The sequence below is a fragment of the Lates calcarifer genome, linkage group LG1 (genome assembly GCF_001640805.2).
Source record: "Lates calcarifer isolate ASB-BC8 linkage group LG1, TLL_Latcal_v3, whole genome shotgun sequence".
Classification (NCBI taxonomy): Eukaryota; Metazoa; Chordata; class Actinopteri; family Centropomidae; genus Lates; species Lates calcarifer.
The window spans coordinates 10,542,582-10,680,365 of record NC_066833.1 but is presented as its reverse complement, the minus strand read 5'-3'; the positions used below and the strand labels follow the sequence as shown (position 1 = coordinate 10,680,365).

The window sequence follows — 137,784 nt, the reverse complement described above, 5'->3', positions numbered from 1 at the left end:
TTTTTGATGTCTTACTATACTATGACATTTTTTGGCCATTTTTGATGCCTTACTATACTATGACATTTTTTGACATTTTTGTCTTACTATACTATGACATTTTTTGACTTTTGACGCTTACTATACTATGACATTTTTTCACATTTTTTGACGCCTTACTATACTATGACATTTTTTCTCATTTTTTGACGCCTTACTATACTATGACATTTTTTCATATTTTTTGACGCCTTACTATACTATGACATTTTTTCTCATTTTTTGACGCCTTACTATACTATGACATTTTTTACCCATTTTTGAAGTCTCAGTATACGATGACATTTTTTCATGGTTTTTGATTTCTTACTAAACTATGCCATTCTTTGATGGTTTTTGATGTCTTACTATATGCATTATTATTACTTATTATACTATGATATTATGTGTTTGTGATTTGAAATATTTTCTCACCTTCACCTCTGGTGATCATGTTTTTCCCACAAATTCAGCTGAAACACAGAGAACATTTGTTTAATACCAGTACCACTGTGTCTGTTGTATTGATAACATGCCAATAATGAGAAATAACTACTAAAATAAGGCATAATTGGTCATTATCATCCTAATACCTCACAATAACAGTGATTTTATCCTTTAAAATCTTCCTTGACTGTTCATACATGAACTACCTAAACTCAATTAATGGGTTATGTCTATTTTCTGACCACTTCTGATTACAAACTATTCAGACTGAAGATCAAATACTGAATATAAACAATTTGATGTCAGTGCTCTGTGTTTGGCAGTTGATGTAAAGCTTTTTGTGAATTACCTGGAGGCCTCTGCCTGGTCTCAAAGAACTTCTTCACTGTCCGAAGATTCTCTGTGATCATGGACTACGTCTCTGTGATTGTGTACAATGTCTCAGAGATTATGGACAAAGTCTCTGTGATCATCGAAAATGTTTCTCTGATCGCAGGGAACTCTGTCACTACCAACTTTTACACATGACTCTGCGAGTCATGGACAATGTCTGATTGTGGATGATGTTGTGGACACAGTGGTGACACCTGGAGGAAATCAAAGAGAAACATATAAAAGAAAATGAACCACACACTACTACCTATTCCTCATCAACACTTTAACCATGAAAACACATAGAAATATTCAACATTACAGCTGAAAAAGAACATTTAACAAACATTAGAGGCTGTTTCAGAAAATGAACAGTTAACTGTCGTCACCTCCTGAAGAACCAATAACAAATATATGGGAAAAAGTAAAATAATGATTAGTTGTGTGTCTGAAGTAATTATGTATGTTACTGTGAACTGCACAACAACAATAAACACTATCATCTAATTTTTGAAAGCAGAATTTTAACTTGTGTTGTTTATTATATTTATAGTAAAAAGTCTGAGTATTCCTTGCACCACAGACGGTCTCATACAGAATCATTATTTCACATTTCAACCCTCTTCTCATTAACACATATTTAAAATTCATTTAAAAAATTTTTTTCTAATAAAATTTTGTTAAATAAGTGACAACCAGATTTACAAAGGTCTGAGGAGCAGCTCATGTGAAAACTTTTAAGTAAATGAGGTTGTTGTATACTGACAGATATTTTTAAAATCACCCTCTGACCAACAGTTAAAATGAGCACACTTAAGAACAACTCAATCCAGTACTTTAGTTGTAGACTACAACTGTATATAGACTATACAACTGTCGGTCAATAGATAACTATGGACAGATTACTGCCACAAATCTACAAAGACGAACAAAAACACCATGACAATGATATGCATAACTGCCACAGTGAAACAAAAAATGACCTCAAAGAAATATAAAATGATCAGGAATGGACACAGAACTACAGAAATGCAATAAGAACGGCAGTAAACAGCCCAACTACTGACCAATCAGATCAATGGAAAACTAGCATCATCTTTTCTGCAGGATCCCACCAGGGACAAAAGAGTTAACAACAACAAATAAAGATCAATAAATATTTTTTGTAGCTCCATGGAATCGTTTTTTTTCCGTTTTTTCCATTATGTCCACAACAGAGCTTCTAACAAGTGGAGAGAGAGTTTATCACACCAAATGATCACATACTTACTCTTCATTTTGATAGAACAAAGATGCTTTTATCCTCATACTGTTGAATATTTCCCACGATTATACATGAACAATATCAGTCAGATCAACCTCACACATTAACTCCCTCCTCTATGCTTTGACAGCAGAAACAGTCCGACATTACTGTCACTTTTTATCTGCATCACATATTTAGAGTAACTCATAATAAATCATCATCAGACAAAAGAACAAAAAGAAAAAGAAAACATCATTTAGCCTGGCTGATAATTGGGAATTATTTCTGGCATTTCTATTCTATATATGTGATCCTATTTCACATTTCACCTTGTTCAATGTCATTTTTGGACATCGCTAGAACCGACATAACATGCAACTATCAGCCTTACGTCTCATATAATATTAGCTACTTTACTCATGGTTCTGAAACGGCTATGTTGAACTTGCTTCGTAGTACAGGCCTCAAGAGCTCGTTGTGTTTTCATCTGTCCACATTAGGTGCCCACAACTCATGTCAGGGACGCCTCAGTCGCGGAAACACAAACACACTCTTACCCACACGATAAAAACGACTGAAAATGGAAATAAGGTTAAAAGATGTCATTAAATGTCTTTAAAAGAGAAGGCTACTGCAAATGCTAAGGCTAGTCATGCTGCGTGTGTATTCAGTGTTCAGTCTCACTCGTATTTGACAACAAAGCAGCTCCAAAGCTTGTTTTAGTATCAAGGCTTCTTTGTTAATTATGTTTTCTCACAGCACTGACAAACCGAGGTAGCGCTTCGAACGTTGGTTTTAATCTGTCTTATGGCTTTGTTTCTCTGCCTCTCTATGCTCCTCCCAGAAGGTCCTGGCCAATGGTGACCTATGATGCAGCCAATGACGATACCCACAAGCCTAGCAAGCCTGTTGCCTAGCAGCCACCCCTGACTGATAAGGTCTGGATCATGAATGTATTAATGTCACAAAAATCCACAAGCAGGAGCAGAGCAAATCTGAGCTTAATCAGTGACTTTTTGAGAGGAGGGAAAATGAAATAAAGAAATAATACTCTCAAATGTAAAGACCACGCTCGTGAATAAATTTCAACTCTGTTTGTGGTTTTTGCATCATAGTGATTTCTTAGAAGCATGGATGCTAACACCATGCTATGGGAGGTTTGTAGAGTTTGCAATGTGCACTTAAGACTTCAGTCATTTGTTACCCATAATGCCTGTTATTGTCTAATTACTGGATTTAAAAAACTGTAAAATAAATCATGTATTTAACTTTAAAATGTTCTTGATTTGATATTGTGGATCTACTTTAGTTGATGATTTAACCAGACTAGTTCATTTTCAGTTCATAACGACTATAGAGGAAAATCCCAGCGTATGATTGATGTACATGCAACATCACAAAGGCCACACAACCTCCAAACGTTGTGAAAGAGATAATATCAGCTAATAGCTAATACCACTGTGTCTGTTGTATTGATAACAAATGTAGGACAAGGTGAAGCCGTTATGATTGCAGTGTTTTCATGGCAGAATGAGAAGAGAGTGGCCCATAGACAGCTCAATTAAGAAGATAATTAGAGCATGCAAGGTCCTCATGTCCCTTTGTGAAACACTGTGAAGGACATGTTTTGTAAACAGGGCCTCATGACCTGAAAAGCAAGGCTTTCTTTTACTGAGTTGTTTTGCTATCACATTAAATTGAAAATATAAAACCGGGATAGTTAACAAATTTTCATACCACAGCATAAACATGATCTTCATCTTAAACCAGTCTATAGGTGGGTTTTCCATCCACTGCTGCAGACAAAAACATCAGGTCTATGTGGAGCGATAATGAGACTGTTACATTCCTTAAATTAACGAATAACATAACAGCCATATTATTCTGATATGTTTTCGACATTATTTTTCACCATTTGAGGTTGGACTGGTGCTCTTTTAATCATCATCTTGTTACACAGTTTTCTTCTGCACTGGTTTAATGGCACCTGACTGTTTATTTTGACAAACCATCTCCTAATAGTCAAACAACAGCAGTAGATGGAAACATGCATTAATGATATTTTTCTTTTGCTGAATTTTCATTTCATTTTCAGTTCAAATTTATGCTACATTTGGATGGAAACCCACCTAATATTCTTCAAGCGTGGTCAAAAAGGTTGTAGAGTTAATATGGATGGTGTGAAATCCCATTTTCTTCCACTGTGAGCCAACAGACAGGGAAGACGGCATGGTAAGATTCTACTGGGGATAGAAAATAGTACCAAACTGGATTAGTGGTTTTGGTGTGTCTCTGTCCATTTGCTAGTGAAAGATTGGGAGTAACTGCTAAATGTGTTGGCACATTTGAGTATGATAAAGAGAACAAGAAAAAGAAAAGAAAAAGAACAATAAAGTTGCAGAAAAATGATCAGAGTGTTGTTTGAGGATAGGATATCTTCTTTGTTGACAATCTTCATGCAGATCAACCATAAGCCCTGAGTGTGTGCTTTGGTATGAAAAGACTTTGTGATGAGGGGGTTTTGGTGAATTTGGGTAAAACCAGTGACAAAGCCTTTTGATTTGTGCCAAACCACGTTTTTGGTGTGTGCTACAATGAAAGATCACTAGCAGTGGCCACAACTTTTTCTCATGGAAACCGATATGGAACTAATCCGCGGAGCCCTAAAGCATTTGAAAGTGAGTGGGCTCCAGAAAGCATTTTAAAAAATATCCATCAGCTCTCAACCGCACACACACACACTTAGAGAACATTGTCTCCATGGAAAAACGTTTTACACACTACATCCATGAGAGAATTAAGAGTGCTACATTTGCAACAAGCGTTTAAGAGTGCCGATGATACTGAGAACTAATTTTTATAGTCAACGGGGACTTAATTAATTTTCCAGAATGTGGCGTCCATCGCAGCTCTGCTTTGTGAGCCGATTCTGAAATGCAAATAAGCTAACAAGCAAAGTGTGACATTATTCTCTGTGTCACTTCATTTTAAGCTCTGCAGCAACTGAGATTATTCATTATTCACTTGAATGAATGTTGTAATGTGATAAAGGTCTGACTGGTGAGCCTAAAAGAAGAGCTTTAAACTTATATAATTACTTTTTTTTTGCTATAGAATGTATTATGAAAACTTTGATGGACAGGTGTGTTTGATGATGGACCTTTGTTACCACATTGATGCTCATGATAGACAACAAACTGCATGTGTAGAGGGCTGGGGAAGGAATAAAGCTTTCCCCTGTGGTCTGAATGGAGAGTCATCAGTCTTCTGTAGGACACATGCATTTACACCAGCATGTGTTTGTGGGTGTGCCTGCACATTTGTAAGACTTCTCATACGCTCTCATCACAAACACTTGGACATGCTTTTACACACATCGCATCGCTGAGACAAAGTCCAGGGGATGAGACATGAAGAACATAAACAAGGCTGACAGGTACGCTGACAACAACTTGCCCTGTTAAAACTAAATGTCTTTTCGCTTACATGCGAACATTTGATATGTACATGTATACATTTATGTTTGTTTTTTTCTTTTTCTTTTTTTTTTGCTAGCTAATGAAAAAATAGTTTGTGGCTTGTGGAAACGGAAACATTCACAACTGCTGGAATAAACATGACAAACAGATTTTTTAAAAGTCAAAAAGTCCTTTTGTTAGTGTTAATACAGCCTCGGTTTTCATAATTGCTGAATCATTCTTGTGGATGATGATAATGTTTTTCAAATTAAAGTGTCTGTTAAATGGGGGAATTTTGGAGTTAGGGGTAGGAAAATGTCATTACATTTCTATTTCATGGTCCCGGTTCCAAGCAGAAAAGGCACGAATCTCTAACAGATTACATTTCAGAGTAACTGTTACTGCTGTTGTGGAGATACTGAACACTTACACACACAAAAACGAATATTTCATATCCGTGAATTTATACTGTCTATCTCCATACAACGGCATGTTGGATGAGAAAGGACCCAATTACAGAGGCTTATTTTTCATAACCTCTTACATTTTGCTGAAGGTGTGGTGATGTACATTTAATGGATCTTTTCAACAGGGGTTCTTGCTCTGTGTTAAAAGATAAAACAAACAGTCTACATGCTCACAAAGATCTCCCCCTATAATCAAGGTTTTATCCAGACACCTTCACACAGCCGTTTTATACACAAAGACACATAAACAGAACATGTGCGCATATATTTACACACATGCACAACACATGTGAACAGACAGGCGCTCACTCTCTCTCACACACACTCACACACACACACACACACACACAGGAATCTGTGCGTTCACTTACATCTAAACCCAAAAGCGTGAGAAATGGTTTTCACCTGGCACGGATAAAGTTTCATCCTTTCAGCCATGAGACTTTATTAGCTGCTTAAAACATTACCACAGAGGGAGTTTCCCTGCTCTCCAAAGTGCTGCATTCCTCACAGTATGCACACACACACACATACAGGGGAAACCAAACCTTCACTTTCCATCCCTCTGTCTCCATCAAGCCAATCTCGCTCTTTCGCTCTATTACACCAGAGCACACACTTCACCTTCACATCCCTCCCTCCCTCTCTCTTTTTCCTCTCTGCCTCTTTCACTCCTTCACTCACTCCCTCACTCACACTTACAGACACCCACGCACTCCTGTAGGTGTAATGTTACGCTGCAGCCTGTTAACATTCCCGGGCCGGCCACTGAAGCTTTCCAGATTGTTCTGTTTAGACAAACGCTGCCACAGAGGAGCGGTGGAGATGGAGGAGGTGAAGGATGGAGGACTGAGTGCTGCATGGCAAAGTACGAATAAACACACATGCACAAGCTGTGCACAAAATGACAAGCAAAGAAACACATGTGCATCCTTACAAATAAATCGAGTAACAAAACTCTTTGCACCAGGGATAACACATGTTTCCAGGTGCACATTTAGGTGAACGTATATGAAAACACACACTCACCCACAGTTAACGTGCATCCTGCAGAAGGACTCTCAGTGTTCCGTATCTCATTATACTGTTGAAATGTCAGCCTCGTTAAAGTGGCCTATTTGACTTAATTGAGAAGCAGAGTGTAAATAAAGTCTTCAGTCCAGTTTGTTTTCACTGGTCTCTGCAGCACTCTGCTCTCATTCCAAACCAATTGATCAAAGAACCCGTCACTCTCTCAGCTTTCTTTATTTCTTTCCTTGTCTCTTTCTCTCCAACTTTTTCCTTTGGTATTTATTTTCATTTTCACCTTCTCTTTTTCACTCTCAAATCTGAATGTCTTCCCTCTTCCTTGTCCTCTCACAGAGGACAAAATCTGGATATTAGAGCAGCTGCTGGACTGATTCAGAATGCAGAGTGCTCTTTAAGTTTCACAGTAAATCGATGTAAGTGTTGGGAAAGTGGTAGCGCTTAAAACTTCTCAAACTTTACATTTTGACTGCAGTGTTAGATTCCGCCAACACAAACTCTCTATAAAATGTCAAAAGTTACACAAGAACCGTAATAGCTATAAAAGCACCCACTCACAACCCCTCACATAAGGTTTAAGACTTTTCTTTGACAGCTATATGTTCTGATAATTCCAGCACTCTTATTTGCAGCAAGGAAATGTTGTGTAAGTCCATGTTTGTGCCTGTCATATCTAAAGCAGTTTGTACAATCTTTTACACTTAAAAAGAAATCATAGATACTGTATAAGCTACTTGGAAAATGTAGAATTTAGACATTTATAGACAATTGGGGAAAAAAATATTGCAAAAAAGATATTCTGCTTCTCAGTGCTTACAGACCTTACAACCTTTTAACAATATTTTACTATGCTGTGGACATGATACTATATATTCCATGTCTTCAAAACAGCTGTGATAACCTGATCAACTCATGTGTTTAAATGATGATTTCATGAGGGATACAAACTGTTCTAGGCTTAGACTATATTATCACAAAACCCTATTTTAATGCAGAGAAAAGCTCTTGTGGTTATTGTTAGGAAAATGTTACAAGATTTATTTAGGTACCACTTCATTTGTGGTGCTGCAGATAAACATTTAAAAACTAATGAAATGCTCTGAATCAAAATAATGAGACTTTTTAAAATTTCAAGAACAATGTATATTCAGTAAAATCATAAAGATCTTTATTGGACTTTTGCTAAATATCTAAAATATTACTGTAATTAGAAAGCAATTGAGTAGCAAATTTCTCCACTTTGCCTGATCCTATTTTATTTCCTCCCATTTAAACTGATCACCTCCCTTTCAAATCCCATTCCAATTACTTCCAATCCAGTTTCAGTCCTGACTTATTATTTCTCATCTTCAGGGATCTGCACCACTGGCTTATTGTAGGGGTTAAAGCCCCAACCATCAACTGCATCGTCCTCATTCAAGTTTATTGCATGTCATTCCCGGTCTCCTTTTCCCTTTATTTCTGGTCATATCTCTACAGTCAGCTATCTGACTAAGGCATCATTAAGCCCAAAATAATAATAATAAAAAAATTATGTTGAGTATTAATGGTTCTTTTATCCAGGTGGACTCAAAAGTTTCAGGATTCACCCAATTAGATTTTCTGCAAAACTGCCCATTCAACACACTGTCACCTTGTATGTGCTCACCTCCCCTCCTGCTCTCCTTCCCTTCTTTTTTCCCTTTCTCTTCCTGCCCTTTCATCCGCCCTCATCCCTTTTCCTCTCAGTTTATTTCACCTACTAGAGTTACTCACTGCAGCTCTGACATACACCGAACATTCTCTGTCTGACACAAACACTTGCACTGAAGCAAAGAGACAAGACTGAATGCTCAATTGCTCCCTCACACTATACACAGACCAGCTCATTGACCCATGCAACCTCACAGACTGACGGGGAAGTATGGCACACACACACTAAATACAAAGCCATACACTCTCTTAAATGCAAGCGCAAATGTCACACTTCAAATCCTCTCATTTCCTCTTTCCTGTAGCTGGTCAGTCAGGCGTGTGTGACACCCTCAGAGTATCGATAGCAGGGGCAGGTTTTGCTGGCCCTTTGAGACACACATAAACACACACACAGGCTTGCAAATATATGCACACAAGCCCACACACTCACACCCTTGTGGCTGCTGGAGATGTGGTTCAGATCATGCCCAGTCACCCTTAACCGATACCAGTGCCTGGACCAAATGTGTGTGTTTGTTTGTCTGCATGCATGTTTGTGTGTGTGTTGTTCCTGTGTTGTTCGATGGTCAACAGCATATTTCAGAGCCAGGTGATAATGAGGTCCTGGTTGATTGCACCACCATGTCACCACAGAGTTTTATGTGTGTTTATGTATGTGTGTGTGTGTGTGTGTGTGTGTGTGCTTGTCCAGACAGGTCATGGACTGTTGCTCTTTACTGAACCCTGAGCTGCTCCCCAGACAGTCGTCATCACCCGTGGAGGGTCTGTCTCCCTCTATTGTTGTGCTCTCGCTCAGTGTGTCCATGTCTGAATGTGTGTTTGTACGCCTGTGCGGTACTTGTATTTATAGGCTCTAAAGTTATTAAAGCTATGTATCATCAGTCGGAGGCGGCACAGGTGGTGCAGTGGTTAGCACTGTCACCTCACAGCAAGAAAGGTCAAGCCCCAGCCCCCTCCCCTAACCCCACAAACTTTCACAGCAGGTGTTGCGTGATGTGGGACACAGGTGATGCAGACTTCTTCAACATTAAAACAAACATTTTGTAAGTTATATCATTGGAAGTGTTATAAGTTACAATTTGGTATTTTAAGCTTTAATGTAAATCATTATCATTATGTCTAACTGATTTGCAGCATCCACTTGGTTCAGTTAAGGGTGTGAAGTGATTGTCGTGACAGACTTTACAGCACATCTATAGACAGCAGGACAAACAACAGTTTGATTAGTAAACCAATAATCGTTGTGTCACTGACCCAAAGCGACATTCATTTCTGTATGTTTACATATACTGTAGCATGGCACTGACCTACTTCAGGCTTACTGCCTCTAATTATCCCACTCTGTACCCACATACTGAGTATGCAGATGTATTTTAACCCTGCCTCCTATAAATGATGTTTCTGTACGACTAAACTGCAACATAAATATATAATATATAACATAAAATCTAATTATGACTGCAGCATGTTTTCTATAAACATTATGTTGTTAATTAATGTTCATCCCCATATTTGGCAAGTTGTAAAAACACTGATACTGAACATATTGGTAAAATGTTTAATGTGTAGTAGTTACTGTATTATTAAACTGTGGCTTAATACAGAAACGGTTCAGTGACGTCAGACACATTCAACAAAAACCACAATCATTCCATGACTTTAACCAAAGTGGTTTTGTTAAAGCTAAACATGGGACACTGGATGGAAACCCCAATCTCCGTGACGACGGTCATATGACGCCTCCTGACGACGCTCCGCTACAAAAGTATTTCTAGGAGACAGCATTGTGCACTTACACTTACATGACGGCACTTGTGGGCACACAAACACATATGTACGCACAGTATTGATTGCTCTATGTTGTACTGACAAACATATTGACCAGAATAACCTCGCTATCTTTACCACACACGCACATATAGATAAATGTTACTTCCGAACATACACATTTGTGTGTGTTTACCCGCAGCAAAAGCACACATATACATGTATGTACTGAAGGGACACACTTACATATACCTAAGTCTTTATTTTGTTTAAAAGGGTCCTCACTCAATGCAACACTGAGTAACTATTTCACCTTAAAACAACAGCTTAAGAATCATTTTGATGGTACTTGTAAAAATTCCCACTCCACACCCCCAACACCTGTTCTTACACTGCCTAACTGTGGTGAGCGGGTACAATCTCCTGCAGAAAATGCATAAGTGAGAAGTGGTCAGCCATGTAAACTGCCAGAATCAGGCCCAGCAAGTTCTAGAGGTTCTAATACTGAAAAAAATGGAAGTCATTAAAAACCAGTGTTTCAAAAACATCCATGCAGTTATATCACTTTCTTTCAGGGCAGAGGCGGTTCAGGAGGTAGAGCGGGTCGCCCACTAATCAGAGGGTCGGTGATTCGATCCCCAGCTACTCCTGTCTACATGCTGAAGTATCCTTGGGCAAGACAGTGAACTCCAAACTACACACATTGTGGATGTGTGTGTGTGTTGGAGAGCTCTATATACATAGAACAGGTGCTGTATGAATGTGTGTGTGAATGGGTGAATGTGACCTGTAGTGTAAAGCAGTTTGAGTGGTGGTATGACTAGAGAAGCACTGTGCACTAAGAAAATTAATAAGGCATCATCGCTTGATTAAAGTCAGTTCACATGTATGATGAGAAATATCTGTAAATGTTGCACACATTGGACACCAGCTGTTTATCAGTGTTTGTGCGTGCTGATTGCTCAGTTTTAGTAAAGGATGGTGATGTGTGTATTAAATGAATGATAACATCCTGCATTGTTTTGTAGTTGGCATTACTTTACATTGTGTAGCAGTGTTTTAGATGCCTCCATGAGCTGTGTGTAGGTGGAGAGGAAGCCACTTACTAAGCCTGCCACTATAAACTGAATGTTAACATGAGTGAGGGTGCGAGGGGTTGTGTGTTTGTGTTTGCGTGGCTCGGGTAGATTACTGATTTGTCTGATTCGTGTGTGTTTGTGTGCTTTGAGTCTTGCTTGCATGCATTTCGGTGTGTGTTTAATAAATGAGGAAGGGCAAAAAAGGTTGAGCGCTGCGCTTGCTCCCCAGCTGGCTTGGTTGTATCATAGCAACTCCACATGAATAATAATCATAAACACACACACAAACACACAAACGCAGTAATGAGCCATTCTTCTCCAGCTACTCTGGTTAATCTCTGTCAGCTGTTTCTACTCTACACTGAGATCTAGTTTACAGTAAGCATTCATTTGCTTTGGCTGAATCTTAACGATGATTTAGATTTTAAATTATTTTGACATTTCATCCTTAACAAGCTGAGTAACAAAAAGATGCCTGTACCTCTGTACACACACACACACACACACACACACACACACACAGAATGCTAAACAAAAACTATTTTGTGATTTAGTTTTTCCCTCCCCATGCAGTTTGTTATTTTCTTTTAATGATTTATATGACAGTTCGTCGTGTCCTCTCTGCCTGTGCTCAAACTCAGAAATCAGTTTGCTAATAATTATTGATTGTGGCAATGAATTTACAAGCAAACGTGTTTGTATTGTCAAGGTTTCAACCAGACACTTAACAAGGAGCTCCATTCAGCCTTTGACTTGAATGAATCTTGGATGAACAAAGTGGAGTAAGGAGGCAAAAGATGGAAGATGTGATATGAACTATACAACTGCAGAGCAAGTATTATGAAACAGCCTTCAAATCTGTCACTGTGGCACTCTGCCAGTGTGTTGAAATGTTGAAATTTACTCTCTTGTTGTTCTCAATTTCCCTTAACTTGCAGTTTCAACTCATGTTCCAGCATGTGATTTCCTGCATTTCCCACAATGTCATAAGACAAATGCCTGTGAGCATCTTTCTCTAACAAGAACCAACAGCAAAATGAGCACAGAGATGTACGTTTTCTTTTCTTCAGTAATGATAAAATGGAAGTCAATAAGAATCATCTGGACAGTACGAGCCAGTGCAGCAGCAGTTTCAGTCGGTGGTCGCTGGTGAAAATAGGAATTTAACAGTGCTCTTAAGTGTGTGTGTGTGCGGGATGGAAAATAGTAGCTGAATGAAAAATGTTCTTTTACTGACCCCACTGTCTATCTGTTTGGTTTTCTGCCAAAGCCTGTAAACACACTTTGAAAGAAGCCAAAACATAAAAAATCTGCTATTTCAGAAGTTAAACCAGCAGCTGCAGCTGTAAAGTTCAGCCACCGTCTGTTTCTGCCAGAACAAACAGTACCTAGTATTAAAACTGGATCTGTGGACAACTGTTATTGTTTAATGTTTTAACTTGTAATTTTCTGTAAAAAAAAAAAAAAAAAATATGTCAAACACTGTAAATGTATATTGGCTGGATTTTCTGTACATTTTCTGTCTGTCTTTTTCTGCCCCACCTCCTCAGTAACTCTTCTTTTTCAATTAATTTATTCTGAAACGTGAAGCTCAACGATAACTAATTGTTTTATCTTGGTTGTGTGTTTGTGCTATTAAGCTACTTCCTCCCTGAGCATTGTTCAACTGGTTGTGCTAGTGTGTGTTGTGTGTGTGTCTGTGTTTCTTTCCAAGTCAAATAAAAGAGGTTGGGTCACAGGGCTGGACGAGCAGGGACTGTCCCACCAGTCAACATGACAGAGGAAAAACAACAAACAGTTTCTCAGAGAAGTTGGGAAATAAAGAGAGAGATCAGGGATTGTTTGTCACACACACTTCCTTCTTCTTTCAAATACTTGACCTCTGCTCATCCTTCTTTTCATCTGCTCGACTCTCTGTCTCTCTCCTCTTCCTCCCTTCTGTCATTCTGACACCCAAGTGACTTCCACACCTCCGCTCTCCATCACTTCTCCTCGCTCTCTCCCTCTCCTCCCACTCTGCTTCAGGATGTCATACGCACAAAGTCCAACACCACACACACACACACACACACACACACACACAAACTGACCTTGTTTAATAAACAAGCAACAGAGGGTGTGAGAGTAAGGAAGCTTTTAGTGGCGCCTCTTATCTTGCTTCCTCTCAACACACACACACACACACACACACAAAAGAACACTGGACTGTCTGAAAGTCTGAATGTCGTCTTTGAGTCTTTCACCCTTCTCACACACACATACAGCCTTATTCTTTCCTTCTCAGTTACACACGCCATCCACCAACATGGACCGGCTGTTCTGTGAAGTGGCTTAATGAAAGAACACTCACAGTGGTATTGGCTCCTCCAACACACACATATGTGCACACATGCACACAAACTGTCTGTATATCAAGGTGAACTGTGGAAAGAAAAGTACATTACACAAGTTGAAAAAGACTGATAATTAGATTGATAATTAGGTATGAGCTACACGCAGTCAAGAGTCCACTTGGTTACTAGGAACTGGGACCAGACCTGTGAAAGCTGCAGTCTTCATTCTTAGGACACTGTACATTACTACTCTTTGGCTGCTAATGCTTTTTAATTGGTGGGAAATTTTGCTGCTGCCGTTAGTGTTGGTGCTCTCTCTGTGAGCATGTTGAATTTAAAAATGCATCTTTCTTTCTTTCCATTTCAGCCTTCCATCCTCACCACAGTCAGCATTGTTCTCTCACCTAAAAACTGAGCTTTTCTAAAATGTTCTCCTGAGTGGATACATCTAAAAATGTCAGCTGGGTGTTTGAACTGTTTGTCTTTTCTAATGTTCTCTGTGATCATCACTGCTATCAAATAATGACTTTATCAGCTCAGGAATTACTGCTAAGTGACATGTCATATTAATAAGCTGCTATTTAATCGCTATTTCACACTGCTTCTGCTTTCGGACAACAGAAACACAGAAGATTGTGTCAGCGAGAACGACTAAATTATGTATTTGGCTGCATGACATCACAGTACAGGTGATCACAGAGAGCGGGAGAGAACAGAATAGACTGACACTCAGCAGAGGAAGCAGGCTGTGTCTCTCACACTCCCTGGCAGATGTTGCTGAACGAGACCTGGTTTTGTTGTTTAAACAGCATTTTAAAAATGAATTAAGCTTTGTGTAGATTAAACTTCATGCAGATATAACCTGTGATGTAGACAGGAACAGGTGGGGGTGAATCTCTCTCTCTGTCTTTTTCAATATGTGTGAACAGATCTAGCTAAATATAGACAGTTGTTGGTACGTTCACTTTTGTTTTACACGTTGATGTGTTGTCATGGAAATTGCCTCTGCCTCCTGTGGCCGTGTGTGTGTGTGTGTGTTTATTCATTAAGCTGATTATATTTAATTTTCTATGCAAACGTACACTGTGAGAGGAGGCTGAACACAGACATGTATGAGAATCACTGAAGGCAAAGGAGAAAAGAATTGAGGGGAGAGAAAACTGTGTCTCTTGATTTAGCACTGCCACTCTCATCACTCTCATTATTCACATTGTTTTTCTCTTCTTTCTTATTTTGGTGTGTCGAAAAGGCACAGACAGGATCAGCCTACTGCCTGAAGCTTACAGCTAGAACATTTTACTATCCAACATGTTGCATGGATAGCGGCACAGTGAGCTTTACACTTGATTTAATTAACTCAGACTGCTCCTCCATGACCAGTATGAACATGAGGAATGAGTAGTGATCAGTAACTCCTCCAGTGTACACTGGGCATGTGAGTTTGGCACTAAGATAGGCCTGAAAAAAGTTAGCATTTGTCCAATAATCAGTTGTTTTCTCTCTCTAGCTACTTCTTTTTCTGTTTAGTTTTGCTGCTTTGCGTGTGTGTGTGTGTGTGTGTGTGTTTGGTAATATTCTGTTCTGTTTACTTTCTTTTTCTATTATGAATTCTCTCTCCCTCTCTGCTCTCTCTCTCTCCTTGTCATTTCTCCCTCGCTCTTAGGAGAAAAACTAGATAGAACACAGTCCATGACCAAAGATCCCCGCTGCTTATTTGTTTGTTTATATTCATTTATTGAGATATAAACTATTGGTGCAGTCCAATCATCCCTCTCCTGTTGCCATGTGGACGTATGTGAACACAGAGTCTGTGAGGGAGAGGGAAATGATCTTTGAAACTGAGTTCAAACTTTTTTCTTTTCTGTTTTCTGCTCTTTTGAACTGGCTCTGATTACTCCTGCTTTCTTTTCTGCTTCTTCCACATACACTGCACAATTATTTTTGAATGAATACACACATACAAAAACAAACCTGGCAACTTAAACCTTTTCCAAAAGCCTTAAGCCTTTAGTGGCTGCATCATTAGTGGCATCCTGTTTGTTCAGCAGTCTGACATGTCTGCCTTGTTTCAGTAACATCTCCAGTTCCTGTCACGTGTCATCTTTTCCTCAGTCTGATGTTTGGAAATATATCTATTAAAAAATTGAGGTTTTAATCACTGGATGTGGTCATAATGATAAATCCATCCTTTATGGAAGAGAATGAGACTCAGCTGTCAGTTTGATTAGCTAAAACTAATGCAGTCTAATACAACAAACCTGCAATAAATCAGCACAATAAATGTAGTTGGAGGACACTGCAATATATTGACAGGTGTTCCTACTTATTCTGTCCACTGCATTCAAATCAGTGAGGGTCGGCTGAACAACAGACACACCTCTTTATATAGTTCAGTGGCAGTTGCCTGGCAATGTACTGAACTGCAGTCTAGAAATACACACAGAGAAAAAGTGTGCATTTCCTCTAATGTCTCTCCATATACTCAGAGGAAGCAGAACATGACATAAAATTGGAAATTAGTCACAGGAACATTTGAATTTACTCACCTGTTGATTTATTGGTGAATGCTGAATTTTAGCTTATTTTCTTACAGTGAGTTTGTAAGAAAAGCATATGTGACGCCCAACCCCTAATCCCGAACTCCACAAAAAGTATTACAGGCATTTTTCTCATATATTTCCTGTATGAATTTCAAAGAGAGAGTGAAAAAACTATAAATCCATTCATCTACATAAAGTGTGTGAGTGGGATGAATGCTTTGGTTACTTGTGACTGATTTAATTGACGCGTCTATACATCTGTCTTTGTTCTTTCTGTTTGTACGTCTGAGCCAAACACATAAAATCTTACCCATCTAGAAATGTGTGTGTGTGTGTGTGTAAGTGGGTGTTAATTGATGCATTCTCTCCTTTTGTCTGTTTAATGGAAAAGCTCTTCTCATTAAACTGTCACTCATAAATGTGTGTTCATGTGTGTGTGGAACAAGAGAAAGAAAGAAAGATTGAAGCAGGTCATTATAATACAGTGTGAGAGGAGAAGAGAGAGGTTGTAAAGGGGGAGTGGAGAGAGAGAGAGAGAGAGAGAGAGAGAGAGAGAGAGAGAGAGAGAGCAGGAGAGGTGCAGCAGTACAGACCATTACAACAATTAGCGTGCCATTTGAAAAGCTTTCCTTCACAGCCGTTTGATATTGAAATGAAACAATGCGCCTCTGCAGGAGGCTGTTGGGGAAATTAGCCTAACAGTACATTAACTGACACACACACACACTTGCTCTTCATCACCTGTGAAGAGCTAGTTCCCCCCTCGCTCCCAGTTCTGTCATTTCATTCAAATTAATTTAAAGTCAATTCCATTCAAATCAGTTCAGTTCAATTGTATTGAAAGAGGCAGAGCCCGCTTTTGGGAGAGGCACTAGGCTATACACCCAGCCAGGTATACTATTATTGTGCAGTCATTTCTGAGGGGTTTGTGCTGGAAAAAGATGAGAAAAAATGTGGGAAGGGACCTGGTTAAGAAGCGGGGAGCAAAGGGGGTGTTTGGCTGCTTCTCAGCGTGAGGAAGAGGCCTTTCTTTGCCGCAGGTGGGAGCTCCATAGTGACAGTGGTCCCCCACCACAGACGCCTGCACGATCCAACCAAAGCTCAACACTCAGACCAGCTGATAACCACCACCACTGCTTTAAAACTTGTGTTCATTTTCAGGGGATGATGGGATAATATTAACATCAAATATGACAGCACAGTGAAGCAGAGAGACTTCTACAAGGTGTGAAATATACAAGTCTCTGTTGCTGACACACATTTCATCATGACTTGTCATTGGTGAGTCCCTGAGAGTCTCTGACTCAGTGTCTGTAACAATTGCAGCCTTTCTATTCATGTGAATGGTGAATAGAGGAATTCAAGTATCAACAGGTTTTATTCACAAGTGAAGGTAAAAGGGTTAATTTGCCCGTTAGATGCCACAGTGTGATTGCTCTATGGGACTGTGTTGGTGAAGAGAAAGCTTTGCCACAAATCCTCTCCTTCACTGTTTGAGTAAAATGCTCCCATGTGCACATTAATACCAATTTTATACACAGTTCTTGTGGTTGTGTTGGTTTTCTCTTCCTCCATCTGCCTCACTACTTTGAGAATAATCATCCCCTTTCCCCACAGGGATAAATACAATTTTATCTTACTTTACAATCATGAGCTATATCAAATGTGCATCAGAATGGGATTGTAGACAGAAAGGTGATATTGCCCACGAGAAGAAGAGGAGTTCAAGAAATTGCATTTTAGAGATTTAGCAGAATAATCAACAGAGAGGCTATAAAACTTGGACTCGTGGAGGGACATCATTTCCCAGTGAGCCAACTGGGGTCCATAGAACAGAAGCAGGTAGCGAGGAAGACGTCAGGATCTCCTGCTTCCCATACTGCCTTTGCAAACTTGACTTGGAGAAATGGCAAGATGGAAGAATGGATGGATAAATGAATGTCTTTTCTCTTTATTTAAGTTCTTTGCTGTTACTGAGCCAGTGCTCACACAAATGTAAGGGTAATAGGGGTCACAGAGATTGTTGGGACAGATAGATAGGCCCAGTGTTTTAGTGTTTTCTCACTGTAATAGCATGCCTGTGTGTGAATGTGTACTTAAGAGTCACAACTCATTAGTCTTGATGGAGTGGAGCAGCAGTAGGGGGTCACGCTGAGAGTCGGGCTATGTTTATTAGGAGTTAGGTATATCCATTGTTTTACCAGGAGAAAAATATCTGTGTATGATTGTGTGTCCTTATTGTGTTAGTAAAAGTTACAAAAAAGATCAGTTTTTTTCTTTGGGAAGTTTCTGAAAGTGTCATTTAGCTTTATTGGAAATTTCCTTTCTTTCCACCTTCACTGGCCTGAATTACAGTATTGACTGCCTGGCCACCTGGTTCAGACACTAACTATATGGTCAGCTGATTGACTGGCTAACTGACCAGCTGAATGACTAAGTGACTGCTAAACGCTCCTTGCAGAAGCAGTTCTTCACTGACCATTTGTCTTTTGTCTGTTTTATTACAGCACCATAAAACTCTGGAGTGAGAGAAGAACCCTAAAAAGATGGAGCTGTAAATAGAGAAGCTGTGGTGTGTGTGTGAGAGAGAGAGGAGAGAGAGAGGAGAGAGAGTGTGTGTGTGAGAGAGAGATGCTTCATTAATTCCTTTGTATTTCACCCTGTGCCTTGTTCCAGAGCTATAAAGAAGAGAGAGGCAGATGGAAAAAGAAGAAAACATAAAAAGACTGAGTTACAGTGGCCTTTTCCATTCTCATAGACTTCCTCCATCTTCGCCCTCCCATCTGAACTCCTTTCTCTTGTCAATAAATCTGCAAAATCTGTCCTTATCTCAGGAAAAAATGCATTGCTTGTTGGATGTAGAAAAAGCTGAGGGTAAACAAAAAGGACTGTGAGTGGGAAAGAGAGCCTCAGAGAATTAAAAATGAGGGCTAAGTAATTGGTTTGGCAGCGTATATCTGGTTAACTTCTCCACCTCAAATAACGAGAGGCACCGTTGCATTTGTGCAATGAATGAGACACAGAGTGAATGAGACAGCACCAAACAGGACAGCAGGAATCATAATGCAATATATGAAATACATTTATAAAGTCTTCAGCATGCCAAGTGACCAACATGGTCACATGCAGACCAGAATCAGTGGTTGAACACAAAGACATCAAAGAGCAGACTTTCCCAATCAACAGCTCCCACCTTCTCTATTTAACACACACACACACACACACTGGCTACACAGGTTTCTAGTATTATTCTTTTAAAGCCTTTATGTCCTCTCTGTCTTGGCTTAGCTCTTCATACAAGACAAATTAGAGAGCGAGGAAGGATGAAAGATGTTTAATGCTCCGAGACTCTGTGTCTTCTTATCAGAGAGAGGGGCAGAGGGTGAAGAGGATGAGTGAAATAAGAGGGAGGAGGTAAAGCAGGGAAATAAATGGTGAAGAGGCAGTAAGAGAGGGAAACCTAATGGAAAAAAATGTATTGTGGCAGTAGCTGAAGAGGGCTGAGAATTGTTGAAAAAAAAAAAAAAATATATATATATATATATATATATATATATATATATATATATATTTGGTAATTGTTGTTCCATTGATATCTGTTGTTTTAGGAGATGCAGCCATTGTGAGATCCTGCTTTTCTAGTTAAGTAGTATTGTTAGCAATACTGATTTATTGATTAATAGAGTTGGAAATTTGCTGATCCTCGGCCTCCTAGATGTTTTGAAAGTTGTGATTATGGTTGTGGTTAGTTTCATACTTGTTTTTGTGTGTTTAACTATTTCACTGTGGGTTGGATTGATATCATTGTGAAAAGTAATTATTCCTGGTAATACCATCGTCTTTATTGTTGCAATGCTTCTCATAATGCTTCTTTAAAACTTCTGATATTGTAGCAAAGTGAAGTTCAGGGTTTTTTCAGTGGGTTTTTGCAGGCTTTGGCCTGTACTCATAAAACTTACAAATCAACACAATTTCAGGACAACAGTAGTGTTGTGTTTGTGTACGTTTTCATTGTTCAGTCACAGTGTCTGTGGCCTCTCAGCAACACTTCATGATCTTTGAGTGTTTGACCCAGATTTCAGCTTGATGGATTAATGATCAGACATGACCACTCATGTCCCCTGTTAGCAATATAAAGGTGACCTGACACCAGCGCATGTTACACTCCCATGGTCGGTGTGTGAGAGTGTGTGTGTGTGTGTGTGCATATTTTTCCAATGCAGCCAGACAGCGCACGTGTTTCCTTTAATTTGCTCAGTCAAGCCTGTATGATAGCATTATAAGACCATAAGAGTGTGTGTGTGTGTGTGTGTGTCAGCCTATATCTGTCTCTTCTTTCCGTGTCATCAAACCATTCAGTGCCACATGACAATATTATGCTCTGAAGCATTTGTGTGTGTGCATCACTGTGTGTATGTGTGTGTTTGGTGTCTGTTAACACACTTTAGTAGGTCTGGGAAATGAAACAGCTGTTAACCCCCCCATCTCTTCCACCCATCTCAGACGCTGTGTCTATCAGTCAACGCTCCTCAATCAATTAGCGTCTACTAATCTGTGTGTGTGTGTGTGTGTGTGTGTGTGTGTGTGTGCTGGGGGGAGGGGGGGGTGCGGTCAACCATCTCATTGAAGCGGCGGCTCCAAATCAAATTTGCGGACCAGAGTAGCAACCCCTCATTTCCCGTTCTCATCTTTCCCCTGCTCAGCGCACACGTGGACACAAAACCACAGCAGACATACTGGATGAAGACGTACAACTAGACATGTGCACACACACTCGTGCACACGCGCGCACACACACACACAGAGTCCAGAATGTGGTTATTTCCTCATGGTAGATTATTATGGTAATCTGAAGACTCCAGGTGCTAAGTCTACCAGCTGCAGGAAATAGGATTTTACTGGAAGCAATTCCATACCTCCATCCATCTACTCATCCATCCATCTGTCCATCCATCCACCCAAAAGTCCACTCTTCCACCCATCCTGTATCTGGCCACTGATTTCATGTCTTTGCACATCAGTTTACTCTTTCAACACTTCAGTTTACGCACTTTATCTGCATTCATCAACCAACATCACAGTTTTATCCATCCATCCATCCATCCATCCATCCATCCATCCATCCATCTATCTATCTTCTGAACCAGACAGAAAATAGGATTTTCTCCAGAAAGCAGCTGTGTATTCCTCCCTTTCCCTCCATCCTCCATCCATTCACATGTTCCTCTATCTCTGCCAGACTGTGAAAATAGGATTTTCACTGGAAGTAACTCCAATTATTATATCACTCCTCCTGCTTCTGGTCTCTGCTCCCGCTTGCTCCCCCTTTCCTATAAATAGATATGTAACTACAACCATGCATTTGTTCCCCCGGTAACTCCCTCCTTAATTCACATCATCAAAGTGGTAATCCTTGAGTTTGTCATTTTTAAATTTTGGTTTGTGTAGGTGGAGTTATTTTCAGTGTCTGCAATTATAGCTTGCTTTTGCTTCCCACTTCTGCTTATGTTTATTCCAACCAAACTCATAAATTTCTGTAAGCCAGAGGGTGAATCACCATTGTAGTACACCACAATGAAGCATGAAGCAATATGGACTTTCATTCATGTAAATACTGCCTGTTGAAGGCAAACATCCAACAATCCACGCCTCCCTCGTTCACCTCGACTGTCTCCTTTCCTCTTTTTTCTTCTCCGCTCTTTTTAGGTCGGATTCAGACCAACACGTAACAGCACTGTATTAAAGTATTCGAGTCCACAACACTGGCCTAATGTACAAAGACATATTCCTGGTGTATCACTTAAACTCAGCTTCCTGGTTTGTAATTCATCTACTTGTAGCCACATGCCCCTTGTGGGGTTTTTTTTCAATGCAGTGTTATTTTCTATCTTAACACAGCATACTCAGTATCCCCTCTCAGTCTCCTTCACCCTTGCACTGCCTGCTTTGCCCTTCTTAAATGTCTGCGTTGAGTTACGATGGCCAGGCTATTTCTTCATCCCTCAGTTCTGCCACCCTTCCATCCCGTCTCCCTCCTTCCACCGTTAATCCACCCCTCCAATCCCACAGTAAGCATGGATACAAAAAGGTCAAAATATTTTCCATTTCAGTCCCCTATAGGAGATGGAAATGTCACCCATGCTGTATGTGAGCTTTAGAAAAGCTTGGAAATTAGCTGTTTGAACAGTGCAGGCACAATAAGAGTCCTTGGCGTGTGTGTGTGTGTGTGTGTGTGTGTGTGTGTGTGTGTGTGTGTGTGTGTATGCGTGTGTTTCCCTTCTCGCTCTCTGTCATGCCCATGGGTTGAGCTCAGGCGTGATGTTTGTAACTGATAGTCCCCAGGTAACTAAAACAAGACATGTTAAATTCCTTTACTGATACCCTTGCATGTGTGTGTGTGTGTGTGTATGTAATTGAGTATTGTTTCCCTTAATTACAAGTTAAGAAACAACTAGATTACTTCAAGGTGTTTACAGTCACTATTAGCATACAGAGGGCATTGAGGGCAGCTCTTCCAGGTAAACATAAAGGAAGGATAGGAGGAAGGAAGGAGCTGGTGAGGAGAGGTGAGAGAAGTGTTCCTCCTGTGAGGAAGTAGGGTGAGTTAGAGAGGAAGATGTAGAGGGCAAGTGAAGACGAGTGGAGTGAGGAAACAATTAGAAAGAGAGAGAGGCCACAGTTGCTGTTGTAACATGACACACACACACACACACACACTGATACAGTTCATGTAATCAGCTCTCTGAGGGGTTAGAGGCCACTTTATCAGTGTTAGGTTCCCTGACTTGTCTTCTTATCATGATCAGGGACCGCTCCGTCTCTGCATGTGTGTGTGTGTGTGTGTGTGTAAGTGTTGGTGTTGTGTGTGTTCATCATTAAGCCATTACTGATAATCCTATCAGTTTGTGTCATCTAAGACAACAAGGGATCCCCCCACCCACTGCAAAGAAAACCACTGTTACTATGCTTTCCACTGCCCAAGGGATCCACACATCTCCCATCTCCCTGAGGCTGTTGTTACTGTTAATGTCATTAGACAGAGGAGGATGTGAAGATTTTCTGTGTCCTGTCATTGAAAGTATGTTTGTGTGTTTGTGTTTGTGTGTGTGTGTGTGTGTGTGTTGCATACTGGTGACCAGTGATCCATTCCTCTCTGTATTCCCAGTGTTACAGCTGAGTGACTTGCCCAAAAACAGGTCTGTCTTTTGTTTTTCTTTAACAATAGCGCCATACATATGACTGTACTGTCTGTGACTGGGAGGTAGTGGATTGTGAAAAGTGTGTGTGTGTGTGTGTGTGTGTGTGTGTGTGTGTTACATTAAAGTACAGTTAGCTCCAATTACTGAAATTCCACTGGTGGTTCCTTAAATGGAGAAGAATGGGGTGACCAATGAAGTGATCTGAAGTTGGGATAATAAAGAGAAAACAATAGAGGGGGATGAATGAAGGGGGGTAGGTGTGAAGGGAAGGGTGAAAAAAAAAAGGAGGGGGGGGGTGGGTTCTCTCCTCTGTCTTGTCCTGTCAGACAGTGACTGATGGTGCTAAACACAGTACCTCGGCTTTCACACCAAAGCCATGTAACTGTAAAATGTCAACCTTAGAGGAACAAGGAGAGTACATCCCTGTAATCAGGCCGCTGCCCTGGTTCACACGCCTGTGTATTTCCAGAGTGCACAAGGTTTTTTTTCCCCTAGTAAGATCATAAAACCTTTAAATAATTAAAGCTGTACCCAGTTCATGGAAGCTTTGTGCTTGTTTGTTGCACCCTCCATTCAGTTAAGATGGTCATACACTGCAGACAAACTGCATCTCCCAGTGTGTAGTCAGTTCAGTTCAAAAACTTTGAGTGGTGAAGTGGAGAGAACCCATCTATCTGTGCTTACAGCTTTTGTACAGAAGGACAGGACTCCCATCTCTCCACTAAAAGCATCTCTGCTTGCCGGCAACACAGAGGCGATGGGTGTGGCTCAGTAGTTGCTTGAAAGTCTGAAAAGATTATCTCTTTTTTAAAGGTATAGATACTTAAACTTCACCAAAAAGGCCTGATGTAGTGGTCACACATTCTGAAAATGAACTCTATATAAAAACAGCACAAGCAAGGTAAATTCCACTAATTTACACCACCTTATAACAGAGTTTAATGGCCTTTCATTTTACTTAAATTCACTGTTCAGCTAAGTCAACAACAGCTCTGAGAGATTTTTACATTCAACATCTAATAAAATTAACTCTGACATTATGAACCCAATATTCTTGCAGTCCATACTTTTGCAAGTCTACTTGAAAAAAGAAAAAAAAAATGGGATGAATGTCAATTTGATACCCACTCCACATGTACGCTAACGTTTCAATTACGACACTGATGAGTGGTTACAAAGTCATTTGACATCTTCGCAGCTCATGTCATTTCACCACCGCGGAACACAAAGCTACTAACTGCTGCTGCTGCTGCTGCCGTGCTACCAGCTGAGTCAAACATCCAGAGGACATCCTTAATTACAACCACACGGAAAGAGAAAGACAGGGAAGAAATGGAGGAAAGGAAAGGGAAAGAATATAGTAAGAGAGAGCAGAAAATGACAGTAAGACATAAAGGAGGTGAGAAAAAGAGGATGAAAGAGACATGCTGAGAGAAAAAAATGTGGGACAGAAAGAGTGAAAGATAAAGAGGAAACTAAGTATAAATGTAGTTAGATCAATGAAAGAGAGAACAATTAAGTTACAAGAGAACAATTCTTCACAGACTCTGCTCAGCTCTGACAGCCCGCTGTGATCCCTGGACACTGCTCACATGTATGAGTCTATGTATCAGTGAACGTCTGTGCTTGTTTGTGCCTGTGTGTGTGGTTGTGTATATATTTGTCTCTCTCTATCACCTCTGTGTCCTTGCTAATAGCTGAGTGGACTCCCTGCAGTCGCCACAGGCTGTACTGTGATTATCACCACTTAGTCGTGCACCCACACAGAAACACACACACATACACACACACACACACACACACGGACAAAGCACTATAGACACAAATGACGCACACAGGAGGACAATGCACACGCAGTTTCCTGCAGAGATGTGTACATGTAATATCCAGGTAAATGTAGAAAGTACAGATATTTCCTGAACGTGAACACGTGTGACATGCACTTGTCAATGCCATGTGTGTATGTGCGCCTCTCTTTACACGTTCATCTACGTGGGTGTGTGTCTGTGCAAGTGTGCATCTCTGCATGTGTGTAAATCTTCACAGATCTGAGTCTCTATATCTGTACTACCGTACATGTGTGTGTGTGTGTGTGTGTGTGTGTGTCAGCTCTACTGTGCAGCCCATGTTAAGTGTTGACACACTAATTTACTGTGGCTTCCCGTAAGACCTGCTCAGTAATATGGCTTATTGATGAGACCATAGGGAGCGTGAGTGTGTGTGTATGTGCATCATGTGTTGTTGTGTGCGTTTGCATTACTGAGTGTTTTCAGTGCTGGTGTACCCGCACCGGAGATTAAATATCTGTCGCGCAACAGATAAATATGGTCAGTCCATTGGTGATGTATGTACACATAAATATTTACTCTCTGTGAGCGACTGTGTCTGTTTGTGAGACACTTTGATAGCTTGTGGGTCAGGAAAAATACAAGAGGTTTTTTTATTTTGTGTATGTACAGGAGGTGTTGGCTTATGTAGAATGTGTTTTTACCAATGAATTTATGACTATTGCTCTCAGAGGAGAGGAGAAAGAAGATCCTGAACAGGAGGTTTCATTTTGGTCAGTGGTGAACAACTGGATAAAATACAGCCACTGCAGTGTCCCTGGAGTCAGAAGGTGCCAACAGGTTGATGCCACACACTCTCACACACAGATTAAAAAAAAAAAAAACCACACACTGAAGACAGATTCCAACTATGCACTCAGACAAACATCTTTTAACTCTCTGAAATGCTAGACACACACACAAACATTCATTCGGAGGCACACACTCACATATGCACAGAAGTGAGGAGAGGTTGATGGACACAGAGCCGCTGGTCCCTCTGAGATCACCACATTCTCCATGTGCCATTAACCTCAAAGATGGATGGACTGAGGGAAGCGGTGGCAGAGTGGTAATCAGGAAGATCGAGAGAAATCTCAGTGGGCCGGTAACATTTTGGGCTGATTACTTTGGATGTGCTAACATTACAGAGACTCATGGCAGCCTGAACCAATAAAGCTTTGTGTGCACATGGATACACACACACACACACACACACACACATGCACTCTGTTAACATCAACATAAAGTGTAAAGCAGGGAGGTAAACAGGGAAAGAAAACCATAAACATTTACAGGTGGCAGGAAAAAGAGAGATGCCCCACTGAAAAACAGACATCCTAAATCTATGAGGCAGCGACATGAAACAGATTAATTCATAAAATTAAATCAGGCAAACGAGAAAGAGTGGTAGAGGATGCAGTGTGTTGGTGAGGTGTGGACAGGGCCAGTAGAGCTTGTCGACAGGCCAGCAGACAAGTTCTTCCCCTGACGCAGAGTGAGGATCACCTTACCCTCTACTGGTTTCACAGCTCTGTTGCAACACACACACACAAGCAATGTTTTCATATAATTGCATTGGTATTTTTTACTTCTCTTCATTCAGTGACTGAACCCAGGGGTATCAGGTTAATAAAATCAACTCTGGAATCAACTTTGGCACACAGAGGGGTCATGCAACGATGTCAAAAATCTGGCAGTTGGTAGTTAGCAACAGTAGAGCTAAAGGTTCCCCTAGTACAACAGCACACAGTACAACATCAGTGACTGCTCAGAGTCCAGATGTAAACAGAAAAGATATAGAAGCCTGAATATTTTCATTTAAACAAATATGATGGTTTATTGTTTGATATCTGGGCTTTACCTAGTGTATGTGAAAGATGTGCTTGTAGTGATCTCAGCCAGCAAGACTCTCAATCAAGACATCAGTATGTGATGTGTGTCATGACACATGTAAATGTTGCCTTCCGTGTTACCAAGGTAAATACAGTGCTGCAGAGAGCGTATCAACAGCAAAGAGAGAGTGGGTCTGTTAAAGCAATGTAACAACCCAATATGGAAACTTTATGCTACAACTCAAGGATATTAAACTCTTTGTGATAAGACATTTCCTGTTAATGAGTCACATGTGCTCTGTCAGGGTTTGGTGATCAAATGAAGTTGTATCTATAGGTAGAAATGCTGTGAATGTGGAGCAGCATTTCCATCCATTGCCCGCAAATGGACTCTTGGTGATGTCAGCGGTGACTTCTGGGAAACCCAGTCCACTGCTTGGCAAGCAGGAAAGGTGTCATGGATTAGCATATCCTAGTTTCACAACATACTGTTGTAAGTTATACAGAAGAATGCGTGAAGGGAAAGTCCAGAAGGCTCGGGTCCATGTGGTGCGTTGGTGTGAATTCAGAATGATTCGCAGAGGTTACTGCTGACTTTTCTGTCCAAATTCCTCCTGCCAGCTTGTAGATACTAAAGATACTTTCAGCAGTCAGCATGCTCTGCACCGAGTGAAACAGTTTATAAAAAAGGCTTCTGTTCATTCATATTCTAATTCAAAAGTTAACAATTTTGGGATTAAATGACATTAATAGCAGCGGCACCAATTTGCTGGTCCAGATCTCAGCTAGCTTCCTCACAGTGCAGCATGTCTACCTGTCCTCTATTACTCTAAATGAGAAGTTTTCTCAAAAGTGTGGCTCTGACAGCTCAGAGGAATGTTAGGCTGATATTAGCATGTGATTGCTCTATGCTCTCATCACTTGACTGATTCCAGTGGGCAAGGGTGGGTTCGGTTTCAGTGGAAAGACACAGGATGAGGGGAGCAAGAGGGGAGAGAGCAACAGGTTACAGAGGTCGTACGACTGGAGGGACCCAGGGAATGACTAGGGTGACAGTTTCTCTCCCTCTCTCTCTCTCTCACACACACACACACTCACACACACACACAGCCTGTCATGGAAAAAGAACTTAATACCTTCAGACCTCCAGAGATGTTAGGAAACATCTGAGTGACAGTTTGATGGCGTGTGTGTGTGCCTGCGTGTGTGTGTGCCTGTCTCGTTGCTGTCCTGAACTGAGATCAGCAATTCACCTGTCTGCTGGTGGTTATAGGGCTGTTACAGTAAAGGTAGAACTGATCGAGAAATTACAAAGTGACCAATTTATCTTATTACGAGCCATGATCAGAATATGTCATCAGAGTATATCACTGTGTAAGCTTGCTTGAAATTCTCATGTCAGAGAAGTCCAAGGGGCGCTATATATATATATATATATATATATCCCAAGAAAAAAAATAAGCCCTTGTGTGATTTTCTTCTCTGTCATAAAAGAAACAGAGGTTTGAAAGGGGTTTTCTTCCCACGAGATAACTCAGCTGTGTCATTATGGCCTGTATGTATGTGCATCTGTGTGTGAATGCGTGCAGGGTGGGTCCTGGGAAGGCAGTGCGAGAGCCAAAATCTGGTTGTTTTTTTTCAGACCACAAAGCTTTGGTGTCGCTACAGGCCCTAAAACACACCTCCCACTGACAGCCTCCCTATGTTATACTACTTGGAGAGAGCAAGCACGCAAGAAAGAGAGCGAGAGAGAGTGTGTGTGTGTGTGTGTGTGCAGCACGAAGGAAAGGGAGTGCACAGAAATCCAGTCACCATCTCTATATATATATATATATATATATATATATATATATTTGAAATGATTCCCTGATTATTTACCATTCATTCCCATTCCTGTATGTGCATGTGTAAATGTGTGTATGTGCATCCAGAAGTCCAGTCATCATTACCACGATGACTGCTTTGCATGACATGGAAATCTGTCCCTATCACAGAACAAACTATTAATCTTCATGGCAACTCATTGATTATTAGTATCCCAGCATTGTATCATTGTTAATTTATTACTAATTATCAGGTTCCTCTCTGTTTTGATAATTCTAAACATGCACACGGTCAGTGTTTCAGCTGTTATACTGTAAACCAGCTCCAAGGTCCTTTTAAAGCTCCTAGCACTGCTACAAAGCTCATAAAGCTGTGCTGTGGGCCTATTCTCTCCCTCTTTTTTCTACCTCTCTGCTTTCTGCCTCCCTCTATTCTCTAAAAAGTAAGGAAGAAGAGAGAGAGAGAAAGAGATTGGAAGGAAATAAATGTGAAAGGGAGAGAGCATCTAGACAGAGAGAGGGGAGAGACTGGAGGGAAATGAAAGAAAAGCAGGGATAAATTTGGTTTAAAGAAAGAAAGAGGGAAAGAGTGGGAGAGATGTGTGGATAGGTAAGAGAGGGTGAGGCAGAAAGAGAGAGAGAGAGGGAGGGAGATGAAACTGCTCTTTAATCAGTGAGGGGGGCTATATGGAGGCGGGCCGAGGTGCCTACTGTAATCCGATACACGCGCGCGCGCACGGCGTGCACGCACACCAAGTCAGGGGACTGAGTGAGCAGTCCTGCACGCTGCCACAAACCCGGCGGAGATCGGAGGGGAAGGAGCGCACTGCCGGAGCTGCTGGGAGAGAGAGGGAGAGAGAGACAGAAACTGAACGTTGAGGACAGAGAGAGGGAGAGGGAGAGAGTGGACACGGAAAAGCGTGTTTCAGCGAAGAAACGCTCAGTTTGCAGGAGGAGAGCGGAGAGGCTGCACGTTCGTTCTCTCCCGATCAGTTTTACGCACGCACGCACGCCGGAGCTGCCTCTTCCTGGAGATCTTGTGTCATCTTTTGCGCAAGAACGGGCCGTTACCGGGACAGTATAATAAGAAAGGAAAGTCGATGGGAAAATATTTTTGATCTTTAATCGCAGGTGTTCTTTCCCAGTGAATGCGTCACTTTCAGAGAGAGAGACAGAGACAGAGAGAGAGACAGAGAGAGAGACAGGGCAGAAGACTTTGGAATATTTCACCAAGCCGAAGGAGAAAGACGCGTGTTACTTTTTTCCAGGTTTTGTCAAACTTGACGCTCGTCGGCAGATGTTTCTGATGCTCCTTCCTGGTTTCTACCAGTGATTTCTACTCTTGTTTGAAATTTGTGATTCTGTCTGCCAACTGCGTTGACCGGGTCTATATTCCCACGCGCGTTTTGACTGACGGCGCTGCAGACTGTGCGCACCGACATGGATTTCGCGGCTTTAAAGGTGTATTTGTTGGACAAACTGCGCTGATTTCAGATCAGTTTGTGCTAATTGTGCAAACCGTTTTCCACGATAGAAGACGGAGTGTCCCGCACTGACACAGCCCGTGCGAACATTGTAGTTTAAACAGCGTGGTATTCCTGGAGAGCCCCGGCATTTGTAGAGGAGTTTGGGCACCAGAGCTGCGCTTTTTGAGAGAGATAGAAAAACCGGAGGAGAGGGGACTTTGAACTGCAGCTTCGTCTCAGATAAACAGAATAAAACCACAGAGGAGGAGGAGGTGATTTTTCTCCACACCCGAGGGGAAAAGATGGATTTACTCACATGGCTCTGTGGATGTTTACTGGCTTTTCTTTTGCCTCCAGCAGTCAAAGCAGAAGAAGGAGGTAGGTTTGACACTTTTTCTTTGGCACTTTCCCCGCCCGCTTAGATTCAAGTGAAGGGTAGGTGCTAAATGGAAATGAAACCGCTTTTTTTCAGAGGGAGAAAATTCCCACATCCACATCACAAACACAGTCTCTGATAAACCTCAGAAGTGATTGTTTCGTTTGAGAAAATCGGTGTTTTCCAGTCAAACCAAAATGCGCAATGAACATTAAAAATATTTTAGGGGGACAGCCATAACGAGTTTTGCTTTTACGGGGACTTCCCGAACCTTCTTTCCCTTCCAAGTAATGCGCTGATAAATGCAGCCGTGCGCCGGATTATTTCAGTTTTAGGACACTCAGGAGGGAGATCCCTGCTGCTGACCGACCGGCGTTAACACCAGAGGTGCAAAACAACAGTCAAATTATAATGACCGAACAAAATCAGTGATTTTTTCCTGCAAAAAGCCTTCACTCATTTTCCTGACAGACATTTGTGTTCGGGTTGATGCCTGGTGTTTCTATCCGCGGACTTTCTAACAAGTCAATTTTACAGATAAAGTAGCAGCAGCAGCAGAAACGTCTGTCGTCCCTCCCGCTGCTGCTTTCACTCTGTCCTGTAATAACAGGGATGTTGGTTCAGTACCTCTATTGATTTTTGTCGTCTTGAAAAACATCCGTACCACATGCTGTGGATTTTAATCTGCAGGTTAATCAATGACTTTTCTCAGGAGAGCGATGCGGTGATGAAAAATCACTATAATGTCCCTGTGATATTCCTATCGGAACTGTCTGTGTCAGTGATCTGTAAGGTAGTAACTCGGTAGAGTTTACAGACCTTATCGCGCCTGTTTTATCTCATGATGTGTCACTAAGGTGTAGTCTCAAACATTCACTGACTGGCAGCTACATGCGTTTACCCTGCCGTGTCTGAACGCACCGCCGGGGCCGGGTCAGCGTCTCTGACCGGGTTACTGTCTCCGCAGCACCGGCGCTGCAGACGCACCGAGGTCCGACTCTGCTCCGTCTCCAGCGACTCAGGCTGCGGAGGTCTGTCGCTCCCCGAGTCCGCGAGAGCGACCCCGGTATCAGATGCACTAACACCTATCAGCAGTATACATATACATATACACGCACCAGCTCTGATAAGAGAAACGGTGCAGGGTGAAACGGTCCGCTCACTGCACTGATCTAACGCCTTTAACGCAGGACTTTGTGCGTTTTTGTGCGCACAGGGAGGAAAGTGGAAACTCCGCTTTTATTCCTTGTCCTTCTCTGCTGCACAGAGGATTAAACAAACATTTCCGTGGTGACTGTTATGTTACAGGTGTGTACTTATGGAGAACTTGAAGCGTTTCAGCCAACGCGAGCTGAGAACCGAGTTCATTTCCAACTCTCCTCCCTGTCATGGATTTTCAGAGACTGATGCCTTAGTTTCTCACCACTGTTTCTAATGTCTATCAAGGAGAGACTGAGAGCCTGATAAAGTCATTTCTCACCTCTCCTCCTCTGCTTTCAGATACAGTTGTGTGTAAAAGAGGGGATTGAGAGAGGCTAGCTGTGGAGAAGTTGGTTGCATTCTAGGTTTTATTGATTTAGGGCTTATTCAGAAGGCCAGCCTGGGCTTTTGCAGATCTCATGACTTGGATTGAGTGGCCCCTCTGCCAAATGTTGTTTTGGAGGAACACAGAGAGCACACTGGAGCCATTCTTTACATTGCATTTCACCTTGAATGTGAGGCCATATATGTACCATGGGACAGATGGCTGAACGTGTGGGTATTTCCAAGTCAACTGAAATCTGAAAGTCAGTTCAGGCCACTGTGAGCAAACAGAAATGAACGTTTTGATTTTCACAAAAGACTGATAACTGCTGACACTTGATATAAAATCTGTAGTATTTCTGAGACTGTCCTGTCCAGACAAACGACAGCTGGTCATTTGATGAACAGTGTAAAGTGATCTATGTTTACAGTCAACACCACAGCAGGAAGTACTGAAGGAGGTTCTTACTGCACAGACAAAATTCACATAGAAACTGTGGCATTGAGGGCGGATGGACATGTGAGGATGTGGTTTCTATTCTGTCTTCATTAATCATCATTGTTTTGTTTTTTTTAACCATGACTGCAGTCTTTATTTAACCTTAACAAATACGTAGTTCCTTCAACAATGAGATCATCAGTTTCATAAAGAATAACTCAGTGGATTAATCTCTTCATTTTACTGGGGACTGAAGCTTCTCCCGTCTGTTACACTGAGAGCCACTGAAACCCCCACACACGCATGCTCAGCAGTAGGCTACACAGGACTGAAGCTTCCTCAGCAGTAAACTTTTTACAGATGCCTCTGCTCTGTTGTCTCTGGAGAGATGAGCAAGGAAAGCATAGTGAGACTAAGAAGTGTATATAGTGAGAGAGAGGAGGGAGGGATGGGAGTACAGTGGGAGGAAGTAACAGAGACAGAAACAGGCAGAGGGAAGCTGCAAGAAGAAGTGAACGAAACGGAAGAATGATTTTTAGCCTCGCTGTTTGATCCTGTTTCTTCATTCCGTTTGATCACAGCTGTGCCTGGAAGGGAGATAAACGGACATAATTGGCCACTCAAGACCAGCTGTCTGCCTCTATAGAGTCCCTACTGAAATATGCTGGTTGATGAAACAGGCTCACTGTGATGCACACTGTGAGAAGTAAGCAAGCAGCAGGATGAATTGCCCACAGGTACGCGCTAAGGACTGGTTTATGGGACTGTTTTTGAACAGCTCGAACCAATCCAATGTGAATTCAAAAGTCTGAAACAGAGGGGAGGAGGTTTCTTTCGCAGATTTTGGGGTGAAAAAGTCACTACTTACAGTATAGGTTCATTAATTCAGCAAATGATTGCATTTCATTTGTGTGTGCGTCAGTGTGACCAGTTAGGTCACTGTACTGCAGAATTTAAAGACGTCTACCACTGGGCCTTCGAGCCTTTACCCCACATCTAACATAACCAGGTGCTACCCCTGTGGGCTCGGCTTGTAGTAATTAAATGTTACATTGGACTGGGTCCTGATGCCATCAATAAAACAAACCATCCATGTCATTTGTTGACAAAAAGGGGATATATCCTGTTTTAGCTCACTTCATAATGAACTGACTCACTGCCACCAGCACAGTCTTTCTGTGTAATTACTTTACGTTAGAAAAAAAATCACTTATTAGCCTGAAATATTACAGACATTATATTCTACAAACTGTATTTGTTCATTTCACTGTAATTTTGTGTTTCCGTGGATAATTACTTGGTGCATATGGAGATTGGTTAGCATACTTAACAAAGGCTAAAAATACATCAGCGTATTATAGCAAGTCAAATAACAGTTACAAAGAGCAAGTTAATGAATGTTCAACATTAGCAGCAAAATATATTACAGCTGACTATAACAAGAAGGGGCAACTGGTGACTCTGAAATCAGCTCATCCATACATGTTTGTCTGTGCATTTCCAGTCATTTCTTATAATTTTCCATGATTGCTTTTATTCCCATTTTAGTAATTCTTTATTACTACAGCATTGTCAGATGTGTTGAATGTTTTACTGCTACTCACGGAAGGAAATTATGATGTAAAGTCTGTTTACGATGCTTTAACAACATAATCCGTGTAAAGCGCCCGGAAACAATGAAGCAATAAAAAGAGAAAGGAGGGTAAGAGAGAGAGATGGAGAGAGGGTTTGGGAGTGTAAAAGAAAGAGAGGGAAGAGCGTAAGAGGGCAACAGTGAAATAAGAGGAAACAGTGTGAGGCAGTGGCTGAGTGGAGCCACCTGCAGTAAACCAACCCTGATTTATTCCTCTCCTTTATCGAGCATGGGAAGCGTTCTGGAGATGTAAGCTGTAAGTATATTATTAATATATACTGTCATTATAATATAGACAAAAAAACAGTTTTATATTTCATGATGGCATGTTTTTTGAAACCATAAAACAAATCAGTTTTTCACAAAGAAAAAACTGTAGCCAACTCGAACTAAAGAAAAAGGTCACGCTCTCTTGTTACTGTGATGGTTTGATTCAAACTGAGTGTGCTAATCTCTGTCAGGTGACACTTTGCTGGAGACTTTCTTCAAAACTGATTTCATTTTAATTAGCTGCAGGTAGCAGGTGTTCTCCACCAGGCTTCAGGATTAAGGGTTATTCTTTTTCATCTAGTGACTCAGATGGCTGTTGTGTTTTTCTTCTCCTTTTCCTTTTTACTTGCACAGCTAAGTAATAAATAATAAACACGTACAAATCAGTCTTGCCGTTTTTCCAAAGAGAAAATTGTGAATCAAATGAGAGGATAAATCATTAGAGTAATGACAGCCTAACAACAGAGGGGCTGGTCCACTGACATCAACCTACCTAGTTTGCAGTGAGCGAATAAACATGTAGCCAATTAAACTTCTACACAGTCACAGTCTCTCTCTCTTTCTCTCTCTCTTCTGTAAAAGGGAAAGGACAATTAGTGGGTCCAGCAGGATGTTCTAATTACAGTTATCATGTCATTAGTAAACTGTTAGTATTCTAGTGTCTTCATTGGCCATTGGTAATGACTGGAGTAATTAGAGAGCATGTGTGTGTGTGTTTTTGTATTTGTATCTTTGTGAAGAAAAAAATGTCCTCAGAGAAAAAGGGGAGATCATGAAAATCCTTCAAATGAGGCGATTTTCCTGTCCTCGCTTCTTTAAAAGCCTGTGTGTGTGTTAGCTTGTGTAGCTTTCTGTGCACTCGGTAGTCCCTCCAGAGTTGTGCCGTGCGAGGCCACAGGTTGTTTTCCTTTCTCTCCCTCTCTCTCCCTTCACGCTGAATCATCCTGTTGTTTTCCTCTTTTCATGGCACTTCACCTCTCCTTTAATAACGGGCTCCGTCTCTTTCTCCACACCCCGCTGTGTCGGTGTTTTCCCTCGCTCCGATTAAGAAACCTCACCTTCTTCTTGCCCCCACTTCGCAACTGTGGGAAATCTCTTTTACTGTTTCACTCATTCATTGTTTTGTTTTACTTTCTGCCCATTCCCTCTGCCTCTGTCAGTCTATGTGTTTTTTCTCTGCCTGAAAGAAACAAAGCTCAATAGTGGAAATCCATTCACATGGCTCGTCACAGTGAATCCATTCATACACATCCTAAAAGGCTGATGTATGGCATTAAATACTGTGGGCTGCTTTTACTATTTTTTACCTAAACGACTATATCAGATTTAGGGTTCACTGATTAAGACAAACTCCAGATGATGAGTTTTTCCGGGTGCTGTACCTCTTTATTTACAAAGAGGAGATTGACTGAAGATACACGCTCTTCTCCTGTTCACTGAGAAATAACAGGAACAAGCAAAGTTGTAAACTACATACAAAAAACCTTCAGGTGGTGTCATCTGATTTATCCTTGGGTTTATTACAGCACTTGACCCGATGTTTGGTGGTACGGTTAAAGGTAAACGCGAATAGGAATGCATAAACACAACGTCAGCTGAAGTTAATGGGATCAGACAGTAACATGGGGCCCGTCTGCTCTGCAGGGCATCAAAAACAGATAGTAAAGCAGCGGCCTTTCAAGGCTCCTGGGATTATAGTTGATAGCGTGAGACTGTCGACAGAATCAGCCGTTCCAGCGTGTGCCACAAAAACGACACATTCACGTTCATGTGAGACGCAGCAGAAGAAGAAGTCAGGTAGAGCTGTTATCAAGCAATAAAGTCTGTGTAGAGAGGAGGTTGTCATTCTAGCGGGCACGGACAAACCAGGTATGTTGTGTAATTTAGAGGACTAAAACACCCACGACTGCAATGATTTGTCCTAAAACTCAGTCATTTCTTACTATTTCTACTTCTTTCATTTACACTCACGTACTGCTCTGCCTCAGTTGACTTTTCAGTTTCTTCATTGCTACTCTCTCTGTCAGTGAAAATCTTCCTCTCTATCTTCCTGTCCACTGTCCTTATTATCTCTCTCTTCTCTCCAAATCTCTATAGATCAGGTAGAGTCTTTGCTCTCGAGTTGAGAGGCTTGTTCTCATGTCAGTTCTCTTTCTGTATCACACACTCATCCTTCTCTTTTATGAGTCCTTGTCTCTCCTCTCTCAATTTTCCCATCATTCCTTTTGTTTCTCAGCTCCTTTGTAGTCCTCCACCATCCCACCATCCCTTTCTTTACTTTACACACAAACACACACACACACACACACTGTTCTCTCTGTAGTTTTCCACTGTGTCTTAATGCAGGGCACCTGGAGAGAAGCACAACCCCACCTGTTTGTGTGTGTGTGTGTGTGTGTGTGTGTGTTCGAGTTGTATTTTCTGTCCGGTGAGCTTTTCAGAGCTGCTGACTTTCTCTTTTCAGATGATGAGAGACAGATGTTTTGGCATTACTCCCTCTTCTTTCGTCCTGCTCTGCCTCCTTCTCCCTTTCTTTCTTTCTCTCCCCTCTCTCTGTCCATTTCTGAGGTTTCCCAGGTTTCGATGACTAAAAGCTCCTTGGTTTTGATCCAAAGAAGACATTTCAGCCTGTTATTTTCAGTGTTTCTCATATTCCCAGAGTCACACAAAAGCTTTTTACTCCAAATGTATCTGTATATCTACAGTTTAAGGTAACAGTTCCTGAGGTATTCTGTGAGTGCTTTGTGACACTGGAGCTGAGCCATCCTACTGAAAACATATTGTAAACACCAAAAATGCATAGAAATCAATGGTAAAATTAGCATTTTTCCCCTCAGGCTTTGATGCAGATTTTCATTGTCTATTGATTGTTGAATTCAGGGACCTGTTTCCAACAAGGTCAAAATAATGAAAGTGTGAGACTCACTGCATTGTTTTGAGTATTGGGGCCAGTTCTGGTGGATAATAAGTTGCTCTGCCAAATAATGGCCTCCCTCCTAACAAGCTCTCCGGTTAGCTGGGTGAGACGCACTTTCTTACTTTCATACACAGACACTAAACCACTAATGCTTTCATTATGGGCTCTCGCCAATTGAAATTATGGTCCAACACATTAGCAAAGTTGTCGTGGAGCAGCAAATCGATTGAGATTGAGAAAAGTGTCTCTTTAGGGTCAAATCAGACTGCCTACCCAGAAGGAAAATGAATCTGTAAGAGGACTTAGAAACAAGGTCAGAGAATTTGCATTTGGGGCTAACAAACAAGGATCTAGTTCAGTTTTGCAAAGCAGCTCCATGTGGAAGTGTGTGTGTTTTTCTGCATGTTTGTGAATTGTTTGTGTGTTCCTCTGTGTGCATGCTGCTGTGCACTGCATTTCTGTACAAGTTTTTATTACATTGCTGCACTGATGCATTTGTGTGTGTTTGTGTTGAGGTATGTGTGTGCGTGTGGGGAAAAGTTGCTGAATAGGTGTTATAAGGATGCAATACTAAACGTGGCAGAGAGCCATAAATAATGTAGTGACCTGTCTCATATCCCTGCTTGACTGCTTAGCACCATTTACTGCTGCTTATCCTGTGTGTATATGTGTGTGTGTGTGGTCTAAATTCATTGATGTCTAAGCCGGAGGGGGATAAGCGACGTTCAGTGGTTTGTGTTTGTGTATTTGTTGTGAATTTGTGGTCTAAATACAACCTCTCCCTGAAGATCACACATGTGGATGTGGTTGAGAGAAAAGCTGTCTTGTGTGCAGTCTGGGGTCAAGAGGAGGGAAGTGTTTGCGTCTTCTGTGAGTGACAGACAAACACAGACAGAGAAAACGGTGATGTTTTGATGTGGTACTTTCGTTTCAACTTGTGCTGAGGTCGTCTTATAAAAGTACCACCACCACCTCACCACAGAGGATTTAAGCAGAATCAGTGGTGGACTGTAACCAAGGACATTTGCTGTAGCCTGCTGAAGTATTGTACTTTTTCTCTATCTTCATCTGTCAAGCTCTTTCAGATTTAGATTTTACCCACAAAACATGTGATGAGTTCATAAAATACATGCTCCAAAGTAGGTAATATTAGCTTCACAAACATGAAATTACTATGTAAACGTTAATGCATCTGTTAAAAAAATCCAATGATATCTAATAATAGAACATTGAGACCCCTCTCATGCTGTTGTGTAATGACCTTTTTATTTTTACATTATAGTATTTCTGCTTTTACTTATGTGGACTGTTACCTTCCTGCAGCTGCTTAACAGGACTGGCTATCATGCTACAAAACTAAAAAAAAATGATTCCAGTTAACCACAACTTTCTTTTGTAGCTTCAGCCATCATTTTTATGGGTTGTTACAACATTTGTGCTCACAGAGGATTTGCTGAGACCTGGGTTCAGTGCAACATTGCTAAAAAGAAGTCCAGTGGAGTAAATTATCCTTAAATAAAGGCTGAATGCAACTGAAATGCTTTTTTTCTCTCCTCCTTCTTCCTCTTCTCTCATCCCTGCAATCATCTTTTTATGCCTTTTATGCCCTCCTTCTCACTTTTACCTGTTTGATAATTCTTGACATGGATTCAGGCTTTTTCCCAACTCAGCATCTCCTCTGTTCTGACCCCCCCCCCCCCCCCAAATACACACATACACAGACACTGCACTTTGTTCCCAGCATGCAGGTCAGGATGCTGGAGTGTGGAATACAAATCAGCATTGGTATAGATTCACTCCTGAGGGTTGCATTTATACAGTTTCTTGGTTTTAGACGTTAGCTGTCTCTCCCTAAAGAAAAATGTGTCCCTCCTCCTGTGTATCACTTTATCACTGTTACACTGACGGATGAGCTTCAGGTCTGCATTATTTTTTTATCTATATGTGCATATGCATGCATCAAATTCTAGAGGTCTGATCTTCTAGCATGAGGTGACCTCAAGTTGTGTCACCTTCTGTCCTGACTGGTGGTGTGGTAATCTGTGTGTGTGTGCATGTCCACAGATTAATAGATCCTCAAAGTGGAGCAGACACAATACTTCATGCACACACACAGCATCTGCCTCTCTATCACACCAGCCTTATTCATCAGACACTCGGAGGTGCTGCCTTTATCGGCTGCAAGCCAGAGGTGAGAGAAGAGGAGGAGGTGGAGGAGAAGACGGCAGTCTGAAAACATAAGAAAAATGGAAGAAAAGAGAGCGCTACCTACAGAGACTAATACTTCATCAACAGAAAATCTGAGAATGGAGTAGATAAATGTACAAAGATCTCTCACTAAATCTCAACAAAAGTAAACATTAGCTCTGCGAGTCTCATGCAGGGACTGAATGAAAACATGTTTTCACTCTTGCATTTTAAAACCTACCCCAACTATGCATTATGAGTGCCAAGCAATAAGTTATTAATCAGTTGGATTTATCGAACAAACTTGGATTTTTTCCCCCTCTTGCTCTGCCCCCCTCTGCATATCCCAGATTTTTCGTTAGATACAGTTAGCTAAGTGCTGTGCTAAAAGTGGTGTTTGGCTGATGCTGCTGTGAGATTCCAGAGTGGTTAAACACTAATCCAGGTGGTGCTGAGATGAAATGCGTCTGGCCGGGTTACACGGGCCTTGTAACTCTATTCCTGTATTACTGTATGTCACCAAGGAGATTGGAAACTGATAGGAGGAGATAGACAGGACTAGTTTGGCTCCCAGCATGAGGGAGAGACAGACAGAGATAGAGAGATAGGGAGAGATACAGGGGGATGATCGCTAATTGTTTGCAGACAGTGTGAGGTAGACACCAGGTTTAGCTGCCAAAGTGTCAATCACATTGTGTGCTGAGTGCTGAGATCTGACCTCCACTTTCATCTCCTCTTGCTGGTTCTTGAGTGTATGAGTGTGTATCCATCAGTGCATGCGTGTGCGTACTTGCAGCCATGACCAAAAAGAGGTGAGATTTTCAACATGCATGTTTGTTTGACCTTCTCTTTGAATGTGTTTTGAAGATGGTGCCTGATAAAGTGTTTATGCTGCGCGTGTGTGTGTGTGTTAATGTTTGTGTAACTCCTCTCAGAGTAGGTTTACACGAGCCAGTCTATTAATAGCATTAAAACATGTTGTATTCTGCTGAGTAGTTTGACTTGGCTATGTCACCCCACTCAGCACAGCGGCAATAAATAATAAATACAGTTTTTCTGTCAGGTAGGTTTCGTTGAGCCTCAACTGAATCGGGAATACAGACTGCGAGGGGTTGATTGTGAGTTCGTTTTCTTGTTCTCTAAACAGGAAATTGTTTTAGGGGGTTGCTCACCAGCCAAATATTTCCCAGCAAGCAGCAGACAATCACAGATGCGGTTTTCATTAGACTAACCTAGTCCACCATTGGCATCATTTTGCCTAAAATATTTGTTTCTGCTTTGTGCAAAAATACTGAAGTAGTAGGATGAAGTAGTTCTTCCAGAAATAATAGTCTACCTAACAAACTCTTAAGATATGGACTTTTCTAAATCAAAACTTACTGTATTAATCTATATTAGATTGGTGGAGAGGTATTTTGGGGATGTTAAATAAGCAAACTAAAAGCAGGTCTTGAGTCTCCTCTGGCAGATTGAGGTTCAGATTGTGCCTTTATATTGAAAGTGCTTGGCCTTAACAAAGATTGCTCTCATCACAAAATCCACTACGATGGTTTAAGTTAAGTTTTTCGGCTCTTAAACAATGAAGGAGTTCAGCTCATGAGATGAGTCTGCGTAGTCAATCAAACAGGCCAGTCAGAGTGGTGCACAATAGATGCCATAGATGTAATACAGTAGAGTTGTGTGTGTTATGCCGCTGGGTGTCACAGATATATATGGGTTACCCATCTATGTCAGGCTGCATTTGCAGCAGTGAATGAGCAGCATTGTTTAGGACATGACACAGACGTATGACTGCTGACAAGTGGATCCGCTTGGTGACAGTAACTGTGGCATCTGGACGGCTGTGTGTGTGTGTGTGTGTTAGAATGGAGTCTTTGTACATCATGATTCTACATTGACCTTTGACTCCACATGCACAGAGGCAGACACACACACACACACACACACACACACACACACACACACTTCTTTGTTTCTCGTATCCTGTCTCTGCAAACACAACTTGTAGCTGCACTTTATCTGTTTTGCCCTCTTCCCCAGAGTCAAATCATACATAATGAACAAATATGTATCAAATAAATTTGAATGCTCATACAGTGAACTCATCCTACTGGTCAGTCTTGATAAGCAAACAACATTGACCCTGGTGGTCCCCTAGACTTACATCTCCTGCTGAGGGAAGTTATTATAGTTCTGTATTGTTATTGGAAGCTTATCTCCACATATCTAATTTTATTCTGCAGCAAAGTTTTTTCTTTGAACGGTCATTTCTTTCCCTTTCCCCCTATAGTTCCTTTAACCTCTGCCCTCTGATTTCCCCATCTTCTCCTGTCTAAGCTGTTTTTTTTTTTTTTTTTTTTTTTTTTATCACAGCTAGAAACACTTATCAAGATTTCCATACATTAAACACAGAGATGTGGTGGACCAAAGCCAAGGAAAACAAACTACATGTGTCTACATCCACTTGACTTTTATAAACTTGATGTATATATATAAGACGATTTCACCTCCTAACACTGCCTTCCCACATCTCTCTCTCCTCATTCAGCGACTGAGTCATGCGGTGGCTACTTAGATGCCAGTGATGCCGGATACATCACCACACCTGGCTACCCGCTTGAGTACCCGCCTCACCAGAACTGCCGCTGGGTCATCACAGCCCCTGAGCCTTCGCAACGCATCGTCCTCAACTTCAACCCGCACTTTGAGATCGAGAAACTGGACTGCAGGTGAGGACAGGACATGTGGATGTATGAATGGATAGATGAAGGCGTGTGAAGATTTAAAGTTGCTTGAGAGGTTATATTGCAACTACAGAAAGAGGAGACTTCTCTTTCTCTCTCGAGTATCTGTTTCCACTAACATGTCTCTGTGTGAGAGTTGTTGGGTGTATTCGGTGAACTTCAGCCCACTCTCCTCCTGTTTCTCTGGCTTTAGCTATCCCATAATAATCACACTGGGACCTCCCTTGGTCCCTTGTCTCTAATTATCAAAGTCTAATTACAACACATTCACTGTTCCAGGATGGTTTTCACACTTCGAAAGAATTAACACAGATTAGAGGATTTGGTGTCCAGCATTGTTTTTGTCTGTTTGGCTTTTGTTGCATGGTGGGACGGGAAGAAAGGCAGGCAGTCGGACAGCATGAAGTAAAAAATACAGCAAGCAGAGATGAAGGCAGATAGAAAAACAAAGAGGCATGCTGGGAAATGATGGAAAACGCTGGCAGAGGCTGGTGAAGATGCAAACAGATTAAAGGTTACACTGGGAATGATAGCGAGGCAGACAGAAAGTTTAAAATAACATAAATCTTAATATTAGTAAAATAAATTTTTACAGCACTATTGAAAACAAGATTACATGATGCTTTAAACCAGAATATGAAGGAATATCAAAATATAACAAGATGGATAGGGAAAACAGAATTAGAGGAAGCACTGAGCAAGAAAAAAATCAAAACACATAATCAAATCATATTCAGGTAATTTAAGTTAAGCAGTTTATCTCTCAGGATTTTATGGCCCAGCATGTGCAGTGGTTTCTGGCCCGGCGTAAATACCATAAAAAGACAAGGAAAAAAAAACTCCCCTATAAACACAGGCCCAGAGGCTTTGGGTGCATATTCTACAAGCACTGCAGAGGAAAACATTTCATTTTAAAAGCATATAGAACGATGCTGAGATGGGGGAGCTACGAGGTATAAGCAAAAGTAACAGACACAAAATGCATAAACCTAGTTTTTCTAAAACAATAACTCATGAAGTCTTCTGCCATGTACCTGTAAATGAAACTACTGCCCTTCCCTTACTCTGTTGTGTGAATCCATCCTTCGCATAAGAGCTTCCTCTCAGAAATCTAATGGGCACTGTGAGTGTATGGGGCTACAGATACAAACACACTGGCACAGGCAAAGGGGCAGACAAACAGAGATACACACACACACACACACACAAGCACACACTTACACTTTTCCCCCTCTCTCCCCGTATGTCTGTTCCGGTGCTTTCCCATCCAGTTATTAACATTTCAGCCATATCAATTATAGATAGGTGAATTTCCCCACTCAGATGTACCAAAATCATTCAGACATTTCTTTGTTGGAATTGAAGCATCAATATTTCACCGGCTGGCTGTTTGTTGAAAGGTTGAAAAGGACCTCTGTGCTTTGCTCTGTTTTCCTTTACTTTTGCACGGTGTTGTGGAAATGAAAAACATATTTCTCTGTCTGTCTGCCTGTCCTCGTCATTTGTTCTTATCCTCGGATCATTTTGATGCATGAGACGCTCTCTCTCTTCCTGCCTGCACTTCTTTCCTATTTGTCTTTGAATATTTTACATCCATTTCAAGTCCAGTAGCTTCCCACGGGGCAGAGAATCAAGCTGAACCTCTAGAAACAACAGCCTGTTATTTATTAATTACACACATACAGTATGTGTGTATTTGTGGTTGTTCCATACTGTAAGATTTATGGTCCGTGTCTGAACATTTTTCTTCCAGTAATGACAAGTTACTTTTTTCCAACAGTGATTTTCCAAGCCATGCCTGTGTGAGTGAGAGATTTGCAGTGTTGGTGGTAACATCTCCAGCTTAATAGGCTGTTATTTACAAGTGTCCTACAGCGCAGAGCTATTTAGGTCTACAGGCGCCCAACACCCGGAGTGTGTGAGTGTGTGTGTGTGTGCAGGAGTAGGCTGAAATTGAGCTGTTAGGTTCAGAGGGCAAAGAGGCCAAGGAGACGAAGCTGAGGGTGTGTGTGTGTGTGTGTGTGTGTGTGTGTCTGTGGGGGGCAGACATACGTGGTCACCCAGTGATTGTCAGCAACAACCCTGACGCACACACACACATACCACCGTCTCCGTCTCCATCTCTGGGCATCAAATAGTGATCTTTCTGATACACACTAAAAGCTGCTTGTTAATCTCCAGTTTGTGCAGAGTGAGAATACACACAGACACACACACACACAGAAGAAGTAATATGGTTCCTCTCTTTCTGTTTTTATCGCACAAAAAACTCATGATACAGTCGCATCTGTCTCTCACAAAAACACACATCAGCACATATACACTCGCACAAACAGTACGGCTATGAATCGCCAATGCCCTGGTCAGACAAGGCATGTTTTATTAGGTCACTATGTTGGAGCAGTCCAATCTATTATGGCCCTGATTGCAATTTAAGATGGTAATCTGTAATCTATAATGCATCACATTTTGTCAAGCACTCCTCTGGCTCTGCAGGCAAAATCGATGGCGAGGTGGTCAAAGAGAGAGAGATGTTTTCATTAAGATTCATATACAGTAGCTGTTTAAGTGCAGGGAGATGGCAGCAGGGAGCGAGAGAGACGAACATCGAGATCGATAAACCAAAAAAAAGCTTGTGCCCCTGCTAAAATGAATATTGCCATGGCCAATCATTACTCACCATGACTTCCTCATTTCCGATCACATGGCAGGCAACACAGTTCCACATCAGTCCATCACTGGTGATAGGTTTCAGTCACCACCCAGCAGCAGCTCTGGTTTTTGAGAGTATTTAGCCGGATGTTTGGTGTCACATTTAGTCAACGCCTAAGCCTCCAACTACAATTTAGATTCCAATTTCTACAGTAACGTTGGAAGATGTGAGCTCAGTTTAGCTTAGTGGGACTGCTGAAACTTCATATGAGCCAAAGTTTGCAGAGTGTTTTTCCACAGAACGAGGGCTGTAAATTTGTTCCCCGTTGTCCCAGGCCTCAAGGCTGGTGTGCAGAGACGAACTTATCTTGTCTTGTATCTTTTAAGACTGATTTGAAAAATCCCAAACCCATCCTTTAAAAGAACTGTTGCTCTTTCACTTAGAGTTAGATGAGGCGACTGGCGCTGCTGACAGGAGACAGTTTGCAGTACTGGGAGCAGGCCACCTCACAGCCAAGACACAGCCTGATACATAACTTGCAATACAACTCTTTTTGTAGTGTTGATTCAGTTTTGCAGTGTTTCCACTTATTAGCCAGTGTTTATGCGATGCTAAGCTAACAATTAAGTGAGTATGAGGTTGTACACAGACTTTTCTAAAAATGCCAAACTATTGCTTACTTATTTGTATAGTATATTATACAAATATTATGACATTTGTAGTGTATTTGTATTCACAGAGTAGATGTGAAGTGACTGATGCACATTCTGACAGGAGGTGATATTAAATTCTCCGTGTGGCAGCGTCTAGTTAAGGTCAAAGATCTGCTACAACATAGTTTTTTAAAGCAGATGTTGCCTTTTGAGGCAGTGGTTAGTTGTCTTCTTCACATTTTCCTCTTAGCTCACTGCCCTGCTCTGTCTCTGAAAGCAAAATCTCTATTTGGAGTGTCTGGAAAGAGCGTGTGTTTGTGTGTGCGCGCACATGAACACGCAAACACACACACACACAAACACACACACACGGCTGCTTAGGGAAAAGTGCAGCGTCAGGGTCCATTGAGGGCAGGCTCAAATCATCCTGACAGCTACCTCCTCTCTCTATCCTCTCCTCTTTCCTCCTGGCTCTCTCCCTCTCCTCACCCTCTCTCCCCTTCATTCATCTCACCCTTCCTCACCCCTCCCGCCCCCTCACTGCTGCCCAATGGGTCCCATCTATCCTCTTTCATCTGCTCTTGTGCCTTCCTCCGTCCCGCCCTCTGCTCCCTCCTCCTCTCCCCATTCGCCTCTTTCTTCATCACCTCTCCTCCTCCTCTGACCTCCTCTTATTCAATCTCCTGTCTCATTTCTCTTCTTCTTTCCTTCCCTTGCCTCCTTCTCCCTCTCTCACCCTTCTCCTTCTGCAGTGTGCCAGTCTTTTGTGGGCCAAATCATTATTCAGCATTGCATATGAGAAATCAGAGGCAGCTAGCCAAATGCCACGCTCTCCTCCTTTTTCCTCTCTCCCTCTTATTTTCTCACCTCCCTCTCCTTCCCCCTCTCTCCCTCTTTCAAAATGCATCTATTCCTCTCTCTTTACCATTTATAGACTTTTTCTCAGCCTCTATCCATCTTCATCCTCCTTTATCCCCCAGTCTGTGTCTATCCATCACTTAAATCCCTTTTCTATATGTCTATCACCTTTTCTCATCCTCTCTTCACTCTCCACCCACCTCCACTCCCTCCTTCACCTCAGCACACACCCGAGTCAGACGCTGTCTGCAATGGCGTAATATGAGAAACTCACACATGCAGACAAGCACACACTCACGTCCAGCATGAGGGGCGAACATAAGCTTACAGTAGAAGTGCACACACAGAGGTGCCAGTACTTTAAAATAAAATAAACTCATGCACAGTGTAAGCACAATAAGTAGCAGGCACATAGGCAGCAGTGGTTTACACAATAAGTGTGGAGTAAAGCAGTGAGTTAAGAAGTGATTTATATGACAGAGAGGCTGCAGTCAACGATAATGGTTTCACTAATGATTTAGACCTTGTCTTTGTACTCTGCCTCAATCAATCATTTAACTTTGTGCTGGGTCTGTTTTCTCTTCTCTGCTCTTCTCTTCCCTCCTCTTCTCTTCTCAGTGTTGATGAATATGAATATTTGTTAACACACGCACACACACTGTTCCTGGAAACTAGATTACAGTGGAAGATAAGGTGTATTTGATCACATGAACACACCTGACTAGCAGGTAAAAGTCCTAGGGACATGACCGAAGAGAAGACCAGTAGGGAGAGTGATGTGATGTGACACTGGCCTCAGGGCAGAGGAAGATGGAGGTAGAGATGGAGAGACTATATGACAGAGAGAGGAACAGCGTGTGGAGTGACAGCGGATGTTCACTTACCAGCTGTGGGCATTTAGCAGCTGCCTGCATGTTTGAATTAACATCACAGTGACTCTACCAGCAGGAACATCATGCGTCCAGACAAGCATCCCCCAGTGCTATTAGAAAGCCACAGAGAGAGAGAGAGAGAGAGAGAGAGAGAGAGAGAGAGGTTTATTTACCTGCTTCTGATGAATCAAAATTTCTCACCAGGGAAACTTCACAGTGATTGCTCCAGATGCAAACCATGCCTTTACCCCCCCTACAGCTGGGATGACGAGCGCATTAACACTTTTATTTTACTGTTACAAGGAAAGACATGATCAGCTGTTAGTCACTTGTGTGTCAGCAACCCACACAGACGGCACAGTAGTTAGATTCAAGGAATCAACAAACAAGTATTCAAAACGTACTTAAGCTATGTTGACTTTAATTTGTAGTTTAAAGTGGTATTTTCTGTCTCTGGGTTGCATAAATAGCTCCCACTGGATTCAAAAAAGAAAAGAAAAAGCTGAAACAATTCTTACTTTGTTCAGCTTGGGGTGTAGATTGTTCTGCTAGAGTTAGAAAAGGCCTGGAGTGTATTAACAGACACTTCAAACCCATTGGAGTGTTAGATAAAGTTACCCACAGCTGATTAACAGACCTGAGGTTACAGAACAAGGTCTGACATGTTTTTAGATTTGTTAAGTCTGAAAATGGTGATTTCACCCTCACACACACAGACACACAGACACATAGAGGTAATACAGGTAATGATAATAATATCAGTGCTCTGATTTACAGACACTCCCTGAGGCCCTGAAGGTCTACATGATCAATGTCTGTCACTTCAGCAACCGTGTGTGTGTGTGTGTGTGTGTGTGTGTGTGTGTGTGTAGATGGTTGGGTCAGTTGGTTGTGTGTGTGACTGTGAAGGACTGAACCTGATCAATGTGTGTTTAAGCCATAATGAGGAATCGATTGGTTGTCCTGGAGACTACTGCTCACACACACACACACACACACAGACACACACACACACTGTCCATCTATCAGCAGTAATAGGCCTATTACTTGATAACGGTGAAGTCAGTCATCTTCCTCACTCTATTAACTACTTCAGTGACAGACAGACTATGGCTGCGCAGTGTGAATGACAGTATTTTGTAATGAGAATAAGAACATTTTTTGATTTTTTTTTTTAACTATTTCTAAACTGAGGCAACAGATACGATGCATATAGCAGCTCCTGCCTCGGGGGACAAATCATACGAAGGGGCCATGAAATTGCTTTCAGTTGTATCAGAGTCTAATGGCCTCCTGTATTAATTTAGGAAATAACATAGAAGAGGAGGCTTCCTTAGCTTTAATTAGGCGTTCTAGCACTGCATGTACATACAAGTAGGAGTGAGTGAAAAAGACCAGTAGCAGCTCCTGAACTACAGCCTGTCATGCATTATGGGAATTATCAGTGCTGCTTAGAAGCGTGTTTGTAGTCAAAGGGCTTGGCTGAATCCTCCACCTCTATAATTATTCTTGTCCTGACATAGAACATAACAGAATCATTTCCCTGCATTGAAGTTGGGCTGGTGGCTTGTGATGACACTTAATGTTGGTTGTGCTCTGTATTGTCACCTGTCGGTATCTCTCATAATGAACTGTATCATCCACATGACTGGAACAGAAAAATGAGTTTCCATACTAAGGAATGTACTCACAGCTGACTGTTTCAGTTCCTCTAAAAATGTTTGTGTGGGGCCACCCATGATTTTCACTTCTCTTCATTTTTTAATGAAACATGGCGTAGTGGGAAGAAAAAAATACTCTTGGATTTTGTACAAACATAAATCCCAAATTAAAATGCCTTGACATGATTTTAAATGGAGGTGATTCTTTATGATCTTAAGTTTGAAATCAGCTCAGTTCAGAAATTTAAATTCAGACCACTTAACAATTAATGACATAGTAATGTGTGTGTGTGTGTGTGTGTGTCCATGTGTGTGTCTGCAGTGCAGACGCTCTGTCTATGGCTGAGGGCACCCCTGATGTTTGAAAGAAATGTGCAGGTGTAAGAGGACAACGCCTGACCTAAAGAGACAGAAAGAGAGAATGTGGGAAAGGCAATTAAGAAGAGGAAGAGAGGGGAAGGGAAGAGGGGAGGGAGGGAAGAGGGGAGGGAGGGGTGGAGGGGCGGAAGTTCGCCTGTATCTAAACCTTTTCCTTGGTTCACATCAGAAAGGCTTTGGAGAGCTTTCTCGCTCTTGAAGCACACTAACCCCCAAAACACACAAACATAAATCTCACACGTCAGCTCTTCCAGTCAGTTAACTTCCACATGTCTGCTTGTCTCCACAACTCAACACAAATCTGTGCCGGCAGTCCATCACAAAGTCTTGTCCTTCTTTATATCCGTAACCTCCTGTGTTACATTCTACATTACAACTATTTATTTTATCATCATTGCCTTCGTGAAAGCAGGGAAAGAAATCCTGCACGCAGCTTGTTGACAAGCAAATTTCAGGGAAAAGTGTGGGAGAAACAAATTCAGGATGTTTGTAATTCCCCATGGCAAGCCTCAGCAAATCGCTGATTGGCTGTAGTCAAATATATTGGGGGAGAGGAGAGAGAGAGAGACAGATGATGGGATTAAAGAAGCTGTGTACCTCCTACACAGAGACAGATTGGAAACCTCAAACCCTTCTATACATCCATCCATGGCCACAGGCTGTGTGTGTTTATGTGCGAGGCAGACGGTGTGTGTTTGTGCAGGTGTCTTGTGTGTGTGCTGACTTGGAGGTAGCTGCGTATGTCCCCTCTGCTTTCTACTAAAGGCACAGAGCTGTGAGGAGGGAGGGACGGAGGGACACCTGTCTCCGTCTGTCTGAGGGGAGGTGTTGGCAGAATGATTGCAGTGTCATGTTCTCTCTCTCGGACAGCGTTCACACTGTGCCGGCTAAATTTGAAATCTGCTTCTTTTTGGCCTCGTACAGGCGCTGAATCTTACACCTGAGGAGAGAGCTTTTTCATAAATGGCCTCCAAATTAGATAAAGCTTAACAATGCCAATTATTATGTGAGGCTGCTCAGACACGGTCATGCTTTATGTAACTGTGCAGTTACCAAATGTCTGTCTGTTGGCCTAAGTCACTCCACAGTCCGACACTTTTAATGTCAACACAGATGCTGCTGTTACCTCGTCTTTATATTTATTCTGTCAGATTATATTGTGATCATGAAACAATGATTTAATCAATGTTTTAGGAGCAGCAACACAGGAATTACTGCTCACCTGTTTAACACATAGCATACTGATTCACAAAAAAATGTAAATGAGAACAATTAAATTGTGAGTTTGGCTCCATTCAAATACAGTAAACATGATGATGGAGAGCAGCAAGTGCTGTACAGTGTATCTGGTTAGTACAGACATCATTGTCTCTCTTCCTCCCTGTCCTCATTCATCTAGCTTTCTCACTCTCTCTCTTTTCCTTTTCAGCACTGTTAATAAAGCAGAGTTTTAAATTCAAATATTCACAAATTCTAATATTCTCTCTCCCCCCATCCCTGCCTCCTCGGTCTCCTCCCACACACTGGCTCTCAGCCACTGGTTATGTGCCTCACAGCGCATTAGAGAGCTACAGATGGAAAGGGGACAGAGATGAGAGAAGGAGGAAGACAAAGAATGATAGAAAAGAAAGAGAACACTTCGAAAAGTGAAACGCTGAGAAATAATTAGGGGGAGGAAAAAGAAAAAGAAGATCTTGTCCGGATACGAAAAGCCACTAAATAAAGTTGTCATTTCAGAGAAGAGGAGGAGGAATCTGTCGCTGGGATGAGGCGTTCTCTTGTGGAAAAAATATGACAGGAGTTGTGACACACACCATGCATGTACGTAGACACATGGACAGACACGCACATGCTTACAGCGCTAAGACAGCTTAGGTCACAACTGTGGTGATAGTTCCACACAAAGCAGACAGAAAACATGATGGGAGAGTTGGTGGTGTATAACCCTCATTATGTCGGGTGCTTTCTCACCTGTCAGAACACACACACACACACACACACACACACACAGAAATGAAGACACACCAACTCAGAGATGACTGAGCAAAAACACACACGTTACACTGCACAATAGAGTTCTCATCTGTATTCTTGGCAGCTACTGTATTCTGAATTCACTCCTGTTGTCTGTGGTTTCACGTCTGACAAAGTTAGAGATAGAAGACTCACACACACACACACAAACACAGGTTTGATAACATCCAGCTCTTATTCAATCTTGTGTAAACCACTTTGTTTTTCATTTGAGAGAACAAACGCCTGGTCCCCACATGTCAAACCACCAACAAACACCAAAAAGTTAAGAGTTAGGGTTGAGTAAGTCTTCATGGAATGAATATAAGCCAATGCAGTTTCCTCATGAGTGACAAAACCAGTGTATATGTGTGTGTGTTTTGGCTTCTGGGTTCAGCATAACTGTGAATACATGCGATCAAATAGTGAAAAGATTAACACCCCTTTTTATGTGCAAGTATCTTTAATGTGTCTGTACGGTAGCAACAAAATACCATGTGCTTTACTTTTATCACCTTGTGGTACATGATACCTTCGTCTGTTAAGGCACTGGAGGGTCTTCTGTCACCAGCTTATGTTATTTTTAAAAAGTAAATTAATGTCAGACTTAAAGCATGCCTCTGTATGGAGAAGGGAAAATACTTTGGGCTCTTTCCAGGCTGAGGTGTGTTCATTTGATTGCTTTAGAAAGCTCGATATTGGAGCAATTAAGCGCTCTGTGGTCAGAAGTGGTCGATATGAGGGACGAAGATGAGCAAATAGTCCATCCATAGTTTTTTGCTTTACTTTAAGAAAGTCCCTAATTGAAATGAACTCATTTAACTTTACGTCTTCCCTCATGACAAGTTGCTCGAGGAATTTCTTTCAAGGAAGCTATTTTAGAGCCAGGCAGGTGTGGCTTGGTATCCAGACGCAGAGGCTACACTCCTGCTGTGTGTCTGCACATAGGTCCTAACATTTGGGGTCAGAAAACATGAAAGAAACTGGCAATAAAAATAGATTTGGAGCCAGTTTCTTTTAACAGTCCCTGGCATCCATTGTTCACCCCAGTGTTCTCCATGAATGAATATATATGTGTTGATATATGATGTTGTGACAGGAAACTTGTCACTTTAAAGTCAGTTGTGGATAATCCTGTTAACTGTTTAGTCTAGACTCTTCTCGTTTAAAAAAAAACAACCCCAGAGTCTGTCTGCTTATTACAACCCATAATTAGGTTTTGTCTTTAGGTGACCTTTAGTGGCTGCAGTAATTATGACGAGTGCAGAAGAGGAAGTCAGGTGACGTAGTGTGTCAAGTCCACACTGAAGATATCAGGGCAGATGCATAAGCTGATAAAACACGAGACTTTCACATGGGAGACCGCTGTTTGTTTCCCGTTTCACACTGACAGTGAGTGTTGTTACTTTCATCCGTGACCGTTCCACAACCTTAACCGTGTGTTTACTTTTGTAACCATGACAACTGAGGTCTGGCACGTCCACTGCTAGGTCAAATGCGAGAGTGGGGAGTCCCTGGTCGTTTAAATTGGATGACTTGTTGGGGTCTGTTCCTTCAGTTAATACCAACATGATCAGTTATGGATTAACTCACCAGTCTGCATCAAGCGTGATAAGTTACTGAGGAAGAAAGAAACCAGGGAAATGCTGAACCGTACGAAATCCATTTGAAAATGTGGAAAATGTGAATTTCTCTGTATTGAAGGCCCCCACGGCAGAGTTACAAACATTATTGAATTAGACCTGAGCAAAGATGTAAACTAGAGTCATTTGTTCCGCATTAATCCATTTCTAGCACCACAGGCTGTCGGGTTCATCCCTAGTTCAAACAGCTCGACCGCTCCGTACACTCTTGACTTTGACCCTCGTGTAACGTAAAGCAGGAGACATGTGAGGTAGATTTTCCTGTTCCTACATCTACTTCCTTTCACAAGAAAGAGCATTAGATTGCTTTAAAAATATCATCAAATTGGTAATTTGCTGTGAGGATAACAAACAGATAATGAGGTATATTTAAACTGCTGTACATGTGACATTACTGCTTCCTTAGAGGAAGCGCATCATCTCACATTCTCGCTCACCTTTTGTTTGTATTATAATGTAGTTATAATCCATAAAATGGTGCTCTGTAGACCGTGAAGCCTGTAGCAGTTAGAGTATATAATCACTCAATTACAGTGCAGTAACAGAATCTTAAAAAGGGTTCTCTCTTTCTATTTTGCCTCATGCAGGTGGTTCTTTTCCCCCTCTGCCATCTGTAAACTGCCAATGTCTCCTGCTGCATTCATTTGAATTGTAATGACACCCATGCTTCTGCCGATAGGAACTCTGCTTTCGGAAGTCCCCCCCAGACACTGATAGATGCAAACAATTTGCTCATTGCTTCCTTTTTGTAGCCAAATCCAATGTGATGCCTGCCAGATGAAAGAACTAATAAAGAAAAAAAAAAAGATTAACAACATCAGAGTCAAAGCAGCGTGTGAGGATTTAACAATTTCCTCTGACTCAAATTAAAATCTCCTGTCTTTTCTTTCACAAAGCTCCTAATTAGATCATTCATTAAATGTCTGTGACTGATGATGAATGTATAGGAAAATGAATTATCGCTTTCAGTTTCCTCAAACTGCAAATCTATGTAGCTGAGAAAGAAGGTATTTATACGTATTTGTTTGTCCTCTGCAGGTATGACTATGTGGAGATCCATGATGGAAACTCAGAGTCAGCTGACTTACTGGGGAAGCACTGCAGCAACATCGCCCCTGCACCAATCATATCCTCAGGCCCCTCGCTCCACATCAAGTTCGTGTCAGACTACGCCCACCAAGGGGCGGGTTTCTCGCTGCGCTACGAAATCTTCAAAACCGGTAAATGGATGCTTCTGCATGTTTTCACTTGCACTTATATTATCAGAGACCCATTTTTTGTCAGTGGTGCAGCCATTTAGAGTTTGAATATTACACCTGATACACAATAAGAGAGAGCACCGGAACAAGAGGATACAGATCTACAGTATGCAGCCATCGTTTTTGACTCTATACTCAAAGTCTATATTTTCCAGCACTCTCAAGAGGGATATTATATCTGTGAATGACCCTCACGTATGGACAGGATTAGAAAGTAAGCAGGATTTTAGAGAGATTGCACCTTTACAAATGGGCTATTAGTAACTGTATTACAAGCTACTCATAGACGACTCAGCATGCTTCATTAGGTGACCAAGCCCCATTTATCTCCCTGGTGTCATGTGAGGCAGAGAGAGACAGTGATGAGAGACACAGCAGAGGACCCTTGAGAGCCCCTTTGACTGTCCAGGCGAGACATCTCTCCCCTTCATGGCACTTTGAGTGTGTGTGTGTGTGTGTGTGTGTGTCTGACATGGCTCCCCTTCACGCTGCCATGGGTCAGCCAAAGCGAGACCAATTGAGATCAAGGGCGAGTGAGACAGAGGGGCACGTAGTGTTGGCCCCACAGCCATCTTGTCCCGTTCCCCCTGAAAGCATTCCACACATGCCAGCTTAATTGAGTCCTGAGCCCTGTTCCCCTGAGACACGCACACGTACACGCACACACACAGAGGGCTGAGGTTACTAACACAACACGTGCGGTTGTCGGTGTTTCTCACTTGCTGGCACTAGCCTGTTGGGAGTTCTTCTTTGTGTGTGTGTGAGTTTTGTGCTTGACAGAGTCCACCCGGTGGACTTTTAAACAACAAGGGTGTCAGTGTTCACACCCAAGTACCCTGGGGAGACGGAGACACACGCACACACACACACATTCATTTTGTCTTAATATGGAAAAATATTAAATATGTTTTATATATTATTATTAATGTATATTTTTACACAAACTACTTAGAGAAGTCGGTTCAGGTTAAATGTAAATAGAGAAGATGACTGTTAACTACAAACTACACAATAGCCTCAACAGAACTCATTCTAGTTTGTCTCTGTGTAAATGTATGTGTGTATGTATTTGTGTCCAGTCTTCCCTGGCACTAATGATGGAGCCATTTGGGACATTCAAGCTGTTGCCATACTGTTAACAAGATCTTGTCATCCTGCAAAGGGCAACTGAACGTCTGGTTGCGTGGGTGACTAGATTTTGTGTGTGTGTGTGTGTGTGTTACACATCTAAATACGCATCTATCCATGTTTCCCCTGCACATTCTGCCCTGTTCACTGTAAAAAGAAGAGGAAAAAGAAAAAATAACAGTCACTCATCTCCTCCTCCTGGCCTCCACTACTAGACACAGAAAATGTGTGAAAAAAAAAACAAGGACACAGGCACTTGTAGTGAAGAGGTAATCAGGCACAGCTGTTCTTTTTATGATATCATCTTTTACTTTTTACAACTTAATTACACCTTTACATTTATTCTTTTTCGTATTTCAGAAAATTTGAATTTTTCAGCTTTTTTTTTTTAATATTAAAAATGTGCATAAAATATAACTCAGCGTCCAAAGAGCCAGTAGTTTAACCATTTATCCATGTGTGTATCTGCAGTTCAGTTATTCTTCTTCTATTTTCTCCCCTTGACTGAACATTGTGGGGGCAGCCTCTGCCCCCAATCCCGCCTGTTACTGGGGTCTGTGTTTTATAGTAATGAGAAGGTTTGCGTGTGTGTGTGTGTGTGTGTGTGCATGTTGGAGGTGATTTCCCCCCACTCTCTGGGTGTCCTAATTACTGGACCCCTCAAAGATTAACAGTTTAATCAGTCTCGAAGCGAGCACACACACAGACACAGAAACACATATTTACCTTGGAAAAGATGAGACTAAAACACAACAGCATACATGTATTTCCTGTGCATTTTACACTCACGTCTGCAGATCAGGTATAAAATATTCAGCTTGTGTCCATGGTGATATAGAGTACACAGATACCTACACATGAACAAAGAACAGCCATCAAAATGTGTGGTCTTGGATAAACAAGCAAACAAACAAAAAAACTACTTCAACACAATAATATACATCCTTCACTTGTTTTTGTTTACAGCTCTGTCACCATGGATACTGTAGTAAAATTCCAGCCAATACAGACACAGCACCAGAGTGTGGCAGCCAATCAGATTGCACTGTCTAGGCAGGGTGCCCCCAGCTGTTATTGTGACCCAGAACTCACCAGACATGCACACATACACACAGATATGAATGCACTGATGCAGGGTGAATGGTTACTCACAAATGCAGGGGAGGCTGCATGTCTGCACGGAAACATGAACTCACACACACACAGCACTTATTTTTGTCACTGCACTGACTTATTCTTACCTCAACCAGAAGCCTAACCCCATCCATTAACCTAAACCCAGACCTGAACTTAAACCCAAACTTAAAAATCAAAACCCTAAACTTAACTTTTTACCTTGAGTCCCATAGTGAAACTGTGAGAACAGATCTTTGTGAGTTATACACACACACACACACTCCTCAGGCAGTGTAATGTGGAAGCGATTGTGACAATCCTTCTAATAACTGCTGTTGTTTACGTTCTACCCACTGCCTTTAGGCACTTCCTCTCTGCCTCTGTTCAACTACACATCAAGTCAGTTTATTACACAGTCTAACCAATCACAGCACTCGCTCCTCCCTCCTCTGGCTTTCATTGAGGGAAGTGGATCCAGATCTGCCCCAGTGATGAGTGAAAGGAGCTCTGTGGCAGAGCTGAGGTTTCCCCCAAAATGCACAACAAAACTAAACCTGAGACAGAAATTTACTCGATCCCTCGGTCTGCAGTGCACTCAAACACTGGCTTTGCTTACATCGCAGTTTATAGGACTGAAAGTTATTTCTCACTCTGCCACCTACTGATGGATATTTTGTGAAAGGCGTAATGTCACAAATGACTGTAAATTCTGCAGATGTTTTTCTGGTGAAAAAGATTTGCTCGCATTGATTTATTCATAAACATCTGAATAAAGAAGACAGTGTTTTGACTTATGGCAAACAGAGAATGTTCCAATTTCTTCTACACGTCAAACTGAAAAGAGAAATTTGAAAACATTTCCTTGAACTACACATCAAAGCAATGTGGGGTTGGAGAGTTTAGCAAATTGCATTTGGGTTGCTAAAGGGGTGATTGTCTTGTGACAGCTTAATTTCATATGTCAGCAGTAATTTGGTTGAATGGGGAGTTTATTATCAAGGGAAATCCCTGCTGTGATTCAGACTGAGAAAGTTTCAGTGCTATGAGCCTCTAACTTAAATGAGACTGAAGTGGAAAACAACCAGCATATGGGAAAACCAACCCGTGGGTTTGCAGGAGTTGTTGAGCTGTGTGTTTGTCGTTACTAAAGTGTGTGCGTGTGTGTGTATGTGTGTCTCCTCTGCATGTGTACTAAAGTGTGTGCGTGTTAGAGATTGGTGGAGGGAGGGAGGGGGAATAATTGTGAGTTTGATCCAACAAATAGCCAAATGGCATGAGAGATGGGTTGAATGAAAGTAGATGCCTGCATGCCAGCTTAGCAGACACACACAAACACACACATATTCATATAGGAAATACTCACACTTTAGATGAATGAAAGTTTTTGCATACAAACACACACACACACACACTTTCCCTAACCTTACCCCACAGTGAAACATGTTTCTTTCACACTTACCCAATTGAAACAGATGGGAAGTGAGCAGAAAAGAATAGGAAATACTGTGGGAGGGCAGGGGATGATGGAGCTGTGGAAGATGAAAAGATGCATGGAGGATGGCAAAGAAAGAACAGCAGGAGAGAGGAGAGCAAGAAAGACCAGAACATAAAAGAAGAGAAGTGGGGGATGCACAGTTTTTAAAAAACGGAAGGATAATGAATGGAGAAGGACGGTGAGAGGTACAAAAGAGACATCAGTAGATGTAGAAAACAGATGTATACAGATTTTGTGGAACAGCTGTGAGTATTTGAAACAAATTTCAAAAGCAGCCCCTTTTTGGATTTTAGTGTATCTGAAAAATATTAGAGGGACAAGGTAGAGACAGGCATGACATCCAGAGAGAATGAGAAGGGACAGAGGAGGAGAAAGGAGGGCAGGAAAGTGTTTTTGCGATGTTCATGAACATGAAGTAATGAGAAGGGAATAAAATCGCTGTCGGCAACAGAACTGGTCAGGCATTCACTCCACCGCGCACACACACATGCTCACAGTCACGCAGACCCACGCCATCCAGCAACAGACTCTGCAGGGGGGGCCAGACGCCAGGGAAACCCCCACGAGTGTGTGCGTCTGCGTTTGAGCGTGCGTCCGAGGTCATTGCACGAGGGAGAAGGTCACGATAACAAGTAAATCAGGCTGGAAAGTGGGACAGAAAAACAGACAAACAGGAAGATACCAAGAAAGACAGACAATCTCTGCCACACTAAAAATAGATGGTGTAGTGGGGGAAAAAAATGGATGATCACATCACACAGACACACAGGAGGCATTCATGTAGATTTGCAAACAAATCAGATTGTGGGAAGAGTGCGTAAATGTTGTAACGTAGTTGACATAAATCAGTCAGACGAGCAGACACATTTAGACAAGCATTCCCCACAACCACCGCTATGTGGGATCAGTGAAATTCCAAGTGAGAGAAAAGCAAGGGGTGGAGACAAGAAAAACATTAATATTTCCAGTTCCACCTACAGAAGTTCATGTGATTATGAATATCAGAGACTTGGCAGAAATGGCAGCCACATACATATGCTCGCCTCTAACAGCGTCTGTCAGTTGGCAAACTGACTGACTCCGTACTCTTTCAGTTTAACAGGCTAGTTTCCATGGAGATCTTCTATGAAAGTAACCATTTTAAATGGTTTTTTAAAAAGTTTGGAGCTTGCTACTTGTCTATAGACTGCACCTGCTGTGTAGGGAAAGCAGTACACAAACCGTGCACTCAGAAGCACACAATACATAATCAATATACCTGTGTGCTTAGGTCAAAAGTAAGTACCTAAAAACACACTTTGGGTCACAGTTACAAGCTTTAAGTGTAAGCTGGTAAGCTGCCGGTGCAGACGACGCCTGTCCTGATTAAAATGAACGTGTGTCTGTTCTGTCAGATGCACATGAGACAGACGACTGGAAAATTCAGCGGAAACATGTCCAGTGTGGACAGGTTGTCACCAACACACATAACTGTACATGGACACACCCACACTTGATCTTCATTTACTCATGCAAGCACAATAGCAGACACCCAAACAGACTGGAGGGAAATGGGTTACCATAAGAGGCTTAGACACTGTGTGCGTGCGGGTGTGTGTGTGTGTGTGTGTGTGTCTGGGCGTTTGGTCATACATGGCTTGATGGACTGAAATAATAGTCCAGTTGGTGCGACCACATTCACTCCATTCTGTGTGTGTGTGTGTGTGTGTATTAATAGAGACGATATTACAGTACTTAAGAAATGAAGATCCCCAGATTACCCCCAGATCTGTGTGTGCATATCTGTGTTTGCACAAGTGCATGTGTGTGTGCACGTATGATGATATCTAAAGATCATCACAACAGCTAAACCACAACAGATTTTGTGTCTTTCTCCCTCCTGTTTTTCTCTCTGTCTCTCAAACTGGCTCAGTGAAGTTTATGTAGACTTCTTGATATTTCCCTCAAGTCACACTAACTGCATTTAAGGTACACAATGTGGAGTCACAGTTAATCTCACTTAGCAATCATATCTAGCAAAGAAAACTTAGATAACAACAGCACCCTCCTCTGAAACAGCCCCTCTGAGTGTCTGCTCAGAATAATATCAGTATAATAACAGTCTAGGGTGTCTACACCCTTTTCTACATTGCTACACTTTTCCTCTGCTATCGATATACATTTTCTATTTGGCACATGTCAGACGTCAAAACGTGTAATGTTACTGTGTTTGCATCCCAGGCTCAGACTGTTCCCGTAACTTCACCAGTCCCTCGGGTCTCATCGAATCTCCGGGCTTCCCTGACAAATACCCCCACAACCTGGAGTGCTCCTTCATCATCATCGTCCCCCCCAGCATGGATGTCACCCTCAGCTTCCTCACCTTTGACCTGGAGAATGATCCCCTGCCGGGCGGAGAGGGGGACTGCAAGTACGACTGGCTGGAAGTGTGGGACGGGCTCCCGGGAGGTGAGACGCTGATCAAATCTGTTTCGATTTTTGGATCATGATGAAATGACGATTTTGTTGGTGATAATTTTGATAAAAGTGTTGATGACGATCTTGATGGAGATGTTAAACAATATTTCAGCCATTTCATCAGTCAATACACACAGCAAAGTGAAAATGGTGTGTATTTTGCCTTGCCTACATCATTATTGACTGAGGTGGAGTTGCAACTATTTTAGTAGCTATGCGTTGGTAGATGAAAGCTAAGCTTACAGGCAGGCACGCTGGCACCTACTCTGGAGAAACAACATAACTTTTCAAGGGGAAAATAAAATAGGAGTTGCTGAGAGGAGGGAGAAAAGAGGGGAGGTGAGAGGAGGAATGGAAGAGGGCTAGGATATTTCTGGACTAGTTGCTAGAAGAAATGGAAGAGTTTAGAAGGACATATCTAAGGCACAAAGACCTTGGATCTAGTTTCAAGAAATGGAGGAGGTAGAGAGAAAGAGAAAAGTGGTGGAAGGGCAGTGAAAAGGTCTACACTACTGGGAAGACTGGAACAAGGAAATGCAATGTTGAGATGAATGAATGAAGGCCAGAAGACCTCTGGTCCACTTTCAAGGAGAGGACTCGGAAAAAAGAGGAAAACAACAGGAGTTTAGCAAGTGGTGCTGGAAAAGAGGGAAAAAAATTGGCTTGGAAAATCAATATTATACAATTGTATTTTAGTTTTTGATCATTTCATCTGTAGTTTGTTGTGTGATACTGTTTCACTTTTACAAATTGAATAATTTTGAAACATTATTTGAATTCTCAAATCTGCTAAGGTCCTTCGAAATGACCCGGCAAAGACAGAACACCATTAACAGCAAAGAAGAGCAAACAATGGTGCTTTTCTCTCTATGAATAACTTTACTGTAAATATGAATTTAGCCTGAGGGGGGGAAGAGAAGAAGAAGAAGATGGTAAAAGGAAAAGAGGGTGGTTAAAAGGAGAATAGACCAAAGCTGCAACATCTTTACTCCTTCTTCTTCAGAGGATTTAATAGAAGACAAGAGAGGTTAAGCAAAGTTGAAAGCAGAAAACGAAAACAACCAGAAAGGCTAAAAAAAAAAGAGTGGTGGAAGAGAAAGAGAGGATGAAAGGCTTTCTGCTCTGAGTGATGGAGAGAGAGTATATGAAGGTTGAAAGGAAAGGAAGGAAAGTGAAATGAAGTGGGAGGAAGTTGAAAGGGAGGAAAATATACAGGGTGAGACTCAGAGGTGAAGGACTTTGCTTCACTCTTTGCACGGGTAAAGAGGAGAAGACCAGAGAACAGGCAGGAGAGAGAATGACCATGTGTATTTCTTATAAGGTTAAAGGTGTGGCAAGAAGGAAAGAGATGCTGAGAGGAGAGCTGGCCTCACTACATGTCTGTGTTTTTACCTCACGCTTGTTTTGATTATTGTTACATCCCAACCTATTTTTACCTCCTCTGAAAACATAACTCTGCAACTTAGCCACATGTTAAATTATGAAATTATTAAAGAGCAGTGGCATTGGTATAATTGTGGTGTTTCTGTGTGTGCATGTGTGTTACAACATATGTGTTTGCAGAGGTCAGACAAGGGACAAAAATGCCTTCTGTCAGCTTCACACACTGCTGAAATTAAATCCATCAGCCCAGAGGGAGACAGAAAAATTAGGCAATTTTGGTCCATGAGTTAGAAATATTAAATATTAAATCCTAAAAATAAATATGATTGAAAATTTGTTCGACCAGAATTTCATGCAAACTTATAATATATTTACTTATAAAAATTAAATCTATAGAATTCTCTTCCGTTCTCTTCTCTTTCCTGTTTCTTCGCCACCATCAGTAAAAGAGTTATTACCGTTATTTGCTCAAGAGCCCTATTTCAAATATCCACCCATTCCAAAAGGGAAGGAAAAAAATCAATACCGCTGATCGATTGCCAGCTATTTTCTCGTCTTCTGCCTCCTCCTCCTTCACAAGCCTCCTCATGTGTGTGTGTTTGTGTGAAAGAGGAGTGAGGGAGTAGCAGGATGAATCTACTATCTTCGCCCCCAGCCCTTCTCACACACACACACACACACACACACCCTAGGGCTCCAAATCACACTCATCTGTTTGTGTTGACAAATACAAGTTGTGGTATTAGAGAAGAAGACAGTGGAGGAATCACTTAGACCCTTGGATTTACACACACACACGATGTAAAAACCATGTCCAGTCCAGAGATAGAGTTGATAGATGAAGGTGAGGGGGGTGCTGACATTACAGGGTGGTGTGGTGAGCAAGTGTCAGCGGATAGAGAGAGTGATAGAGGTCATGGACAGGAGAGAAAACAGTAGTAGTAAAGGATATAAACAAATGTGATAAAGAAAGATGAATGAACGTTACAGCATTCTGCCATAAGTCAAACAAATAACAGACTGGTGACTTATCAAATCATTTTTGTTTGATCGACAGTGGGCCCCCTGATCGGTCGTTACTGTGGGACCCGGGTGCCTCCTGAGATCCAGTCGTCTACTGGGATTCTCTCTCTGTCCTTCCACACCGACATGGCTGTGGCTAAAGATGGCTTCTCAGCTCGATACAACATGACACACAAGGAAGTCAGTGAGAGTAAGTATAAGTTAAATCTCACTGGTTGTGTTTTAAATGGTAGAAGAATAATCGTAATCTCTCCTCTCCCTTTAGCTTTCCACTGTAGTAATGCATTTGGTATGGAGTCAGGAAAGATCACAGATGACCAGATCACAGCCTCATCTACTTTTTACGATAACCACTGGCTGCCACGACAGGCCCGACTCAATTACAACGACAATGGATGGACGCCCAACGAAGACAGCAACAGGGAGTACATACAGGTATGATTGTCATCAACTGCTGCACAGTAGACTGCAGTTATACCTCCACTTTTATCCAATTCAATTTCAAAAATGACTGACAGCAACATGACAGCCTTGTCTTCTTAATTGCTGACCACTGCAGTAAACCCATCTGAGTGTTGAAAGCCAGTTTTGAAAGCTAGCAGCTCTAAACCTCTTTAATCTGTGACGCCTTAAACCAAAGCAGTGCCAGGTAGCTAGCCTTTGACATGGGCAGCATGATGGGGCTTCTCAGATATTTTTATTTTATTTGTAAAATTCTTTTCAAGTGATAAAATGAACAGTAAATAATTAAAAGACCTCTTAAATTTAGCTTGCAGGGTCCCACACCTCAGGTTGAAAAAAGGAAGGTGGCGGCAAAATGGCTTTTGTGGCTGACTGCAGAGATGAAGCCTGACTTTCTTGTAGGAGGCAGCTTCTCTTATTTTAATTTGTGTTTGGACAGCTCCTCCTCTGTTAAAGCGGAGGAACGATGTCACAATCAGATCGTCACAGACAGACAGAAGCAGTGGTTCTGATTTTCAGAGCTCCACTGTAGCCAGACCCTGCGCCAGAAAAATACAGGAAGGTGCTGTAGCCAAGAAGCAGCCCAAGGCCAAGGTCCCATCAGTCTCACACATCCTTCCTGTCTTACCTCAGTGCAGCTGAGGGCTGTCTCTCCCCAACCCACTCTCAAATTTAGCTGACATTAAAGAACTTGTTTAACATGAATCAGCTGCTGAAAGGTTTTTTTATGACTCTTTTTGATTGTTTGTGACACATCAAGTCTTTGCGTAAAATTGGTTCGACAGTCGTCTGGAGAAGCAGCTTCTATCTGTCTTATGCTGTCGCTCTGCGTCTCTGTGGTCACCGGTGTTGTGGTCAGGTCGCTGCATGCCACAGAGGCTCTCAGCTGTTCCCCTGCGTTAACACCTAGCAGAGACCAAAGCCCTTGCATATGTGTGTATGTATGTGTGTGTGTGTGTGTGCAACAGCTCCTGTCTTGACAAGCAGCTGTCCTAAATGCCAATGTGCCTCTCCTTCTTGCATCGTGCATCCCGTGATCTCTTATAACTGTGTACGTGTGTGTGTGTGTGTGTGTGTGTGTGTTGATATGTGTGCCATCGCAGCTCAGGCATGTGCGCACTGCCATGTTGGCTCAAGAGCCACGTGTGTGGTTTAAATCTCTTTCTCTATGGCACTTTCTCTGAGGTAGCTAACGTAGTTCTGTTCTGTTCTGTTCTGTTCTGTTCTGTTCTGTTCTGTTCTAGCCTGGTCCAGTGAGGTGTGGTGCAGATTAATGATGTGAGCACTGGTGGCTCCATTATTCTAACAGCTCTGTGATTGATGAGGAACCTTTCCTGGGAAGCCTCACTTCGCATCTCTCTCTCTCATTTGTTCTTCACCTCCTTCTCTCTCTTTCTCTTTCTCGCTCTCCCTCACCTCTCCTTCTCCACTCATCTGTTCCTCTCCTTGGTTCCGGACTATCGATTAGTTGTCTTGGTGGATCTCTGTCTGGCCCTAAGCACACAGCCCTGTGTGTGTGTGTGTGTGTGTGTGTGTGTGTGTTGGAAGTAATCTAAAACACCTGTCTCTCTGACAGATAACAAACGCAGCATTTTACCTCCCGCGGTGTTTTGTACTATACCCCGGTGGGACACACAGCACACACACTTCCTCACATGCACACACACAACAAGTTCTGATTAATCTACAGGTTTCAACAGCTCCAATGGAGGAGAATAAATGTTACAACCTACAGTAGAACCTCTCTCATCTTATGCTCTTTACTTGTCTGCTGCATGGCTCTGTCTGCAAGCCTGATTTTTTATTCTTTTAAAAAACTGCTTTGCTGAGTGCAGGCTAGGATCTCCTTACACAGCCCCAACATGCAGAGAACATAATTCGTTTGAAGGGATAGTTAAAAAAAAAACATGAAATACAAGTAACAAACAGTTTCAGATGTGCTGTGTTAAAATATATTCCTAAACACAGCCTCCTTGACAAAATGAAGAGAATCTATAGAAATCTTTGTTGTCTTTTACTTCCTGTATGATACTGAGAGCTACATTGCTCCACTTGATCCACTCATCTCCACTCATCCACATGAATAATGTACCTACTTGAGGGACCTTGAAATACAGTTTAAAGTCCACATCCAGCACACACTGCCGTCCACGTATAATGCAACACAGCTAGCAGCATGCCAGACACGTAGCATAGCATCCACAATCAGGATGGGGAGGTGATTATGGCTATTGTATGGGAGGAAATTAAAATGAGCCCCAGGTCATTACTATCGATCTGCCAGCAGAGAGACACAGAGAGGAGAGAAACACAGAGAAGGAGATGAGGAGGGGAGGAAAGGAGAGGAGTGAGGGTGAGAAATGGTTGCCGATAAGTTTGGGTTTTTATTTGTGAGTCTATTTGGTCATGAGGACGTTATGTAAGGTGTATGAAGGGTGTAACAACAGAAATAGGTGATAGAGTGGTAAAGGAATTTGGTTTCACTTAAACAATAGTGCTGGAATAGTGTTTTGTTTATGATGTTTTCATCTTTGTTAAAAAGTCTTTGCTCTTCCTGGCCAACAGGTGGACCTCCATACTTTGAAAGTGCTGACGGGCATCGCCACACAGGGCGCCATTTCAAAGGAAACTCAAAATGCGTACCATGTCACCACCTTCAAGCTTGAGGTCAGCACCAACGGAGAGGACTGGATGGTCTACAGACACGGCAAGAATCACAAGGTAGGGCTCGGGCTCATGCACAAACACACATTGCCTTAGGAGGGCTTGCAAAGTAGTCAGGCCAATTAAAGAAAGACTGGATGCTCTTAGGTGACACACATGCCTCCACATGCACCCACATGGAAGTGGTAGAGAGAAATGTGAGATGGAATATATGCAGCAAGGGTTGACCGCACGCCCAAAATTCAACCGGTGTCTGCAATTACAGCCGTTCCACTGCTATTCAGTTGGCTTCGTTTAAAGGTTTATGACCAAGCTAGAATCAGCGCACATCTCCGAGCTCCAAATGATCCTTACATCACTGCATGCAACTACATTTACACTGCAGTCTGCTCTTCACATCCCATCTGGTTTCTGTTACTTACTGGTCAGAGTTCTGCCTAATGTTTGACCAGGTTGGACATGTTTCTAAGTTGTTTCTCTCAGAGGTGTGAAGGCACGGTGTGTCATCAGTGAGTGTGCTGCAGTCGGGATGCTGGGTGGAAATGAAGCAGCCAGCTCTGAGGGTCTTTAAAATGGTTGCAAGTACAATTAAAGTGAAGGAGCATTCCAGTGGTTTTGGCTTTTTTTTCCATCACGGCCGTTTTCCCCCTGCTTGCGGTCACATATGTTTGTCCTGTGGTCTAATGCCACGTCTAGTTTTGTGCTATAAATCCTTATTCCTTCATGAACAGTAACTCATGCAAACACTCACAGATGCATACTGTACATTCAGATAATTCTTTTGCTGCAAGAGGGAAACAGGAGATCCAGATTGACCATCTGGGGTTCCTCTGTGGACGGCAGATCCCATAAGGATTATTGCTGAAGCTAACTCCCTGACAAATGATTGATGGATAAAACACCAGGAACTGTGGAGAAAGTTAGTCAGAATAATTAAGATGAGGAAGAAAGAAAAAGGATGAAGAAGGTGTAAAGCAAGTTTTTTTATTGGGTTTATAGCTATTTGGCTTAGTTGAGGTTAAATCAAATGGAAAATAATGATTTTCGTCTTTTTTAGTGTAGTATGGAATAAACTTAAATTATTGTACAATAAATGGAAAAAAAGAAGGTGAAATCAGCTGATCAATCAGTTATTTTACCATCCGATCAGCAATATTTTGGTGACACCAGGCTAAAAAAAATCCAAGATGAAAAACGGATAAATGATAATGTTTTGAGGCTTGTTGTCGGTGTCATCACCCATAATCCCCCTTGATTCCCCCCCATAACCCTGAAAAGCTGCCTCAGAGCCGAACGCTCAGGGAGGAGTATAGCGGTGTGTGTGTGTGCGTGCATTTGCATATAAATATGTGTCTTTTAGGAGGAGGGGTTTAGAATAAATCAGTCGCAGCTTCTGGTAGAATATCCGTCGCACGCACAAACCTCAAGCCAACTGGCGAGGGTCTTTTGAGCCATTTGGCCTCCTGGTGAGCCCGTCTGTGCAGTAATCTGACAGTTCAGCTCAGGGTCGTCAGTCATTTCATTTGATCCACCACTGTATGTCACTGTCTTGTCAATGCATTATATATATTTACTCTATACAGTCTTACAGATTGGGCTCTATGTTATGCAGCTTCCTCTGTTCTGAGAGGGAGAGATTAGAGAGAAGGCAGAGTGAATTTAGAGAGGAGAGCTGAAAAAGAAAAAAAAGACAAACAGAGTGATGGTCATTTATCCGATGATGAAACGATGGTGTCAGCATCTCAGCGCCTGATGTCCCTTCTCAGCTGACACACCTCAGACGGCCAGTCAGCATCTGCCTTGCCACCCCGACTGTCTCTATCTTCTTTCAGGCGGTGTGAGTGAGAGTGTGTGTTTTACGTTAGAAAGACACATAAATCACTCAGCAGCTTTGGCCAAAAAGGTCTTTTGGCAGAGTGTTTTATAGTTTGGGTGTGTAAAACGCTGCGTCTGCATTCACAGGATAATTCAAGGAAATAGTTTTTATAATTGAGAGCAGATCCTGGATCACTTCATGCAGGGATCAGTTGTAAGCATGTGATATTTTTCTTTGTCTCAATTTAAATCTGCACGAAAGCCTTATGTCAAAATCGCTAAGTTACTACTGTTGAGGGAGCATAGCGTCTCAATGATTCCAGGTATACACTGGAGTGCCCCAGCTCCTTTCTGTTTCATGTGTTGATCTAGCTCTGAACTGTCCATCTATCCATCCATCTCCTCCTTTGCATTTTCATTCACTCACCCTTTCGCTTCCAGTTCTCTACATCCATCAGTCCCTCCTTTTTTTGTCCACTCATTCACTCTCTTCATATCTTCATTCACCTTATCCTTCCTGTCTTGCACTCTTGCACATCTCTCCTCTATTCCCCTCCCTCAACACTCCATCATTCATTCTCCCTCCCTCCCCCCATACGTCGCTGAGAAAGTCATCATGGGATAGACAGGCAAGTTTATGCTGCCTGAACAAATGACTGTGTGTGCTTGGCTACAGTGACGGCTCGGTGTGTGTGGGTTTCTGTTGTGTGTTTCTGTGTGTGTGTTAATCTGGAAGAATTATTGAATTAGTGTTTTATGAGCAAGAGGCATTAAAGGAGGACAAAAATTAAACGGAGCCACATGGGCAGAAAGGAAAGAAAAGCATGAGCGCAGTGTACGGCCGGAGCTCGAGCACGACACAGTCATTCATGTACATAAAAGCAAAGACACACACAAATGCACACACGCTTGTGGACAAATATATGCTTACAGCCTCATTTTTGTTATGTGTTAACATTTGTCTTAGATGAGTAACTCTTAATAAAGCAGCCACTGTGCACACACACACACAGACACACAAACGCACACACACTGGCTTTTAACATCTGGGAGCCAGCCCATAGGGGCGGCGCCACTGTCACACAACATCATGATGATTTGTGTGATCTGTAATGTATTTGATAATGTCATTAAAGCCCTGTTGTGAACCAGATGGGACATATGGAATAAATGTTAACTTGCAGAAACGTTTTGGAAAGAGGGGGAAAGTAATATCCACAGAGCATTTGCTCCTACATTGTACTGACAGGCACACAAATGACAGATATTGACTCAAGAAACATGCACCAGAGTAAGTGGTTGATTCTTAGCCAACTTTACTTGCTTTGTCTTTCTTTTTATCCAAACTGTGTATTTCTTTATCAGCATCTCCTCTTTTTACTGAGCGGCAAAGCTTTTTCATATCCTCTCTTGATGATCAGGTCATGTCAGGTCATTTCATGCGAATCTGTATTATGCAGGAATGAAAAAAAAATAATAATAATGACACTATCTCTATAACTCAAGCTGTGCTATGATTCAGTGAGCAAAATTGGCTGTGAGCCTGGTTATGGGAGGTTGCCCACATGACAAGAGAAAGGCAGTAATTTTCAGTGACCTGAGGTCTCAGGGTGAGAAATGATGTTGTCTCAGTTTGAGTCTTTGTCTGGAGGAGTTTGAGACCTTCTGTTAGTTGAGGTACATTTAAGCTTGATGTGGTACAAATGTCATTACGTAGCCCTCCTGAATTGCCGCAGGCAGAGCTGTCTATGGCCATTACAACACTGGACCTCGGCCAAGACCAAAACCTCCTATTCCCACCTTAATCTGTGGGAGGGAGAATGGATGGAGAGAGAAGGATGGAGGAGGGAGACGTGGGCGGAATGAGAGGGAGGGATCACGATGAGAGGAAAGTGTATGAAAGTTGAAAAAAAATTAGTAAAGAAAGAGAGACAGAAAAACACAAGCAAAAGGTCAGCCAGTCGAGTGTTGGGCTGATGGAGAGAGGAGGAATTGAGCGGTGCAGAGGGAGGAAGAGAGGTGGAAACCAGAGGGAGAAAAGCAAGGTTCATAGGGGAACAAGTGAGTGAAAGAGAGAGGCAGAAGGAGGGAAAAAGAAGTGTCCACAGGGGAACCACGGAGCAAAAGAAAGAGGGATGGATGGATGAACAGAGCTGAGGAGGAGAGGGGGAATTAATGAGAAAAGCAGACAAGGGTGTTGACCAGAAGTCCCTCTGGATAGATCAGAGGTCTCAGCAACACAGCCTGAAAAGGATGTCAGGAGAGGGGAAGGAAAATAAAACGACAGAGTAGAGGGAGGGAGGCTGTGAGGTGAAGGGAAGGCAGGAGCGAGGGAGAGGTCAGAGGAGAGCAAGAGTTTGTGACAAATGAAGAAAGAAAAACTGAGAGTAAAAGAGTGGAGAGGGACAAAGGGGGATATTATCAGGGTGCCATGTGTCATTTGGTTTGTGAGATTTGTGCACTGTACTGTCACAAACACACTCCAACACACACTCTGATTCAGCTGTCAAAGACAGGTTTCCTCCCTGAGCTCTGTGTGTGTGTGTGTGTATTTGTCCATGTGTGATGAAATGAGAGGAGATGGGGTTTGTTTTACTATTTTATAACTCTATCCACACACATACACACAAAATACACAGCACGGACATTTGAATAATTCAGCACGTCTGTGCTGGTCCTCACTGGCTGACTGACTGAGGCCCTGCAGGCTCACGACACGACCACACGACCACACACACACACACACACACACACACACACACACACACACACACACACACCTGTTCTTTTCTTTCCCTTGAGGTGAACATATTCCTCATCATACTCCTTTTCTATCCTGCACATGCAAGACCCAGTTAGTTGCCTTTTGACTACTGCACACATGTTATTCAGTAGAATAGGTGTGTGCAGGTGAAGAAGTGAACAGTATTCTGTAACCTTTCAGCTTTGAACAGAGAGGTAAAAGTACTGTTTGAAGAGGAAAGGCTTGAGGTGTAGAGTCAAGCATCTGTTCACCCTGGTGTCAGCTTCCCATGTCTCTTAACACAGGTGGAAACCTGCACACATGCACAAAACACACACACAAGCACTCATAATAACTTGAGCTGGGTTGCAGGTGTAGTCCATTAGCTGATTGTTACTGAAGGCTTTTAGACAGAGACTGTTAAGAGTGAATTTAGGAGTTTAACACCTCAGGGTTGCTTCATATCCCCTTACACCTCCTCACACTGCAGAGCTGGGGGGAAGGAAGGGGGGCTGTTTAATCTGCTGTAACAGAAACAATAAGTGTGCACAAACTCTTTCTCTCAAACCAATTCATCATTATCTATTTAAACTCACAGGTTGACATTCTTGTGACAGAGGGCAAATCTCTACCTGTCACTTCATGGCTGTTTATGATACAAAGTTACACAAATGACTCTTACTGTGAGTGATCACTCCAACTTGGGTTGATAAGCGCAAACAGGAAGATTAAAACTCCAGCTGAAGTTGCACAGCAGTGTAAAATACACCCCATGCACTAGGCAGAAAATGCATATTTAAATTCTGACACTGGGGTCAAGCTTAGCATTGATTCACAACACTTTAGAGAAGATTTCTTGACAGTCTTTATAGAGTATTTGTGCATGGCAGCGATAGACAACTAAAGACATCTCACTGAAGAGTTTATAAAGCTGCAGTTAAAACAGCGATAGTGTCGCAGCAGCTCAGATAGAGTTTCAAGTCTGTTTGGTGACCCTGAACAAAGCTGATTATAGTGAAAAAATGAGCACTAGATTCATGTCCGTGGACAATATGTATATAGTTGTCAGATGTCGCACACACAAAGACATATATGCACAAACAGAAACACTGCAGTGCCAATTTAAAAGCTGCTGAAGGACAGCAACAAGGTTAGACTTTCACACAAACACACGTGCGCACAAAAAATCTAAAGACTCACACAGTTTGTGCGCTCTTATGTACATATACAGTACATTAAAGCAGATACATCAAAGTGTGTGTGTGTGTGTGTGTGTGTGTGCGTGTACATGTGCTGAGGAAATGTTTCAGTGCGCACCAAGGGAAATCAGAAAGCACCCGCCAGCCCCCAAATCCTAAGAGTGAGACTTCATAATTACACTTTTACACGCTGACACCAACACACACACACACCGACAAGCTGCAGCACACAAACAGACACACACACATACACACTTGTAATTACAGTCTGCTACCACAATCCCATTAAGTCTTTTGGGGCCTTTAGGCATTTTTCCATCATTTAACTGGTCACAGTTTCTGGTATTAAGGCCATAGCGAGGGCATGAGTTCACTGTGTCTGACTTTGTGTTGAACACCCAGAGGGTCACGGGTTCAATTCCCTGCTGGCCCAGTAGCCTGCCCCTGTTCCTGCAAGTCAGGAACAGGAGCAGGCCTTCATCCATATTTTGTCACCCCTGACGGGTCCTGCAGTTTAATGGATTGAAAACAGGGGGAAAATAGTGAATTCACACACACACTCACACCCACACACACCTAAAACAAAGCTAACATCTATAAATGAGTACCCAAGCAAGTAATTGCAAGGCCTTTGGCCCTGTTGAATGAGGTTTTCTGCTCTCTGTAATAAACACACGAGGCTGTGTTTTCAGCACTGATGTAACAGAAGAGAAAGAGAGTGAGAGACACAGAGGGAAAACAGCCTTTGAGGTTCTGTAATGAAACAACCGGATGGATTTTTTTCCTTAAATTTATAGCAGTATATCAACAGAACAGCAAGAGAGGGAGAGGGAGAGAGAGAGAGAGAGAGGGGGACAGAAGGAGATGTAGCAGAGACAGACAGAAAAGAGGGAAGAAAGTGAAATGATAGGGGAAAGAGCAGAAGCCCAGCTGTGTTTTCCTGTTGTGAGCCTGACGGAGATGACGGTCGCAGACAGAGAGAGATGACATGGTGACTGATAGACAGAGATATAAAGTCTTGGTGTCAAGAGACAAAAAGAGTGCTTCTGGCCATATGCGCCTGCACTCAATTTCCTTTTATCTGTATTGGGGTGTGTTTTCAGAGGAAATCATCTTTGTGCATGTGTGTTGCAAGCGCACATGGTGAGGAGTGGCACTGTGGAAAGACAGAGTGCTTCTGTGTGTGTGTGTGTGTGTGTGTGTGTGTGTGTGTGAGACAGTCGTCTCTGGAAGCAGTGTGAACACCGTGTTGTGTGTGTCCGTACATTGAGGAATGACTGTGTGTGTTTTTCTTTGCTGTCTGTGCGTGAAGAAGTAAAAATTATGTTTTGTGTGTGGTTAGTGGAGGGGACATGAGAAGGCGATGCACTGAGAAGAGGATGCTCTCCCACATGCTTACACCCTTGATTTATTACACACTGTGTGCCCTCTGACTGTGTGTGTGTGTGTGTGTGTGTGAGTGTGTATGAAAACACACTCACTCCTTCCCTTGTGAACAGACACAGTATGTTCAGTGTGTGTGTTTATATATGTACACACAGAGGAAAATGATTAGTCTGGGAGTCATTTTAACTCGTGTTAAATTGAGCCCTGAGTCCGTTTAACCACTGAACCATAAATATTTGCTGCTGTGGACACCAGTTGTTTTATAGTCTGTTTCCTAGACTGTTACTCCTCCTAAAAATTGTCGTTTTTACATTTCTGTATACACACAGGTTAAACAAACAGATATACTGTGTAAGTATGTCTTGCTAGTTAGCTGTTAGCCCTATGTCATGAATTTATGCTAAGCTAGGCTAAACACATTCTGACTCCAGCTCCATATTTAACCCACAGACATGAGATTGATATACTAACAAAACAAAATGATAGCGATATCAGCTTTATGCTTTGTCCAGTCTCCTGTGTTGTCATGAAGTGCCTTTAAGAGGACCCTGAAACTGAGCTCTTATGTTGCGGCTCACTCTCCCTCTGCCCTTCCTGTGCAGGATAACAGTGTTGTATTGTTAAACATCCTCTGCTCTTCTGTCTCCCTTTAGGTTTTCCATGCCAATACTGACGCCACAGAGGTGGTTCTCAACCGGATCCCACAGCCGGTCCTGGCCCGCTTCGTACGAATCAGGCCTCAGACGTGGAAGAACGGCATCGCGCTGCGGTTCGAGCTTTACGGCTGTCAGATTACAGGTAAGAAAGATGTAGTTTCTAAGACTTTTTTTTTTTTTGACAGTTTCCTTGTTGGACTCACAGCAGTCATCATGCCAAGTTTTATACCAGTGATATACTGGCTTTTACAGCGGGGTCAGAAGGTGGGTCGGAGCAAAAATAACTCCCTTAGAAAACATTTCCTGGAGAAGAACAGGCACGTGTGAAAGGGTCTTTTTTTTTCATCATTTAAATAATCTAATGATAAATAATTCAGGAAATTTGTCCATCCATCAATCCATCCAAAGCTTCTATTCATTCTTTTATTTCCTTTCTCTCATCTGTTTCTCTCCCTTTCACATGCACACATCACACCCACGCTCATGTGCTCACACTCTTGCCCTCGCTCTTTCATATACATATCCTCCCTCTCTGTCTCCCACTCGCGTCGCACACTAAAACACATACACACACACACACAAAAAGAAACACTCTCAGTCCTAATAGAATAATACTAGAGTGTGATGTGTGGGTGATAACATCAGAGAGTAACAGGCTCTCAGCTTTCATCTGCAGCCCTGGCAAACAAACACGATTTCAACCAGCATAATCAGCTCAATACTATAAATAGATAAAACTTAATTAGACTGTGTGTGTGTGTGTGTGTGTGTGTGTGCTCTAGAAATGGTAAAAGAGAGAGTTTCAATCCATTTCGGTGTGTGTGCGTGTGTGCGTGTGTGTGTGTGTGTCAGCTCCACTGTATCATTATTAGGTTAGGGCCTCTCTCTGCTGCCAACGTAGTGGCCATTGAGAGGGACAGATATGCTCTTATCTAGGAGGGCTATTTCAGCACCCACACAAATCACAATCACACCAGAACAATATGATACCGTGTGTGTGTGTGTGTGTGTGTGTGTGTATTTGAGAGACAAAGAGAGCAGGAAAAAGAGACACAGACGTGGCATATATCAGGTATCTTTTCCTGTGTTCTTTTCTACAAATTGCCTATTTTTTTTACCTTATTTTAACACCTGAAATTGCATCCTACATCACCCTACCTTTCTCACTACTCTCCGCATCGAGGACCCATTCAACACATCTCTTGGCCATTTCTGTTTCCCTGGATATTGCCCATTTCTGCCACCCTGTAATGTCAGCAATTCATCAAGAGCCTGAGGAAAACATGGACTTTTTATGCAAAATCTTGACAGCTTCAGACTAGTTTGTCTTTTGTTGGAAAGGATGACAGAGTTTGATACTTTAGAGTAAAACAAACTGCTGCAGTTTCAGTAAAACACGTCTATAACTTTCAGAGAAAACTTTAGAACCAAACATGTGCCTGCTAATAGCCTTGCAGTATCTTTTCCTCTTTCCCTCCGTGCACATAGACATATTGACAAGCACACACATGAACACACTGCCAGGGGGAATGTGATAATGCCCTACACAGGCCTATAAAGGCACACATAAAGCAGCCCGTCAGTGACATGTCATTAACTTAAATCACACTTTTATGTCTCTCGCTCTACTTTTTTCTCACTTTCTACCTATCCCTCTTCAGTGTCGTTCTGTTTTTTCTTTCCTCTCATTCCGCTTTTTCCTCTGTCCTTCCATTGCCTTTGCTGACAGCTTCCATCCCCACTCTTCTCTCTCAGCCCTCTCTTCTCCTCCCCTTATCCTTTCCCTTAAATCTCCCCTGTCCCCGCCTCAACTCTTCCTCCCTCCATCCCTCCCTCTTCTCCTACCTTAATCTCATTTTACTTCAGCCCTGCAGCACGTATCAATCATTTATTTTCTGCACCTTTATCATCACCAGGCCTGTGTGATATGTTCATTTGTAAAACTATACATGTGCATGTGTTTCAGCCAGGTAGTCCCAGCGGTGTACTTCACAGCTTTTGTAAGTCCCTGTTATCAGAAGAAGCACAACAAGAGTGTGTGTGTGCCATGTGTATATGTGTGTGAGAGCTTTAAGGGCTCTACTGCTGGTGTATGATATCTGGCTATTCCTCCAGAGTTAATATTCTCATCGACTCCCACTGCACTCCTGTATTAAAACAGCCTGGCAGTAGCTGCTCAAACAGACAGATTCAAAAACTGGAAACACAGAATAAACTAGTATAATAATAGAATTTTCTTCTGGCTAATTGTCTGAGCTTGAAGGAGCTCATTTAGCATGGCTGTGGCTGTTGTTGTTTATTGTTGATTTATTATTTACCACGGTGTGGCGCGGTTGCAAACGTCACCGCATTAAACTTTCATCTCCACAAAGACCCGAAGAATGTCACCATCAATCATCGTCACCCATCACCGTCAATCTGCTCTCCCTCTCTCTTTTTCACTTGCATCTCTTTATCTTTCACACGCTCTCTATCCACATGCTCTCTTTTCAGTCCATCTCTCTGTTTGACCTTTTGTCTGTCTCTTTATCTCTCCCGTTGTCCTTTAACTCTTCATCCTCACCTTTTATCTTGCTTTTTCCTTTTCACTTTATTTCTCCCTTTGTTTTCCTCCCTTACATCCCCTGTTTTCATTTCTTCTTCAATCCCATAATGTTCTCGCCCTGTCCATTTCCAAATAGTAATGGTCACTTTGTTTGGTCCCCCTTTGTTTTTTTGTCATTATTCATGGCAATACCATATTTTGATGCTTGTTAGACTAAAGCACATTTGTCAGTGTAATAAACAGGATCCCTTTGATCTGCAACATGCTTTCATTTAGTTCTTCTGTTTGGGAGTTCTCTGGCTCAATTCCCCAGGAAGAATCCCCTTTGGTAGCTTGGTTAAAGTTATGCATCAACTTTGCAGCAATAGGAAGGGAAAATAATGAAATGGGTTGATGGAAAGCAGCTCAGAAGGGCTGCGGAGTGTAACACACTAGTTTGTGTTTTAACAACTCCTGTTGCAATCACACAGGAGTCGTGCTCCAAGATGAGATCAAACGGTGACACCATATTATTCCTGACCTGAAAGCCACATTCATTTGTGGAGCTTATTTAGCAATGCAGCAGCCTCATCTAAGCAGACTGTATGGAGCAAAATCCAATAGCCTTTTAAGAATAATGATAATAGTAGGTATTGGCCTGTTACCTTCAAATTACTTTAAATTTTCATCACTCCGTTTCCAAAGCAGTTTTTCAATTGAATATCTACCTTCCTGGCAGCCTCTAATTTCATTTCACATTTTCATTTCACAGACTTGAGATATAAAATCCATCACAGTAAACATTTGGATAACTTTTCTGTCTATTTTAGATTATTACTGTGTGTAACTGCAACTGCATGCAGACTCTATTAAAAAGTCTTTGTTGTTGCTTCATTCAGCAAAGATCTAACATAATGCAGGGATCAACCAAATTCATATGAGGCCTTTCACAGCAATCAGACATTCATATTGTTTTTCCACTGTGTTCATCTTTTTTGGACAAAATGCTTAATCAGTTCATATTTTTTGGCAGCTGACTGTCAAATCTTTGATGCAGTAGAGAGCTTTGAAACATGAAAAGAGATAAGAGCAATGTTTTCCAAGCGTTTTCAGTGCTTGAAACTGGACTCATTTCTACTTTGGCAAAATAAACAAATATCACCTTCACACCTGGAACTGAAGAAAACAATCAGAAAGTGTATGTAATGATTTAGGAAAGGCCTGGTGGCGATATAAAATATTCTCATTGTTTTTTCTGTGTTTCCTGTTTAGATGCTCCCTGCTCAGAACTGCAAGGTATGTTGTCTGGGCTGCTCCCCGACTCCCAGATCTCTGCATCCTCCATGAGGGACATCCACGGCTCCATGGGGGCAGCCAGGCTAGTGGCCAGTCGTTCAGGCTGGTTTCCCAACCCAACACAACCCATAGCTGGAGAAGAGTGGCTACAGGTATGTCAACATACAGTATAAGTAATAAGTGATCTTGTGTATGTTGTCATTTTACTGAATCAGAAACTACATGTCAGAAACTACCATGTCACTGGTTCTGCTTTTGCTTTAATTAGTCTCCACGCTTTGGAGAGAGGTTCCCAGAACTAAATTCTGTCCAAAAATGTGTCATCCCATCAAACACAAAACAAGACTGACAAACCAGAGACACAAAAACTGTCATTTACTACAGCAACTGCACTGGCAGCAGCAGTTGAAGAAAGAATATCAGTGGAAAATATGTGCTGGACAAAGAATGACATCCAAGTTCACTCTGGGAGAAATGGGTGTCTTGGACAGTTGTGAGAAACAAAAGGTGTGCCAGAGGATACTGCAGCGTTTAGGAGAATTGGGAATCAAGTATGCAATAACAGCCGAGAAGACTACATTTAGAAAATGAATCAATATTATGCAAAAACCAAAGACCACAGAAAAATCACCCAAAAATGAGATGAGACATGTGCTCAAACCCGGTTCATGAAATTCTAAAGACATGCAAAGAAGAACCTAGTTCCAAAGCCTCCCTAATGGAAAACTAGCATTTTGAGTGATCATATGTTAGTGAAGGTCACATAAGGCTGGGAATGTAGAGACTGACGGGCTTCTGTGGTGCAGAGAGTGATAATTCTGTTTTTGTGTTGTAGGTGGACCTCGGTGTGCCCAAGACGGTGCGCGGCATTATTACCCAGGGTGCAAGAGGGCTGGAGGGCAGCACGAGTGCTGAGAACAGAGCATTTGTCAGGAAGTACAAACTGGCGCACAGCTTGACCGGCAAAGACTGGACCTACATCACTGACAGCAAGACTGGGTTCGCTAAGGTACAGGAGACAAACAAACACAGATATTCTCACTCTGTCTGACACATACATATGTACTCTCCTCTTTCTGATTGTCACTGTCAGTTCTCCCTCATTTGTAGTTTATTTATAGCTGTCTTTCAACTAAATCCCTCTTCACTCTCCTTCCCTTTCCCTCCTTCTTTGCGTCTGTCTCTCTCAGCCTCGTCATTTTCAGCAAAAAAAAAAGCCATTTTATTACAGCCTCAGCTCTGATAATAATTCAATTTAATCACCTCACTCCTCATTCTCCCTGCCTCTGTCTTTGCCTCCCTCTAAGTCCTCTGTACTCTTCGTCTCTGCTTTTCTGTCTCTCCATCCTCTCGTTCACTCATCCTCCATTTGTCTCTCATGGGTGTTAATTAAAAATGTCTTTCCTGCATCACCACCCAACACTGCTGGCAGTCTAATGCAGTGTGAGACAGGGCACTTTAAACTCTGTTCTCCTGTCTGAGACACAGCCTTAAAACCTTCTAATAGTACTACTGAGTGCCTGGCTTTTCTCCTGATGCTAAAATCCTGTTCTCTCTCATCTGCCTGTCTTTTTAAATGAGCATCCTGGGAAACTCATCATACGTTTTTAAAATTCCAAGAACGGGGAAGACAGAAGATACAATTCAATTAATGAAACCAATATTACAACTTTCACAGCCCACATTTTTGAAAGGATTGGAGCAGTCTAGTCCGTTTTCAGTTTGTAATAAATCTTTTTGCCAGAGGCTGCTGCGAGCCGCCTCAAAAAATCATTTGAAAATCAAAGGAAACACAGTCTCTGTTGTTATTTTTATGGCACATGTCATACTGTGCTGGGAAAAAATGCTGATTAGGAGTGTTATATGACTTTTGGAAAGACAAGCTTACCATTTTCCAATTGTTTCCCCTATTATTTTACATTACTTAAATACTGGAGCAATGAAATGACAGAAATGTATCACCTCTGCTGTTTATATGTTTCCCCATCACTTCAGAAAACTCACCACTAGTGGGGTCCTACAGTATCAAAGCTTGTCACTCACTGTTTTGTACTTTTACCCTTAAAACCCTCACATAAAAAACAGCTGTCATCCAGTGTAGCAGGCAATAGAGAGATTCTCCTGTCGACTGAACTGGACTCAAGAATGTCAAAATTGGCAGGAAAACATCTTTTCTACTAAAGCGGAAAATGTTTTTTCTTACTTTGTTCCTTCTTGTAAAATGAGAGTAAGAAAACACTCTCTAATAACTCTCTAAACACTACTAACATCCCTATCAATGTGCCTTTTCTTCCTTCCTCTTAGATTTTTGAAGGGAACAGCCACTACGACACTCCTGAGGTGCGGAGGTTCGATGAGATAGTGGCCCAGTACATCAGAGTCTTTCCGGAGAGGTGGTCGCCTGCTGGGATCGGCATGAGGATGGAGGTCCTCGGCTGTGACCTGCCCGGTAAGAACGCTCTCTTGCGTATGTTAGATAAGAAAAAGGTTGCACACAGACAAACTTACGGCTCTGTGCTTGCGGGAATGTTCGCTTCACATACACAGAAATGCACACAGATACACAGACTAATTCACAGTCTCCTCCTTTGTATACGACCAGCGCATAAAATACTCGGTACATTTACGACCAATTATCCACAAATTGTAACCAAGAACAATCTTGTCCAAATCACACATATCCATCAACATAGTAACAAACAAAACATTAGTCACTTAAATGTACTGTGTAAATCACATTATTAATCTCTTTGTCATCTGTAACGTTTGAGTGCATGTTTGGCTGTGTGTTTGTAAGCATCTGAAATGTGTGTGTGTGTGTTGTGTATGGCTTTGTGTCTCTGTCTCTGTATGTGTGTTGAATGTGTATGTGCATGGACTTATTACTATATACTGGGTGAAGTTAATCATCTTGCTCTATACGAGGTTTTCCTACATGTCTGGACAGGGATTAACATGTCTAGGTCATGGGACTTTTACTAATAGTGGCCAGCTGTGTAGTTGCTCTATAGTGTGTTCACAGCCTATTATCTTAATAACATGTAGCTAGAGTGTGTGTGTAGTGAAAGCTTATGTGCAGTACATGCTTCATTTTGGCGTCCACAATCAATCCATCAGCTTTGCTTTTTCAGCTGTTATATTTTTCTACTTAACGATTAGTATAAACGATTGTTTATAAAGAGTGATAATTCAGTGTAGCTGGTGATGAATGCAAACCGTTGGTCTATATGTGTCTTTATTTAGCTGTGTAAGTACCATTTAGGACAATATGCTACTGATGTATGCAGCTTGTTAGCTGCAGCAAGCAAATTATTCTCAGATGCACAGTAACTTCAATAATAAAGGCCTGAATGTATTACTTAAGTAATGATGATGTGCAACATAAATTCACCACTGAAGTGAAGTATAGACAATGGAAACCTTGTTTCTAAGGTTGCAATGCATTAATAATTCATGTCCTATGCTATGAAATGATCAGAGCCAAATACATTCTCAATAACAGTTATTATAATTACATCTAAAACAATAGCTAGACTCTACTTAGATTATGTTTTCTTAACCAGAATAGCCTGTTAAAATGCTACTTTAATGGCCAGCCTCCTCTCCTCTCATCAGATTTTACAGCTTTAGTCAGGTTGTGATATGCGACAGGTGAAGACAAGAATAGAAGATGACATGTACCTGTTCCCAGTGGAAATGAAGTGGGCTGTTGGCTGCAGCTGATGGCCTGTCACAAAATGTCTGAACGTGTGTGTGTGTGTGTGAGAGAGAGAGAGAGAGAGAGAAAGAAAGTGAGAGAGCAAGCCCAAAGGGAACGATACATCCTAGATGTGTCAGGACTAGCCAGGAGACTGGTGACGATGAGGAGAGAAGGGACATCCTCTACTGTTAACACAGGTTTCATCAGGTTACCATGGATATATCAGAAAAAAAACTGGCATAACACAGATTTACAGTTTACCTCAGGGAACGATTTTACTTTGAAGAACAAGTGATTACTGGTGAGATAATGTGGAGAATTATCTGTTATAATACATCTGGTGAAGAGGTTCAGCAGTCAGTGGAAAACTGAAGCTGAAATTTTTAATGGCACCTTTCATCCATTATCATTCAGCTTTCTCCCAGTTAACAGTATCCTTAATGAGAGGACGTGAAAGGTAGAAAGAAACTTTTTTTGAGTTTCAGGGGACAGCAGAATCTAACCCTCAGACACAGTAAACTAACAGTGAAACGTTGACCCCAACAACAGATTATTTCCCTCTGATGGAGATACATTTTTCATAATATGCCCAATCATGCTGACTGCAACCTGTGTGATTACACTGGCAGTCTTTCATTCTGTCCATGCGCATTGCCTGTTATTGCACCTAATAACATCATGTGCATCGTATCTGCAGCCATCATCATCTCCATGATCGCAGTACGGATCAACCTCTTGGCTACTGGAGTCTACTGATTGTCTGCTGGTCTATGTCTGCGTGCCAGATGTTTGCCCTCTGGTTGTAATCCGTGCATTAGACGTGATAGCAGTTCATTCCCACTTCACATGATCACCGCAGCAACTGCTCCTGCTACCATCCTAAATACCACACGCAGCCACACACAGATAATTCTGCATCTTTAGTGGCTTAGAGCAAGTTGTTTTTGTTAAATTTCACTTTGTCTGGTTTTTAATTGTCTCCACACTCGGTGACGTTAGGATAATAACACTGAAAAACGCATGATCTCACCAACTATGCAGCCACAATCATTCTGCTAGCGCTATAAATGAAAACAATAAAACAGAAAAGCACATCCAAACAAAGACAAAATACACTTTGTTTCTCCTCTTGCTTGTGTGTGTAGTTGTGTGTGTGTGTGTGTGTGTGCTAGCAAGTGTTGAGTTGTAACGGAAGATAAAATATTCAACAGAGTGCATCAGCTTCAGTCCACTGAATACAGCTGTTTACACATAAGTCATAGGCACACAAAAACACACACAGACACACACTCATTTAACTCTAGTTGGCCTCTCCTATAAATTCAGACACACAAACAGACGATAAAGACACACAGACAGGAAGAGAGATACAAAGTCGTACAGGAAAAGACCTTCCCATCTCCATTCAAATTAAATCCTATGAGGTTGTTTTCCTTCCTCTATCCAATACCTTCCATTCCTCTAAACAGGCAGCATTAAAAACAGTTTGTGCACGAATCCATCCATGAGGTTACCCCACATTAAAAGGGGCACACTTGACCTCTCATAAAATCGGAACTGTGGCAATTCTAGTTTTCCTGGCACTTCGAGACACAACACAATTTACTGCTGAGACAGACAGTGAATTATTAAAACTGACGACTGAATAAGAAGAGACATCAGCAGTATAAGGCAACATGTTCACTGACACACCCACAGATGTCAGCCTGCAGAATGGCCCCTCTATTATTCAGTGGTTGGTTTTCTCTCTTTTTTTTTTCCTGTGGGCCTTGGGAAGAATATGGACCACTGCTGGTGACAGTCACGGTCACGACTATCACGACTATTACAACTGCATTATGAAGAAATCAGCCTTTATCCAAGTCTAATTCCTGACAGCTGTTGTCATAAATAACAGACCTGGAATAGTCTAAAATGTTTCACATCATGACAAGATTGATATAATATAATTTACATCAGTATTTAGCCTTCCAAATTACTGATCAACAAGTACAATTTATCTACTGAGGATAAAAACAGAAACATCCTCGTACGTTATGTTGCTTAAGACTAATTTATTCATCATTCAAAAGTAGAGACAAAGACAATATAATACAATGTCAGTCACAAACCTCACATCCTCATCAGCCTTAACAAACCCAATTGTGAACACATTGCTTTTCCATTACTTCCCCTGTATTGTTTTCATATTTTACAGTGAAGCATACTGACCTGGCCTCAGGGCTGTAAAACAATTTCCTCACATGGGAGAGACAATCTCTGCACCCAATTACAATGAAGAAATCCGAAATTACGGATACAGGGTTCTTAGGGGGCACACAATAATGTAGTTTAGCATCTCATTATTACACCAAACCCTGGGTGCGAACACAGAAACAAAAGCCAGAATATTATTGCAGGACTCATTCTAATCATTCACGCTAGCTATGGAGGCAACATGTAATTTAGGTCCTGTAACCCCCAACTATTGGATGTGAACAGAGAGCTGCCAAGCTGCCAGATTTGTTCATGTTTTAAATGACTGAGCCATCAGAACATCTGCTACGCTCTCATCTCTTTCACTCCACACCTAGCTGTTGGCAGGCAGGCACATATGCACACACACACGCACACATACACACACCACCTGTCTGGCATCAAGACGGGGTTTGTTCTTAGTTGTGTAAATACACGTTTAGTTTCTGATCTCCATTGAAAACTATAGTGTTATGGGTGGGGTACTTGAGGAAAATAACAGAGAGATGCTGACAAGCACAGCCAGAGAGAGAAAGCAGCTTTGTGTCCGGAGTGGCTAACAGCAGCTTTGTTTTCATTCATCCGCTGCCGCTATTTAAATCATGGATCTTCGCTTGTCATGAAATCTTAGACACTGCCAAACAGATTCTGACAGAAATTATATTCCTTACCGCTGTGTTCCAACAAAGCCACAATGATTAACCCAGTAGGGGCACTACAGTTGGTAGACTACACCATTCACGGCTGACGGTTTGTTTCTGCTGCCTTTCATTCAAAGATTTGGCACGAGAAGGTGGCGCAGCTATGGCCAAGAGGTTGGCCCCCGGACTGGGTCAGACAACCTGGGGAAATACCTCAACAGCTAGTATCAATGAATCTCTGAGCAAAAAAAGACAGTGGCTAGTCCAAGAAAAGACACAGCTGTATGCCGGTGAATGTAAACTTTTATGAACGTGAAGAATCCTGGGTCAAATCTTCACGTAGGAATCCAAACTAAAGGTTAAAAATAACAGTAAGTTTATGACTCACAATGTATCGAATGATAGCCAAGTACCTTCACTGGGTCTGTCATTCACATGTTGATGATGTTGGACATGGAAAACACACAAACACACACAAACACAGCCATAGTTACAGTGGCACCCTGGAGGGAATGTTGTTTAGAGTTCTTGTTCTAGAACATTCTAGAGGTGTTCGGTTGTTCCAGGTTTCCAGCCAGTCATTCAGGTTTAGCCAAGTGTGTGTGTGTGTGTGTTTGTGTGTGTGTGTCCAACTTCGCTGATCGCTTTCACATGTGAGCCGTGGCTCCAGTCCAGACACTTTCATATGATTGGTGGGATGTGTCCTTAGTTACACCCTCTCATCTCCCTCCTCTGCTCCTCCTGTCTTTTCTCCCTCCTCCCCTGAGATCAATGTGATTATATAAACGCTACATTTACCAACAATGACAACCAACAGGATTGCCAGTTATTTCTAAGAAGTTATGAATACATTTACTACATGCACATAAGTATTCTGCAAATGGGAAGCATTTTACTTACTCGTATATTTAAGCATCCTGACAAATAGTTTTATTCTTGGTAGGTTTAATAGTATTTAAAGAGCAAGCAGTGGCTAGACATACAGTATTATTAAATTATTATGAATAATTAGAGTTTAACTTCACTTTTGATTAATGTTGTAGCCAAAGCCATTTAAAACTAACCAAAAGAACAGAGTGGCTTGCTTTAATAAAATAAGACTTAAGCATACATCAAGCTGCCTGCAGCCAATTCCATTATTTCATCTCATTAAGTTACAGACCTGACCCTGCTCTTTTATACCAACAGGTACAAACACATTAGAAGGAATGGAAAATAATGTTAGACAGGGAGGTAGAGTGTGCAGATGTTTGTGGCTTTAGCAGTACCCACTCCATCTCCACCCCTTTGACTCCCTTCCCATTAGAAGAATGTAATCGCTCCCGTCTCTAGACAAGGCTACTGTAACAACCCTGCTTCTGAAGGGATACCTGCTCAGACTTTTTACAGGCAACTAGTACATTCCCAAAACACTGGGGCGCTTTAGCAAAAAAAAAACAAAAAAAAAAAAACACTTGCCCACCACTGCTCCTGGCTCCACTGTACATGGACACAACACAACAGGCCTGAAAATCAAGCACACGCCCCAAGGAAGTTCTGAAGTTATTTTAAACCATATACAATTACGTTCATTTCACTTCAGAGAGGACAGTTAAGTTTATCTTTTCCTTCTCCTCCTTCTTGAGATATCACACATTGAAACACTTAGGACTGGGCACAGGTTCATTGTGGGTGCCTGTGTGTTTACACGTGTCTGTGTGCAGAAAAGCTTGTGTTTTTCCAATATAAATATTTAGGTTTGGCTCAACATGTCTCTGCAGTGTTTTCCAGATATGCCTGCCTCTTGTTTTTTCTCTCTTTCCTCATCTATCTATTTCTCCAACCATCCATCCATCCATTTTTTCTAATACTTGTTAATATCTGTGATAAGACCAGCCTGTATTTTAAGTGATGTTCAAGAAAAAAGTACATTTCCCATCCATGACCAAAAATTTATGCACAGTCTGTCAGTGTAACTGTAATTTATCATTGCCAAAAAAAGTACTGATTGGACCTTGGAAATTGTTAAACCCAAATCCTTGTTAACATATTAGTGCTTGGTGACTTAGAAAGCTCCCTCTCTGTTCTCCAGAGAATTTAAATGGCATTCTTTCTTAATGGTTTTTGCCACATTTAAACTCATTTCCTTTGTAGCGGACTATGGTTCACTGATGTAGTTAGCCATTCATTGCCAGCAGGTTCTTTTTATCATCTCAGTTGTTGTTGTACTTAGCTTGACACTTAAGGCTATAATTACAATCACATACCTTGTGGTGCTTTGTTGCACAGTGGGCTAATGAGCAATTCACTGTCAGTAGTTTCCTGACATAAAGAGCGTCTTCACTTCTGGTGTCTCAGCTGTTCAGCTCTATAATACGTTGCTTTTTAACCGCAGTCATGTGCTCAGTCTTATACCACCAATACATTTTACTGGGCTACTGAGACTCTCCTTCCCCATACACTAGACACTCCAACTTGTGGTCCAGTGCAGTACTTATCATAAAACCAGATATCATTGGTACCTTGCTGTACAACGGGCTAATGAGGCATTTAGTCTGGAACAAGTTTCCTGCCGTAAAGAACTCATTTTCCCACCCACTCATCTTCAGAAGAGGGAGTCATAATTAGTCTAGCACTTAAAGCTACATACAAATCAAACCTGCACTTTTGGTTTTTAAGTACAGTTGTCTGATTTGCCATTCAGATCACTGGCATGATTTTCATCCAGAAACACTCATGTTTTCCACCATTACTTCTCATTTGATGTCATACTTTTAACATTTAACTGCCCTGTTCTTGGTAGTGCAATGATTAAAATCAGTTTTACTTACTAGTTTCCAAGTTTCCTTTCACAAAGAGCTTTCTTTCTTTCCAGCTTCTGATGCAAAAACATGCAGTTTCAGCAATGTACAAAGATGTACTCTTTGTTATTTCATGAATTTAGAAACAGTTTATAACAAGTGTATCTTGCTATTCACAAGTTTAAGTTAAAAAATATGTTGGAAAAATGTCTTTTTAACAGGTAATTCAACTTACAGTACCTAGATACCTGCAGGAGACTAGCAAATTAAATATCACTTGAGGTCTCTGTTATACACAGTAAAGAGGACATTTTCTTTGCTATACACACTTGCATAGTCTGCCATTCAACCTGTCAGTCAATCACACAGTCATTAAGTAAAAGAAATCCCCCCACACACACACACACACATGCACCATGTCACCAATAATTTGAGTAGTGTCGACATGCTCTCCCTCCCAGACACACACACACGTGCACACGTACACACACTCACATACTGTGTCAGTAGTCATTATTTAGGCTGACAGAGGTAGATTTATACCCAGAGCTCTTTCCATAATTGAACAGTTTTCGTCTCTCTGTTTCCGCCTCACCCTGCTCAGTCAGCAGATTTACAATGAGCACTTGGGCCTGTGACAGTGTGTGTGTGTGTGTGTGTGTGTGTGTGTGTGTGTGTGTGTGTGTGTGTGTGTGTGTGCGTGCAGTTAACTGAACTGAACACCTTCTGTTTCTCAGTTGAAGGTGTGTGTGAAAGTGAGAGAAAGTGCTGGAGAGTCATGGTAAGTTGCTGTATCTCAGTGGTGTTCAAGACGGCCCATCATTCCAGTTTGAATCCTTATGTTTAAAACATGGCTGACTGTGTTATCTTCCTCAATACTGACTAAACACACTGCTGGCCTGCACATGTCCCTCAATCTAACACAAGTAAAGGAACCATTGCCAGAAAAAACAAACTGAAATTACAGATTTTTTTCACATTAATATGTAAAATAAACAATAATTATACAGTAATTTATTTTAATTATTTTACTGACCTTTATAGTTGCTACAGAGAGTATGAAAAGAGGATGAAAAGAGGAGGGGAGAGAGGAATGGAGAGGGCAGGACAGACAGAAAGCAAAAGTGGATTAGACGAGTGAAGAGGAGATGCAGACAGACATGGGAGGCTGACAGGAGCTGTGTGTGGTCACTAATTAGGAAAATGGTGGTGAGAGGTGGAGGGGGTTGTGTTCTCTGCTTCATCTCTCTCTCTCCTCCATATGGGGGGCTAATTACAGTGGTAAAGGGCACCAAATTATAACAGCTTAATGTCAGCAGCTGGGAGCTACTTATCCAATGTTAATATCTAATTCTGTCTGTGAACGTGTGTGTGTGTGTGTGTGTGTGTGTGTGTGAGTGTGTGAGTGTGTGTTGGGACGGCAGTATGAGGCCACTCTGTTTGGGCTTACATAATAATCCTGCATACTTTCACTGAGAGCAGACTGTGTAAACAACTCAATAAAGTTATGCACACACACACAATGCACATTAGAGGACTGGATAAACCCAGACGCTGCAGTGAAGTCAAAGCTATTAGCAAAAGCTAGCAGAGGTTAAGAGTTCACGCTAAACATGACACACACGTATATAAGGAGGGCAGGAATGATCACCAAGCGAGTCATGGAAACATCTAGAACGACCAAACAAGCAGTAAATCAACGGTGGTCTCAGATTTACTGAGCCGGTGGTTAGAAGCGACATAAAATAACACCAGACGGAGTTACAGCACAGAGAGAAGCTGGAGAGCAAGAGACGCAATCTTAACAAAGAGAGAGAAGGGGCTGTGGGCAGACAAGAGCAAAGGAGTGGAAATCAAAATACGCCTGAGGGAGAGATGACAGAAAGAGAAGGAGAGAAAGAGTTATGGAGAAGAAAATTGCGGTTGTGGTAAAACAGAAACAACACGAGATAGGGTTTCACTTCTTTGCCGGGGAGGCAGAGAAAAAGAGAGATCAACTTTGTGTATGTGTATGTGTGTGTGTGTGTGTGTGTGTGTGTGTGTGTGTGTTGTGTGTGTGTGTGTGTGTGTGTAGAGAGAGAGAGAGCTTTTTGTGGTGTTGATGGCGGTTTTGCAAAGCAGAACTGAGACTGGTCAGATTTATTGTGACAAATGCTGAGAGAAGATAGAAAGATGGAGGGGCTTTGCAGTGCAGAGGGATGAGATGAGGGAGGGAAAAGGAAAAAAAAAAAAAAAAAGGCCGACCATGAAATGAATGGCAGAAAATAAGAGGGGAAAAAAGTAGCTTCTGAGAATAATTTGGTGAGAGGTTTGTGGTGTCAGCCTTGTGCCACGCAAGCCAGTCTTCTGTTCCCTTACGTCAATATATAGACACACACCACGTACTTACACCACTGCCTGTTTGTGTGTGTGTGTGTGTGAGAGAGAGAGAGAGAGAGAGAGAGAGAGAGAGAGAGAGCTGCTAAAGCATTCAGGGACATTTAAGGAGTCTTAACCAAACAGTAGAAAACTGCTTATTAAGACCAGAAGGTCTTGGGGTTATACTGACATACCCCACTGCTGACGTGTGTGTGTGTGTGTGCCTCTGTTTGATCTATCATACACTGGTTGCATGCTGCTGTGCACCAAGGTCAGTCTGAGTGCAGCATCTATCATCATAGCGTTGTGTGTGCGTACGTGGTGTGCCAACCTGCAGTGGATAAAATGAGCGGTGAGGCACAGCCTTCAGCTGAGTGCCAGCTCACTGCCTCGGCTCACTCTGTCACTGCCTGGATCATGACAAACTTCAGCCCTAATACCCAGTCCTGGAAAACAACAGCAAAGTGTGTACAAACACCATTAGTTACTGCACAATGTCTAAATCACGCTTTGTTCAGACGTCACAGCCACGCTGTAAAATAATGCTTTTTTTCTGGTGTGCAATGAAGCACGCGTAGAACAAATTGTGAAAAATGTAAAAAGGAGAGCTTGGATTTGGTTGGTGTGAGCCAAGCATTGTCTCTACTTTGTTGGAAATTAACCATAATTAAATGGAATTAACTCGTGCTTAATGCTTGTGCTAAATCTACAAGTGATGTAACGTGTTCCTCTGTTCTGCCATGTCATCTCTATTCTATTCTAACCTTTAGTGTTTTGTTTTTTTCTGTGTTGACAGAAACCACCACTGTACCCGACACAGTGACCCCAACTGTGCCCAGAGTGGAACAGACAACCACTGCGATGAGACCTGGTAAACACACACACATATACACACACAGGCTTCGTTCAAGCACTCTCAGGCACAGATTTTCCTCCACGCCCTGTCTCTCGTCCACACACACTCAGCGCTCTTAAGGTCAAACTCATGATGTCATCGTACACCGCAGGGGCCTCTGGGCTTTGAAGTCTGTTAGATTCAAGAGTCCCACAGGAAGCTCTGTTTGAGTGAAAATAAGCTCTCACAGCCAGAGGATCTTGCCCCCCCCCCATACGCACATGCACACACATATTGGGAATATCACTTCACAGCCATAGGTCAGCGACTGTCAGGGAAGTAGCCTCACTGGAGTTTATGTATAGTGAAGTACAGTAGTCTGAGGAGGTCCTTGTTGATCCATGTTGTTGCCACATAACTGAGCCCAGGGTCTTAAACTGAATATAGTATCAGGAACGCCAGATGTATTTTTATTTTTATTTTTTATTTCCCATGCTTTCTTGTTTATGCTCTATTTCTTCTACCATGTCCCTCCTTTTGTTTTGTAGCTACACTCCTTTACTGCACTGCTTTCTTTCTGACCACTCTCTGTGTTTGCTTTCATCATCGTCTCCACTGATTCTTCGGTCTGACCCCTTCTCTCTCTCTCTCCCTCCACATGATCGCTCTTCAACCATAATACTTGTATTCAGCATGATTTATTGAGATGTCATATTTCATGAGCACTATTTGCCAAAACATCTTAACACAATGGGGATCTCTCTTAAAGCACTATCAAAATAAAGAGAAGCCAGCCATTACGGCATCAAGTCTCATAAAAGGATCATAAGAAACAGAGAAATAAAAAGGTTTAAATTTGACATGGTGCTAAAAGCTCTGTGTAAGTGCCCAAAACAACACAGGCACACTTCATTATCTGTTTTATTTACTGTAAGTTTAAACACATGCACCATCAAATGTCTTTATTCAGAACCTGTGTCTGTCTTTCTCATCCCACAGCCACCACTCCATCCCTGTCAGCCGTGTGCGACTTTGAGCAGAGCTTGTGCGGCTGGTCGGCTGATCCCCAGTCAGGCGTGAGCTGGTCCCTGCACACGGCCAGCAGTTCGACTGGACACGGCACGCACGAAACGAGGCAGGATCTGGCACTGGGCTCGGACAGTGAGTACTGATTTGTATAGCATACAATAAGAATCACATGCTCTTGTAGCACGCAGTCACATACAACAACATTTCATACCCATATCATGGCCCTTTTCAAAATACTACAAAACATCCTGAGAAATCTTTGATTCATTCTTTCTCTACTAAATGGCAGAGACACATGTATGTAAAGTATATACTCCACATAAGCTCATTCATACAGTACAAAGACAGTGTGTGAGCCCACACAGGGTTTTTCTGGGTAGGACCTCTTCTCTGCTTTAACATTCAAGTTGTCTGAATACTTTGCGAGCCAAATTCAGCTCTCATTATTCTGGGTATTTCCTCATTTCTAATTTTTTAAACACAGAAAAGAAAGCACAGTCATGTTGAGATGTTTGACCTTCCTCAGCACAAAGCCTTCTCGAGCTAATTAAGAGCAAAGCAGTTGTCCTGTGGTGGAATATTACGCATCCCAGTGCTGGGAGGAACCACTGACAGCAACTATGATGCAAGGATTTCACTCTGATCTGCTAAAAGGGTGTACGACAACTTAATTAACAGTTGCACTTTTCCTAACCTAGTTTGTTACTTTGTTTATTCTCTTTTCTTGAAGTTTTACTTCTCCACTTTTCTTCAGTTTATCTCTATATTTTGGGTCCTTTCATTCCATCCTTCGTACACTGTTATCTAACGCACACTACAGTATATGATTTCCATGTCCCTTTCCATCTCCACTCTCTCACTCCATCGCTGTGATCACCTCCTCCTCTCCTCACTGACCTCTCTCCCGTTTCCCTCGGTGGTACTTGCCTTTTTCCACATCTGTCCATCTTTAATAAGACAGCAGGAGGATAACCGAGACTGTTTTATGCATTACATACACACACATATATTCACTGCCTCACCTACCTCTCCACACACACACACACACACACACACTTCCTGTACTGCACTTACACACCCATAAGGTGCACACACATAGCCCAGAGCGGTCAGATATGTCCGATGATGGCTTTGACAGAAGTGCTGCCTTAGCTCTCTAGCTCTCCCTGAGGCTCCACACACACACACACACACACACACACAGACACCATCAAGGTGGGACTGTCCGCGTATTAAACACTCGAGGTGTGTGGGTTTGTTTCCCACATGCGCACACACTGTGCACACACACCTGACCTTGCCATTCACCAAGGTTTTCTCTGTATCTGTTGAAGCGATCCAGTTTACGGTTGACTGAGCAGCTCCTTCATAAACAGACAGGGCTGTGACATAAGGCAAGGCTCTACATCACACTGCCGCCTGAGCGTGTGATGTGTGCGCCTACAAAACACGTTCATGTGCACGAGTGTGTGCCTGCGCGTGTTTGAGTGTGTGTAATTGACTTAGCGGCATCCCTGTCTCGGTGTTAGACAGCAACATGACATTAAGTCTTGTTCTACAGCAACATTAGTGCAGCACCCTGTCTGAAAGCTGTCTCCAAATGCAAATCAAATCCCCAGCCCTTGTTATTGAAAGACCTTTTAGGGTTTTAACAGAGAAAATCCAACCCCAACACAGCTCATAAGTTATTCTTTTGATCTCAGCATAGGGCAAGACTGAAATTCTTTACCCTGTGGAAGTTTTCATCGAAGGAAACTCTTCTAACAACTAGTTGTTGTTGGAAATGGTTTAGTTATTAATAAGGAAAGGAAGGGGGAATGATGAGGGTTTAAAAAAAAAACTTTTTTTTTAACATCTGATGCTTCTGCTTTTAGCTGTCAGCTTCCATAAGGGACCAATCAGATTTCACTGTGATCATATTTAACAACCGTTTTGCTCCGTTTCACATCTGAACCAAAGCTTTGAAAGATTAATGTTGTGGAATGAAATAGAACATTTCAAACAGTTAACATTTAATCAAGTAAACTGTGTAGAAGCTGGTTCAAATGCATCCTGGTACCTTTTGCCCTCAACTACTGTAACGTTTTTTCAGTCCCGGTAGCTGATTGCGGCAACTGTCGCGGTAATCTCTCAAAGCAATCTACATATCTTTCATGGTCATATGGTAACCATAGTAACGTGTATGTTTGTGAGTAAGTATTTTAGCTACGTCATTCTTTAATCTTACATGGTTAAGATTAAAGAATGTTAGGAACCAGCCCAAGCTCACCTTTTCCACTCAACCCAGTGTGAAAATTAAAAATGCGTAGACTCCACAGACGTGCAGATTACCTCTATGCTCAAACTTGGAAAGGATGTACACACACACATAAAAAAACTGCACAAATCTACATAAATGCAAAATGATGAACTCATACATACACACAAGGCACTTACAAGTACACACACACACGCAGAATGACTGACAGATCTCACATGCACGCGCACGCAGATATAAACATAAACAAAGATGCCTACAAATGAACTAACACTCATGCAAACAGACACTAACACACACACACAGTTACATACACACATTTCCCTCCCTCCCTCAGAGCCAATTCTACATCCCTGCCTCTCCCTCCCATGGAGAGTTGTTAATTAATTCCCTCCCTTTGTACGTTCGCCAAGATCAAACGCAGAGAGACAGAAAAACACTGCAACTTTCTCTAACTGTACTTAATGAGCAACGGTAATTTAGGTCCCCGTTTTCATTGCCTCCAAGTAAAGAAGCAGAGTTACCTCAACCCAAATCCATTATTCATTAAGTCTGATGTGCTGCAAAATCTGTCAAAGGTTTTTTTTCCTGTCTTAGCTATAAGAGGAAGAAGAGAGGTGAAGAGATAGATAGATAGATAGATAGATAGATAGATAGATAGATAGATAGATAGATAGATAGATAGATAGATAGATATTCAGTTTTTTCTTGATTCCTAACCTACACTCCGTAACTATGCTTTATTTTCTTCTCCTCTCCCCTTTCTTCTTCTTCTTCTTCTTCTTCTTCTCCTCCTCCTCTCTCTCTCTCTCCTTATGGGGTGTCAGATACAGTGTCTCTCTGTCGATAAAAAGACTATTTGCAGCTCCAGCGAAGCTTTTACTCTCTGGCCATAATAGACAAACTACAAACAGCCAAACACAGCAGCAAGCTAATGATGATGGTCCTGTTTTTGGGTGGGGAAAACTCTGTAGTGCTGCACTTCTCTCTCTCTCTCTTTCTCCTATGTGTCATGTTCGCTCACCCTTTCACTCACTCACCTCCTTTCTCTTTACATGCTTCACTCTCTGCCCATCTTTCTATCCATTTTTTGGGCTGAGAGGAGAGACAGGAAGTAAATACAATTTTAAAAAACTGCGCACGCACACACACACATACTCACACACAGATACACTACTCAAGCTGAAGCATTGTGACTGTATTGGTACGATGGCTGTGCTGACTAAGTAGCAAAAACGTGGAGAGCAACAGAACGAGGCGTCAGCATTCAGAATGATTAGGGCTGTTTAGCAGAGTTGCGTGTGCATGTGCGTTTGTGTGTGTGTGTGTGTGTTCATTTGTATCCATGGCCATTAGCAGCCATGATGAAATGGCAGTCTCATTTGCGGTTAAGCCTCGCACCACAGAGTGATGGTGGTAATGCCTTAAACTCTAAACAACCACATCCCACTGCATTACTACATCATACTGTTCGCTGGGCCTGTTTCACTGGGAATCTGCTTCCTACAGCAGCACACTCACAAATCATAAAATTCATTAAAATGGAATCCATTTAATGAATAAAATGCAAATAGCACACAGAAAACTATACATGCTGCATGGTATTTATCTCCCTATCCCAAAAAGACTGGTGATGTATCAGTTTAAAGGCCAGCAATTTCTCGTCGGTTTAAAATATACCACTGATCTCACAATAACAACCACTTCTCTGTTGCTTCCTTTCTGCCAGATTTCTCAGGGAACTACCTCCACCTGGACGCAGGCGCCCACACCCAGCGCAAGCGAGCCCGGCTGCTGAGCCCTGAGGTGGGGCCGGAGCGAGGCCCGCTCTGCCTCCTCTTCTACTACCAGCTCCAGGGGGAGGCACAGGGCAGCCTGAGGGTCCTGCTGAGGGACAGTGACCAGGAGGAGACGCTGCTGTGGGCGCTTAAAGGAGACCAGGGGCCCCACTGGAGGGAGGGCCGCACCATCCTGCCCCAAAGCCCCAGAGAGTATCAGGTAAGTGTTGTTTTTGAAGGGACTGCGGAGAAGCAGTTTACCAGTGTTTCACTACACCTACACTGTGACAGAGAAGTCAATACAACACGTCTATTTGTCCCTCCTACTCTTGTCCAGGTGGTGTTTGAAGGGTTTTTTGATCACCCAACCAGAGGCCACATCAGAATAGATAACATCCACATGAGCAACAGCATGGAGCTGGAGCAGTGTACACGTAAGTCCCACAGCCTGTGCGTTTACCCGTCTGACCATTTATTAACATCACATCAGCCAGTCTGTCTCTCCATCTGATTCTCGTCACTCCCTTCACACCAGACTGTTTATGCCGTGTTTTCACCAGAGATGGGATGAGAGCGAGAGAAGGGAGAGAAAAAAACTGTTTCTCGTTTACACACACACACAAAAAGAAAAAAATATATAAAAAAAGAAAGTAGGCCACAAACGGCCTTTGGGCATGGATTCTAATCTATCTTTCATTATATCTCCGTCTCTCTATCCTTCAGTCTTTTCCTATACCAACCGCCCTACCTTACTGTTACTTAATTTTCTCCTCTCTGTCTCTCTCTCTGTTACTTCTTCCATCATTAGCATCACAAGCTGACCAGCAGGGCTACTATTTGCAGCTACTGGCTTCTCACTTGAAACCACTATGGTTGTTTTGTTACTTACATAAAAACGCAGAGCATTGCACTTGAAACACACAGACTACACACAGGGATTAAGTTTTAAATCCTTCATATTTCCTTGTGGGATCACGTGTTTCCACCTTTCTCTTTTAATAGTTATTATTCCATCATGCCTCAATCTTTATCTTTCCCTTTTTTTTTCTTTCCTCCATCTTCTCTCGTTTCAACTGTGCAACTGTGTTACTTCTCTCTTTATTTCTCTGTGTTGTTTTGTCTCTCCCTTTCACTTCCATAATAGATGTCACATCCTCCGGCAAATAATAAACAGCAGTAAATTTCAGTTCCTGTTCCCATGACCCTTTAACTTACCTTCACCCTTCCTTTCCATTCCTCTATTTTCCTTCTCTTCGCCTGTGTCCCTCAGTCTTTTCACCTCCATCTTCCATTCGTCCTCCTCTTGCTTTTTCCCTCTGTCCTTTCTCCCCAGCCTGTCTGCTGCTATTAAGACCTTGTGCCTAACCTTAGGTGAAGAGAGAAAAAGTATAAGGACAGAGAGGACAATGAGATAGAGAGCAGTGACATAATGACAAAGCAAAAAGAGGAAAGTAAGAGAAAGTGAGGAATAACAGGCACAGACAGAGAGAGACATTCAGAAACGATGCACATCCTCTCGTCAAAACCTGTCAGCCCACTATTTTGTCTTCCCCTCTTTATTTTCTCTCCATTTTGTGAAAATAACTGTCATCCAGGAAGATTTATGCGCCTTTAGACTTGTACACCATCTCGGAACTCAACAAATCTTAATCGATTTCCTCAAAAAGGATTAACAAGTGCCTTTGCAAAAAGTGCATTGAGCAGCAATTTTGCAATTCATCTGTATTACAATGTATGTCTGTTAACAGTCATTAGAAATATAGTTGTATCATGTTAGTTTGATCATCAGATTATGCCACAGTAGGCAGAGATTGAGTGAAGATGATATAGTTGGTACTGTGTTTTAATTAGAAATGGCTACTCTGGAATTGAATAAATAGATTTAGTGATAAAAAATAAAGGCATCATGCTCACATCTGATTCTTTTATCACCAAATATTATATATGCATAATATCAATATATTTATATTGTAGTGATTCTAGCTATAAAAGCAGCCCTTTACCTCTTTAAATTCACTCTACAAGAATAAACAACCTTTTCACTTCCTACTGATTAATCATCAATAACATTTCTTTTTTCTCTCTCTTTCCAGAGCCTTTCCCTGCCTTAACTCCTGGCATAACCAGTAAGTTTCACTTCCTGTTCAATTCCTACTTCCTGTGCCAAACGTCTGTGCTTCCTGCTTGTTGCTAAGCTCAGCTCGCAGCACTGCACTGGCCCTGAGTAACCTTGTTAGTGTGCAACATGTTACCACACAATCCTAAGCAATAGGACAGGATGAAAATTCTTCTCTTGTGATATTACATCTCCACACAAATCTAAACATGACTTCTTACACGTATACATGACTATAAGTAATTTCTGAATTTGAAAACAGTATGTAGGCTTTTGTTAGGATGACATATATTTTACTGATAGATTTTGAAATGTGGACAATATTGCAACGTGATGGAATGGATCCTTTGCATTGTTCCAGCATGACTCCCTGCATGCTGGGCTGATACTCTTGTGATGTAGTTTGATCTCGTATGTTCTCGTGAGAATTATATTTTTCACTACATAAACAAACAGTAACATGAGCTTATTAAAGATCACAATTGCAACAGAGGGCCATCAGGGGGATATTAGCACATTCACCAAGCTGTGGATGATCCTCCCCTGGTTTACAGTGTATGAGTGTGCCTATAGTATGAAGAGACCCACTGAAAGTTACTGAAACATTGTTGTTTGTGTGGTAAATGACTTATAGGGTGACACAGGAATGAAGGTTAAAACCATGAGGTCAGTGTTGGTGCTCAGTTCTTGTTTGAAGTAAAAGAAGTAAGCAGGACTTGCTCCCCCCCAGTCCAAACCCTCACTACTTTCTAAGTGCAGAGAGCTAGACATTCGCTCCTCATCCATCACTCCATCCTGATTTGCTAAGCTTTTGCTCTCTGTATTCAACACCATATAAGGAGTCTCTCTTCTTCTGTCGCTTTACTTTTTCACGCTCCTTTCTTCTGCTTTTTTCTGTAATTTTCACCTCGCTCTTCTCTGCTTCTCTACCTCAGTCTCAACAACCTTGTTTTCAGTTTCATTTTTTCTGTCTTCTCCTCGTCCTCCATTCCTTGCTCTATTAGTCTGCCCACTAAGTTGTTTATTCCACCTGAATGAAATGCAGAGCTGATCACCATCCAACTTCCCTTTTCTCTTATTCTTTTTTTTCTTTACTCCTTCTTCCTCAAATAAGCCAGTCTGAAAGCAGATAAAAAAAGGCTAAGGCAGATTATCCTACTGGATCTCTTGTTGTCAGAGTCTGGGTTGAGACCTAAAACTCTGGCTCCAAAACATGCCTCTGTTTAGACCCAAAAAATACAAATACTGGTATTTTTAAGGACACTATGCTTCACTGTGACATTACATTTCTTTAAAGTTGGGGCTCATTTCAAAATGTATATACAATATATACAATATTTCACAACTCTGAGTGGTAGAAATAGTAGATTTGCAGTTTGTTTTTGTTTTGTTTTGAGGTGTTTGAGTTTGGTGATTTTTGCCAACATCAGTATCAATCACATTTAATGGAGTTTGGAGGTTGAAACTGAAGCACACATCTTTTTTTGTAAGCTTTTCATTACTTTAGGAAATCATGTTTCTTAAGCTGGGGGGTTTAAGCACAGTAATACCTGCTACATAATTACAGTTACTGCACTTTTATTAAGTTTGCATCCACAGCAACCAAACCAACTAAGTGTGGTGGTAGGTTGTGAGACAGTATACAATTTGTCTGTGTAGGTCTGTGTACGTGTGTGTGTGTGTGTGTGTGTGTGTGTGTGTGTGTGTGTATGTGCGTGTGCAAATGGGTAAAACACATTCTTTTAATATTGTCAGATACGAGAGCTCAGCGCTTGGTTTTGTTCAGTTCAATAAAAGTGTAAATACCATTCCCAAAAATAGTAAAAGCCAAGAGCTCGACTCAAAAAACAAAGGTCTCCTGACTCATACTGTAATTTATTTCAAGTATTTGACCCAGTGCTTGTTGGTTTCACAGACTGTTGGATCCTGGACAGGTATCATATGACTCCCAGCATGATAACAGTGTCAGTTCTAACATACAGCGTGTTTTCATTAGACTCAGCCCTGGGACGAAGAATTAAATTGCTCCTTTGCAACGCCTGTTGAAAAGTGAGCTAAGAAGCTAAGCTAGGAAGCATTTCTACTCAAGACTTACTGCATCAGACATTAGTTGCTATTTATCTGTGTGTGTGTGTCTTGATTTAGATAATTAAATAGTGAGTGTGCGTGGGAGGGTGAAGAGTTGACTTTGGTTGTGAACAGCAGGTTTTCTTCTTGAAATTTTCTAATCTGTATTATGGTCATAGGTCAGTTAACTGTGATGTCTGTACACACTGGTAAAATTAGTTTTAAGCTGGGTTGGTAAATTAATTAGAAGAGACATGAACTTTAAAATTAAGGAAGTGTGAGGAGGAATACTGGCTGACTTGGACCTGACAGAGTGAAAATGCCTTTACTAAGTAATTAGGGGAGAGCTTGTAAGAAAACTAAGTGACCCCAAAACTCTCAGTTTGGAGAATTGGAGCTAAAGTTTCAAATGTTTCTTCTTAATTAAAGCCTGATAACGTGATGACCTCATGCAGGTCATCACGTTCAGGCCTCATACACCTCCAGGTTTTTGTATCCACGGCAACCTGCGATGCAATTAACTTCTGGCAAAAGAGGGTTGGCTGTAGACTGACCGATCACGCTACACACACATGCACATTTTTTATCATTCAGATATTTTAAGGCAGGATTGTGGATCAGCGAAGTGAGAGACCTGGAATGGAAAAGATAGTAAATCAGTGATTCACAAACTCAAGTAACCAGACTTCCTTGAAGGTGGAGTTCTTAAAGAACATTCCTCCTTTTTTCACTTTCCCTCCCAAGAAAAGCCAAGTAATGGGCAATATTTGCAGCCCCAGAAATCATCTGTGTTTTAATCCACTGGAAGGCTCTCTGTACTTAGAGAGCAGCTTTACAATCAAAGCTCATTTGAAACCCTAAAAGAGTTCGTCTGAACTTGAAAAAGAGAGACAAAATTAAGCTCTCAGGTTTCCTTGAGGTTCGGTATCTCTCCCTGCAAACCTCCTCCCTCTGTCCTTCCATTATTCCTCTCCTCTCTCGTCTCCATCTAGCTCTTTGCGTGCCCTGGCTCTATTTCCTCTTTCTTCCTTTCTTTCGTGCTCACATTCCTTCTTTCTTTTACTCTCTCCTTTTCCTTTTCTCAGTCTCTCCTTCTTCCACAACCCCTCTCTCAGCGGGTTTCTTTCACAGTGAGTTGACAGAGTATTGAAGTTTCAGACAAACCCTTTAATGCAGGATTAAAGATATCATGGCAGGATTAGCTCTCTCCCCTCACTTCCCCTCCCTCTCCCCTCTCACTTTCTACCACCCCTTCTCTATTTCACTCCATTCTTTCTCCCGATAATGCCCTCTCTCTTATCCTTTCTCTCCCCCTGTAATTTCTCTCTCTTTCTCTCCACATCTCTTTTCCTCGCCACTCAACTTCCTTCAGTGTGAACCTGCCCTGATTAACGTGACTGCGTTTTACCAAATACAACCACTTAACACTCTCCACCCTTTGTCGAAATCAGCCAGTCACTGCATAATCAAGGCTTTGCATTCTCCGATCGAATGTGAACGCATGGCATGAGCCTTTGCGTGTCAGTGTGCAGCTAATGCTTGTAACGTTTGCATCAACCAGAAATACCATGAGTAGAAAAGTTTAAGTGACTCAGACTTTGCATTTTTGAGACAGTGAGGTAAATCTGGAGGCTGCTTTTTTTGCCTGCTGTTGATCATGTATGTTATGTTTAGTAGAACAGGCAGGCCTACAAGCAAGACAATGATTTCAACTCACTGCTCCGGTAATTGAATGCCCCTTAGTTACTGTTGCTAGGCCTGTCAAGCTTTCTATTCTCGCACAGCATTTTTGAAGTTTACAGTGAAGTCAGAACTCTCAGTAATTTTAGAAACAATAGCTCCGTGATTTCAGACCGATGGGTTTTTTTTTTTTTTGTTTTTGTTTGTTTTTTTTAAATCAAGTTGTTTGTTTGCTCCTGCAAACATTTTGATGTTTCCAACTGGTTTTCTTTAAAATGTGGACCCAGTAAAAGGTTTTTTAAAAACAACTTATTATATTTTATGTGATGATAAAAGATATAATACATTATGTTGAAACCCACTTAAAACATTAGGATAAATCTGTATGTTGGCAAAAAGTCAGCATTAAATTTATACTGCAGTGTAAGGACAGTTAATCTTGGTATTTTAAGTATAATATGGGGAAAAATCCAGGAGTTACCTCATTGCAAAACAAACCTCTTTTTGGTTTTTCAAACATACTAAGAAAATACAGAGTTTAGTTGTTTTGTGCACCGTAGCCTTGGAAGTAAATGCTTACAACTGCAGGTAATTAGCTAGTTAGCCAGACATGCTAACAGTTGCGGTTTATCTTCAGATAAAAGTAGAATGTATTTCTTACATGTTTTTGTGTTTTTGGTTTTGGAAAAGCTAAAAAAAATAAACTGCATCCTCCACACACTGTAAAAGCTTCGTATCAGTCTTATACACACATTTTAGCCGGTGGAGAAATTCAAAGCTTGACAGACCTGCTATGCCTAACCACGGTTATGATTTGAGAACTGCTGTCGCAGGGGAATGGTTTAGTGAACGATCAATTAGACAATCAACAGCTCCAACGCGGTCTGCATGCCTGCCTCGCTCGTCCGCTGAGCCAACAAGTAATATGTCCTCCTGCCCTCCAGGGGGTGCCATGTCTGGGATGGAGCCCACAGTAGACACAGTGGTGGCGCAGCCTGTCCCTGCCTACTGGTACTATGTGTTGGCGGGAGTCGGCGCAATCTTGCTGCTGGTCACTGTAACTGTGGTGGTGATACTGTGCTGTCATCGGTACCACTGGGCACCCAAGAAGACCAGCGGTAGCCATCATCATTCAGTGATGTACCACAACAGCCAACATCCAAATCAGCAAGTTCACCTAAACTGCTACCAGAACCAAAACCTCAGCTATAATCTGATCCACAGCCCCAACCAAAACCACCTGTACCCAGGTACCGGGCCGAGTCTTGAGCCCATGCTCACCATCAGACTGGAGAAAGATGACAGCTATGATTCCCAGTGTTGAAACATTTGGACAATTTGAATGATACAATTTTATCAGAATGCACTGTTCAAATAAAGCGGTCATGGGGTGTAAAAACTCCCTGAACTGATCAACAGCAGTAATCAGCATAATCACCATTCTACACTGAAGAGAGTCTACACTGAGGGGATACTACGGCACCAGTTCCTGTTGCATATGACTGATCTAACCGACCGACCAGGATGCACTATTGCTAAACTTCTTTGTTTGCTTGAACTGGTAGAATGATGAGAGAAGTACAACTCCTGACTTTGAACTTTATGAATATCCCTCACTTGGGAGAGCAGATGAAAGCACCGTGATTCTGATGGCTGATGATGGCCTGATAGCAGTGTCACAGTGCAACCCTTTTTTTTGATGTTCTTAAGAGCATATAGGTTTTTTCAGCTGCACCGCAACCTGAAAATGAGATGGAATAGAAGCAGAATAACAACAAAATCCCAGGTAGACTGACAAATGTGGATAAGATGCATGTACATGCAGTGTACAGTGTCAGCGATGTAACAGCTTATTTTCCTCTTCTATAAGGTCAGAGCAAGGTATGTCTGTCTGCCCTGTTCTGGTCTGCAGCTCAGACACTTGCCTGCCTCCAAATACCCTGTCTGACAGTGAAAGGATTTACACACAGGTACAGGGAGAGGGAAGACACAATGTATGCTGCATGAAAAGAGAGGGCTATTTCTTTGGGACTGAATGAAGCTGCAGTTTATTTGTCCACTAGCCTTTGAGAGACTGGGAGTGACAGAGACAGATTAAGAGCAGAAAGAGGAGAGGTAAAGGAAGAATTAGTGCTGCCCGTCCAGCCGTGACTGACAGACAGCTACACATCCACCGTGTGCTACTCCTTTGGTCCGTGAACGAGGAATCAGTGTTGTGCTGTTCTCTGCCTGGTTTACACGAGGGAAAGATAGGACAGGACGACTGACATCGCATCCTGCACAGCTAGAAACAAACAGTCCCACATGCTACCCTGAGTGCATTTTTCATTACATCCTGATATGCCTTTAAAAAAAAGTGCTTTAAAACTTTTACCTCTTCACCTCCAGAACTAGGTTGTGCCTCAGAGTCAAATAAGAGAATGAATGGACTCTATAGAGTTTGTTGCCTGGATCTCATGGATAATCCAATGCCTGTGTCTGTTAACGTTCAAACTAAACCTGCATACATTAGACTGGGTGAATGAAACAAAACCACAATCATATGTATTGATCTGAAGGTGCAGGTATGTTTTCCTTCTCGTCTGTGCAAGTAAAAAAAAAAAATCTTAAAATCATTGTGAGCATAGCTCATTACATTTTGTGTGTTATCCTGGATCACAAATCCAGAATCTTTGGCATACTGGCCTGCTAACCTGAGAAAACCAATCATGCAGTTGGCTACCAAAATCACCAGTTTTGCTTCTATTCAACAGGTGAGACCAAACATGCTGTGACACAGAGTATCTTACTTTTTAGAAAATTATTGATCTGAGCTCACTGCTCAGTACGTCTGATCATTTCGTCTTTCACCATGGTCTGTGAGACTGATTGCAGTGCAGCACTACTGTCAGACTACTCACAAAGTGTTTTTTTTTTTTTAATTAAATCACCTGTTCAAATGTACATATGTTGGCATCTATCGCTGCGTATTCCTCCATGTTGACAGAGTACAGGATGTTTGAGTGTAACATGATGCACTTCTAATAAGTTGTGTTACACATTGTTTTGCAATGTTGAGATTAACATTAGCACTTTTCTTCTTAATATTCATTTACTGAAGGTTGATAATTTCTTACATTTACTGTGAATCTTAAAAGAAATTTGTTGAGTAATGTACTGGTGGTGAATTAAATACCAGTTTTTTCTTTGTAATCACATGTTACAGTAGGCCTACATGTGCTTCTGATGTATAATAGTTATACAGTGTTTATTTTTATACTTATTGACTGTTGTTATAAGGCAACAATTATGTTGATTGTGTTCACTGAGATGATCTTAAGTTTTTTTGACTTTCATTTGCTATCAGATCCTCCAGTTGAAGACATTTTGCAACAGCAAATGTGTGTCTCTCATAAAAAGCACCCAGTTTAAATCAGATAGGGATACAAAACTGAAGCAATGCAAAGATGTAAAAACAAAGAATATTCATTTGCTTGGTTTTGTCCAGTATCAGCTTCTATTCTGTGAAACTGGGTGTACCTCTGTGGTTTTCTGTACTTCCCAGCAGCTCACCAACTTTCATCGTGTGTTACCCCCCCAACATCATTTTGCTCATGCCCAAATCCTTCAGCCTTTTCTTTTCCTTTTTTCTTTTTCTTTTTTTTTTTTTTATCAAAACCCACTTGTTCCTATTCTACTCCTTCCCTTCATCGCAAATCCTCCCAGTAAAAAACACAGGAGAGAAAATGAGAGGCAGAAATGGAGGAGAGCAAAATCTCTCTGAGGAGAAGGGCCCATTAAGCGAGCCCCCTTTCCCTCCAAAGAATGCGCCCAGAGATGGAGTGAGATGAAAGAAGTTTTTTTTTTTTTGTTTTTTTTTAAACTGCTCTCTACACTTTCTAAAGATAGATTTTTTTTCTTTACTCCAAGAGGAAGGCTAACGGGGAGGCAGGTTGGGGTTTGGATTGAAGGAGGAGGGCAGCTTGTTTCAAACACAAAAGCAGATGAAAGAAGTCTTTTGGCAGAATAGACTGTGTGATGGAGATACACATTATATCCACTGCACACATACACTCACATACACCATCCAACAGACATAACCTGTGTTAACGTCCACCATGCATTCAAGTTCAATCATTTTTTTCACTCATTTTCCACACTGCAGATATTCTCCATATTGACTTATTCCATTATATTGTGTCTCATAAAATTCTTTTTTGTGCTTTAGTCAACAAGCATTTCAGTTTTTTTGTGCTTGCATATCCATTTACTGGCTCCCAAGCCCCACTCGCTTCCATTTCAATCGACTTATGTATGATTTACACATTATATGACTCATTCTAGCAGCCCTGTGCTGTAACCCAATCAATGCGGGTCCAAAATTCAAATAGAGGAATGATATATGACTGTATTTATGTTGTGCTGCCCGTGCACTTTTCTCTTTCATTCTCTCTCTCTCTCTCTATCAAACTTTTTGCAAGATTTGGGAAATGTGCTGGCATCTTCTCATGCAGCGCTTTTAAATCAACCGTCCCTCACTTCCCTCTCCCTTCTCCATCATAGACTACTTTGAAGCCCTTTAATATTTCTAATTAGTTAATGGAGCTTATTGCAGTCATAAAACCCTGCGGTAAGCATTTCTAGCCTGCAGGCCGTCTCTATTTTTCCTCTTTCCTCCTCCTCCTCTTCCTCTGTTTCCTTGAGAAATATTACGAGTGAAAGCACTCTAACAGGTCCTTGGGCCCCCACAGGAACAGCGTATGGTGCCAAAGAGCCATCCATGTCTTTGCCTGAATAAAAGAGCCCCCTTTTTTATTCTTCTCTTTACTAATTGGAGAGTGGAGATAAAATGGGGCTACAGGGAGTTTTAATCTCCTTTCAGATCTGCGTGATGATTCTTCTCAGGTTCCTTGCCTGAGGGCTTTAAAGCCAGGATCATTAGAAAGCGCTCAACAGTCGCCCAAAGAGAGTCCGAGCATCCCTCTCTCTCTCTGTTTTTTATCCTGCCTCTTTTGCTATCTCTCCGTCAGTGATTTAATGTTGTTGCTGCAGTGATTTTGTTTGACTGTGAGAAAGGAGATTATGAGCCTAGAGGGTCTGTTGTGAGACTGTACATTTACACAGTCAGAGGACAGAAGACCAATTAGAAGCCTTCATGTACACGCCATAAGTGTAGTCTTACATGAAGAGCACCTCCATAAAGTATTCTAAATTACAGTGCGACTACTGGGATCAACCACATTTAGCTTGCTGCCCATTCTGTACAGTAACTTCAGAATGTCTGCATTTTTTCACATTGAGCAACATGACAGCATTATTTATTCAGTAAAATTGTTAAAACTACTGCCAACATTGTTTAAAAACTTTGTCGTAATCTGCAGGCCACTCTGGAGTTCTCCAAGCTTGCATGCTTTGAGATGTCTGTCTGTCTGTCTTTTCGATGGTCTGTACTTCACTCCTTTGCCCTCAGCTTTGCTGATGTGAAATCCCAGATCAGATTTTAGGGGTAGTAGAGTTTTTGGAGAAATCTACCTTTATGACATTTTTATCAGATGAATCAATTGCTATTGTTCTTTGATTTCGTGCTTCTTTTTTTTTTTTAAATCAGAAAGATTTTTCTTGATGTAAATCTGTTTAAAGCAGGAAAGACTGATCATTCTGAAATGTGGCCTCAGTAAGGGATGAATGAAAATGTAACTGAATTAACAGATTTTGAATTAGTTTTCATTCAAACTGTGACTAGTTCAGACTCACTCAAACTGAATAACACCAGCCTTTAAGTGGGAAACTGCTTCATGCATTCATCCCTGGCTTCAGCCACATCACTGTTATATTTAATCTTGTGCACTTTTTCTGCCTTTGTAAAGACCTGGACTTAATGATTGTCTGTTTGACTTGCGTTGGATGTCACTACTTTGCACATCAAGCAAATTAAATATTGAACAACAGAGAAACATGCAAACCTAATAGAGGTATCAAAATTATTAGATTTCAATTTAAATATATTTTCATCAACCAAACACTTGGGATTAAATCCACTCATATTAGCAGAGGATTTGTTGGTTGCTGTAGTATTTGAATTGAAATTGAGTCAGTTTCTTTTGTTTAGTCTCTAATTAGTTTGGAGGTCAATTTTGGCTCAATTTTAAACAATTAAAGATTGATTCAGTCAAGTTACTTCATATTTAATCTGTGTGCCAATATTTTTATTTCACAGATAGCAGGTGTAATTTAAAACTATTAATGTATTATATTATTTACAGACTGAAGAGTACTGGAAGTTTCTAAAGGCTGATCATAGATGGTATAATATGGAGACGCCACATTAAAAATGACCTCACCTAACTGAGGAAATGAGGCTCTGTATCATTTTTCCATATCTACTAAATTAGTTTTTCACCTCTTATCGTTTGAATATCTATTACGGTTTCACTTCATAATGTGTTTTTGGTTCCTTTGCCCCTGCAATAAATGGTTATCAGCTGCCCAGATATTGCACTGTTTTTTTCTGGGAATTGTAATGGCAATTTCCTTGAATAAAGCTGAATTGAAGCAGAATTGAGCCTCCAAACCCTTCAAAGCCTTGCACTGCGGCCTGCCTCAGAAATATTAAGTGGTATTTTAGCTTGTTGAATTTCATGGTCTTGGAATAAAAAGAAAATATATTGTGGGGAATGTGAAGGTAATAAAAGTGATATTTTTCTATGAAACAGTTTCAGTCTTTTTCTCCCCCACAGGTCAGTCTCCCATTCTCTCTCTCTCCTCCCAATCTTTCAGCTCATTCTCTCAGTCTCTTGACTGTTTTCACTTCTAAGCAAATAAAAAAAGAGCACTGATGCTTATCACATAAAGAAACTCGCTGGCTTTTTGCAGGTATTCTGGGTGAAACGTTTACTTCTTTCCCCTTGATAGACCGAGCACAGAACAAACAGGGTTATAGGAAAAATCTCTAGCCTGATCTCTTTCGAAAGTTTAAACAAGACCGCTCTCTTTGAGCCATGGGTGTAGTTTGATTTCCATCTACAAATGTAGCTTGTGTGGTGACAACATAAGGGATGGAGTGATGTTATCACAACATGATGTGGTCTCTAGAGTAGCACCAGCTTTACTGGATGGTTGAGATTAATACGGTCATTCTTTCTGTCTTTTTAACAGACCCCAGGCCAATGGATTTTGGAAAAGATCCCGTTTTCAACAGCAAGCACCCGTTCAATGGAGGTGAGGTTCTCTTCTTCTCCCCTCTCCTCTCTCCTCCCTCTCTCCTCTGCCTAAGGCTAAACAGGCTGTTTTACAAGTCTCACCAAAAGAATAGTGAAATTGCTCTTTAAGCTGAGGCATGCCTGTGGCTCTTCGTTTTACTTGTGATTCCACAGGAAAAAAAAGCCTGTGGCTACAGTGACAATCTCTGGTGTGTGTGTGTGCGTGAGTGAGTGTGCATACAGAGGAAGAGTGTGAGAAAAATGTGTGCATGCGGGCATGTTGGCGTGCGTTTCCTCTCCTCCTCTTTCATGTTCCGCAGCAGACAAAGTGAGACAGACAGCTTCCTCCTGGGCACCTAGAAAAACATCTGTCTGTAACAATCACAGTTTACTGTGTGTGTGTGTGTGTGTGTATATCTGTATGTGTGTGCAATAAAATATGTGTGTGTGCGTTTGTGCCCACATGTATGTGTTACTACCCCTTGTTCCTCCCAGCCCCTTGGCGAATACAAGAAGAGTACTCAGCCTTTACCTCACTAAACACGACTGTTTACTGCTTTCCTGTGTGTGTGTGTGTTTGTCTGCGTCTCAGTGTGTTCTTCCATAAAGCACTCTAAACGTACTACTTAATTGTGGATTGGCTTGTTCATGTGTATACATTTATTAAGGGGATTAGCATGATTGCTTATACTGAGCAGATGTGCACACTCAACACTCACAACACACACAAGACACGCCAGAGAGCTCCTTTTAAGTAATTAATATCATAATGCCTCCAAATTTTTGGAAGTCAGTAACAACTAGGACTGTGTTAACAGAGTTAGCTGTTCTTCATCCTCAAATAGAGTTAAATACATTTCTTTAAAGTGAGACTATGCAACTTTCCTCTCACATATGAAATGTTAAATATATAAGCAGTAAAACACGCACTTGTTCACTTCAGTTCAGGGTTCAAGGGTTTTGCTGCTACAGCCTGACTTGGTAGCTATGGTAGCTAATGTTAGCAAACATTAGTGTGATTTGCTTGGATGTGAAGAACTGATAGCTGTGATTTGTAGTAAGTAGGTTAACACATGCAAAACTACTGGTCTGTGGGGGTTCTTTAACTTAAGTTTCCTCCTCTCTCTCCAGAATATGTCTTCCCAGGGTGGCCGTCCTCCTTCTCAACCCCCTCCTCATCTGATGTGGACCCTCCCTCCGTCACCTTGGTGTCAGAGAAAGACAAGGACAACGCCTGGCTGTACACGCTGGACCCCATCCTCCTCACCATCATTGTGATGAGCTCTCTGGGTGTTCTGCTGGGTGCAGTTTGTGCAGGACTGCTCCTCTACTGCACGTGCTCCTACAGTGGACTCTCCTCACGTTCATCTACAACGCTGGAGAACTACAACTTTGAGCTGTATGACGGGATCAAGCATAAAGTCAAGATAAACCAGCAGAGGTGCTGCTCAGAGGCATGAAGAGCGGGAGGAGAACTCTGGAGAAAGATGGGGGAAATACGCGTCCCGTGATCCCCTGCAAAAATTATTTTGTTCTCCGTTTGAACAAAGAAAACACAAAAAAGAAGCACTATCTGTTATTTCAAACCCCAGTGTCCCCTAACCAATATCCTGCAACCTTCTTGCTCTGATGTCTAAAGGGGTAACATTCGACCCAGAGTTCCCCCACCTGGGAACTTGTGATCTTGATCTCCCCTTCATGCTATGAGGCCTAAACTGGGGGAACATCTGACCCCCACCCCCTTCCTCTCCCACAGTACCATATCTCCTCCGCCTGCAGGAGAGAGCCTGCTTGATTTTAAAAGCCTGTGAATGAATGAAGGAATGAATATGAATGACAGATCTACCATAGAATATAACCCACCAGCCACTGGGAAAGAAGCTGATAAGGAGATGGACTTAAGCACCCATGACAATCTGAACATTTGGACCACAAATGACAGCAAAGTCTGAGGTGAAAATACTGGTGATGGGATTCTTAATAAAGACGAGAATTTCATAAATATTTACCCATGGCTGGTGCTTTGCAGAAGGGCAGTGTCAAATCTGTCCTCATGAGCTTGAATCTGAATGTGGCCAATGTAGACGGCATGCAGAAATCAACAAAGGTCCAGCTTCTGACCGTTAGTGAAGACTTCAGCACCAGTGGATCATTTAATGTGGGTACTTTAGACTGAAATCAACACATATCAAGTGAATGCCTACCCACCCCCCACCCCCCACTCCAAAAAGAAGTATAAAAAGATATCAAACCACACAACTCAAATGAATCTAATTTCTAATGGTGAAGAGGGAGAAGAGGATGAAAAAGGACATTTTCTTTTTTTTGTTTGTTTGTTTATAAAAGTTTTAGATATGAGTTCTGTGAGTTTCAAACGTCCATTAGCCTGCCATGCGGCGCCTGCTCGCTGCTTTGTCTGCCCTCGGTCTGCGCTTTGTGAAACCAGTGGCATAGAAGAGTAATGGTGACTGTTTTTGTTCTGTTTTAGACTCGTGTCTGTTTGGAAAAAAAAAAAGGTAAAGAAAAACCAGCTTCAGTTCGTAACCGCCCTGTAGAGCTCTTATGCCATTTTTTAGACTTTCTTTAGCATTGTGTTGGACTCCATGGTCTTAACTGTTATTTCAGTCCTATTCTATTTTGGCACATTTTCCATTACAGATTATCAGTCTTTAAGAGTAGAGGAAAGATAAAGATGGAAGACAGAAAATCAGAGGTTTATCTAAATCTAACATGCTGTTATGGAGTCGTGCTTTAGATTCAGTATTCTAGAGTTTGTCTTTGGTATATATCTATATTTTTTTGCTTTTCAGACTGTATGATGCCCAAATGATGGACAGACACTGTGTGAACAAAATGTCAGTGATTGTTTTATTGCAACCTATGGATTGCCAAAGAGCTGTGTATGTGCACAGGGGGTCCAAACAAGTGTAAAAAAAAAAAAAAAAAAAAAGGCTGGGTGGAGAAAGGACTGAGAGTGCTTAACTATCCTGCCTTTTATTCACCGTTCTTACTGTCACCCCCTGAATGAAGGACGCTCAAAAATGGAAGGAGAAAGAATGACTAAAAGAGAAGAATGGAAATCGTACCGTCGACTTTCTTGGACACACAATCGAGCCTTAAGCTAACTACAGTATACGCTGTATCGGAGGACAGCCATCGAGGAGGGCCAGTGCTGCTGGAGACACTGATTAACAGGAGGAGACATGCACACCCACACACACCACACACACACACACACACATAGATAAACAGACAGAAAGAAAGAAAGAGAGAGAGAGAGAGAAAGGGAAAGACTGTGGATGAGTTTACATCCAGGAAAAGTCTCATTATCAGCTGTTGATGTCTGAACATTATAACTAAAACTAGTGAAGTTTATACAGTTTATCAAAAGCCTGGTGAGGACACTGGACCTACAGAAATATTCAGGTTTCATGTGAACATCTTTTGCCAGCATTATGTTTCTCCCAAGAACAGGCTATTTGGTTTTAGCAAAGACTTAAAGGTACTTAAAGGTGCCCTGTAGAGTTTTGGAGGGAAGTTTTTATGAGTGCTTCTCTAGCTGATAGCTGGTGGTATTAATGTGCTGATAAAGAAAGCTAATTTAGAAAGGAAGAAGAAGCTGTAAGCTAGCAAATACAGATTTAACTGATGCAGGATTTCATATTATTCAGGAAACTGCTTTGCAAATGTTTGATGAGTGTAAAAGATTACAAGAAAACTAAACAGGGTACCTCTAAGGACTTCCAGTATGCTTTTTAAAAATCAACATATTGGCAAAGTTCACATGTTAAACGAATCTGGAACCTTTTTTATATGTTTTCCCTGTGATTTACACAGCCATTTGTAAAGGGCTGGGAAAGATCATGGTCAAGCAAAGTCTAAGATCAAAGGTCAAATGAAAATGCTCATCCAAACAACTGAAATATGACAGGCAGGTGACTCTGTGCATGGAGATATCGAGCTGACAGCAGGGAAAAACAGACAGACGCACAGACTGCCAGTAAGACAAACAAAGTGAAACATAAAACTGTCAGAGAGAGAGAGAAACACACAATCACAACACAGAGGGAACGACAAGCAAAGAGACAACAAAACAAGACAGACAGGGTGGAAAACTCAGTGACCCAGGCAGAAATCTCCAAAATAATGAAATTGGAGGCTCAGACGCTGACCTCTCCCTGTCTTTGTATACTTCTTCTCTGCTTTGCTTAGCCACACCAGATGAAGGGCAATCCTAGAAAGTCCTTTTTTTGTTTTCTGAATCTGTAAAGTCTCTGGGTCAAAGGAGGGGGGGGGGGGGGTCCAAACATGTCACACTTGTTGTATCTTTGCCTGGAGCGTCCCATTCTTTCTTTTTGTCTGTCTCTCTCATCTCTCCCCTTTTATAGCCAGGAGGCCTATTGAGATGAAATAAACAAAGAAAATAAGGGGATTATAAACAGGAGTTGAAAGATGGTCAGAGGAGGAGAAACGGGGGGGGGGGGGGGGCAATGGAGAGAGAGAGATGGAGAGTTTTATGTCCATCTAACTGTGTTTTCATTGGACTGTTTTCCAAGTGCCTTGGAGCTCTTCTTATTATGTCTCTCTATCTCTCTCACTCTCTCTTTCTCTCTCTTTCTGCTACCTTACTCCAACTCTGTTTTTACTCTCAGACACAAACACACATGCTCACATGAAGCAGCACACACTGATCAGTATGTACACTGTGTGACACACAATCATGCACATGCAGAAACATCGCACACTCGCACACACACACACACCTACTGTCTCTGTCGCGCTCTTTCTCTCCCTCCTGTTTGACTTTAACTCTTTCCTTCTGGAAGATAGTATTACCTCTTCTGTCTCGATGGATACACACACACACACACACACACACACACACACACACACACACACACACACACACATGCACCCTACATTAAGACTACGGCACTGGCCAGATAACTCAAACTGTTGTTTGTAGACTTTGTACAGAAGAATTTCTTTTTTAATGTTATTATTATTATTTAATAAAGGCTAAACAACAAGTGATTTGGCTGTGGGTGTTTATTTATGAAACAATAACAACTTGCTCGTGGACCAGAATAATCTAATGATTAGTGATATGATTTTCACCCAGGTTCTATTAAACATTTTTAAACACAATTTCTACTTTTTGGTTTTTGTTTTCAGAGAGCGTAACACCACATTTTTTTGATTTAAAATCAAATATTATGTGCCTGACACTAAACCTTTTTGGGCCTATGCCTCCTTCCTTCCATTTTTGCATTCCTTTCCTCCTTCTCTCCCTCACATTTGTCTCATATACAGTACACTCCATCTCACACTCTGTGTTTCTCAGAGGTGTTCTGGTGTCTGTACCCGTGAGAGGCCAAAGCACGGAGGATCAAACATTCTCCTCACTTAATCGAGCTGTGAAAGCTTGTTCCTAATTAACTCGCACCCATGAAAACACACAAACCAAAGCATCTGGGCCTGGTGGAGATTAACTGGAAGATCACAATAGGAAATTTGTCGCCCACTCAACTAATTCATTTTAAATATGTGAGAGTAATGATGGAACAAGAATTATGACATTTTTAAATAACCAGCTTATTGCTAGAGATGACACACACTGTGTGCAATTATGAGTGTGATTCTGTGTCTTTGTGTGTGTGCACATACAAGTAGGCAGTGTGACAGTATTCTATGTGAAACCACACTGAGAAGAATTCCAGTATTTTTCTTTCCAAGGCCCAAATAACTGCAGTATAGACTGCCCCACATCCCTGACCATCTGCTCCACTTCACAGTCTTTCTTAATTGGCTGTAACTGTATACAGTTTAATGCTAAAGTTTGGCTTTAGCCCTCTAATTAGCTTAGAAAGCCATTACCAGTGATCTCTCTGCATCAGCATTTCCTCACCTCTTTCTTCCCCTTTTTCTCATCACTCATGCCCTCATTTATTCTTTGCTTCTTCATCTCTCTGTTACTCCTCTCCTCGGGAGACTGACCCGGTTCTCACGCTTCCTTTGACACAACAGCACACAACTATCACATACAGTAGATGTGTGTGCATGCGAGAACACAGGCGTCAAAATTTCTGCAAACACAGAAAGTGAATGCAGTGCAGCACAAGCTTCCCCAAACCAAAGAATATCAGACACACACACACACTTCAGGCAGGTCTCTTGTGGTTGGCCTTTGCTGAGAGTGTAACCTACTAACACAGATTTTTAACTCTCTACTTAGTAGCATAAATCACTGATCACACACACACACAGATTTAGAATGAAAGACGTATTAAACATTAATAATTTCAGGATTTCCAAACCCTGTTCAAAAATAAAATGCTCATGATTTACTAAAGAAACAGAGAAAATGAACAACAGCATTGCAAACTAATTCATTTTAGATGAATTAGCACATAAGATATTTTTTGAAAGAAAAATCTTCTGTAGTTTTGGTAAGGTTTCATTTAGACGTTATGAAGGTGAATGCCTGAAAAACATTAGCCAGCTGTTATTTCACTCCTCCTTTATCAGCCATCCATCCAGTGATGCTTTTTCCATTCCCACCTCTTTTTCTTTTATACTACACACAACCAAAAGCACACAGCTCCCACATAAACCAACAGGCTGCCCCTTATAAATGTGGTACGTCTGGTATTTATTGGAAGGCAGTAATACTCAGCAGCAGGGTCGAAAGCTAGGTGAACAAATTCAGTGCTGCACAAAGCTGTTCCAGCTGTAGACGCTGGGTTTGCTTTTGTGTATATATATATATATGTGTGTGTGTGTGTGTGTGTGTGTGTGTGCTCCTTAAGAACGTATACATTCATTTTCTTAACCTGCCCAGAGATAAGGGGAGATAGAGCCCATCCCAGAACACAGCAGAGAGGAGGCAACTTCAACAACAGCAGGCTGGCTGGTGGCAAAGAAAACCCAGGACCTGTAACAGCATTAACCACTGAGCTACTCTATTATGAACCATTACTCCTAATATACTGTCAAATACAAATATTAAATTTGCATAATGAGTGTCACCACACCAATAACAACTGCAATAAGCACAATCTAATAAGTACAAACAAAAATTTGCATTAAATACATCAACATTTAGCCTCACTGAGGTTACACAAAACATCCTGAGGGAGACTGTCCTCGGATAAAAAACGACTCAAGTGCAAGACAGCATCAGCTGTTTCAGCAAAAGCCTCAAAACTGTGCTTCAATTCAAGCCACAACGCCACAAAATATACTCTCTTCAGCTCAGACAGAGACTAGTAACTACAATCAAATTGATGCATATATCACTATTCTTTCCCTCTCCCATCATTGCCTCCCTACCTTTCTTGTTTGCAATGCTTTCCTTCATACTTCCATTTACTTTGATTTAATTTTGCTTCCTTTCTGCCTTTCTTTGCTCTATCTTTGCACCTGTTCATTTTTTCCTTGGTTTTTCTACTCCCGGCAAATTCCCTCAAAATAATATGCTTTAATTACTGGAATATCAGGGAGGAGGGGACTAAAAAGCATTTTTAAAATAATGAGATACAAACTTAATTTGCATGCTCTGTAGCCTCTTACTGAATCTTATTTTTCAATTTGTAGAAAACAAAGCAGGCTAAGTGGAAAATGTCTTGTCCTTTACTGACTGTATAAAATCCATTAAGTTATTTTGCTGTTGTTGTTTTAAACTTCCCCCACCTGGATGGGTGTCTGGGTGAGAGAACACGTTTGTGGTCTTGGCAGCTTCCAGCACCCCCTGCTCTCCTAATATCCCGAACTCACTGGCTGCATGCTGCTAAATCAAATTATATTTCATCAGACAAAAGCTTTTTTTTTTGTCACTACACCAATACAAATATGATTGTTGCAAATCTAATCACAGCATAAGGTTTATTGCGTTCTGATTTCTGGGTTTTCATTTGTTTGGCTGTTTGCCAGGTGCTAGAAACTGTCCCTGAATTTTTGCCAAATTAAAAAGTTACACAAAAGCTGAAAGGCCCACCTGGAAAACTAATTTGTTTTGTATAATTAACTTTTTATTTACGTTTTCTTTCCCTTTCTTTCTTTTCCATCCATCCTGAGTTTCATCATTTATTGTTCTTCATTCCCTCTGTTCTCTCTCTCATCCACTAATCCCTTACTTTATTCAATATTTCTACTACGCCAAGCTTCTCTTTTCAATCATCTCAGACGTCTCATCTTCCTTCCCTCATTCTTTCATCACTCGCTTCTGTTATGAAACATTTTATCATCACTGCCTCCTTGGACTACTTCTTTCCTTTTTCCCCCCTCTTGATTCGTTTGTAAAACATTTCATCAGTCACCATTACAGCGAGCACATTCTGTTATGATGATATCAGTCTTTCCGTTCAGTAGCCTCTGGCTTATCTTAAATGGCTGCTGAGCCACAAACACTTGTGCTTTTAGAGGTGGTTGTTGACATTAAGACTCTTAAACTATCCAAGGCTGCGGTTTTCCCCCTCAGTGGATTGTGAGTGAGCATGTGTGTGTGTGTCTGTGTGTACTAAGATGTGAGGATCCAGCCACAGTGTGAATGTACCAGATTTTATTAAAAATGTTGAAGCAGGCACCATCCATACACACTCTCTCTTGCAATGTGTTGCAGAAATGGAGAGGCACACAAACACAAAAACATACACATTGTACTGTACACGCTGGCATTCCTTCTGCTGACTCCTTATCCCATAAATAGCAACAATAGCCCTCAACAGGGCCCCTAAGGGAGCCACAGAGTGGTCTGCCACAGAGCCAACACTTTCATCTGTGTAGGTGGCACAAGTATGTCTGTGTGTGTGTGTGTGTGTGTGTGTGTGTGTGTGTGTGTGTGTGTGTGTGTGTGTGTGTGTGTGTGTGTGTGTGTGTGTGTGTTGCAGGGGTGTTGCTGGCACCAGTGCCAAAATGCCTGAGTTTTGTTTGTCCTCACCCACACAGCCAACTTTACAGTACTGCAAAGGCTTGTACCCACACCTGTCAATATGTGTTGGATCAAACCTGATCTGCCTATCGAGCTGCCTCTCCCTTTTTGTTGTTTTTGTTGCTGTTGCTAAATGCTTTCATACTTTCTAGTTTTTTTGGGAGGGGGGCGGGAGTGGCCCCAATAGAAACTCAACCATCTATCTGTCCCTTGAAGTGTTAAGGTATTTGTATGCTTGAAATATCACATATCATATCACATGTCTTCTGACAATGAAAGGACACGAATGAAGGAAAGACAGGGGACGACACATGAGGTCGTCTAACATGCACACAGGGTTCATTCTGTCATTTAGGACTGAATCTGACTCCAGTGTTGAATCCATCATCAAATCCAACCAGGATATGAGTGAGTAAAACTCTGTAATCACCATCATTAGCTACGTTAACAGCTGGAAGCTAAAAATGAGATGGGTGCACTAACAAGACATTAGTCAAATTCTGGAAACTTACTGCATGTACAACATGTTCTTTAGCTATATAACTCACATAAGCTGATCGAATGTGCCACCAGGAGCGAACAACAATGAGATGCCTGCTATGATTGTACATCGTGCTTTGTTAATCAGATTACAGACAGGAGGCATTTTCAGACTTGTTCCTGCTGAACTCTAAAACGTGCTGTGGTCAGTCTGCACACGAGCTTAATTGTCTTGAAATTACTGTTACCACCCGACAGCGACAATTTGCTTTAATAGTTGGCTTTGTTCTCTTTGTAGCATTACATACAGCATTCTCTAGAGTGACAAAGAGGCCTCTGGTGTTCGGTGATATTTTGTAATGAAAAATGTCACATAATGAAACAAAAGGAAAAATAAGTAATGATGTAAGTCAGTTCTGTCACCATGAGGTTTCTAATAATGCCTCGCTTTTCCTGCGTGTGTGCATGTGTGTGTGCATGTGTGTGTGTGTGTGTGTGTGTGCTGCACTCTTTACCTCTCTAAGGGATGAAAGTCCACTATCATTAATTTTCCAATAATGTCCCCATGGCTTCACATGTGAACAGAGCTCCAACACATCAATCACAGCTCGGAGCGTGTGTGTGTGTGTGTGTGTGTATTTGCTGGGGTGTTATTTGTTGTTATTTGTGTGGCTTTCCTGTGTGTGTGTCTGGGAGTATGTTTTTTGTGTTTCACCACGTTGTTGTTGTGCATTTAGCAGCGGCTCGGGGCAGTGTGTGCTTATTGGACTGGTGTATTATTCATCACCTGATGGAGAGTGACAGATGACTCCCTCTATAAGTGCATGCATGTGTATCGACGTGTTCATTTTAACAAGTGGAAAGGAGGAGGTGGTGTGGATGTATTTTGGCTGTACATGTTCATATTGAGACAGAGTAAAAGAAACTATTAAGAAAAAGAGAGTCAGTTACTCAGTGTTCTTATGTTTACATATGTAGTATTTCAATGTTATGCTGCACTACAGAGGCAAATATTTCACTATAATTACAGACTACTCACCAGATTTAACATACAAAACACTGAGCTCCACCTCACCAGGTATAACATTAAACTCTTAGTCCTTACATTTACATCAAATACATTTTCTTAGAAATGCATTCCAACTGGATTATGTTGTTTTTATGATAATAATGAGGAAAATATATTTATCTATCTGACAAGTTGCTGTTGATAATGAATGTACACTATCAGCTAAGTGCTCACACTTCTATTTGCATAGCAACTAAAGTATTATCAACCTCTGTATTGGTTTAGATTACTGAAAAGGTCGGGTCTTGATTAAAAACTGAAAACATTACTTAATTAACTGAAACTGTGCTCTTTCCCTAACCTTTATACAAAATGCTTCTCTTGCTAAACCTAAGCACATGTGAGAATCTCCAGTCTTCAGGGTCAAAGACCTACACTAATTAATGTGTTTACATTGATGCTTTAGTGCATTTTGCTAATGATGCTACTTTACTTTTGGTCTTTTTAAAGTAAAAGATCTGATTAACCGTTTCCACTTCTGGTGGTTGATGTCAAGAAATATTAACAGAAAGAAAAACACAAAATGCATTGACACATTGTAAATCACCAAGGGTATGACATGAAATTCAGCACAGCCTGGACCTATCTGACAATATCCACTGAGCATCCTAAAGAGTTTCTGAAACATTTATAATACAGCTCCCTATACAGCTTGTACTCTGCACAAGACTGGTCTGAACCACCTATCAGACTGCTGAGATGGAGCGAGAGACAGAGTAGGGGAGGTTTGTCCATTTCCTGCTGAGTTAAGAGAAGGTTACCAGACCCTGAACACCTCCTGCACAGCATGGTGTGTGTGAGCATGTGTGGGTCTGAGACACACTGTGCATTCTGTGTGTATTCAAGTGTGTTGTTTTTCTCTATGTGTATTTCTGCGTCCTTCTTTAGTCTCCACACAGCAGGTAGCAGTGAGTGACAGCTGGTGATTTTGAGCAACAACTGTTCAGACCTGTGGTAGCCCACTGTGCAGCTGTAAATAAAAGCTCATTCTGATTTAAGCAGTGGCTCCAAACCAATTTGGCCCCCATACCTTATGTCTACTCTGTGGGCAGATGTGTTTAGCGAGAAAGCTTTGATAAACCCACTGTATACTATCTCCCCAGCTCTAAACAACAGTAAGACAAAGTTAGTAAGTAGCTGGTGAACATAGTGGAGCATTTTAAAGCTAAAAAGTAAGATGTTTCCCTTGGGAGTTGAGGGAAAACAAAACAAAACAAACAAACAAAACCCAGAGCAGAATACTGTTCTGATTGATCAGATGGACACAGACACAACTCCAAATAAAAACTGTGTGTTGCTCAATGATTCTGTAATCTTATTTTAAAGTAATTGCACTGATAAAGACACAGACACACGTGCATAATTACAACAGAAAAGCCAGTCCAAACCTGCAGCAATGTACCTGGAGAGTTGTTGGCTCATTATGTTGCACCTGACTACAATTAGACTGAATGCATCCAACAGACACCGCCTGAGGCTGCACACACACACACATACACTCACACACACAAACGTGTACTCATAGACAACAGAGAATATGTTTTTGGTTTTTTTCTTAATACCTTTTTTTTGTTAAGACGACTGTGAGCCATCTTTTAATGTTTTGGCTCCTATGGTTTCTGTAGTTTGGACTTTTGCTTCACTGCTACGGTTCTGCTGAAGCTCTGACCCATACTGTATATATTAAGGATGCAACAATGCACTTGGCATTAATGTATTTCCTCTGTGGCAGCAGAACATGTTACAGCAGTAATTAGCAACATAATTAGCCTAAACAATCCATAACACAACACTAAAATATTGTGGTTACACAAATACTCGCTCCAGTCAAAAAGAATATTAGTTGTAATAAATGGAAACATAATTGTACCAGAAAAATATTGCCTTATATTATGGCGTATATTATATCATCTCTTTTGCACTGTAGTCTGCAAAATAAGAGAATAACTGCAAAAAGATTTTATTTTTACATTTCAACTGGAATTTAGTTTACAATACAGAAAACACTGAAACTGGGAAATAAATAAGAATTCTAAGATCTTAGTTTGTTTTCATTCTCTCTTCATATATCTTTAGATGTATCATGAGTGTACTGAATCATGTTGATTGAATTGTTACACCCCTTGTGTGTGTGTGTGTGTGTATATATATATATGTATGTATGTGTGTGTGTGTGTTGTCTGTCCAAACGCTTCTGGATGACTGTGAACGCCTGTGTGTATCTGTGTGATGTCATTATCCCTAATGGAGAACCACAGGTGGCTCTATTAACCAGTCTAAACACTGAAGCTAACAGTGTGACACAGACTGGCAGCTCTCACCGTGTGTGTGTTTGTGTGTGTGGGAGAAAGAGAAAGTGAGAGAGAGTGAGTGTGAGAGAGAGAGAGTGAGAGAGAGAGAGAGAGAGAGAGTACATATAGCAGAGTACATCACCTAATGTTCCAGAAAAGACAGATACTTTTTATGGTTCTGTTTCTCTCACTACTCGTCTACTCTCTGATACCCTGCCCTCCCCTGTCTGCAGTATATCCTCCTCTAAACTCCTCTTCTCATCCTCATAGATCAAACAGAACAGACATTGTTCCCTCTAATTCCAGCTAAAAGTGATGTATTCTGCCTTAGATCAGACCTTTATGGTTGTATTTTACAGCCTGTAACTCTCCTTTTTTGTTTGCCTCATTCTCTCTTTCCTATGACTCTTTGGGTCCTTGGGAAATACGGTCTAAATGGAAATAAATATTTTTTATGACCTGGGTCTTATTTACATAGTTTTGGCAATCATTGCTATCAGGTATCACAACACTTTACTCATTGGTTCATGCTGATATACTGCACTGTGTCTTAGACACTCTGTAACTACAATAAGACCAAACCATGGGGTGTGCTTGCACATGGTATGTTGCATTAATAAAGGAGAATCCAAACAAAACAAAACCACAAGGAAACCACCACAAATGTTCATAAACCACCTGCCTTCAAGAAGGAAAAAAGATGCTTTTTTTTAATATCACATGGTTTTTGCATCTATGCCTTCATGTTTTAAATTAGAAAAATAAAAGCTTCATTGCAGATTTTCATTCTCTGATATTTTATGGACTTTTTATTCAACTGGTTTCCCAGTAGTTGCAGGGATATCATTGAAAAACAATATATTGCTCATGTTTTCATATTGCTTTTCTACTCCTCTGCTGAAGATGAAGCATTTCTGCCATTGGCCTTTCTGTATGTATAAGTAATGTTGTTTTTACATTGTAGTAGAGATAAATGATCTGGCATGTTTTCATTTGCCAAGACACCCAAATTATTCATGATCACACACTTATACTCATGTGCCTTATTTCTGCCCGTCACCCTTGCTTTTCCCTCTTTCTCTAGCTCTGTATAAATTCTGTCACTCTTGTCTTCCTCGTTTCTCCTCTTCTTTCTCTCTACTCTCTGTCTTTCTCTCCCTACAGGCTACAGAGGCCCTTTTCTTATGAGAACCCTAGATCTCAGTCGCAACTTTACAATGGCTCAATATTGTATCATCTATCACTCTGCATAAAGCTGCAGGCAGCATCAGCCTCAGCGGACGGGAAAACGAGATTTACTACAGAGGACGACGCCCTGTGTGTGTGTGCGGTGGGAGGAGAGACAGAGGGAGATGGAGACAGAAATGAGGACTGAGATGCAGCAGAGAGAGGAAGACGTAGAGAGACAGGCAGACATGAAGCAAAGGTTAAGAATGGACAGCAATGGAGGAAAAGTAAGGACTGAGGAAGAGATATAAGCAAAAAGAAATGAATGTAAAAAGGAAAATAAGCAGAGAAAGATAGATGAAGTGACAGAGAGGGCTAATGAGCTTGAGTGATTGAGAGTATAGTGTGTGTGTGTGTGCATGTGTGTATACATGATAGACATAGTGCTTAAAGGGCAATGCCGGGCTGCATGTCCATTAGGTGTTTAGTGATGACTGACACTGTGTGGTTGTGTGAGTGTGTGTCTTCAGTAATCATCTGTGTCAGTGTGATTGATGATTGACCGCAGTCGCTGATTAAACATTTAAAATCTTTCAGGACAGAGGAGCAGGGAGGAGAGGAGGAGAGTGATGTAGAGAAGCTGAGAAAAGAAAGATGGAGAGAGTCTGACTGATCAAATGTAATGTTACATAAACAGAAAAAATCCACATCAAAACCATTGCTGTCTAACCTTTCATTTCAAACTCCATTGTTGCTGAGTCCCATGTGTGACAGTACATACTGACTTTGCTTTTAAAGTGCTATATTTTGCTAATGACTCACCACATTGTGAAGCAGGAAAGGCTCTGATCAAAGCCAATTTAAGCTATTTAGAGTGTAGGGAAGTAAACTAGCTGCTGCGGTAACTCCTCACAGTCCTGAGGGTATATTCTTTTTTTGTTGTTGTTGTTTCTGAGCTTTACAGTTGAAGGAAGTCTTAAGTTCAAAACAGACATGAGATTTAACTGAGTGAATTTACATTTTAGCTTGGAAATCTGAATCATTAAGACATACTTGTAGTCCACCATTATGGGGAAAGATCAAGTCCATGATCATTTTGGACCCCAAGAAAAAAATGTTAGCCGTAATGGCCTACAGCAATGACCTGTAATAAGATGGATGGAGGATAAATGGAGTTGGAATTAGATGAAGTTGTGTCAAAAGAAGAGTCCACCATTTTGGGTAATAAGCATTACTGCACCGCTCTTGGATAGTTTTACACAGTTGCATGTTAATCTGAAATGTGTAACTCACCTTCAACAACATCACGTGAAGAGAATAAATGGATTTACGGTTACACAGGTTCACAGGTTCATTTCTCAGTGTTTTATAAATGGTCTCCTGAGTCGAATCACTTGTATTTAGTGAGGGAGGTGAAACAGTCGTTGCAGGAGAAACTTGATCATTCAACGTTTAGCCGATACTGGTGGAAAACGTTGGACGTTGCACAGAGAGCTAACAGGTGTGAGACACAGAGGTGGAAACGGTGGGTGGACTGGAGGGGAGAAAAGAAAAGTCACAAATAAAGAAAGAATAAAGGAAGTAAAAGTTGCCGTGGATGACAGATGGGTTTTTAAAAAATGAGCGTTTTAAAGAGAAAAGGCATGAAGGACAGAGGCGTGGAGAGGGGGAAACAGAAAGAGGAAAAGGAGACAGACAAGCAGATTGTGTGAGTGTGTGTGTGTGTGTGTGTGTGTACCAACCTCAGACAGACAGTGACTCCACTCCAACAGTCTGGATGCTTGAATGTTCTCAGGCTTTCCAATATAATTCAGCCGTTCCGCCATGTCAAGTCCTCCATCGCGGCCCTGTAGTGCCAGCCACGCCTCCCTTTCTCCTCGCTTCCATATATGGGCATCCTGTCCCCCAGCAGCGCTCAAAGGGATTATTATGTTTATGTCCGTGCTGCTTCAGTGACCCTGTGACAGAAAAGAAGAGAGACTGTTCATGCTATTTCCATCCTGCTTTCTGTGATGGCAAACGTCGCCAGGACTTCAGTGTCAGTTAGATATGTGTGTGTGTGTGTGTGTGCGTGCATTGCAGACACACAGATAATGGGAAGATTAAAACATCAAATACACATCAGCACACACACTCGAAGCAAATAAACATGTCTGCTTTCTTGCAGAGAGAGCTGGGTACCCAAGAAGTCATCGCACCTGAAGAAATGGCAACATCCCTTATTTATTTTTATTACATTTAGCTAAGCTAAGCTAACTGCAGTTGAGAGTGTTTCCTGTGATGTATAGTCATGCCAGCGTAGTGAAGTGAATCAGCAAGAGAAAGGGTAAGAAACTGAGACAAAGAGCAAAGACAAAAAGAAGAAAAGAAAGAGTAGAAGACTGGGAAAATGAGAAAAAAACAACAAACTGGGTCTTTAAATGAGTGTGCAGAAAAGCGGCCTGGCATTGGAACAGACACGCCCCATCACACAACAGTCGAGACATTAACTTCTCTACTCTCTCTGTGTCCCCCCCCCCGCTATCACTCTTTCCCTCCCTCTTTTCCTTCTCTCCATCTGCTCTGCCACTGCACCTGGCCTCTTCACTTCCTCTCACTCCATTTCCCTCTTTTTACTCCTTTTTCACATCACTTCTTTCTTCTCTGTTTGCCCAATCCTACCCTCCTCCTCTTCCTCTCTGCCCTTTTTGCAACTCAATAGTTCTTTCTCCTCTGTGTGTCTTCGGCAATCTGTTTCTTCTCTCCATCTGACAGTGTCTCTATCTCTACTGTTGGTGCCTCTGACATCCCCGTCTCCTCCCTCTCCTTCCTTTCGACTTTCCCTTTTTAAGCATCAGAGATTATCTCTAAATCTTTCTTGTTCTAACCCATATCTTTCATTCCTTGTCTCTCTAAATGTTCAGATTTCTTTCTTTTCTCTAGACCTTCCATTTCCACCCTCCCCCTCTCCCATCTGGGGGGCTCACTGTCTCTCCATCTTGGCCCAGCATGAGTGGGCCTCGTCTGGGCACAGAGAGTCAGGACCACAGGGTGACTCTCCCAAAAAAATCCTGGAGGGGTCTGACACAGTGGCCATATGGCAGCGCATTGAGTGAACAGCTCCACACACTCAGACAGGGAGACACAACACAGACCCCAACAGACGCCCAGTGTGAAGGAATGGATTGTGTCCCCTGTGGCCAGTGGGCATGTCCACCACTCATTAGTTTTCCCATGGAGAATTGATATTATTCACAAAGCTGCTTGGCTCGCCTCAGATCACCTCCCTGACCGCATGAATAGGTGGATGACGTGTGTGTGGGTATGGGCGTGTACAAGATGAGGATTTAGTGAACCATTGCAAATTTGATGTCAGTCTCATAAAAACACGGTTTTATACCCAGTCATAGCTAAAACCACAAAAACGGACGTGCAAATTGTTTTATTCCACCTTGAATAAAGCAAAAAGAAAGAATAAATTAAGATAGAGATTATGTTGGGAGTTTTATGCAACTGCAAAACATATAAAAAGAACACAAGAAATCAAGACTTGTGTGTTCACAGCCATGCTAGCATCTCTGTGAGGCTTATTCACAGCAGTGCTTATAAGCTAAATGGTAATTAGGGAAATGTGCTCTCATTGTTTGCATGCTAAAATTAGCTATTGCGCTAAACTACATACAGCTGAGGCTTAAAAACAAAACTAATGTCATTAATTTGCAGATATTTGGTCAAAACTAAAGTACTGGACAAACTGGACTTTTGACCTGAGGGTAGAGAGTCAGGGGATTGCTAAAAACATTAGGATTCATCCACTGGGGACAACAAATGTCTGTACAAAATCTAAGGCTATCCATCCACCCAGTAGCTACTGAGACATCTGTGCTGAAGTTGAAGGCAACCGGACTTCTTTTAGGTTTCTTGAAGACATTTCACCCCTCATCTGAAGGCTTCTGAAAACTGGCTGGGGACAACCACTGCACAAGCACATGGCACAACACAGGAGAGCCAGCTCATCAGGACAAGACTCAGCTGTTCATCTACATCTTAAAGGAGAAGGTCCACATTTTGGAAAGGGAGGACAGATGGTTTGAGAGAGGAGTAAAATCTATGTCCATCTGAAACGTCCATCTTTAAACAGAGGTGGTGGCCAATGACACAACTATCAGCCGCCTACAATGCAGTCCTGGAATCCAGGTGATTTAAACCCCATTCACACCTTGAGACGTGTGACCCTAACGACTCGCATGAGGACAGGGTTAATGACTCTCAGGACCACCTCCTAGAAGTTAAACACCTGGGACTGCCCAACCAGTTTTCAGAACTGAGGACGCCTTTTGGATGAGAGGTGAAACGTTTTCAAGAAACCTAAAAGAAGTCAAGTTGCCTTCAACTTCAGCACTTCAGACTACCATGACCTGGATGACTGAGAACCTACACAGACGGCTGACGGTAAATGGCTGTTGTTAACATTCACTGTATAATTGATAAATTATTCTTTCACAGCGTAATCAGATTTTTTGCTCCAACTTGCTCCATTTTCCATTCTTGTAATTTATGTATTTCATGCAGTGTGTTTTACATGCCTGGACACAGCTGGCATGGTAATTTGTTAACACAGAAAAAATGATGTTCCATATACATGTGCATGTATGCACCAGTAATAGTTTTGAATGTCACTGAAATATGAATTATTGTGTTGCAGTATAGGGTTACTGGAAATGTGGTGATTGCCCTTACATTGGCTTTTTTCTAATAAGACAATCATTTTTATTCATGCCACTGACTCTGCCCTATTCCGTGTGTTCCTCACCATTACACACACACAGACTAAATTAAAAAGATTAGTCACTTTTGACAATTTCACTGTTCTTTTTTGCAGCTTCCCCATCACAGCCACAGTTTGTGTAAATTATAGTATCCAACAGAAAACTTGTTTATCTCAGGGTTTTTGTCCATTTGTTTATCTTTCGTTTACTGCAAGTGACAGCTGGCTCGGCCTACTGATAAAAGATGCTTCAAACAAATTAAACACAAATCAGTGATGAGGAAGAGTCAAATGACATGAAAACACTCCCATGTCTTTTAAATTGCATTTTTTTTCGCCCACAAATATCATATTAATGTACTTACATTAAAGCCTAACCCCCTTTTCACTTTAAGGTTGTAATGTAATTGCATTACTTTCTAGTCACATTTGTTACAGAATGGAGATGACCATAGGGAAAAATATCAATAAAATTACATATAACGCATTCGATTAGACTTGTGTTAATACCCATCAAGAAAAATAGGTATAGGTATGTGGGATTGGCACAGGTTTTTGACACCCTCAATATCATGAATTTATACCACACAGAGGAAAAATGGTAAAGTGAAAACACAAGAACACTGCTAGTAAACAAAGTAATTTCATTGTAATTTATGAGGTATGTTTTCAAACCAGGTCACTGAACTTTAGCTAGGACCAATATGCACTGTGTAACATTCATTTAAGGTGCCATGGCTCTAATTCTCATCCGTTTAAATAACTTGTCCAAAGAACTTTTCTCTGCGCTGTCGTCAATTGTAAATTTCTGCACCATCTCTGTTGCCGTTGGTGATTAAAGTAACTCTGAAATCCCTGAATAACGCTGGGGATGTAACAACATTTGCATATGTAAAATCTGTATGTATGAGTGTTGCTTTGAGACTTGCACGGGCTCATATTAGTTTGAGGAACAAAGTGTTGAGTTTTAACTGGGGCATCTGAACACAGAAACAAACACATGACAAGGACAACAACACTGTCTTCAAAAAAACAAGCAAACTCCACACTTCTGCTTCCTCTTTTGTGCTGAACCATCAAAGCACAACGCTTTTATTTCCTGTGAGTATGGAGACGCGCGCACACACACACACACAGAGAAATAATAATAAACCAAACTTCACACTGACTCATTCTCCATCGCTCTGTATTCTCTAATATCCTCTGCTCCTGTTTGCCTTGTTCTTCGAAAACCTCTGAGGCTTTTCATTGAGACTCAACAGAAATGTTTAGTGACAAACTTGTGTGTTTATTGAAAATTTGAAGATGACTGGACCATTACCCTTTTGACCGACCTTCCATTTCCTCTTCCGACATTGTGCTTCTCTGCCTTGCTTTCCTCACTAATATGATTCTGTTGCTATTTAAAGTGTATTTTGGCTGAAGGTTTGTTATAATATACAGTATTTGTTAAAACATCTGAATTAAAAATCTGTTTCTAGTTTAGTCTGCTTGTGTCTGCAAACAAAATGCAAATCATTACAATTCATTTTATGTGGAACATGAATGCCTGAACCTAATTTAATTGCAGTAATTTGCTATTAAAACACAAAAATCCCCCTCTGTTACAACTAAGATCATCATAAAGAATAAAGTACCCTGTACCTGGTGATGGCCAAATGAAGCTTCCTGAAGCTGTGAGGCTTTCCAGCCCATTGATTCACCAAAAGGTTCATTACTCGAATCGACATCTACTGCTCAAGTTAATGTGCAGCATTCAAATCATTCATGAGCCTTTTCTTATCAAGAACAATACAGCCCTGCTACCCCTTCTATTACCTCTTCCCTTTCCATTATGTCATTAATATCTATATATAATAACCTCAACTACTACAAAACTACTACTCTACAAACTCTGCTACACTGACAACACTCAAACCAAACTAATGCCCTGTTAAGTGCCAGGTGTTTACAACGCTTTTATCCAGAAACCAGCTCTCAAAATGAACCTGTGACGTATACCACGGAAGCCAAGGCCTCACAGCAGGGATTCCTCTAACATGCCCCATCATACTCAGTACACACCTCCAAGCCTCAGCCTCAAACGACCCATCATTACCTATATCTTCTTACAATTGCCCACTGTTCCAAAAAACACTCATGATCACATGACCAGAACTTATAGAGGCCTGTACAGGGTTACGCAATTCTAGGAAAGTAGGAAACTTTTTGTGAGAATCAATGGAAATGTACAGGAATATATGAGGATTAATGGGAATAAACTGGAAATTTACAAAACTGCAGGTTAGCCAATAATGGGGAACTTTAATGTAGTTGGAAAAAAAATATCTTGCAACATAATTGTAGTTAAAACAACCAGATTTAACACAAATGCAGTTGAATTTGTACCCTGCAGTCCAGGGGGAATGCTTTTATTTTCCATTCTGAATTGATTTTTGGGAGGTGGGGTGTTAAATTTGTATGAGTTTGCGTGCATGTCTGATTATGACAGAATAAAATGTTAATATTTATGGTAGTACATGATAAAGTATGTATAAATTACCCAAACTTTCTGGTTAATTCCCATAGAAAGTTTCCAACTTGGAATATTCCCAAAATTCCCCAGCTTAATTTCCCATGGAAGGTTGGAAAATCTCCAGAAATTTACTGGAAATTTTCTGCCTCTTTGCAAACCTTACACACCTGGGGTGACCAAGAGTCACTAACAGTTTTTTCCTCCTGTTCATTCACATTCATCTTCACACTTTTTAATGACACTTTTATCTGAACCACTGTTCAGTGAGCAGATGCTTGAATGTCTTTTAATGAGCTGCTGCTGTGTGTTGAACCCTTAATCCCTTTCAATATCAGTCTTATTTTTTAAAAAGATAAAACTGAGTTAAAAATATAAATAATAAATTAAATAAATTTCGCTGTTGTCTTAGCAGATGGTGTCTCTATGGCACATCCACGGAGAGAGAGACCCTTCTGTATTTAGGCCTGCAGACTGACAGAATTACACTTCGCTAATTAACTTGAATACGGCAGCTTGACACTCAATCCACATAGTGATGTGCTGCTATCGCTGTGTGTGTGTGTGTGTGTGTGTGTGTGTGTGTGTGAGAGCGAGTGAGAGAGAGATAGAGAGATGAAAAGAAGGGAATAATGGAAAAGACATGGTAATGATTAACTAATCATTATTTTCTGCATGAATTTGAGGAACAAAAACATCTTCAGTTGAGCAAATGTGACCCGTGCTGTCATTGAGATATTTATGTGTGTGTGTGTTTGCAATATTTGCATGGACAGCGTGTGCATCCACAGGCTTGCACATTTTTCCCTTTTGAGTTAACTGACACTCTGCACAGACTGCAGTTGCCTGTCTCAATAATGGTTGTTATGGAAACAATGTTTGGTGTGACAGATGCATTTGTGGCAATCAGGGTACGGCAAACCACAAGGGACACACATGGATTTGGAGGAAGCGCTGGCACATAGATAGCTGAACTATACAAAGAACGAAAACACAATACAAAACCACATGGGTGAACACATTCATTCAATAAAGAGAGATTAGTAAATGCCAACAAACTGGAATAAACGTTTCAATCTACATTATTCCACTTGATTAAAGATAGAGACTTAATTATGGGTAAATATTATGAATCATATCATTCCCAACTCCAACCATGAAAAAGATTCCTGTGTTACTGTCATTGTTCTGGGACATTTAGATGAAAAGTGTAAATATAAACAAGATTTAACTAACAATGGATGTTTACAAACTTTAACACATGACTCTGGCTAAGCTGCAGAGAGGCCAGGTTGGCTGTTTGGATAGTTATACTGTTATTGTGAGCTTTAATATGCATCACACTTAACCAAACTATACCCTTTTTTAATGTAAAAGATCATTTGAATTCCTCAAGTGAAACACTGTCTGTATTCATTGATCTTTAAAGACAAACTTTATCAAACTTCCTGTCTGTTAACAATAACTATCCGTGCTATGACAGTTCTCCGGATTCATACTCACTCAGAAGCTTGGTTGAAGTACGTGCTTCCTACGCGCATGCGCTCAGTCCGTTCTCCTCCGGTCCAGCGCGAGCTTATGCTAATTTAGCAACACTACTGACTTCATACCGCTCCAAACACCGCTCCCTCCTCCATTTTGGCGGGCTGCACACTTTTATAAACCCACCGGCTCTTTAAAAGTAATGTAACGGAGTTAAATGAACTTCCAAACAGCGGCTAACATCACTGTGCTTCCCCCCGCCACGCTCTCGTTCCACCTGCTTGACGCTCCACCTTTGGTACCGCCTTTCAAAGAATCCGATGGGATACAACTCGCCGTCTTACGTGAGATCCCAACTTGGCACTGATTGGCTGAAAATGATAACACCTGGTGACGCAATACACAAACTGAAAACGGACCTGAGAAGTTCAGGGTCGACTCAAAAACAAAGGAAATTTCAAGATCTTACTAAAAATATACATTCCTCCATACTAATGCTAATTTCGGCCACAGCTTATTTGTATAAAAAACTTGGCTGCAGCTGCACTTAGGGGAGTCGTTGTCTATTTCTATGCCTCCTTGAGTCCTTTAATTCTTAGCCAATATTTAATAGAGCGAGACAGACTTGGGCCGGGATGGGCTCTCTCCTAATTGCTTCAGGCTTGATCTGGTCAGGACTCATTTTATTCAGCAGTTTAGATATTTGGTTCTATTTTTTTTCTTTTGTTTACATTGTGTATGTGACTCCCTGGACTCAACACATTTTGTGACATATAGGAATAGTGTGAAATACTGTAACGGCAGGAAGTTGGAGTGTTATTTTATATATTTTGTATATACTGGGGTGTGGAACTCTAAATGTTACAAGCATTTTCAGTATTGGGTGATGTGCACTTTTTCAAGCCTGTACAGGAACTGTCAAGGGACAGTGAGTATGTACGAGAGCTGGTATACGCTGCAACCAAATCGAGTCGAGTGCACAGGTCATGTACTTAACAGTCTCGGCAGCAAGCACACACAGCTACGGCAAGTCCCGAAGGGAAAACTTGATTCAGTCGGTCACCATCTGAGCTGCTTACAGCTAAACTTTCACGACTTCTTCATGAAAGTTTAGCTGTAAGCAGCTCAGGCTAAGGCAAGAACTTAGTTGCAAGATGTGTTGGTTCCAGCCTCTGAGGTGTGTTCATTTAACTGATTTTTCTTTTTTAATTTCACTGTAATTATAAGCAGTTGGAGACAAGCAATCACCTTGAGCTGTGATGATCAGTTACTGTAACAGTGGACTACGCTATTATCTGTTTGTGGCATGCTGGCCCACTACAGAGTTCTCTCTTGAATTTCAAATCTGTTGTCATTACCGCCGCCTTGTTAGTGGCCTTGTAACTTGAAGATGTCAGTGTGTGTCTGAAATTATTCACGTTCTGTGCACAACAGTCTAACAAGGGGCGAACATGGTGATCTGGCCCTTATAATCTGATACAGTGCGACATCAGACCAATACGTTCACCAGGTGCACCACATCGAATGATTAAAGCTAAGAGGGAGGCAGAATGAAAGTTTATTGGTTGGTGCCTGAGGTAGAAGTAGTGAGTGCCATTAAAGAGGGTGTGTGTGTGTGTGTGTGTGTGTGTGTGTGTAGATGGAGGTGGTCCCCCACTGCCCCACCTCTGTGTTTTCAATATGAGTGACACCTGTTCCCTGTGTGTGCATGAGAAATGACAGCAACACAGAGTGACAGGAGTGAGCACGCAACATCACACACTCAGTGTGTGTATTTCAGTGTGTGCCCTCTTGTGTATGTGGTGCCAGGTGCTTGAGCGTGTGTGTGTGTGTGTGTGTCTGGTCTGGCTTGGTGGGTAGATGTGCGGTCCCGTCGGCATGTGGGATGATTGGCAGCGCCCGTTTGGGCGTTGTTGATAACACACAGGAGGGCGACTGCCACAGATGAGCTCTGTCAAGCTGTCTGCCTGTCAGACACCCACACACACTCCTTTACTCTTTTGTTTTCACACACACACAAACGGACACGCATGCACGCATGCACACACACACACACCAACCTACAACTCAATTTCTTTCCCAGTGACTTTTGCTCTGACTCTTGTTTGTGTTTAACACACACAGGCTCGTTCTATCTGCTCTCAAACACACACTTCTCACAGGTCTAGAATCCCCTCTGTATCCTCTACACACACACACACAGACACACACACAACCTGTCAGACCTGCCCGTGGCCAGCCATTGAACCTGGTATACTGATAACAGCAACAACAGCCCTCTCCTCTACAGGGAGAGACTGTCTCATTCATATGTATCTCTTGATGTGTTGGGGGAATCTCTGTCACTTGTTTGTCACTGTGGACGGCTTGAAAAGACCAGGCTGACATTTGGAGGGGTATATTTCAATATGGCAATTGAGAAAGGCACAGGGAAGTGCCCATGTATTGAAATACATGGGCAGCCATGTTTATATTGTCTGTGGTGTACAGCTAAGTTTTAAGCTGTATTCCTCAAACCTTGTTGGTGACGTCTTTTGTCATCAAACTTTCATGATGTGGCAGGGTTTTTAAAGAGCACAAGACAGTCCAGAAACAAAACAGCAGTGGTCGACATAAGTCTGTGTTTTCCTGACAAATGACCTCTTGTTACTGTGTGAATAGTGACTGCTGTGTGTGGCAGGTAAAGGCAGAGGTGCTGCGATTTTGTTGTAACACTGCCCAACCTCATAGGGATGGGAGTTGGGTATCTGAAGCTTCATGCTTTGACACAGGAGACTGCTGTTTGCAACCCTTCACCTTCCAATAGTCAAAGTTTGTTTTGTTTAAAAAAAAACCACTATATAACTTTTACTGAGCTGTGGCAACAGTAGCCTCTGCAGCCACAAGTGGTAATTACCAGCTGCCTGTAACCAGCCTGTAAGCTGGTTACAGGCAGCGTTTCCCCACAGGCTAACAGTGCAGAAAACAAGTCTCCCAGGCAACAAACACCAAACTCATCCAAGGCGTTGATAAATGAAAGAAAGAATTACCAAGCTAGCTTCTTCTATTTGTGACGTAGTGCTGTGAAGTGTTATACACTTTATGCAGGCGTCATGCTCTTCTCATGGGAGGTCGGTGCTCAGGTGGAGCTGGACTGAAAGAGGAGTGTGAACTATTAGCACCTCATAAAGTTGATAAAGTGAATGTGTTGGCAAACAGTTTCCTATGTACAGATCCTGCAAACACAGAGCAGCATTAGCGTTCATTTGGCGTGGTGGTGTTGTCGTCATCTTAAATTTAAAAGTTGAATATTCTCTCTTTAGCAGCTCAACACTTCACCAGCTAGTCACTAACTGTGACTGTCATTCGGCACAAGAGAAGTAGAGCTTCTTTTTTTTTTTTTTTTGGCTGACAGCTGCCTTTAGGAGCTAGAAACACAGCTAATGAGAACTGTGAGACTGTGTATTAACCAAAACAACGAGCTGAAAGACGATAAAACGCACCAAAGAGACGATCAGAACTGCATAGTTGGATGATCAAGTGACTCCTCTCACATTAGACATCCTCGTTTGACTCACAGTTAATATAAAACATTGATTAGTGCAGGTTTAACGCAGCTATAATCAATGACGATGTGGTTCGCTCGCTACTCTCATAGTGTCATTTTCTGTCAGAGCAGGAACCTGTTTCAGCAAAATACTAATCAAAACAAAGCAAAAAAAATGTGCTCAGCACCAAACAGCAGACAGACACTGTTCCCTCAGGAGCCGGTGGAGAGCTAAAAGAAAGAGAGTGAATATTGGACATCAGGTGTCCAGAAACACGATGACTGCAAATGAATAATGATGTTGCTCTGTAGCAGCTGGACGACGTGTAAATGACAAACAACTTCACCACATCTACTCACTGATGTGTAGTGATGTCGATGCTGAGTTCACACTATAGAGTCAAGTACACAGATACAACATGGGGTAGATTTCACCAGATTTTATTCAGAACACAGAACAACAATGTGCAGTTAGCTTATGTGTCTTAATGCTGTTTGTGTGTGTGTGTGTGTGTGTGTGTGCAACCACCTCTAAATCAGCATGTGTTTGCTTCAGTCCAGCTGTCGAGTACGTAACAGACAATCCACAGTACAATACACAATGCTGAACACATGACAGATAAATAATAAGCTTTTCCTAAAGAGAGGCACACTGCTGACATGAAAATTGCCAATTAAGGACTGTGGTCTGGTGTGTGTGTATGTGTGTGTGAGAGAGAGAGAGAGAGAGAGAGAGAGAGAGAGAGAGAGAGAGAGAGAGAGAGCATTGTGGGTGGGTGTATGAGTGTGTGTCAGTTCTTGTATGAATAATGAGGCCTTTTACAGAATCTGGCACATCACAATCTCACCTGGCACACACACACACACACACACACACACACACACACACACACACACACATAAACAAATTCATACACTACACACTTACTGGCACAATGCAGCCCTTTAGGGATCAATTACCATTCACTCACATCTTTATCATCTCAAAGCTTTGAGTCTGAATTCCTCCCCACTCTGACCAGACACGCTCTCTCTCTCCCTCTATAACTCCCCGTCTCTCTCTCTCTCACACACACACACACACACAAGGCTACACTGTTGAGATAGTTGAGATGCTTAAGCTTCTTTTCAGAATGCTCTGTTAGAGAATGCTATCTCCTGCAACAGCTAGCCAAACAACACAATAGCCTTTATTGTATTGACAGATGGAGAGAATCCCATCTGTGTGTATGTGAGTGAGAGAGAGAGAGAGAGAGAGAGAGAGATAGTTAGCATTTTCCACACACCAGAGTCTACCTGTTGAATTCTCAGAACCCCTGGATACACCTGAGACCAGTTCTCCTGAGGAGTACTCACAACTTGCTGTGCACACACACACATATGCCCACGCACACAGAAAAACCAGTATCTTTAGCTCTCACTTTCGCTTCCCGTCCAGATGCTCCACCATTTGTTCATCTTTTGTGGCACGAAACTTTTCATCAAGGTCAGTTTATTCTGAGGAAACAGGAAACTTCGTCAGGATCTGACAGCCTCAGCAGAGAAAGTGATGGAGACAGATGTGAGGAGGACGTTTCATCAACATCTGGATTTTACCCAGAGAGAGAAAAAAACCTGTTTTAATTAGGAACACAAAAAACCCCTGCTGGATAGAGATTTAATTTATTTTTTCTCTCACATGGACTCAACAGTTGAAAAAGCATTAGATTTTACAAGTCCAAAAAAGAATCTTTTCATTTTTTAAAATCTTTCAGTCTCAGGTTTTATTGGGAACAGATTTTCCTGTCCTGTGTAAGGTGAGTTTGGACAGAAAGCAAAGCCAGTTTTGCCTTGATTGACGCATTCAGGTTAGCGTGGTGCTTTTGTTTGTAAGTCTCTGTAATGTCTGCCTTAAAATGGAGGTCATCTTTTCAGCACAGGAAATGATGTGTTCTTGGTGTTCAGGAGTTAATTGACGCTGCATTGTTCCGTTTTTAAAAATGGTGCGTGATTTTCAGGAATCACCAAAAGAAAACAGATATAAATATATATAAAAATAAAGAGTGCCTCAGATGAGCTGTGACATTTAAAAAAAATATCACATGTCACAATTTGGCAACTCAAGAGCTTTTAGAAAATTCATGAATAAGAATCTTTCTAATGACCTCTTCTCCTAAAACACACTAAAACAGGCGCACTTGAAGGCACCAAACACCCTGTCACATGTAAATAACCAACAAATAACTCACCAAGTCATCACTGAAAAACAGGTGCACTTAAACTGATGGAATACTGACATTTACTTTTTTTCTTTTTCAAGACTTGAAGCAGAAAATCTTGATGCCCAGTTCTGTTGATTTGTTTGTCTCATTTACTCTGCTGCTCTTCACAGGGTTAATGAATCCTCCTTATGATGAAAATCAACATTAGACAGCTGGTCATCAAGCCAATAAACAAAGCTGATAGTTTGAAGGGATATTTTTGGTTTTCAAAAAAACAGTATCCAACCCCTGAAAGGATTTTAAAATCTAAGAGAAAGCAGTGTAATGTTTGCTTTCAGATGGATCTGAGCTGGTGACATCAGGGCACGGGCCCGCCGCCAAATCTCCATGAATCCACCCAGAGCTTTGAGCATGCTTAAGCAATCATGACCTGGCATAAGGTCCATGTACGTAATCAATTATTCATTTGGAAGGTGGGGGAAAGTCAGCCCATCTGCTGAGGGGAGCAGTCCTGGCTGAGTTATTGAGCTGTAGGCCGCTCTGCTGTTTAATAAGGGTCCAACTATGTATTACTCTGTAGCATGGACCAGTCGCAGTCAATCAATTTCAAGCTGCTGCATTTCAAATGTAAACCAATGTGGCAACTCAGAAATAACGGCAGAGTGTCTGCTTTCATTTCAGTACTGATTGAAGATTTTGTAA

The 137,784-nt window shown here is 41.6% G+C and overlaps 1 protein-coding gene across 3 annotated transcripts; it reads left to right on the top strand.

Annotated features, from left to right (window-relative positions):
* Nucleotides 1-29,883: 29,883 nt before the first annotated feature.
* Nucleotides 29,884-113,712, top strand: LOC108887110 (neuropilin-2). Of its 3 annotated transcripts, XM_018682297.2 has the most exons (18): nt 29,886-30,975; nt 42,492-42,672; nt 54,457-54,638; nt 60,637-60,864; nt 63,314-63,469; nt 63,545-63,714; nt 66,307-66,462; nt 74,202-74,346; nt 78,001-78,176; nt 78,860-79,033; nt 80,329-80,473; nt 90,535-90,609; nt 91,573-91,734; nt 95,589-95,857; nt 95,975-96,071; nt 97,731-97,763; nt 108,635-108,697; nt 109,810-113,712. In XM_018682297.2, exons 1-18 carry the CDS (start codon nt 30,900-30,902, stop codon nt 110,136-110,138), a joined length of 2,817 nt encoding a protein of 938 aa, XP_018537813.1. In that variant the 5' UTR covers nt 29,886-30,899; the 3' UTR covers nt 110,139-113,712. The 3 variants fall into 3 exon arrangements, with proteins under 3 accessions (XP_018537814.1, XP_018537815.1, XP_018537813.1); XM_018682298.2 differs by lacking the exons at nt 108,635-108,697; nt 109,810-113,712 and adding an exon at nt 102,445-108,189 and having other exon boundaries at nt 29,884-30,975; XM_018682299.2 differs by lacking the exon at nt 97,731-97,763 and having other exon boundaries at nt 29,885-30,975.
* Nucleotides 113,713-137,784: the final 24,072 nt, after the last annotated feature.

What these genes read in the sequence shown, in the direction of transcription:
- LOC108887110 (XM_018682297.2), top strand. Translation starts at nt 30,900, where the DNA reads ATGGATTTACTCACATGGCTCTGTGGATGTTTACTGGCTTTTCTTTTG. An exon ending in TTACGGCTGTCAGATTACAG is followed by an intron (nt 74,347 to 78,000) that starts GTAAGAAAGATG and finishes TTTCCTGTTTAG; the next exon opens with ATGCTCCCTGCTCAGAACTG. An exon ending in CTGGAGAAGAGTGGCTACAG is followed by an intron (nt 78,177 to 78,859) that starts GTATGTCAACAT and finishes TTTGTGTTGTAG; the next exon opens with GTGGACCTCGGTGTGCCCAA.